Here is a 121,896-nt window from a genome sequence, read left to right on the forward strand (position 1 = left end):
ACTTCTAGAAGCGCTGCTTGTGCTATTTCAAGAAATGAGAAAGAAATTGTTTCTGATGACGACACAAATTCTGACTCATTATCTTCAAAATCTTCTAAAAATGCTTTTGATGATGGCATAAGTTTACCTGAAATTAAAAGATTTGTTGGAAAACCCAATCCCACGTCTTTTACAAAAAATTGGTATTCTAAACCGACTCCTCCTGATGTACAGTTTGAAGAAAGATCTTCTCAACCTCAATTTTCTGTTTCTGCTGATAAACTTTATGAATGGAATATTGATGGTTTGTCTGAACAAGAAATTATTAACAAAATCGCTCACATGTCTATGGTTGGTATTGCATACATAAATAACCATGACAATCTTGATCATCTTGATATTGTTGATTTGCTTGCATCTGGTTTTACTGGTTGTCTTCGCGGATGGTGGGATTCACATCTCACAGAAGAATCCAGAGAATCTATTAAACATGCTATAAAAAGAGATACTGATGGTATACCTATTTTTGATGAAAATATTAATCGAGGTGTTCCTGATGGTGTTAATACTTTGGTTTACACCATTCTTAAACATTTTGTTGGTACTCCTTCCAATATTTCGTCTCGAATTTCTGACTATTTGAATAATTTGAGATGTCCTACTATGTCTGATTACAAATGGTACCAAGATGTATTTACTTCCAGAGTCATGCTCAGAAAAGACTCTACGAAGCCTTATTGGAAAGAGAAGTTTATTGACGGTTTGCCTCCTATCTTTGCTCCTAAGGTAAAAAATGAATTAATTGGTAAAAATGATTCTATTGATTTTGATAATTTAATCTATGGTGATATTTTCAGCACTATTAAGAAAATTGGAATTAATATGTGCAATGATGAAAAATGGTTAAAAAAAAAATTAAAAGATAAAAAGAAAGCTAAATATGAAATGGGTAATTTCTGTGAACAATATAGTTTACCTCCTATTGCCCCTTCCAGGCAAAAAGGAAAAAGTAAACATGATAAGGTTTACAAAAGTTATTCCCATAAAAAGCATAAAAGATACAGAACCTACTTTGTTAAACCCAATGATTTTTATGCTAAAAACAAACTTGCTTTTCGAAAACATGATAGACAGAGATCAGGTAATGGTAAGTGCTTTAACTGAGGCAAATTTGGCCATTTCAGTAAAGACTGTAACCAAAAGCCTAGCAAGTTCAAAAATAAGTTGAACATGTTAAACATTAATAATAATGATCAAAATGAGTTATTTCAGATTCTTGAATCTGCTGCTTCAACTGATTCCTTTGAAGAGGATTTTTCCTCCTCATCTGATTCTGATTATCACTCCCGTAGTGATATTTCTAAATCTCCTAATATTAAACTTGGCTGTAAAGATTCTTGTTGTAATGTGATTAAATCTGTTAAAATGTTAACCAAAAGTAAAGAGAATGATGATTTGTTATTAACAATGATAAGCAAAATTGAAGCCCTAATTTACAGAAAGATTATCTTGACAAGTTTTTCAAAAACTTAACAAAAGAACATAAGGTTAAAAGACCTAATTCTACAATAAGTTTTAAAATCAATATTTTTTCTTTGACTGGGTAAATCAATCAAAGGTTTCTCAGGTTTTGAAACAGCAGGTTTTTCATCAATTTTTTCTTCAATACAGTCAAGCTGTTGACCATTAATATGCAAAGATTCATTAGTAAAATTGTTTTGTTCAATAATGGCAAAAACAGGGGTTTTATCATCAGCAATTTTGAAAGGGGAGGCTTTCACCTCAGTGCTTTCTTTATCATTTTTGCAAGTAATCAAAACAGTTTCAAGGGGTGGATGACTGGATTTAACAACAGTTGTATCATGTTTAACAAAAGCAGATTTTTTTATTACGTTCAAGTAATTGGTATGAACCTCATTTCTTGAAACATAATAATTCTCAAGATAGTCAAAAAACAAAATATGTTGTTTTAACAAATTCATTTTTTCTCTCCATTTCCTTTTGATTCTGTCTTTTTCAGATAGAGCAAAAGTACTTTGGTAATACTTTCTTTTATCACGGTTTGCTTTAGAAAAGAATTTATTACTCAAAGCAACCATATCAATTTGAAAAGCAGGGGTTTCAACATCCATATCCATCAAATTTACCACACGCAGGTGTTTGAAAGGAGAAGGAGTTTCAATAGGTGGAAAATCAGATCCAGAAGGAGCCTCAGATTTTGCATCTTCTTCTTCTTCTTGATCATATTTTGGGAGAAATTCAAGTTTAGTTGAATAATAAGTATTGCTAACCTGGGAATTGTTGCTAGCAACTCCTTTTAGCTTTAAATCAAGTGGTTCAAAATTCTTTTTCAAAAATTCGTCAATATCAGCATTTCTTTTAACAACACTTTCAGATCCAACAAAGGACTTTCTTCCTTCATTGATTCTTAAAGGTTTGTGAGTAGGAAAACATTTGGTATCATCAAAAACTATTTTAACAGTTCCATCAGTATATTGTGCAATTTTAGTAAGATCAAGTTCATCAAAAACAGGTTTAACAGCGCAGAAGGCGGAAGCACAACATATAACAGATATATGGAATAATTCAAAGTAAATTATAATTGAAAGTAAGGCGGTAGAACCAGCCAAGCAGTTGTTATATCAAAATAATTCAAAGTATTGAAAACAGAAGTGTTTATTGAATATACATCAAAATACTTACAGTAGTAGTAGCAACAAGATTACAGTGATCAACAGGTTGGGTAAAAAGTACAAGGCTTGAAAGCTAGGCTTGGTTCCTAGTTACAAGCTTTGTGTATCAGTGAGATATCTTGATCTAAGGAAGTCCTAGAGAGAGTTCTAAGGGAAATCCTAGAAAAGATTCTGAGTTTAACAATAAGGGACAACCCCTTATATAGGTAGATAAAGTAGTGAATAGTGACATTTTACTATTTATATCAGGACCCGTGAGGGGCATTAGGAGCGTAATATCCGGAAGGAATCAAGTTGGCTTTTGAGACTGAAAGTAGTTTGGCATGTTGTGCCCAAAATATCAGCAAGTAGCAGGAAAATAGCTTTTATCTTTGGAAAAATCCTCATCTTGGGAAGTCAACAATAGAGGAAAGCTGCAGCGTAGTGGTGGTGCCAAAATGATTTGTCAATAAGGAATCGGCATAGTAACGAGTGAATATTGTAACATCAGAAGCCATTGTGTCGGCCAGAAGTGAATTAAGTAGAGTATCCTTCATCAGGTTCCCATTCGGTACAAGGATCCCATGGTGGATCATCATTGCATTCATGTTCATGATAAGTTGAATATTGGTTACAGAAACCACAATACATTAATGGTTCGTAAATAGGATCTCTTGTGAGAAATATTCTTGGGTCATCATGTTCTGTCCTTTGTAAGTGTCAGACCGTAGAGGCAAAAGGTTTGTTAACAAAAACAGAAATTCTGTCTGTACAACCAAAGAAATGGTAGTCTTTCCATAATTATTCAGAGACATCAAGAATTCGATTATTAAAGTAACTGCTCCAACATTCAGCAAGAGCATAGGGATGCCTATGTGAAACATAAGCATTTCCTTCATACCATTGGCCTTGGTGAGTATATCCACTAATTAAAACAAGATGCTTGGAAGGTTGAACATTCATCCAATTATTCTTTTCCCATTTGGGCAAAGTACTCCAACATCGGATGGAAACATAAGGGGTTACTGCAACATCTGCAACAGCCTTTTGGATAATATCAGGAAACTGGTTAATTTGATCATGACTCATTAATTTGATGAGTCTGACAAACCCAAATTCAAACATATGAGAAAGACAAAAGGGATCATTATCAGAACCATCTTCATAATTAATCAAAAGGCCAGGGAAATGATGGGTTTTTTCATGTACTCTAAGACTGCTCCCAAAGTATTTTCCCCATTTCTTTTTCAGGTAGCCTTTGTTGGGGCCATCAGGTTCAACAATGGTAGGGGCAATTGAGACAAGGGTTTTGAAATGTTTTAACCAAAGATCAAGATCTTTAGTCATAGCCTTGCTTTCAAAAATACAAGTTTGTGCTTCTGGAGGCAAGTTGGCAACAGCACTTTTAAGCAAAGATTGGTTTTTTTTATTCAATCTAGCAAAATCAGTACCCATTATAGTCTTTCTATCCATTGAATGGATTTCCTCTTTGCCAAAGAGTTGACTAATCAGGTTTGATTCATCATGATGGTTTTGAGTATAAACAAGGCAATTAAAAAGTTGGTCGGCAAAGGCTGCATTTTCAGTAGTAGGGTCAACAATTTGGGTAGTAAGGTTAACAAGGTGAATTTCAAGTGCTCTAATGGTTTTGTTGAATAGTTTGTGGTGGTTTGAAGAATGGGCAGCTTGAAGGTTGTCTAGAATGAATTTAATGGAATCTGGTAATTCACTATAGATTCCATTATGGAATTGCAAGTCTTTGTTCAATACTTCCTGTAAGGTTAATATGATATCATCACTGGAATATGTCACCTCTGCCGGGACAAATTCCTGAAGGGATGTTGCATTACTGGATTTTACTCCAGAAGATGCGCCTTCATGCATTACAAAAGGGTGTCCCGTTGGGAACCTTTCGTCTTGAGGAAAGTCCTGTGCAGGTGCTTTCCCCTTGTCCCTCTTCTCCGCCGAAGAAGTCATAATATTCCACTTAGTAGTGGTAGTATTAAATCTTACTTTGTCCTGCCAAGTAAGGGAGAGAATGTTAAACCAGTTGGCCGTAGTTAATAGTATGATAGAATATTTTTTGGAAAAGTGAGAGTAAATAGTATCAATAAAATTCTTTTGAAAAGTATGTTTCAAAAGCCAAAGGTCAATAGTAATATATATTAATTGTGCCGGACAATGAGTGTTAGGATGACAATGATTATTTTGGAGAATATTGGGGTAAAAGAAGAACATGCTACGGACAAATTTGGACCAAAGCAAAGACTTGGTCAAAAGCCTAATGCAAAGAATGTTTTTTTGAGTTTTAGCATCCGTAGGACATTCTTTGGTGAAGATATGCTTTTCACTAGAGTTTTTGTCATCATGCAAGTAGTCAACAAGAGAGATATTCATATTGTCAGGGTAACTATCATTCATCTGGACACTGTGACAATTGGCAATTATTGTTGGCAACAGATGAGCAGAGAGTTGTCCACCAGTCTTCTTAGAGCTATCCTTTTGTTTAATGAGGCTAAGATGTTTATTAACATTATCAATATGAATTTCACACTTTGAACAAAATTTGAACTTTACTTTTTGTCCAAAATGATCAGTAGTAATTCCATCATCTTCAGTAAGAAAATGATACAAAGAATCAATTAAAGGCAAACCAAGAATTACTTTATCAGTCATGTTTTTAACAAGTATAGAGGGGATCTTAAAGCAAACATTATCATGGCAAATGTGAGCATTGTTTAATTCATACTTGATTTTCATTTTAGTTCCATTAGCAGAAACTAATCTTTCAGCAGATTTTTTAAAATATTGAGAAGGAATCAGTCCTTCTTGAATACAATTAACATCAGCACCAGAATCAATCATAGCAACAACATCAAAAGCATAATCATGAGCAACAACAATTTTGACTTTAGTGTACCATTTGGGCAGCATATGTTTAACAAGAGACAATTGATTATCAATTAAATTAATCAAAGTACGATCAGAAACATTACCAGAAGGAGAAGCTTGTTGATTAGATTCATCTCCGTCTTTTTGCTCATTATCATCAGATTGGTGTTTATCCATGGTTTTATCAATCTTTAGAATTAACAATTCTTGTTTAAGATGATCATTATCATGTTTAATAGTTTTAACATCATTTTTTAATTGAATTATCTCTTGTTTAACAGTTTTTATTTCATGTTGAAGATCATTAACAGTTACATCTTTTGATTTATTTTTGTTAAATCTTTTCAGAGTTTCTTCAAAACTTATCGTAGAATTAGGTCTTTTAACCTTATCTTCTTTTGTTAAGTTTTTCAAAAACTTGTCAAGATAATCTTTCTATAAATTAGGGTCTTCAATTTTACTTATCATTGTTAATAACAAATCATCATTCTCTTTACTTTTGGTTAACATTTTAACAGATTTAATCACATTACAACAAGAATCTCTACAACCAAGTTTAATATTAGGAGATTTAGAAACATCACTACGGGAGTGATAATCAGAATCAGATGAGGAGGAAAAATCCTCTTCAAAGGAATCAGTTGAAGCAGCAGATTCAAGAATCTAAAATAACTCATTTTGATCATTATTATTAATGTCTAACATGTTCAACTTATTTTTGAACTTGCCAGGCTTTTGGTTACAGTCTTTACTGAAATGGCCAAATTTGCCACAGTTAAAGCACTTACCTTTACCTGATCTCTGTCTATCATGTTTTCGAAAAGCAGGTTTGTTTTTAGCATAAAAATTATTGGGTTTAACAAAGTGGGTTCTGTATCTTTTATGCTTTTTATGGGAATAACTTTTGTAAACCTTATCATGTTTACTTTTTCCTTTTTGCCTGGAAGGGGCAATAGGAGGTAAACCATATTGTTCACAGAAATTACCCATTTCATATTTAGCTTTCTTTTTATCTTTTAATTGTTGTTTTAACCATTTTTCATCATTGCACATATTAATTCCAATTTTCTTAATAGTGCTGAAAATATCACCATAGGTTAAATTATCAAAATCAATAGAATCAATTTTACCAATTGATTCATTTTTTACCTTATGAGCAAAGATAGGAGGCAGACCGTCAATAAACTTCTCTTTCCAATGAGGCTTCGTAGAGTCTTTTCTGAGCATGACTCTGGAAGTAAATACATCTTGGTACCATCTGTAATCAGACATAGTAGGACATCTCAAATTATTCAAATAATCAGAAATTCAAGACGAAATATTAGATGGAGTACCAACAAAATGTTTAAGAATTGTGTAAACCAAAGTATCGACACCATCAGGAACACCACGGTTAATATTTTCATCAAAAATTGGCATTCCATCAATATCTCTTTTAACAACATGTTTAATAGATTCTCTGGATTCTTCTGTGAGATGTGAATCCCACCATCCTTGAAGAGAACCAGTAAAACCAGATGCAAGCAAATCAACAATATCAGGATGATCAAGATTGTCATGGTTAGTTATGTATGCAATACCAACCATAGACATGTGAGCCATTTTGTTAATAATTTCTTGTTCAGACAAACCATCAATATTCCATTCATAAAGTTTATCAGCAGAAACAGAAAATTGAGTTTGAGAAGATCTTTCTTCAAACTATACATCAGGAGGAGTAGGCTTAGAATACCAATTTTTTGTAAAAGTTGTGGGATTGGGTTTTCCAACAAATCTTTTAATTTCTGGTCAACTGATGCCATCATCAAAAGCATTTTTAGAAGATTTTGAAGATAATGAGTCAGAATTTGTGTCGTCATCAGAAACAATTTCTTTCTCATTTCTTGAAATAGCACAAGCAGCACTTCTAAAAGTGGAAGTTTGCTCGGTTTTAACTTTTAAATCAGTAAGCATTTTTTCAATCTTTTCAACAGTTGATCCTTGGGAATTAACTAAATCAAAAGTCTTACTCTGAGAAGTTTTAAAATCAATATTTTTTCTTTGACTAGGTAAATCAATCAAAGGTTTCTCAGGTTTTGAAACAGCAGGTTTTTCAACAATTTTTTCTTTAATACGGTTAAGCTGTTGACCAATAATATGCAAAGATTCATTAGTAAAATTGTTTTGTTCAATAATGGCAAACACAGGAGTTTTCTCATTAGCAATTTTGAAAGGGGAGGCTTTCACCTCAGTGCTTTCTTTATCATTTTTGCAAGTAATCAAAACAGTTTCAAGGGGTGGATGACTGGATTTAACAACAGTTTTATCATGTTTAACAAAAGTAGATATTTTTATTACGTTCAAGTAATTGGTATGAACCTCATTTCTTGAAACATAATAATTCTCAAGATAATCAAAAAACAAAATATGTTGCTTTAACAAATTCATTTTTTCTCTCCATTTCCTTTTGATTCTGTCTTTTTTAGACTGAGCAAAAGTACTTTGGTAATACTTTCTTTTATCACGGTTTGCTTTAGAAAAGAATTCATTACTCAAAGCAACCATATCAATTTGAAAAGCAGGGGTTTCAACATCCATATCCTTCAAATTTATCACACGCAGATGTTTAAAAGGAGGAGTAGTTTCAATAGGTGGAAAATCAGATCCAGAAGGAGCCTCAGATTTTGCATCTTCTTCTTTTTGATCATATTTTGGGAGAAATTCAGGTTTAGTTGAATAATAAGTATTGCTAACCTGGGAATTGTTGCTAGCAACTCCTTTTAGTTTAAATCAAGTGGTTCAAAATTCTTTTTCAAAAATTCGTCAACATCAGCATTTCTTTTGACAACACTTTCAGATCCAACAAAGGACTTTCTTCCTTCATTGATTTTTAAAGGTTTGGGAGTAAGAAAACATTTGGTATCATCAAAAAATATTTTAACAGTTCCATCAGTATATTGTGCAATCTTAGTAAGATCAAGTTTATCAAAAACAGGTTTAACAGGTGGTGCAACTTGTTCCAAAGTCCATTCTTTGGGAAGAGTAATATCTTGCCATTGAATTATTTTAGGGACTTGGATCTTAGCATCAGGGGTGGAACATTGAATCAACATAGTTTTTCCAGCAGGATCACGTCCTCTAGACCAAGGAGTTAGCTGGGAATCAAGCAATCTATAAAAAATTCGGTAAATAAGAGTAAATGGTCTACTACCATCATCCATATCATAACCAGATGTCAATATATTCAAAGTTAATGCTTTAATAATATTAGGATCATCTAAAGCAAGAGCAAGATCAGGATAACAATCAAAGTAAACAGGACCATCATACAAAGAAGCAGTAATCATGCCAAGAATGCTATCATTAAATTTCTTAAATCTAGCATCACGTAAACACATAAGCACAGAAGCATCAATTCATTTTCTTGTTAAAGGTTTAATAGCAACTTGAACCAAACCAATGTGTAAATATTTAAGATTTTTCTTGGATAAAAACTCATTAATATTTTTCTTGGAAAATAAATAACATTTTTCATGAGTTTTAGAAATAGAAAATGTTTGTTCAACAGTTCTAGCTCTATATTCAGAGAAAATACTTTTTTCAGTCCAATTTAGATCATAAACAGATTTAGTAGAAACCTTAGGAATATTCCATTTTCTAAAATTTGGGTACTCACTTTCTCCAACAGTGAGGTCTTCTTCATTCACAATATCAAGAGGACAACCAGTCCTAGAGCTAACAGAGGAGTCGGATCTCCACATCCTATCAATATCTAACTTAGTTATAACACTCAATTATCATGTTTTTCTCACAGCCGTTGTATTTCGTAACACATACCGTTCATCAACCCTATTCCTCTCACGTCCTCACGCTCTCCTTGCTTCACGGGCCTTACTGTTTGAATCTGGGACTTTTTACAATGGCGGTGGCGCCAACGACGGCAAGATCAACACAACAACGACGTATCACAAGGTCAGGCAGACATGGACAGAATATGAAAGACACGACAATACTATCGGCCAAGGAAAGAATGGCTCTGATACCATAAAGGGGGAAGGACAACAGCGCAGAAGGCGGAAGCACAACAGATAACAGATGTATGGAATAATTCAAAGTAAATGATAATTGAAAGTAAGGCGGTAGAACCAGCAAAGCAGTTGTACTACCACCTTACTTTCAAGCCTTGTACTATTTACCCAACCTGTTGATCACTGTAATCTTGTTGCTACTACTACTACTGTAAGTATTTTGATGTATATTCAATAAACACTGCTGTTTTCAATACTTTGAATTATTTTGATATACAACTGCTTGGCTGGTTCTACCGCCTTACTTTCAATTATCATTTACTTTGAATTATTCCATATATCTGCTATCTGTTGTGCTTTCGCCTTATGCGCTGTTGTCCTTCCCCCTTTATGGTATCAGAGCCATTCTTTCCTTGGCCGATAGTGTTGTTGTGTCTTTCATATTCTTTCCGTGTCTGCTTGACCTTGTGATACTTCGTTGTTGTGTTGATCTTGCCGTCGTTGGCGCCACTGCCATTGTAAAAAGTCCCAGATCCGAACAGTAAGGCCCGTGAAGCCAGGAGAGCGTGAGGGCATGAGAGGAATAGGGTTGATGAACGGTATGTGTTACGAAATGCAACGGCTGTGAGAAATACATGATAATTGAGTGTTATAACTAAGATAGATATTGATAAGATGTGGAGATCTGACTCCTCTGTTAGCTCTAGGACTGGTTGTCCTCCTGATATTGTGAATGAAGAAGATCTCACTGTTGGAGAAAGTGAGTACCCAGATTCTAGAAAATGGAATATTCCTAAGGTTTCTACTAAATCTGTTTATGATCTAAATTGGACTGAAAAAAGTATTTTCTCTGAATATAGAGCTAGAACTGTTGAACAAACCTTTTCTATTTCTAAAACTCATGAAAAATGTTATTTATTTTCCAAGAAAAATATTAATGAGTTTTTATCCAAGAAAAATCTTAAATATTTACACATTGGTTTGGTTCAAGTTGCTATTAAACCTTTAACAAGAAAAGGAATTGATGCTTCTGTGCTTATGTGTTTACGTGATGCTAGATTTAAGAAATTTAATGATAGCATTCTTGGCATGATTACTGCTTCTTTGTATGATGGTGCTGTTTACTTTGAATGATGGTGCTGTTTACTTTGATTTTTATCCTGATCTTGCTCTTGCTTTAGATGATCCTAATATTATTAAAGCATTAACTTTGAATATATTGACATCTGATTATGATATGGATGATGGTAGTAGACCATTTACTCTTATTTACTGAATTTTTTTATATATTGCTTGATTCCCAGCTAACTCCTCGGTCTAGAGGACGTGATCCTGCTGGAAAAACTATGTTGATTCAATGTTCCACCCCTGATGCTAAGATCCAAGTCCCTAAGATGATTCAATGGCAAGATATTACTCTTCCCAAAGAATGGACTTTGGAACAAGTTGCACCACCTGTTAAACTTGTTTTTGATGAACTTCATCTTATTAAGATTGCACAATATACTGATGGAACTATTAAAATATTTTTTGATGATACCAAATGTTTTCCTACTCCCAAACCTTTAAGAATCAATGAAGGAAGAAAGTCCTTTATTGTATCTGAAAGTGTTGTCAAAAGAAATGCTGATGTTGACGAATTTGTGAAAAAGAATTTTAAACCACTTGATTTAAAGCTATAAGGAGTTGCTAGCAACAATTCCTAGGTTAGCAATACTTATTATTCAACTAAACCTGAATTTCACCAAAATATGATCAAGAAGAAGAAGAAGATGCAAAATCTGAGGCTTCTTCTGGATTTGATTTTCCACCTATTGAAACTCCTCCTCCTTTCAAACACCTGCGTGTGATAAATTTGATGGATATGGATGTTGAAATCCCTGCTTTTCAAATTGATATGGTTGCTTTGAGTAATGAATTCTTTTCTAAAGCAAACCGTGATAAAAGAAAGTATTACCAAAGTACTTTTGCTCAATCTGAAAAAGACAGAAATAAAAGGAAATGGAGAGAAAAAATGAATTTGTTAAAACAACATGTTTTGTTTTTTGACTATCTTGACAATTATTATGTTTCAAGAAATGAGATTCATACCAATTACTTGAACGTAATAAAAAAATCTGCTTTTGTTAAACATGATAAAGCTGTTGTTAAATCCAGTCATCCACCCCTTGAAACTGTTTTGATTACTTGCAAAAATGATAAAGAAAGCACTGAGGTGAAAGCCGCCCCTTTCAAAATTGCTGATGATAAAACTCTTGTTTTTGCCATTATTGAACAAAAAAATTTTACTAATGAATCTTTGCATATTATTGGTCAACAGCTTGACTGTATTGAAGAAAAAATTGTTGAAAAACCTGCTGTTTCAAAACCTAAGAAACCTTTGATTGATTTACCCAGTCAAAGAAAAAATATTGATTTTAAAACTTCTCAGAGTAAGACTTTTGATTTAGTTAATTCCCAAGGATCAACTGTCGAAAAGATTGAAAAAATGCTTGCTGATTTAAAAGTTAAAACCGAGCAAACTTCCACTTCTAGAAGCACTGCTTGTGCTATTTCAAGGAATGAGAAAGAAATTGTTTCTGATGACGACACAAATTCTGACTCATTATCTTCAAAATCTTCTAAAAATGCTTTTGATGATGGCATCATTTTACCAGAAATTAAAAGATTTGTTGGAAAACCCAATCCCACAACTTTTACAAAAAATTGGTATTCTAAGCCTACTCCTCCTGATGTACAGTTTGAAGAAAGATCTTCTCAAACTCAATTTTCTGTTTCTGCTGATAAACTTTATGAATGGAATATTGATGGTTTGTCTGAATAAGAAATTATTAACAAAATGGCTCACATGTCTATGGTTGGTATTGCATACATAAATAACCATGACAATCTTGATCATCCTGATATTGTTGATTTGCTTGCATTTGGTTTTACGGGTTCTCTTCGAGGATGGTGGGATTCACATCTCACAGAAGAATCCAGAGAATCTATTAAACATGTTGTTAAAAGAGATACTGATGGTATGTCCATTTTTGATGAAAATATTAACCGTGGTGTTCCTGATGGTGTCAATACTTTGGTTTACACCATTCTTAAACATTTTGTTGGTACTCCATCTAATATTTCGTCTCGAATTTCTGATTATTTGAATAATTTGAGATGTCCTACTATGTCTGATTACAGATGGTACCAAGATGTTTTTACTTCCAGAGTCATGCTCAGAAAAGACTCTACGAAGCCTTATTGGAAAGAGAAGTTTATTGATGGTCTGCCTCCTATCTTTGCTCATAAGGTAAAAAATGAATTAATTGGTAAAAATGATTCTATTGATTTTGATAATCTAACCTATGGTGATATTTTCAGCACTATTAAGAAAATTGGAATTAATATGTGCAATGATGAAAAATGGTTAAAACAACAGTTAAAAGATAAAAAGAAAGCTAAATATGAAATGGGTAATTTCTGTGAACAATATGGTTTACCTCCTATTGCCCCTTCCAGGCAAAAAGGAAAAAGTAAACATGATAAGGTTTACAAAAGTTATTCCCATAAAAAGCATAAAAGATACAGAACCCACTTTGTTAAACCCAATGATTTTTATGCTAAAAACAAATCTGCTTTTCGAAAACATGATAAACAGAGATCAGGTAAAGGTAAGTGCTTTAACTGTGGCAAATTTGGCCATTTCAGTAAAGACTGTAACCAAAAGCCTGGTAAGTTGAAAAATAAGTTGAACATGTTAAACATTAATAATAATGATCAAAATGAGTTATTTCAGATTCTTGAATCTGTTGCTTCAACTGATTCCTTTGAAGAGGATTTTTCCTCCTCATCTGATTCTGATTATCACTCCCGTAGTGATGTTTCTAAATCTCCTAATATTAAACTTGGCTGTAGAGATTCTTGTTGTAACGTGATTAAATCTGTTAAAATGTTAACCAAAAGTAAAGAGAATGATGATCTACTATTAACAATGATAAGTAAAATTGAAGACCCTAATTTACAGAAAGATTATCTTAACAAGTTTTTGAAAAACTTAACAAAAGAAGATAAGGTTAAAAGATCTAATTCTACGATAAGTTTTGAAGAAACTCTGAAAAGATTTAATAAAAATAAATCAAAAGATGTAACTGTTAATGATCTTCAACATGAAATAAAAACTGTTAAACAAGAAATAATTCAATTAAAAAATGATGTTAAAACTATTAAACATGATAATGATCATCTTGAACAAGAATTGTTAATTCTAAAGATTGATAAAACTATGGATAAACACCAATCTGATGATGATGAGCAAAAAGACGGAGATGAATCTGATCAGCAAGCTTCTCCTTTTTGTAATGTTTCTGATCGTTCCTTGATTAATTTGATTGATAACCAATTGTCTCTTGTTAAACATATGCTGCCCAAATGGTACACTAAAGTCAAAATTGTTGTTGCTCATAATTATGCTTTTGATGTTGTTGCTATGATTGATTCTGGTGCTGATGTTAATTGTATTCAAGAATGACTGATTCCTTCTAAATATTTTGAAAAATCTACTGAAAGATTAGTCTCTGCTAATGGAACTAAAATGAAAATCAAGTATGAATTAAACAATGCTCATGTTTGCTATTATAGTGTTTGCTTTAAGATCCCCTCTGTACTTGTTGAAAACATGACTGATAAAGTGATTCTTGGTTTGCCTTTTATTAATTCTTTGTATCCTTTCCTTACTAAGAATGATGGAATTACTACTGATCCTTTTGGACAGAAAGTAAAATTCAAATTTTGTCCAAAGCATGAAACCCCTGATACTTTTAATCTGATCCATGCTAAAGTCAAACACCTCAACTTCCTTCAACAAGAAGTTAGCTACAAGAAAATTGTTGAACAACTTTCTGATAAACTACTTCAATCCAAAATTGTTAATTTTCAGAAAATATTAATGAGTGACGTTTGTTCTGAAATTCCTAATGCTTTTTGGCACAGAAAGAAACACATTGTTAACTTGCCTTATGCTAAAGATTTTAATGAAAAGAATATTCCTACTAAAGCTCGTCCTATTCAAATGAATGCTGAAACTGTTGAATTTTGTAAAAGTGAGATCAATGATTTGCTCAAGAAAAAACTTATTAGAAACAGCAAGTCTCCTTGGTCTTGTGCTGCTTTCTATGTTCAGAAAAATGTTGAGCTTGAGAGAGGTACCCCTCGTCTTGTGATTAACTACAAACCTTTGAACAAAGTCTTAAAGTGGATCAAGTACCCTATCCCCAATAAAAATGATCTTGTTCATAGGCTGAGTGATGCTGTCATATTTTCCAAATTTGATAAGAAATCTGGATTTTGGCAAGTTCAGATTAGCGAGAAGGATAGGTATAAAACTGCTTTTACCACACCTTTTGGTCACTATGAGTGGAATGTTATGCCCTTTGGACTAAAAAATGCTCCTAGTGAATTCCAAAACATTATGAATGATATTTTCAATTCTTTCAGCCATTTCACTATTGTCTACATTGATGATGTTTTGATCTTCTCCAAGTCCATTAGTGAACACTGGAAACATTTGTACTCGTTTCTGGACACTATCAAAAGAAATGGTCTTGTTGTCTCTGCTAGGAAAATCAAACTGTTTCAAACCAAAGTCAGATTTCTCGGATATGATATTTTTGAAGGACAGATCCGTCCTATTGATCGAGCCATTCAATTTGCTAATAAATTTCCTAATGAAATTCTTGATAAAACTCAACTTCAAAGGTTTCTTGGATCCTTAAATTATGTTGCTGATTTTTACAAGAATCTGAGAAAACAATGTAAACCACTTTTTGATCGGTTACAAAGTAATCCTCCTCCTTGGTTTGATATTCATACTTTTCTTGTTAAACAGATCAAATCTCATGTTAAAACTTTGCCCTGTCTTGGTATCCCAACTGTTAATGCCTTCAAAATTATTGAAACTGACACCTCAAACATTGGTTATGGGGGCATTCTAAAACAAAAAGTTTCACCTGATTCTTCTGAGCAAATTGTTCGCTTCCACTCTGGTGTCTAGAATGCAGCACAATTAAACTATAGCACTATCAAGAAAGAAATTTTATCTATAGTACTATGCATTTCAAAATTTCAAAGTGATTTGTTAAACCAAAAATTCTTATTAAGAATTGATTGTAAAAGTGCTAAATATGTTATTGAAAAAGATGTCGAGAATATTGCCTCCAAACATATTTTTGCAAGATGGCAAGCTATTTTAAGTGTTTTTGATTTTGATATTGAATATATTAAAGGTTCTCAAAATTCTATTCCTGATTTTCTTACCCGTGAATTCCTGCAGTGCCACAATGGCAAGTAGAGGATCCAAGGATAAAGGTCCTACGGCCACACACGACCAAATTGTTAAACGAGAACCTGTCTCCCCAGGAGACATTGCTAACCGTCTTACCACTTTAGGTTCAATCCCTAAACCTAATTATTCCTCTGTTCTGGTTTCTGCCTATGACCTTTATGCTTTAACCCCTGTTAACCAGCCTGTCCGAACTATTTACCCAAGAAAACCCAATGCTTCCCAATATGTTAAAAAACAATACTTCCAAAACCTATTTTTTGTTGAACCAAACCGAGCAGCAATTAAGAACCCTCTTCTGATTGCAAAAGGCTATTTCCCTCCTTTATGTCACTAGGTTCCTGAACATGGTGCTAAAAAGTTAGAATTTTATTCTGACATTTTACGCCAAGAAGATGCTACTGTTATTAAAACTATTTTTGATTTAGATGATAAAATCAAAATTATTTACCACAGTGTTTACCTAAAAAATATTGCTACTAAAGCCAGTTGGGGACATTCCCCTACTTCTACAAAAAATCTCCCTAAGCACTCTGTTCCATATTCATACCATGATTATATTGACGCTTGGTTCAAATTTATGCTTCACCAAAATGAGACAATGACTCATTCATGGTTTATTAACTTTGATAAAGAGTTTGACAACAATGCTGATTTGTCTCTTTGGTTCATCCGTTGGTAGAATCAATTTGGTTATGATATTGAGATCTTCCCCAAACCTCTTGTTGACTGTTTCAATTTTTGGAAGCAAGGTTTTAAGGTAAATGCTCATAATGCCAAATTTCCTGCCTTTCTCCACTTTGTTAAACGTTTTAGAGTCCCCTGGATTCTAAAGTGAAATTTGAGAAAGAAGGTGATATTCTTACTAGACATTAGTATATTAAATGGTGGGAGAAATTTGGATATGTTTCACAAATATTGGATAATGTTTACCGGAGACCACCTTCCAAGCATCTAATCTCTAGTGCCCAGTCTACTTCCAAGGCTCCCTCTACTTCACAGGCCTCAGATATTGATAATTTAAGTAAAGATGATGTATATGCCCTTCTCAAGAAAAAGATTGAAGAAGAGAAGGAGGCTGAGAACAGAAATTCTGAAGAAGAAGGATCTGTTGCTAAAAGCCCTGTTGCCGAAAGCCCTTACTACCCTTATCCTCAACCTTATCCAAAAGATTGGTTTGCACATGATGAAGAATATGATGAAAATACTCCTGACCTAGGAGCCTGATTTGTTCGGCCTGCATAAAGGCTACAGATGTTACAATATTCACTCAAGAGTAAAAGTATTTACTGAAGCTGCCATGATTATATTGTTAACCACTTTTGGCACTACCAGCCAACCTACTTTCGGTCTCAAAAGCTGATTTGATTCCTTCCGGATATTGCGCTCCTAATGCCCCTCACGGGTCCTGATATGAATAGTAAAATATCACTATTCACTTTGTACTATTCACTACTTTATTTACCTATATAAGGGGGGTTGTCCCTTATTGTTAAACTCAGAATCTTTTCTAGGATTTCCCTTAGAACTCTCTCTAGGACTTCCCTAGATCAAGATATCTCACTAATTACACAAAGCTTGTAACTAGGAACCAAGACTAGCTTTCAAGCCTTGTACTGTTTACCCAACCTGTTGATCACTGTAATCTTGTTGCTACTACTACTACTGTAAGTATTTTGATGTATATTCAATAAACACTGCTGTTTTCAATACTTTGAATTATTTTGATATACAACTGCTTGGCTGGTTCTACCGCCTTACTTTCAATTATAATTTACTTTGAATTATTCCATATATCTGCTATCTGTTGTGCTTTCGCCTTCTGCGCTGTTGTCCTTCCCCCTTTATGGTATCAGAGCCATTCTTTCCTTGGCCGATAGTGTTGTTGTGTCTTTCATATTCTGTCCGTGTCTGCCTGACCTTGTGATACTTCGTTGTTGTGATAATCTAACCTATGGTGATATTTTCAGCACTATTAAGAAAATTGGAATTAATATGTGCAATGATGAAAAATGGTTAAAACAACAATTAAAAGATAAAAAGAAAGCTAAATATGAAATGGGTAATTTCTGTGAACAATATGGTTTACCTCCTATTGCCCATTCCAGGCAAAAAGGAAAAAGTAAACATGATAAAGTTTACAAAAGTTATTCCCATAAAAAGCATAAAAGATATAGAACCCACTTTGTTAAACCCAATGATTTTTATGCAAAAAACAAATCTGCTTTTCGAAAACATGATAAACAGAGATCAGGTAAAGATAAGTGCTTTAACTGTGGCAAATTTGGCCATTTCAGTAAAGATTGTAACCAAAATCCTGGTAAGTTAAAAAATAAATTGAACATGTTAAACATTAATAATAATGATTAAAATGAGTTATTTCAAATTCTTGAATCTGCTGCTTCAACTGATTCCTTTGAAGAGGATTTTTCCTCCTCATCTGATTCTGATTATCACTCCCGAAGTGATGTTTCTAAATCCCCTAATATTAAACTTGGCTGTAGAGATTCTTGTTGTAATGTGATTAAATCTGTTAAAATGTTAACCAAAAATAAAGAGAATGATGATTTACTATTAACAATGATAAGTAAAATTGAAGACACTAATTTACAGAAAGATTACCTTGACAAGTTTTTAAAAAACTTAACAAAAGAAGATAAGGTTAAAAGACCTAATTCTACGATAAGTTTTGAAGAAACTCTGAAAAGATTTAATAAAAATAAATCAAAAGAGGTAACTGTTAATGATCTTCAACATAAAATAAAAACTGTTAAACAAGAGATAATTCAATTAAAAAATGATGTTAAAACTATTAAACATGATAATGATCATCTTAAACAAGAATTGTTAATTCTAAAGATTGATAAAACCTTGGATAAACACCAATCTGATGATGATGAGCAAAAAGATGGAGATGAATCTGATCAATAAGCTTCTCCTTCTGGTAATGTTTCTGATTGTACTTTGATTAATTTAATTGATAATCAATTGTCTCTTGTTAAACATATGCTGCCCAAATGGTACACTAAAGTCAAAATTGTTGTTGCTCATGATTATGCTTTTGATGTTGTTGCTATGATTGATTCTGGTGCTGATGTTAATTGTATTCAAGAAGGACTGATTCGTTCTCAATATTTTAAAAAATCTACTGAAAGATTAGTTTCTGCTAATGGAACTAAAATGAAAATCAAGTATGAATTAAACAATGCTCACATTTGCCATGATAATGTTTGCTTTAAGATCCCCTTTGTACTTGTTAAAAACATGACTGATAAAGTAATTCTTGGTTTGCCTTTTATTGATTCTTTGTATTCTTTTCTTAGTGAAGATGATGGAATTACTACTGATCCTTTTGGGCAGAAAGTAAAGTTCAAATTTTGTTCAAAGTGTGAAACTCATATTGATAATGCTAATAAACATCTTAGCCTCATTAAACAAAAGGATAGCTGTAAGACTGGTGGACAACTCTCTGCTCATCTGTTGCCAACAATAATTGCCAATTGTCACAGTGTCCTGATGAATGATAGTTACCCTGACAATATGAATATCTCTCTTGTTGACTACTTGCATGATGACAAAAACTCTAGTGAAAAGCATATCTTCACCAAAGAATGTCCTACGGATGCTAAAACTCAAAAAAGCATTCTTTGCATTAGGCTTTTGACCAAGTCTTTGCTTTGGTCCAAATTTGTCCGTAGCATGTTCTCCTTTTACCCCAATATTCTCCAAAATAATCATTGTCATACTAACACTCATTGTCCGACACAACTAATATATTTTACTATTGACCTTTGGCTTTTGAAACATACTTTTCAAAAGAATTTTATTGATACTATTTACTCTCCCTTTTCCAAAAAATATTCTATCATACTATTAACCATGGCCAACTGGTTTAACATCCTCTCCCTTACTTGGCAGGACAAAGTAAGATTTAATACGAATTCGATTATTAAAGTAACTGCTCCAACATTTAGCAAGAGCATAGGGATGCCTATGTGAAACATAAGCATTTCTTTCATACCATTGGCCTTGGTGAGTATATCCATTTATTAAAACAAGATGCTTGGAAGGTTGAACATTCATCCAATTATTCTTTTTCCATTTGGGCAAAGTACTCCAACATCGGATGGAAACATAAGGGGTTACTGCAACATCTGCAACAGCCTTTTGGATAATATCAGGAAATTGATTAATTTGATCATAACTCGTTAATTTGATGAGTCTTACAAAACCAAATTCAAACATTTGAGAAAGCCAGAAAAGATCATTATCAGAACCATCTTCATAATTAATTAGAAGGCCAGGGAAATGATGGGTTTTTTCATGTACTCTGAGACTGCTCCCAAAGTATTTTCCCCATTTCTTTTCATGTAGCCTTTATTGGGGCCATCAGGTTCAACAATGGTAGGAGCAATTGAAACAAGGGTTTTGAAATGTTTTAACCAAAGATCAAGATCTTTAGTCATAACCTTGCTTTCAAAAATACAAGATTGTACTTCTGGAGGCAAGTTGGCAACAACACTTTTAAGCAAAGATTGGTTTTTTAGACTCAATCTAGCAAAATCCGTACCCATTATAGTCTTTCTATCCATTGAATGGATTTCCTCTTTGCAAAATCAATAGAATCATTTTTACCAATTAATTCATTTTTTTCCTTATGAGCAAAGATAAGAGGCAGACCATCAATAAACCTCTCTTTCCAATAAGGCTTCGTAGAGTCTTTTCTAAGCATGACTCTGGAAGTAAATACATCTTGGTACCATTTGTAATCAGACATAGTAGGACATCTCAAATTATTCAAATAATCAGAAATTCGAGACGAAATATTAGATGGAGTACCAACAAAATGTTTGAGAATGGTGTAAACCAAAGTATTGACACCATCAGGAACACCACGGTTAATATTTTCATCAAAAATGGGCATACCATCAGTATCTCTTTTAACAACATGTTTAATAGATTCTCTTGATTCTTCTATGAGATGTAAATCCCACCATCCTCGAAGAGAACCAGTAAAACCAAATGCAAGCAAATCAACAATATCAGGATGATCAAGATTGTCATGGTTATTTATGTATGCAATACCAACCATAGACATGTGAGCCATTTTGTTAATAATTTCTTGTTCAGACAAACCATCAATATTCCATTCATAAAGTTTATCAGCAGAAACAGAAAATTGAGTTTGAGAAGATCTTTCTTCAAACTGTACATCAGGAGGAGTAGGCTTAGAATACCAATTTTTTGTAAAAGTTGTGAGATTGGGTTTTCCAACAAATCTTTTAATTTCTGGTAAACTGATGCCATCATCAAAAGCATTTTTAGAAGATTTTGAAGATAATGCGTCAGAATTTGTGTCGTCATCAGAAACAATTTCTTTCTCATTTCTTGAAATAGCACAAGCAGCGCTTCTAGAAGTGGAAGTTTGCTCGATTTTAACTTTTAAATCAGCAAGCATTTTTTCAATCTTTTCAACAGTTGATCCTTGGGAATTAACAAAATCAAAAGTCTTACTCTGAGAAGTTTTAATATTTTTTCTTTGACTGGGTAAATCAATCAAAGGTTTATCAGGTTTTGAAACAGCAGGTTTTTCAACAATTTTTTCTTCAATACGGTCAAGCTGTTAACCAATAATATGCAAAGATTCATTAGTAAAATTGTTTTGTTCAATAATGGCAAAAACAGGAGTTTTATCATCAGCAATTTTGAAAGGGGAAGCTTTCACCTCAGTGCTTTCTTTATCATTTTTGCAAGTAATCAAAACAGTTTCAAGGGGTGGATGACTGGATTTAGCAACAGTTTTATCATGTTTAACAAAAGCAGATTTTTTTTATTACGTTCAAGTAATTGGTATGAACCTCATTTCTTGAAACATAATAATTCTCAAGATAATCAAAAAACAAAATATGTTGCTTTAACAAATTCATTTTTTCTCTCCATTTCCTTTTGATTCTGTCTTTTTCAAACTGAGCAAAAGTACTTTGGTAATACTTTCTTTTATCACGGTTTGCTTTGGAAAAGAATTCATTACTTAAAGCAACCATATCAATTTGAAAAGCAGGGGTTTCAACATCCATATCCATCAAATTTATCACACGCAGATGTTTAAAAGGAGGAGGAGTTTCAATAGGTGAAAAATCAAATCCAGAAGGAGCCTCAGATTTTATTGAACAAAGACTTGCAATTCCATAATGGAATCTATAGTGAATTACCAGATTCCATTAAATTCATTCTAGACAACCTTCAAGCTGCCCATTCTTCAAACCACCACAAACTATTCAACAAAATCATGAGAGCACTTGAAATTCACCTTGTTAACCTTACTACCCAAATTGTTGACCCTACTACTGAAAATGCAGCCTTTGCCGACCAACTTTTTAATTGCCTTGTTTATGCTCAAAACCATCATGATGAATCAAACCTGATTAGTCAACTCTTTGGCAAAGAGGAAATCCATTTAATGGATAGAAAGACTATAATGGGTAATGATTTTGCTAGATTGAGTCAAAAAAACCAATCTTTGCTTAAAAGTGCTGTTGCCAACTTGCCTCCAGAAGTACAAACTTGTATTTTTGAAAGCAAGGCTATGACTAAAGATCTTGATCTTTGGTTAAAACATTTCAAAACCCTTGTCTCAATTGCCCCTACCATTGTTGAAGCAGATGGCCCTAACACTACCTGAAAAAGAAATGGGGAAAATACTTTGGGAGGAGTCTCAGAGTACATGAAAAAACCCATCCTTTCCCAAACCTTTTGATTAATTATGAAGATGGTTCTGATAATGATCCCTTCTGGCTTTCTCAAATGTTTGATTTTGGGTTTGTTAGACTCATCAAATTAACGAGTCATGATCAAATTAACCAGTTTCCTGATATTATCCAAAAGGTTGTTGCAGATGTTGCAGTAACCCCTTATGTTTCCATCCGATTTCGGAGTACTTTGCCCAAATGGGAAAAGAATAATTGGATGAATGTTCAACCTTCTAAGCATCTTGTTTTAATTAATGGATATACTCACCAAGGCCAATGGTATGAAGGAAATGCTTATGTTTCACATAGGCATCCCTATGCTCTTGCTGAATGTTGGAGCAGTTACTTTAATAATCGAATTCTTGATGTCTCTGAAGAATTATGGAAAGACTACCATTTCTTTGGTTGTACAGACAAAATTTCTATTTTTGTTAACAAACCTTTTGCCTCTGCGGTCCGACACTTACAATGGACAGAACATGATGACCCAAGAATATTTCTCACAAGAGATCCTGTTTATGAACCATTAATATATTGTGGTTTCTGTAACCAATATTCAACTTATCATGAACATGAATGCAATGATGATCCACCATGGGATCCTTGTCCCGAATGGGAACCTGATGAAGGATACTCTACTTAATTCACTTCTGGCCGACACAATGGCTTCCGATGTTACAATTTTCACTCGTTACTATGTTGATTCCTTATTGACAAATCATTTTGGCACCACCACTACGCTGCAGCTTTCCTTATTGTTGACTTTCCAAGATGAGGATTTTTCCCAAAGATAAAAGCTATTTTCCTGCTACTTGCTGATATTTTGGGCACAACATGCCAAACTGCTTTCGGTCTCAAAAGCCGACTTGATTAGATCAAGATATCTCACTGATACACAAAGCTTGTAATTAGGAACCAGGACTAGCTTTCAAGCCTTGTACTTTTTACCCAACATGTTGATCACTGTAATCTTGTTGCAACTACTACTGTAAGTATTTTGATGTATATTCAATAAACACTTCTGTTTTCAATACTTTGAATTATTTTGATATAACAACTGCTTGGCTGGTTCTACCGCCTTACTTTCAATTATAATTTACTTTGAATTATTCCATATATCTGTTATCTGTTGTGCTTCCGCCTTCTGCGCTGTTAAACCTGTTTTTGATGAACTTGATCTTACTAAAATTGCACAATATACTGATGGAACTGTTAAAATATTTTTTGATGATACCAAATGTTTTCCTACTCACAAACCTTTAAGAATCAATGAAGGAAGAAAGTCCTTTGTTGGATCTGAAAGTGTTGTTAAAAGAAATGCTGATATTGACGAATTTTTGAAAAAGAATTTTGAACCACTTGATTTAAAGCTAAAAGGAGTTGCTAGCAACAATTCCCAGGTTAGCAATACTTATTATTCAACTAAACCTGAATTTCTCCGAAAATATGATCAAGAAGAAGAAGAAGATGCAAAATCTGAGGCTCCTTCTGGATCTGATTTTCCACCTATTGAAACTCCTCCTCCTTTCAAACACCTGCGTGTGGTAAATTTGATGGATATGGATGTTGAAACCCCTGCTTTTCAAATTGATATGGCTGCTTTGAGTAATGAATTCTTTTCTAAAGCAAACCGTGATAAAAGAAAGTATTACCCAAGTACTTTTGCTCAGTCTGAAAAAGACAGAATCAAAAGGAAATGGAGAGAAAAAATGAATTTGTTAAAACAACATATTTTGTTTTTTGACTATCTTGAGAATTATTATGTTTCAAGAAATGAGGTTCATACCAATTACTTGAACGTAATAAAAAAATCTGCTTTTGTTAAACATGATAAAACTGTTGTTAAATCCAGTCATCCACCCCTTGAAACTGTTTTGATTACTTGCAAAAATGATAAAGAAAACACTGAATTTAACAACAGTTTTATCATGTTTAACAATAGTTACAGAAAGATTGAAGACCCTAATTTACAGAAAGATTACCTTGACAAGTTTTTAAAAATTTAACAAAAGAAGATAAGGTTAAAAGACCTAATTCTACAATAAGTTTTGAAGAAACTCTGAAAAGATTTAATAAAAATAAATCAAAAGAGGTAACTGTTAATGATCTTCAACATGAAATAAAAACTGTTAAACAAGAAATAATTCAATTAAAAAATGATGTTAAAACTATTAAACATGATAATGACCATCTTAAACAAGAATTGTTAATTCTAAAGATTGATAAAACTATGGATAAACACCAATCTGATGATGATGAGCAAAATGATGGAGATGAATCCGATCAACAAGCTTCTCCTTCTGGTAATGATCGTTCCTTGATTAATTTGATTGATAACCAATTGTCTCTTGTTAAACATATGCTGCCCAAATGGTACACTAAAGTCAAAATTGTCGTTGCTCATAATTATGCTTTTGATGTTATTGCTATGATTGACTTTGGTGCTGATGTTAATTGTATTCAAAAAGGACTGATTCCTTCTAAATATTTTGAAAAATCTACTGAAATATTAGTTTCTGCTAATGGAACTAAAATGAAAATCAAGTATGAATTAAACAATGCTCATGTTTGCCAGGATAGTGTTTGCTTTAAGATCCCCTCTGTACTTGTTGAAAAAATGACTGATAAAGTGATTCTTGGTTTGCCCTTTATTAATTCTTTGTATCATTTTCTTACTGAAGATGATGGAATTACTACTGATCCTTTTGGACAGAAAGTAAAATTCAAATTTTGTTCAAAGTGTGAAACTCATAATGTTAATAAACATCTTAGCTTCATTAAACAAAAGGATAGATCTAAGAAGACTGGTGGACAACTCTCTGCTCATTTGTTGCCAACAATAATTGCCAATTGTCACAGTGTCCCGATAAATGATAGCTACCCTCACAATATTGATATCTCTCTTGTTGACTACTTGCATGATGACAAAAACTCTAGTGAAAAGCATATCTTCACCAAAGAATGTCCTACGGATGCTAAAACTCAAAAAAACATTCTTTGTATTAGGCTTTTGACCAAGTCTTTGCTTTGGTCCAAATTTGTCCATAGCATGCTCTCCTTTTACTCCAATATTCTCCAAAATAATCATTGTCATCCTAACACTCATTGTTCGGCACAACTAATATATATTACTATTGACCTTTGGCTTTTGAAACATACTTTTCAAAAGAATTTTATTGATACTATTTACTCTCACTTTTCCAAAAATTATTCTATCATACTATTAACTATGGTCAACTGGCTTTACATCCTCTCCCTTACTTGGCAGGACAAAGTAAGATTTAATACTACCACTACTAAGTGAAATATTATGACTTCTTCGGCAGAGAAGAGGGACAAGGGGAAAGCACCTGCACAGGACTTTCCTCAAGACGAAAGGTTCCCAGCGGGACACTCTTTTGTAATGTATGAAGGCGCATCTTCTGGAGTAAAATCCAGTAATGCAACATCCCTTCAGGAATTTGTCTCGGCAGAGGTGACATATTCCAGTGGTGATATCATATTAACCTTACAAAAAGTATTGAACAAAGACTTGCAATTCCATAATGGAGTCTATAGTGAATTACCAGATTCCATTAAATTCATTTTGGACAACCTTCAAGCTGCCCATTCTTCAAACCACCACAAACTATTCAACAAAACCATGAGAGCACTTGAAATTCACCTTGTTAACCTTACTACCCAAATTGTTGACCCTACTACTGAAAGTGTAGCCTTTGCCGACCAACTTTTTAATTACCTTGTTTACGTTCAAAACCACCATGATGAATCAAACCTGATTAGTCAACTCTTTGGCAAAGAGGAAATCCATTCAATGGATAGAAAGACTATAATGGGTACTGATTTTGCTAGATTGAGTCTAAAAACCCAATCTTTGCTTAAAAGTGCTGTTGCCAACTTGCCTCCAGAAGTACAATCTTGTATTTTTGAAAACAAGGCTATGACTAAAGATCTTGATCTTTGGTTAAAACATTTCAAAATTCTTGTTTCAATTGCTCCTACCATTGTTGAACCTGATGGCCGCAATAAAGGCTACATAAAAAAGAAATGGGGAAAATACTTTGGGAGCAGTCTCAGAGTACATGAAAAAACCCATCATTTCCCTGGCCTTTTGATTAATTATAAAGATGGTTCTGATAATGATCCCTTCTGGCTTTCTCAAATGTTTGAATTTGGGTTTGTCAGACTCATCAAATTAACGAGTCATGATCAAATTAACCAGTTTCCTGAAATAATCCAAAAGGCTGTTGCAGATGTTGCAGTAACCCCTTATGTTTCCATCCGATGTTGGAGTACTTTGCCCAAATGGGAAAAGAATAATTGGATGAATGTTAAACCTTCCAAGCATCTTGTTTTAATCAATGGATATACTCACCAAGGCCAATGGTATGAAGGAAATGCTTATGTTTCACATAGGCATCCCTATGCTCTTCCTGAATGTTGGATCAGTTACTTTAATAATCGAATTCTTGATGTCTCTGAAGAATTATGGAAAGACTACAATTTCTTTGGTTGTACAGACAGAATTTCTGTTTTTGTTAACAAACCTTTTGCTTCTGCGGTCCGACACTTACAATGGACAGAACATGATGACCCAAGAATATTTCTCACAAGAGATCCTGTTTACAAACCATTAATGTTTTGTGGTTTCTGTAACCTATATTCAACTTATCATGAACATGAATGCAATGATGATCCACCATGGGATCCTTGTCCTGAATGGGAACCTGATAAAGGATACTCTACTTAATCCACTTCTGGCCGACACAATGGCTTTTTACATTATTCACTCGTCACTATGCTGATTCCTTGTTGACAAATCATTTTGGCACCACCACTATGCTGCAGCTTTCCTCTATTGTTGACTTTCCAAGATGAGGATTTTTCCCAAAGATAAAAGCTATTTTCCTGCTACTTGCTGATATTTTGCTCCTAATGCCCCTCACGGGTCCTGATATAAATAGTAAAATGTCAATATTCACTGTGTACTATTTACTCCTTTATTCACTTATATAAGGGGGGTTGTCCCTTATTGTTAAACTCGGAATCTTTTCTAAAATTTCCCTTAGAACTCTCTCTAGGACTTCCTTAGATCAAGATATCTCACTGATTACACAAAACTTGTAACTAGGAACCAGGACTAGCTTTCAAGCCTTGTACTGTTTACCCAACCTGTTGATCACTGTAATCTTGTTGCTACTACTACTACTGTAAGTATTTTGATGTATATTCAATAAACACTGCTGTTTTCAATACCTTGAATTATTTTGATATACAACTGCTTGGCTGTTTCTACCGCCTTACTTTCAATTATCATTTACTTTGAATTATTCCATATATCTGTTATCTGTTGTGCTTCCGCCTTCTGCGCTGTCGTCTTTCCCCCTTTATGGTATATATATATATATATAATGTTACTAATGTGATTCCAATTACATTATTGTCATTTCAATTTGTATGCTCTTTACGGTGAAATGGACTGTTTTGGTATTTTCCTAAACAATTCTTCTACAATTATATAGTTTATCACAACTTACTATGTCTTAACTTGTTATTAGATTACTTATATGTGAATCCAACTTTGATAGTTTGCGAAAAATAATACAAATTATGCAATCACCACCTGAGATAAGATACCCAATACATATATTCTTCCAATCCCCCCTTAAAAAGGAGCTGCTCAAAAAGGAAAAGGAAAAAAAAAATGACAAAATTTCGCTACAAAATTAGTTGTTTAGTTATAGCCTAAGGTAACAACCTTATTCAATATTTTTTTATTGGAGATGAATTTTGACAAATCCACCATTAGATCACATTTTCTTCTTATATTCTTCATACTTGTAAAATTTCTAGAAAATTAAAGATCAATAACTATGTCATCAATAAATTGTTTAAGTTGCAAGTTTTTGTAGTTTAAAATTATGCATAAAATATGAACTTATAGATCATATAGTAAATAAAATTCAATTGACACAAAATTTGACATGTGTATTAAGAGCGTAAAGAACATGCAATTCAACGGTTAGATTTCCAAAATATGTAGATTTCCAATTTTGTATCTAAATTACAATTCTAATATTGTAATAACCATGAATGGTAAATACCCAGTTGATGTTTATATAGTATACAGTCCCTCACTTGGTTTATTTCTGCCATGGTTCCCATAGTTACCTATAATTAATTAAATTCTGATCTTCTTCACAAAGGTGTCGTGGTGTAGTTGGTTATCACGTCAGTCTAACACACTGAAGGTCTCCGGTTCGAACCCGGGCGACGCCATTTTCCTTTACCGATAATTTTTTCCCCCTAGACTTACTGAGCTGGGCTTTTCTGTGACTGACTGGCCCATCACAAATTTTCAAAAGGCGTTTAAAACCTTCATAAACCAACCCAAATCAACTAGGCTCTCTAAAATTTTTAATCACCAGTGTGATGACCAGCCCAACCAACATCAATTCCAAAAATTTTCTTAATAATTTTAAGAAAATTTTTCCTTCACAATAAAAGAGAGTAAATTTTATTTTACCATAAATTGTGTTACGTCATTATGTAAGGCCTCAGCTTAGGAAGCTAGGATTTTCCTCCAGCCATACACAATCAGTTTCAACAATCCTCTTTCTGCAAAAAAAAAAAAAAAAAGTTTCAACAATCCTAGTTTTCCTTGCTAAAGAAGTTGGCTACTCTGTAAAATTTCTGTTTGTAAATAATTGATTTTCCATGCTCCGTTAAATCCAACCATTGGCTATTCTAGCCTCATCTATAAGAGCATAACTTAGGTACAATTTTCTCCAATTATGCCTAGTAATATTAGTGCATTGACTGATGATTACTTTTGATAGGGTACGATAGAGCGCCTACCCTAAAGTCGTCCATATAGGTCGTCCGTGACTTAGCCAGTATTGCAAGAACCCCATTAAAAACCTTACCTATAACTACCTTGTCCAAGTAGGAAGAAGCTTGGACGGGGTCTGCATGACCAGGGAACGAAACGCCTCGTCCTAAGAGTCGCTAAGCTCGTCCTGAAGGAAACTCGTCCATAGAAGGAACGACCCCTATTTCTAAACTAAGTGGGCTCAACAAGAAGATACTAGGACGAGGCTGTCACACTTAGGAAAATTTCCGAGTGTAATGTTACGACTCCTTATTACACGTATAACTTCTGGTAACCGTTGAGTGTGAAGTACATAACTCCTAAACGGTTATGGAAATTATCTTTAAATCCTTACACCTCCTTGAATCCAGGGGAGGTTACAAGTGTGATAACCGTCTATTAGAACACTATATGAACACTCATTCAGACAAAACAAAGGTACACAATACATTTCCGAAAAAGTTGAAACTCCGAAAATATAGAGAGAAAAAAACTAACTTTGCCATCGGAGGGTTTTTGGCCGACTGCCTCGGTCACCTTTGATCGCTTTTCTTTCTTTTCCAGGCCATCAAAAGAGCAAGTAGTCCTTTCAAGTCCGGAGCATCCAGCCTACTGATTTTCTTCGCATCATCAACTTTAATTGTCATTAGGAGAAGATTACACGGTCTAAGGTTCATTGGTTAATAGTTAATACAACCATGTCGCTAAGTTTAATCAGGGAAATTGTACAACATTGAAGTAATTGTAATTTAAGTTTCCATTGTTGGAATGCCTTAGACGACTTGGATTAAAGCTCGCTAAATGATGACATGTTGTAAGCCAGTGTCTCTCACAAACTAGATATAGCCTGCACAGAAGCCTTGCCATTTGGTCCTAAACATCAAAGGCCAATTTCCTTCTTTGACACATTGCTGTAGTAACCCTCCCTATTTCATTTCAATTTACTATCCAACTGCATATGCAGTTACTGTCCTCATTAAGATTGCATCCCAATTGATTTTATAGTAGTCACTTGGAGAGAAATTCCAACTTGTGCTTTCTATTCCTCGTACCATATGCTGCATTTGCTGTGGATTCTTATGAAGTTGTTGATATACAACTCCGCATATAGCATATATCATTTTTTTTTTTTTAGAATACTAAATATTTTTAACACACACGGGAAGAGGGAAGAAGGTTTTTAAAGACACTTACATAGCATGTATCATTGATTTATACTATAGTTTGCACATGTCACGTTTGCTCTCCACATGAATAGCTTGTGGTTTTTTTTTACACATGTTCTCTCCCATTGGAGTTTCCCCTACTCTTATCTTCTTGTTTCAACTTTGAGGCAAGGAAATAGCCTCACAGAAGAAATCCCTAAACTTGAAATCGGGAAAGATTCCTCTACAAGCACTTTGTAGTTGATGATGCGAAGAAAATTAGTAGGCTGGATGTTTCGGACTTGAAAGGACTACTGGCTGTCTTGATGGCCTGAAAAAGGAAGAAAAGCAATCAAAGGAGACTGGGGTCGCCGGCCAAGAACCCTCCGATGGCAAAATTAGTTTTTCTCTCTCAAATTTTGGAGTTCCAACTTTTTAGGATGTGTAAAAACGTACCTTTGTTTTGTCTAAACAAGCGTTTATATAGTGTCCTAAGAATAGTTATTAGACTTGTAACCTCCCCTGGATTTGAGGAGATGTGAGGGTTCAGGGATAACTTCCTCAACTATTTAAGAGTTACATTTTTCTTACACAACGGTCACTGGAAGTTATGCGTATGATACAGAGTTATTGTACATATTCAGGAATTTTCTCAAGTGTCAAGGGCTCGTCTAGAGGTCCTCGTCTGGAGGTCCTTTGGACGAGCATATCTCGCTTCTAAGGGAGGTCGTTCCTTTATGGACGACCTTCTCATGGACGAGGTTGATGGTTCCCTTGGACGGCACGTTGTGGTTTTGTAAAACTTGACCACGCAAAGCTTCATCCAAGCACCTTCCTGCATGGATAAGCTTTTTATGGACGAGGTTCTTACAACCTTTGCTTTCTTGGTCTTGCCCTGGACGACCTCCATGGAAGATATTGGAGTCAACCCCATCAGTTGCTCCCTTGTCTATGGGTCGTCTAGGAAGTACATAAGATGACATTATCTTTCGGACGTGTGTCATTATGTCAGTTGTTATGGGTGCCACTTGTCATGATCTAATTGGTGGCTGGTCATGTCAACTCGTTTTTCGAGGGACATGCCATTTGTCACATTTTGGCTGGTCGCGTCACTTCAGGTACTAGGGTTTATTGCCTATAAATAGTGGAATTCCTCCACTACCCTCCTTATTTCTGAAATTTTCTTCTTTGACATCCATCGTCTTAGCACCTCGTCTAGAAGTTTCTTGCGTCCATAGTCTCCCTTCGTCTAGATCCAGGTATTTTCTCCATCCTTGTCCTTAGGTTTTAAGCTTTCTTAAAGAATGGCTGAGGTAGCCATTTCTTCGTCTAGCAATAGTGTTGACAAAGCCATAGACAAGTATCATGACCGTAGTAGTTTTAGTGGGTCTAGTGATAGTAGTAGTAGTGATTGCAATAGTAGTAGTGAGGGAAACACTACAGACGAGTATACGTCAGGTGTCCCTAGGTTCCCTTAGAGGTACTTCAGGAAAGCCTTAGGATGAGGGCTGAGTCTGGGTCTAGGGCTGGTACTAGTGCTCCCTCATCTTCCACTCAAGACAAGGAAGAGGTAGTTTATAATTGTGCTGTTGGAGTTGCCTCTAAGACAGATAAGAGAAAATTAGGAATCCTTAAGACTTGGTACCAAATTCCTGAGGACTTGAATCCCAGGGTACCTGTGCCTGACGAGTGGTGTTGTCAACCCCGTTTTGGCGTTGGCATTTATGAGGCTTACCTCTTGGGGGGTTTGAGGTTGCCCCTTAATGCCTTTGCCAGGGAGTTGCTTTTTAGGTTAAGGTTAAATATATGTCAGTTCAACTCCAATGCATGGAGGCTAATTGTCGCTATGCAAGTTTTATGGAGGGAGGTGTTTGCGGGGCATCGTCCTCTTACTGTGGACGAGTTCCTCTTCTCCTATAAGCCCTTCGAGATTAACCAATCCCTTGGCTTTTATCAGTTCACAGCTAGAGGGAGAGATTATAGGCTGATAAAGTCCTTAGTCACCTCAGATAGAAAATGGAAGACGGAGTTCTTCTTCGTCTCTGGCTTTTGGGCTGGACGCCTTATTGAGGTTGACAGGGATCCATTCCCTCCCTACACAGGAGAGTTAGGGAACCTTCGTCTTGAAGGTACGTCTATGGCTGTCCCTTTACTTTTTGTTGCCTTTGATTGTAGTTGTCTAATCACCCTCCTCTCTTTTTTTTATAGGTGCTAGACGGCTTTATTTGAGCAGGTTTTATCTTGAACGAGTTCAGAAAGCACGTCTATACACTAACAGGACATTCCATTCCTTGGTGAGCCTTCAACGTCTTACCACTTGGGGGTTAGGTCCAGAGCCGTCCACTGAAGCTATTGCCCACGAACACACCATCCGTAGACGTAAGTTTTTTTTTTTTTTTGGTGGCTAACGTCTTTCTTTTTAGGAATGGCGACAATGAAGGAGAACAAGGACAAGGAAGTGGTGGACAAGGCAGCTGGGCAGTGGGTGGAAACCCAACCTCATCCATCCACTGGTGATAAAAGGAAGAGCTTGTCTCTTGGTGTTGACTTGGAGAATCTTCCAAGTAGACGCAAGGATAAAAGGGCTAAGCGTAAGTCGTCCAAGGCTAAGGATGCCTAAACCCAGGACGATCAACCAAATCCTTTCCTCGTCCCCCAAGGTCATTCCATCCAAATTCTGGATGTTGATTCTGAACCTAAGGATCCCTCGTCCTTGCAAATCTCATCCAAAGTTGCCCCTCCTGCCTCGTCTCAGCCTTTTCAACAAGTGCCTCAAAACCTTCTTTCCAATGAGGACTTGGCTTGGGAAAGGTTTGAGAAGGTTGTGACAGAAGAGGACGTAACGGCATGCTATGACATGTCTTTAAAGGATTTTGAACGTTCTGGCGTTCATGACCTTTTTAAGGTATGCCTTTTTCATATTATGTATGCCTCATCTTGTTAGCTACGTATATATGCATATTATAATGAAATTTTAATTTGTGCAGGCAATGTCTAAGTTTATCGCGCATCCAAGTAGGCAACTGAATTAGACAGGACGAGGATTCTGCTAGAGAGGACGGTCCAAAAGAGGAAGGATGAGTCTAAGAGGTGGGCTGAAGTGGCTGCCAAGGCTAAGGAGGATGCAAAGAAGCTGAAAAGCAACGTCGAGGAGTTGAAGACAGACGCCAAAGAGAAGGACGCTCGTCTTAAGCTCCTCCAGAAGAAGAACGACGAGTTAAGCGCCCTTCTTGCAAAGGCTAAGGAAAACGCAATTGTAGAGTTTAAGGCGTCCAAACAATTCACTAATCTACTGGACACCAACTATGTAGCTGGGTTTGAAGATTTCAGGATGGACGCAGTGGAGAAGTTCCCTGAAATTGACTTCAGCTTTATTAAACTTAACCTTGGTGGAGCTGCTTCAAGTTCCCTCCTCCAGACAAGCTCAAAGGATGTTAATGTTGAGGACGATGCCACTACGAAGCCAGCTCAGGACGACCCCAATACTGATGCCCCTCCTGCCTGAAGACGAAATTTTGATATTTGATTATTCAAGTGTTTATTTTGTTTGTTTTTGTTTTGCTCCATTGTTTTTAGGACCCTTATTTAAGATGTATTTGAATATAGTTCTCTCATCCAGAGTGCTTCAGACGAGTGTATTAACAATTGCCTTTTAAGGTTTATTTTGTAAGGGTTTTTAGATGGTGGTCATCTACTCTCTTTAAACTTTGATGAATATTTACTTTTATCCATTTGTTTATTGTATGGACGAGTTTATCCTCTACTTTCATCATTAATGTTATTGGCTTTTAAATAGTGTGAGCATTCTAAGTGTTGAATGGTCGTCCATGCGTTTTTCTTATGGACAACCCACTTATGCACGGACGTCTTTGTTAGCCATTTAAATTTTTCTAAGTGTGACTCGTCTCAGAAACGTCAATGATGATTTTGCCAGTCCTTTACCTCGTCCTTTGGGCAATTGGCACTTGTCTTTTTTCAAGACGTTTCTAGTGTCTGACTCGTCCTAGAACATTGGGGCATCTTGGCTAGATGCTCGTCCTTGGACCTTTGTGCTTTAATACATGTCTTTTTCTCGTCCGTCTACTTTTTAGACGAGTATGCCTTAACTTGTTTTTCTTTGCTTTATTCTCATTTCGAGGAAAGCTTAGATGAGTATGCCTTAGCGTATTTTTCTTTGCTTTATCCTCATTTCGAGGAAAGCTTTATGAACGTTACATCCCTGCGTCTAGAGATTTTCATTTCGTCTTAGGCTTTTGCCCCCTTGTGGGTATTATTATAGAAATTAGATTTATGCACGAAATACACTGGAAATCTAATCCATATTATTATATAAACATTGTTCACAAATATGGCACCTGCTTAGAAGCTAGTGCCTTACGAAAATACTTAGGAAAATGCTTATACATAACCTCGTCTTTAACAAAAGTGTCTGTAGACGGTGCAAAAGTTTAAGAACTAGTGCACTTTTTATTCTTAAAATACACCATAGTAGTAATAAGAACACAACAGTAAATATGAGTAAACACAGACCATAGCTGTAACTGTCCATAGCATCAACCTCGTCCTTGGAAAATTTCTTCCAAGTTTCACTGATAATACCTCTTCAGGTGCTCCACGTTCCAGGGATGCTCTAATTTTCGTCCGTCCAGAGATTCCAAGTAGTACGACCCCTGTCTCTTGCAGTTGATTACCCTATAGGGTCCTTCCCAATTGGGTCCCAATTTTCCATGAGCTGGATTCCTGGTTGCCAACGAGACTCTTTTGAGAACGAGGTCTCCAATGTTGAAGCGCCTGGGTTTTACCATGGCATCGTGCTGCCTAGCCATAAGATTCTTATATCTCGCTATCCTTTGCTCTGCGTCCATCCTTACCTCGTCAATGAGATCGAGGTTAAGACGGAGTTGCTTTTCATTATCTTTCTCCTGGTATTTCACTACTCGATGATTAGCCATGTGAACTTCTGCAGGTATAACCGCTTCGCTTCCATAGGCTAGCTTGAAGGGGGTTTCTCTTGTCGGTTTCCGCACAGTCGTCCTGTAGGCCCAAAGAACACCTGGTAACTCATCTGGCCATATCCCCTTTACCCCCTCGAGCCAAGTCTTGATGATTTTCAACAGGGATCGGTTTGCCACTTCTGCTTGTCCATTCGCCTGTGGTTGGAAGGGCGAGGAATAGTGATTCTTGATTCCGAACTGTTCACAAAAGTCCCTGAAAGGTGCGTTGTCAAATTGTCGTCCGTTGTCAGATACTAGTACCCTAGGTACTCCAAACCTACACAGAATATTCTTCCAAACAAAATTTTTAACGTTTTGCTGAGTAATTTTTGCAAGAGGTTTGGCCTCCACCCACTTGGTAAAGTAGTCAATCCCTACTACCAAAAATTTCATTTGTCTCGTTTCTAGGGGGAAAGGACCTAGGATATCCAGTCCCCATTGTGCAAAGGGCCATGGGGCCATCATTGGGGTCTGGTACTCCGGCGGCTGTCTAGGGACGTTGCTATAGGCTGACACTGGTCACATACCTTGATATAGGCCTTAGCATCTGCTTGAATTGTAGGCCAGTAGTAGCCTGCACGGATGACCTTATGGACTAGCAATCTTGCTCCTGAGTGATTCCCACATGCTTTTTCATGAACTTTCCTCGAAACATAGTTTGACTCGTCTGGAGCCAGGCACCTTAGGTAAGGTTGAGAAAAGCCTCGCTTGTATAGCACTTCGTTTATGAGGACGCACTTGGCTGCCCTGACCCCCAGGTTCCTAGCCTCGCTCTTGTCTTCTGGAAGCCTTCCATCCTTAAGATTGATTATTATTGGTCTCATCCAATTTTCTCCCCCTCCTATTTGTTGTATATCTGGGAGGTCTATGCTCGGCATGTATTGGATTCTGTCGTACTCGTCCATAACTCCTCCTTCCGAAGCTGCTTTTGCCAAGGCATCTGCTTCCATATTTTCCTCCCTTGGGAGTTGGACAAAACTCACTTCTGTAAATTTTTGGACAAGTCGCCTTACTTTGCTAAGATATTTCTTTATCCGATCTTCCTTAGCATCACACATTCCATTCACTTGATTGATGACTAGTTGAGAATCTCCTTTGACTATTATTGATTCCGCCCCTAAGGACTTAGCCAATTCCAGCCCTTTGAGTAGAGCTTCATACTCAGCTTCGTTGTTGGTGGTTTGATATTGTAAACAGGCTGCGTACTCCAGCTTGTCACCTTCTGGGGACTTGAGTATGACTCTGATCTCCCCTGCGTATAGTGTGGACGAGCTGTCTACATTGATAACCCACCTTTCAACTCCTTCGTCTTTGTTCACCTCGTCCTGGCTGAGGGTGAACTTCGCAATGAAATCCTCTAATGTCTGTGCCTTGATTGCGCTCCTTTGTTGGTATCTGACATCAAACTCACTAAGTTCCACCGCCCACTGGATTAGTCGTCCTGCAGCTTCTAACTTGTTCATTGCCTTCTTTAGGGGATGATCCGTTAGGACGTTGATAACATGAGCTTGAAAATAATGTCTTAGCTTTCTAGAAGCCATGATCAAAGTAAAGGCTAGCTTCTCCATCATTAAATATCGTCCTTCCGCTCCCCTTAGTACTCAGCTTGTCTAGTAAACCGGTTTCTGAACCCGTCCTTCTTCTCTAACTAACGCCGAACTCACAGCGTGCGGGGACACTGCCAAATACAAATATAAATCTTCACCAGGTACAGATGGGCTCAACAAAGGTGCTGTCGTGAGGTAAGTCTTCAGGTCTTGGAAGGCCCTCTGACACTCATCCGTCCACTCAAATGCCTTCCTGAGGACTTTAAAGAATGGCAAACACTTGTCAGTATCTTTCGAAACAAACCTGTTAAGGGCGGCAACTCGTCTGGTAAGAGATTGGACTTCTTTGATGTTCTTCGGTTGTTCCATATTTAGTATCGCCTGGGTTTTTTCCGGATTCGCTTCAATTCCTCTATGCGAAACCATGAACCCCAAAAACTTTCCTGATGAAACTCCAAAAACACACTTGCTTGGATTTAATTTCATGTTATATCGCCGAAGTGTATCAAAGGTCTCTTGAAGGTCGTCTAGATGCTTTCCCTCGTCCAAGCTCTTTACCAGCATATCATCCACATAAACCTCCATATTTCGTCCAATTTGAGGATGAAACATGTGGTTAACCAGTCTTTCGTAAGTTGCCCCTGCGTTCTTCAAACCAAAGGGTATTACCTTGTAGCAAAATAACCCTTAACTAGTAATGAAGGAGGTTTTTTCTTGATTTGCTCGTCCATCTTTATTTGGTTGTAGCCTGAGAAGGCGTCCATGAAGCTCAGCAACCTATGACCTATCGTCGAGTCCATCAGCTGGTCAATGCGTGGCAATGGATAACTGTCCTTGGGTCAAGCCTTGTTTAAGTCAGTAAAGTCCACGCACATTCACCACTTGTCGTTGGCCTTCTTTACCATGACTACGTTCGCCAACCAGTCCGGATAATAAATTTCTCGGATGAACTCCACGGTGATCAACTTCTAGACTTCTTCTTTGATGGCATTGTCTCGCTCAGGAGTAAAAATCCTCTTCTCCTGACGCACGGGTTTGGAGTAGGGACATACATTCAGACGGTGAGTAATGACACTTGGATCAATACCCAGCATGTCCTCATGACTCCATGCAAAGACATCAAGGCTTTTCTTCAAAAACTGGACCAGAGTATGCTTTTCCTCTTCTTCCATGCTCGCCCTAATTCTAGTGAACTTCTCGGGTCTGCTCTCGTCCAAAGCGACATCTTCTAACACCTCAGTGGGTTCCGCTGCGATCCTTCTCTCGTCTATGCTCATTGTCTGTATGTGCTTATCCATCGCCAACATGGCTAGGTAGCACTCTCTTGGCCCACTTCGTGCTCGATCGGGAATTTGACGGACAAATGGTAGGTAGAGGTTACCGCCTTCCAACTATTCAAAGTTGGCCTTCCAATAATAGCATTATATGATGATGCATAATCAACAATAAGGAAGTTTACCTCTTTGGCTATCTGCTGCGGATACAATCCAACCACCACTAGTAATGTGATGGTGCCCATAGGCTGCACTTTCATTCCCCCAAATCCCACCAACGACGAATTCACTAGTCGAAGTTGATCTCGTCCTATCCTCATTTGTTGGAAGGCGTGGTAATACAGAATGTCCTGTCTACCAACACCCTCCTGGTCTTATAATCTGCAATGAGTAGGGTAATGACTATCGCGTCATCATGTGGGTGGTGAACTCGTCCAGCATCTTCGTCCATGAACGAGATGGCTTGCTCGTCTGCTTCCCTAGTCTTGGGAGATCGTCCAAACAGCTGGACGTTTTGCACCACCTTTAGGTATGTTTTCTTCGACTTGGACGACTGAGCTGCCGAGGTTCCTCCTATAATAACTCTTATTTCTCCAAGTGGGGGTCGTGATGACTCTTCCACCTTGGCCTTCAGCTTCTCATCTCTCTGGTCTCGTCCAAGGAAATTCCTCAACTTCCCTTGCCTGATAAGATTCTCTATCTGCTGCTTTAAATCAAAACACTCGTCCGTGTCATGCCCATGGTCTTTGTAATGCGGCAATACTTGTTCCTACTGCGCTTATTAGGATCTCCTTTCATGTTCTCTGGCCACTTCAAGGACAGATCATCCTTGATTTGCATAAGCACTTGCTCTAGTGGTGTATTCAAGGGTGTGTATTGTTGATTTCTCACTGAGGAACTCGCCTTCTTACCATCTTTTTCTTTTTCTCTTCTGTCCAAGCCTTCTTTGGACGAGGACCTTGATCCGGATAACGCTGGTGACCTGCTTCCGAGCGTTCTAATCTCTTTCTTTTCTTGGCTATAATAGCGTCCTCAGCATTCATGAAATTTTGGGCCGAATAGACGAGTTCGGGCATAGTCTGTGGTTCCTGCTCGTAGAGCTTATGAATGAACAAGTCAGAGTTAACCCCATTGTGAAAGGTGGCCAATAACAACTTGTCTTCCATTTCATCCACCGTCAAGGCTTCTCTATTGAATCGAGTAATGAAAGACCGCAAACTTTCGTTTTTCCCCTGCTTTATAGTTAGCAAACTAGAAGAGGAATGCTTGTGGCGTTGCCCTCCAATAAAATTATTGACTAACAACTTACTCAACTCCTCGAATGAGCCTACAGAATTTGGGGGTATTTTATTGAACCACACCCGCGCTGGTCCCTTAAGTGTGGTAGGGAAAGCTCTGCACATAATCTCTTCCGGAAACTCTTGAAGGTGCATAGTCATCTTGAAGGTAGCAATGTGATCACACGAATCACGATTTCCATCATACAAATCCAATGAAGGCGTTTTGAATTTCGGGGGTAAGGGGTGACTGTTGATGGAAGTCATGAAAGGGGAGTCCGTTCAGTGAACTAAATGATCCACGGGGTTCGCCTGCCTCATATTCTCCTTCATTTCATCCATGGCTTTTCTCATCTGGTCCATCTCCCTCTCTAAGTGTGGCACTCTTCTTAAAGAAGTACCCCTTGACTGATTTTCGGACTCAACATTTTCTCCTCTACCTTCCTGACTCTAGGCTCGTCCTTCCGTGTGCCCATCATGGTACTGCCTCCTTAGATTGATCTCCCTGTTCAACTCTTGATTCTGACGGGTCAATTCCGCCATAGCGGCAGCCATGGACTGTATATGTTGAATAGAAGGCGGTTGCATGACAGGCGCTGACTGACGATTGCAGAAGGGATTACTAGAAGCATCCCTGCTCTACTGGCGGCCTAGGCTGGTAGCCCTTGATCTTGTTCGAATCATTTAGCCTTTTGTCTAGGAAAGGCTAATTGTTGAAAACAATCAATCGAATAAAAAGAAAACACTTTCCCACAGACGGCGCCAACTGATGATACGAAGAAAATTAGTAGGCAGGATGCTTTGGACTTGAAAGGACTACTGGCTGTCTTGATAGCTTGAAAAAGGAAGAAAAGCAATCAAAGGTGACCGGGGTCGCCAGCCAAGAACCCTCCGATGGCAAAGTTAGTTTTTCTCTCTCAAATTTTAGAGTTCCAACTTTTTAGGATGTGTAAAAATGTACTTTTGATTTGTCTGAATAAGTGTTTATATAGTGTTCTAAGAATAGTTATTAGACTTGTAACCTCTCCTGGATTTGAGGAGATGTGAGGGTTCAGGGTTAACTTCCTCAACTGTTTAGGAGTTACATTTTTCTCACACAATGGTCACTGGAAGTTATGCGTGTGATACGGAGTTGTTGTACATATTCAGGAATTTTCCCAAGTGTTAAGGTCTCGTCAAGAGGTCCTCGTCCGGAGGTCCTCTAGATGAGCATATCTTGCTTCTAAAGGAGGTCATTCCTTTATGGACGAGGTTGATGGTTCCCTTGGACGGCACGGTGTGGTTTTGTAAAACTTGACCACGCAAAGCTTCGTCCAAGCGCCAACCTGCATGGACGAGCTTTTTATGGACGAGGTTCTTACAACCTCTGCTTTCTTGGTCTTGCCCTGGCGACCTCCATGGATGATATTGGAGTCTACCCCATCAATAGTCATTTACAATTGGACATTTAATTAGTCACTAGTGGAAAGTCTCTAAAATATTTCTCTCTCAACTCTTTCTCTCCATTTATTCTCAAACTCTAACCGAACCCAAATACTAAACTCTAGCTGAAAAAATTCCAAACCATCGATAAAGATGACATACCTGTTTGGAGAGTAGGAGACAAAGGTGTGCCTTTTTTTTTTTTAAAGACTTCTACAAGTAATTTTCATCTTTATATCTCTACAAATCTATCATTCTATTGATTTTGGTATGTTTGATTAAAAATTTTCTTGAGGTGATTCATATTTTTCCTAATTTCTGTTATAGTGTAATATATTTGTCTAATATAAAACTAAATTTTATAAGTTTCAAATTTATTATTCAAACTTCTCATCTCTTAAAGGATAAAGAGATTATCATGATAATTAAAACTCATCATGTCATTACAATGTTATCTTAACTAAAATTAAAATGAAACCAAAGCAATAAAATATAGACTTTATAATAATGTATTCCTCAAAAAATTGGTAGGCACATTTAAATTCATAGCCTTGTAAATTGTGTTTGATACAAAATCAAATTCCTATTTCCAAATAAACTAGTAAATAATAACCCAAACCAAAATCCAACCAAAGCTATAAGAGGGAGAGAGAAGAATTTGTGATGGGGAATTAAAAAAGCATAACACCAAAAAACTTTTTTTTTTTTAAAGCGAAAATCATTAGCCTAAATTAGAGTTATGAGAGAGAGAGAGAGAGAGAGAGAGAGAGAGAGAAAGAGAGAGCACTAGTATTTTTTGTATGAGAAGAATAGATTGAATGGGATAAATGATACCAAATTTATACAAAATAATAATAGGAAAAGAAGAGTAAAATAATATAAGAAAGATAAAATGATGAAGGAAGTGTAATAACAAAGTAGAGAATATTGAGAAGATAAAGAAGTAAAGAGGGTAGAGAAAGGCTTGAGGAAGTGTAATAGTGTGAACTAATAGAGAGAAAAAGATTTTTTTTTTTTTTTTAAGAATAGGGAGTAGAAAAGTTTAAAAAGAAAAATAAGATGTTGAAAATAAGTGGATGATGTAGCACAATGATAAAGCAGCATCCAGTTTATATATACGCACACACACACTAGTATTACTAGTATGTAACCCATGCAAATGCATGGATGCATTTAAAATTAAACACAATTTTTATTTTGAAAATATAAATAATTTGTCAAATTATTAAAAAAAAGCATGTAAGTATGCAACGCATGTATACGTATAGATACATTTAAAGTTAAACACAATTTTTATCATAAATATATAAATAATTAGTAAAAAATTTTTAAAAAAGTAAATGTAATTAGTCACATATTAAAATTCTTACCTAAATTTAATACTACTTATGATTATTTTTTTTTCTAATTTTTTAATAAGATAGAACATGTGGTGATCTTTGTTGTGTGATAATTTTTATTGAGTATATGTGATTATTTTATTTTATTTTGTATTTTATTAATATTAGATTCTTAGTATTTTGCACTCATTAACTCACTTGGCACAAAGATTAAAAAATTTAAGTGGACATATGACACAAACTTAAGTAGATAATTATGGTGTGGTCCCCACATAAATTTAGACCCTTGGCACAAAATTAGATTCTAATTTTAAATTCTAATGGAACTTTGTATAAGCTTTACCTATAAATATATATATATATATATATATATATATATATATATATATATATATATATATATATATATGCATGTGCGATGCATGACTTAATCAAGAATTATGTGTAAATTAATGAAAATAAAAAATTATTTAATTCAAATTAAATTGATAATAAAAAAAGTAATCTTTTACTCTATTTTTTAAAGTAATCCCTTACTTTAAGTTATATAATGAATGCATATTGTGTAAGATTAAGTTTTATATATATATAAAAAAAATCATATATAATTACAAAATTAATTGAATGGAATGTGGTAGATAACTATGCAACTAATATAAAAGGAGATGCCTAAAAAAATATAAAGGGAGTTTGCATAATTCAAGCTCAAGTGCATAATTAATTGAAAAACCTTAAATTCAATAATTAAAAAAAAATTGAAAGCATATTTAAGTGGTAACATCAATGTTATAGTTAAGAATTATGAACAACCCAAATTACTAAACATAAAAAAATAAAAGTAGATAAATTTACATAAGAATTGAATTTTTGTTTTCGAAAGTGAGGTAGGAGAAACTGAATTTCACCATATCAAAACAAAATGTGTAAATATAAACTTTAAGAAAGTTTTTTGAGAAAAACTCAATACCAAGAGTATTGTTACTCCCTGAAAAAAAAAAAAAAAAAGAATAATTAAAAAAAATTGGGAATTTATTTTTTGAAGCGAAGAGAGATTGAATTTGAGAGAAAAACAAATAACCCTAAAAATGATAGATACTTGGATGTTCAAAATATTAATAAAAAAAAATCATGAATGTGGCTTTATTATTTATAGTGACCTGAAAATCTAAAGATGGGAATCATCGTAAAATAAAACTATCATCCATAATCATTCCTATATTTATCCAACAAACAAAATTTCAACTGTGAGGACCCGAAGACCCGAAGATTAACTGTGAAGCGTGGGGAGTAAAGGAGGGTAAAAGTTAAGAGCCCGAGGATGAAGTGGGTTGACCTCGAAAGGTACAAAAAGTAAATCGGTGATGTATTGGAGATATTGAAACTATCTGAGTCGAGGATAAGTAACTGTGAACGCTGCATTGAATGTTCTACACCAAGCTTTCTGGCCGCATTGAATAAAGAGTACCAGCTTTATCCGTTACATTAATGTGGAGGTGACCCGAACAGTACAAGGCACAGACCAAGACCTTTTCTCCATTACCGACTACAAGTGAATAGACAAGTGTCAATAAATGAGGTTGATTAGGTGAGAGATGAAGGGTTGAGATAACAAGGGCAAGGAGTATAAATAGGGGAGGTGGAAACAGAGACAAAGGGGGTGGGAAAATAGATGAGGAGTTGTCATGTAAAGCTTGATGGTTTGAACCTATAATCAGAACGCCATTAACTTTGTTGTTTGATCATTCTCTACAAATTCATTGTTTTGGGCCTTGAATCATTGAACTTCCTTTACACTGTTGGGCTTGTGCTTGATTTTCTGTCCTTACAATTGGCGCCGTCTGTGGGAACAATAGAATGAGACGTTCTGGTTTGAAGATAAATGGCAGAGGCAAATCAGGAAAAGGAAGAATCAGTGGGTTCGCAAAGGGAAAACCAAACTATAAACATACAACGCAGAGATGGTAAGCAACACACCCTAAGTGTGGTGGTAGAATCTTATCATAGTGATCGAATAGGTGGACGACGATCACATACTAAGGATCAAATTCCTCGTGATGATGTGTTGCAAAACATGCAATCAGAGATTGATTTTCTGTGCAAACGCCTGGAGCAGAGGAAACGTGGTAGGAGGAGCCCATCTTACTCATCCAGTGATAGTTCCGAGGAAAGACGAGGAGGGGATAATCGTCAGGCATCTAAGTCCCTTCCTAGTGAGTCCTGTTTTGTTACTTCTTCTACTAGCCAGGCAAAGAGAGGAGGGGAGACGCGTGGTGGGGAATGGTCATATCAAGATACGAGGAATGATGCAATAAGTAAAGCCCTGAGGCAAATCTCTAAATCCCCTTTCATGGCTCGGATAAATAAGGCAAAGCTCCCCCATAGGTTTTCTCAACCTATATTTACCATTTATAATGGCAGGACTGATCCTGTAGAACATGTTAGCCATTTTAATCAGAAGATGACAGTTTATTCAAATAATGAAGCGTTGATGTGTAAAGTCTTTCCTTTCAGTCTGGAGCCAGTGGCCATGCGGTGGTTTAATGCTTTGGAGGAAGGTTCCTTAAAGTCCTTTGAAGAGTTGATAAGGGCATTCGGTGCTCGGTTCATTACATGTAGTAGGGTCCCTAAGCCTTTGGATGCACTACTATCTATGGCAATGAGGGAAGGAGAAATGCTCAAAACTTATTCAGATCGGTATTAGGAGACATATAATGAAATTGATGGAGATGTTGAAGATATGGCTGTGAGGACTTTTAAGGTTGGGCTCCCTACTGAGCACGGGCTGAGGAAGTCCTTGATAATGAAAGTAGCTATAGATATGTGCCAGCTTATGGACCGTATAGACAAGTATAAACGAGTCGAGGAGGATCAGATTCAAAGCAAAGGAAAGACAAAACTATTTCTGGAGAAGAAAGATCTTCGGGGGATGGGGTATCAAGGCAATCATCCTAGGCGAGATTTCCCAAGTCATCCATTGCCTGCTGAGACCCCTCTGGTTAATTCACCGTTCAAGGAACCCATACACCAAATATTGGAGAAAATACGAAATGAACCATATTTTAGATTGCCTAATAAAATGAGTGGAGATGCATCCTTAAGAAACCAAAGTCTTCATTGTCATTATCATCAAGATAAGGGACATACCACGGAAGAATGTAGGGTGTTGCGTGATCATTTGAACCAATTGGCTAGGGCGGGAAAGCTCAATCATTTCTTGTCTCGGCCGGATGGGAAATTTGGGCATCAGGGGATGAGAATGTATCGTGGAAATACTCCCCGACCAGCTTTAGGCACCACTAATGTCATTTTGGCACAACCGAGAAGGGGAGCCGAGGAACCTTCTTGGGTCATGTCCGTGCATAATGGTTTTGGGAATGAGGTCGTGGAGGGGAGCAACCAATTGGCAAAAAGGATGAGGTTCTCAACAACTCCAATGTTGGGTTTTTCTGAAAAAGATAAGGAAGGAATATGCCAACCACATGATGATGCTTTGGTAGTAACTATACGAATCGGGTGATATGATGTGAAACGAGTCTTGGTGGATGATGGAAATGGAGCGAAAATTATGTATCCTGACTTGTTTAATGGTTTAAATTTGAAAGACGAGGACTTGGAGAAATATGATTCACCATTAGTAGGCTTTGATGGGAAACCAGTGATTCCGTAGGGGATGATAAGGTTACCCGTACAAGTTGAGGATGCAGAGGTCCAGGTTAACTTCATAGTAGTCAAGGCGTATTCACCTTACACGGCTATATTGGCTAGGCCATGGCTCCATGCCATGGGGGCAGTTTCATCAACTTTGCACGTAAAGGTGAAGTATCCCATCCGGGGAAGGGTGGGAGTGTTACACGGCAGTCAGTCAGTAGCCAGGCAGTGTGTAATGTCTGCAATTGTTAGAACAGGTGAAAATTCTGAAATGGGGGCAACTCAGAAAACTTTATAGCAATTAAAGAAATCTGCTCGGGGGCTGGGTATTGATTTGGATGGAGATTCTGCTGAAGAGCTGGACAGGGTATTTATAGGGGAGGATAAGGAGAGATATTTCCAAGTAGGATCCTAGTTGCCTGCGTTGGAAAAGGTGGAATTAGTTAAGTTCTTGAAGGATACCATTGATGTTTTTGCCTGGACGACATATGATGTCCCGGGAATTGATCCAGAGTTCATCTGTCATTATCTGAACGTTAGTCCCAAGGCAGTGCCCCGCAAGCAGCCTCCTCGACGTGCATCTCAAGAGCATGCCGAGGCTGTAAAAGAAGAGGTCAATAAGTTAAAACAAGCAGGGGCAATTAAGGAGATTTTTTATCCTGAATGGCTTGCTAACACTGTAGTGGTTAAGAAGAAGAACGGGAAGTGGAGAGTTTGAGTTTCACTTATCTGAACAAGGTATGTCCAAAGGATCCTTTCCCTATTCTGAGAATTGATCAACTGGTGGATGCAACTGTTGGGCATCCTTGGATGAGTTTCCTAGATGCTTTTCAAGGTTATCATCAGATACTTTTGTCATTGGGTGATCAGGAGAAAACAGCTTTTCGTGCTCTTAATGGAAATTATTATTATCGAGTAATGCCTTTTGGTCTCAAGAATGCTGGATCCACCTATCAAAGAATGGTGACTAGAATGTTTGAATTGCAGTTGAGGCGTAATATGGAGGCGTATATTGATGATATGGTAATTAAAAGCAAGAGGGTAGGAGACCATTTGATGGACTTGGAAGAAATCTTCTATGTCCTTAGGAAGTATAAATTGCGTTTGAATGCTTCCAAGTGTTCTTTTGGAGTAAGTTCAGGAAAGTTTCTTGGGTATATGATAACACATAATCCTAAGGAGGTACAGAGGTTGACTGGTATGGTAGCGGCATTGAATCGGTTTATTTCACAATTAGTAGACAAGTGTCCACCTTTTTATCACCTTTTGCATAAATGGAGAGATTTTCAATGGACTAATGAGTGTGACTTGGCTTTTGAGGATTTAAAGCAATATTTGGCGAATCCGCCAATATTATCAAGACCAGAGAAGGAAGAGGTGTTATATGCCTATTTGGCAGTTACAGATTATGCTGTAAGTCTTGACCTAGTACGGAATGACGATAGAATTCAAAAGTTGGTGTATTACATTAGTAAATCTTTGCAAGAGGCAGAAAAACGGTATCTACCCCTGGAAAGGGCTATGCTAGCCATCGTGCATGCAACAAGAAAGCTTCTCCATTATTTTCAAGCCCACACGGTAGTCGTACTTACCCAATTGCCTTTACAAGCTCTCATGAGGAAGTCAAATTACACTGGTCGCGTGGCTAAGTGGGGAACGAGGCTTGGAGCCTATGATGTTAAGTATATGCCCCGGATAGCTATCAAAGGACAGATTCTTGCCAATTTCGTGGCAAAATTTACGGAGGGCGACGTTAAGCAAGAAGATGTCATGCCAGCCGTGATGTTTATTGGGCTCGGGTGTGTTCTCCTTTAGGAAGTTTATACGGATGGGGCATCTAACCGAAAGGGGGCAAGGATTGGGATTGTGTTGATCACCCCTGAGAGGTTAGTCATGGAAAAGTCATTACGGCTGGGATTTGTAGCTGCTAACAATGAGGCCGAGTATAAAGCTCTTTTGGCAGGTGCTCAAATGGTTAGGCACTTGGGAGGAGAAATGGTCGAGTTCTATTGTGATTCTAGGTTAATTGTTGGACAAATTAATGGAGAAATTGAGGCAAGAGATGAGAGGATGAAGAAATATCTCCACAGAGTTAAAGGGGTGTTAGGCATGTTTAAAAATTTTAAAGTGAGAAAAATTCCAAGAGGGCAAAATGCTTATGTTGATTCATTGGCCATGCTAGCCACATCCTTGGGATCGAAGCTACCACGGATGGTAATGGTGGAGGATTTGATGAGTTCCAGTCTTGCTGACGCCCCGGCAGTTGGGATTCACAGCATTCATGTGGGGCTGAGTTGGATGGATCTGATTGTGGCCTTTTTAAAACATGGTTTGTTACCCGAGGATAGAGTGGAAGCAGAAAAGGTACGGAGAAGTGCTCCCCATTATTGGCTTTTCGAGGAGCAGAAATAGTATAAACGTTCTTACTCGGGGCCATATCTGCTTTGCATACATCCTGAAGCTGTTGAGCCCATATTAGAGGAGTTGCATGAGGGAATATGTGGAAGTCACACTGGGGGAAGATCGTTAGCCCACAGGGCCATGTCACAAGGGTATTGGTGGCCAAATATGCAGAAAGCTTCCCAGGAGTATGCAAAGAAGTGTGATCAGTGTCAATGGTTTGCACCAAACATTCATCAACCAGGAGGAGTCTTAAATCCATTATCTAGTCCATGGCCGTTCGCTAAATGGGGCTTGGATATCGTCGGACCTTTTCCTAGGGCAGTTGGTAATAGAAGATGGCTCATTGTCGGCACAGACTACTTTACTAAGTGGGTGGAAGCTGAACCACTAGCTAACATAAGGGACGCAAATGCTAAGAGGTTTATCTGGAAGAATATTGTTACTCGTTTTGGAGTCCCGCATACTTTGATCTCCGGCAATGGACTTCAGTTTGACAGCAAGGCTTTTCGTAGGTATTGTGGGGATCTGGGAATAAGGAATGGGTACTCAACACCGGCTTACCCTCAGGGAAATGGTCAAGCTGAGGCTACAAATAAGGTTATTTTGGCTGGGTTGAAGAAGAGATTAGATGATGCTAAAGGAAGGTGGGTAGAGGAGTTGCCTCATGTACTGTGGTCTTATCGCACTACTCCCCGAAGATCAACTGACGAGACACCCTTTTCAATGACATATGGAATGAAGGCGGTAATCCCTTTGGAGTCAGGCTTCCCCATCTTGAGATTTGACCAATATAATATTGAGGGCAATCAGGGAATGCTATGCAATAGTTTAGATACTATTGAGGAAAGAAGAGAAGTAGCTAGTGTGAAGATGGGCAGTTACCAACAGAAACTCAAGCAAACATATGATAAAGGAGTGAAGCCGAGGCCCTTAGTGCCAGGAGATTTGGTTTTGAGAAAAGTGGTGGGAATAGCAAAGAATCCTGCCTAGAGCAAGCTAGGGCCCAACTGGGAAGGACCATATAGAATCATGTCTGTAGTAGGTGTGGGGGCTTATCGTTTGGAGGATTTAGATGGAAAAACAGTCCATCGCCCCTGGAATGTACACAATTTACGACGTTATTATTATTATATAAAGGGCCTTCTGTTATATAAGTTGTAGGCTTGTTTTATTTTATTAGTCTATGCTTCTTTATTGGCGTAATTTACTTTTAAGTGTTAAGCTGACCTTAGCCTTGTTCGGCTCCTCGGGCCACAAGTCTAAGAGAAATTAACCTGATGACAAAGCGTTTTAAGTGTTAAGCTGACCTTAGCCTTGTTCGGCTCCTCGGGCCACAAGTCCTTAGCCTTGTTCGGCTCCTCGGGCCACAAGTCCTTAGCCTTGTTCGGCTCCTCGGGCCACAAGTCTAAGAGAAATTAACCTGATGACAAAGCGTTTTAAGTGTTAAGCTGACCTTAGCCTTGTTCGGCTCCTCGGGCCACAAGTCTAAAGAAAATTAAAACAGCAGAAAAAGTGACAAGGCATTTTAAGTGTTAAGCTGACTTTAGCCTTGTTCGGCTCCTCGGGCCACAAGTCTAAGAGAAATCAGTTTAACAAGAGAACGGCCAAGTGTTACGTTGAACTTAGTCTTTGTTTGGCTCCTCGGCTCACCGGTTTAAGGAAAATCAGCGTGAAGGTAAAATCTTCTAAGTGTAAAAGTCAATTTAGTTCATGATCAGTTTTTATATGTGAAATAGCTACAATCTTTAGGACTTATGATGTAATGTTTTGATTAGTCCTTGGAATGTAAACAACAATAAATAAGCTAATATAAATAAAGTAGGAAGAGCGAAGCAACACTAGTTTGTAAAATTTATAAATATTAAAGTTCACTACAATGTAAAGGGAAACCAATATTGGTTCATTAAGCTCAGTTGTAAAAAATAAAAATTAAAAAATAATAAAAAAGGGGGAAAAGGAAAGAGATCAACAACAACAATTCTTTAGTAGTCGCGAGGTGGGCGCTTCAAGTATTGGTTTGTTGTTTTTTCTCTGGCTCTTTATTTTTCTTTTTCTTATTTGACTGCCCAACTTCAACCACATCGTCTTCATCCTCTACCTCTAGTACGTCGGCGCGGGTTGGAGGCTCTTCGTTTGATCCTTTGCCCTTGGAGGTAGAGGAAGGGTTTGGGTCCGAGGTGGTTGTAGAAGAGGGAGGAATGGAACTTGAGTCACTAGGAGGTTTGGGAGGAGTGGAGGCCAGTTATAATGCGGTAGGGTAACAAACTTTTTTTAGAGCTCGGAGCTCAGATTCAGTAGATACGCTCGCGGCACCCAAAGCATGGCCCCAGACTTCCAGGCAAAATGTGCGAGCAACACTCTTAAGTCGAACTGTAAGGCTGTCAGCTGCTTTCTTCATACCGGCATCTTTGCTCGGCTTCAGCTTTCTCTTGCTCCTTAATCTCCAGTTGTTTCTGTACTTGTTTTAGCTCTACTACATTAAGGGCTAGTCGGTTTTGGGCTTGTCTTTGAGCCTCTAGGGCATTAGTTGCCTGTGTCTCGTAGCTTTGAAGGGCAGATTCCGCATTTTTGTAAGCCTTTTCTATCTCGGCCATTTGGGTGACAGTTTCCTTCAGTTTCTGCTCCACTTTAGATTGGGCTTTTACAGCGGCCTCCAGGTTGTTCTCAGCTTTTCTAGCTAAGTCCAAAGAATGATCTACCCATTCCTCGGCCATAAAGGAAGCTTGGATAGCCTAGCATGGGTATCGATTATTAAAAAAAAAATGAAAATGAATGAAAATGAGTGACATAGTTAAGAAAATGAAGTTGCATTAGGATAATGTCATAATACAGTACCTTCGCTAGGTCTTGTTTTAAAGATAGGAAGACCTCTCTCTTACGGAAAGATCTGAGCTCAGCCATATCCTCAGGGAGGCATAGTGCTTTCTCTAAGCACTCTGCCACTAAGCTTGAGCTACCCTTCTTCGGGTCCCTTAAATTGGCATCGTCGAGCACTGGACTACCTGAGCTTAAAGTGAAGTTGGGCCTCCAAACTGAGGCTTTTCGGGATTGATCTCCGCTAGTTTCTTTAGAAGTCCCAGTGTGTGTGGACTTCTTGTCATGTCCTTTTCCCGTACGGGTATCTTTGGTGGTCGGGTCAGGGTTTCTCCTTCCTCGGTCTCCAAGGTAGTCTTACTTCCTTGTCCTCTCTTCCTTTTCTTGTCCCCAGTTTCAGGGGGAGGGGTACGTGTCATCATAGGGGTTATCGGGCGAGGGGGTACAGCTACTGCTGGGGATGAAACTCCAGCATGGGCTTGCAGCAGGGCAAGGAGGTCTGGCTCTTTCTCCTGGAAACCAATGGTATTTGAGTAAGGAGGCGCTGAAGTACTAGGGGCATCCTCACAATAAAAGACTTCGAAGTCTTTTTCGGTTACTTCGAAGTGAAGGGGCTCAGGGCTTGCTTCTTTTTCTTCGTCCTCGGGAGCAGTAAGGGGTTCTTGAGAATAAAGAAGTCGGGTTGCTAACAGTGGTGGAAGTTGCGCGTCCTGGGTCCCTGCTAGGGGAGGTGTAGGTAATAGAAAGTCGGGTACAGCTACGTCAATATGAGCTAAACGTAAGTCTCTCACTCAGATTACGTTCTTTGGACTCTGAAAACGCTTGGTGGAGGGTTTGTAGCCGAGGATGACGTGGGTTGCTCTGAGCTGTCCGTCCCTATGAAGAAATATTTCTGACCTAAGGATTCTATTCAGATCGAAAAAGTTCACCAAAGGCTTATTTGGTGCGGTGTGGTAGTCGTCTGCCGTATTAAAAAAAAAAAAAACAACAACAACACAAAAGCTATTAATGGACGTTAAGAGGCAGAATGTTATAAGTTTAACGAGGATCGTTTATAATCCCGAATTTTACTTCGGTCATCGGAAACCCTACCTAATACCCCTTCTTGGGTAGGGCAGTGTAATTCGTCGTACCAATTCCTCGAGATAATGAGGTAATCCTCGTCCATGCCTTTGCTTGAGTCAGGCAAGCAGGAGATTAGCCTAACGGCTGGCACCCTACACTTCATATAATATTTGGTTTTTTCTCCTTTTTGGCAGTTATACACCCAATTTACGTCATGCCAAGATAGGTTAGTTCCCATTTTAAGGTTAATGGCATCTACACACCCTAAAATCCTAAGGACGTTGGGAGAACATTGGGTAGGGGCTAATCTATAATTTAAAAGAAAGTCTCGGGTGACTTTACCCATGGGAATTTCCATCCCACCTTCAATAAAGGCGATCATGGGAATTATGACTAACTCGGGAGGCCGGGGTAGGACTAACCACTCTCTTTCTTCACAATGTTGAATATCAACATCGTCAGGAATTCTATATTGGGCTTTAAACTCTGCCATGGCCTCATCAGTTTTTACTAACTTAGCGTATCTACCCATTAAATCTTATAAAAAATAGAAAAAGTTGAAACAAACAATGAAGAAAAATCAAGAAGAAGGCTGACACACCTCTGAATGACCGCTTAAAATTGCTCATCGGGAGGTTCTTTTCCTTCAAAACGCCAAAAATGAGCCTCAGTAAGCCTTGAGTTTTGTTTATATAGGGGTAAAAAAACGCGGTAACTTTCTTGCTCATAAATGAAAAAGAAATCAGAACCGTACAATGTTGATCGAGCCGTAGAATGTGCGAAGATAAAGAGCCGCCTAACACCATAAATGACTGATCGTGGACTCCGAGGCGTCAGGAGCGTGTCACAGGCAGCGAAAAGACGTTTGTACATATGAAAGCAAAAAGCACATGAGAAGTTCATCTGAGGAATTAAAACTTGGCTATTAATTTGGAGTCAATAGCCTAAGTTTAAAGGGGCTATTGTGAGGACCCGAAGACCCGAAGATTAACTGTGAAGCATAGGGAGTAAAGGAGGGTAAAAGTCAAGAGCCCGAGGATGAAGTGGGATGACCCAGAAAGGTACAAAAAGTAAATCGGTGATGTATTGGAGATATTGAAAATATCTAAGTTGAGGATAGGTAACTATGAACGCTGCATTGAATGTTCTGCACCAAGCTTTCTGGCCGCATTGAATAGAGAGTATCAGTTTTATCTGTTATATTAATGTGGAGGTGACCTGAACAGTACAAGGCATAGACCAAGAGCTTTTCTCCATTACCGACTACAAGTGAATGGACAAGTGTTAGTAAATGAGGTTGATTAAATGAGAGATGAAGGGTTGAGATAACAAGGGCAAGGAGTATAAATAGGGGAGGTGGAAATAGAGACAAAGGGGGTGGGAAAATAGATGAGGAGTTGTCATGTAAAGCTTGATGGTTTGAACCTATAATCAGAACGCCATTAACTTTGTTGTTTGATCCTTCTCTACAAATTCATTGTTTTGGGCCTTGAATCATTGACCTTCCTTTACACTGTTGGGCTTGTGCTTGATTTCTGGTCCTTACATCAACCATGATAAACTTCAACCAAAAAATAAAAGTTCATAAGAAGTTGTTTCTATTTAAAACAATAATTTTAAGTTATGAAGAAGTTGATATAAGAAAAAAAAATGGAATTTATTTAAAATCAAATACCATAAAAATCAAGTTGTTAGCGTTAATTAAATTTTTTTTTTGTTATACTATAAAAATCAAGTTGTTAACATTATTAGCTTTTTTTTTTGTTATCTAAAAATTGGATATTTATCCCCAAAAAAAAAAATTAAACCAAAATATATTTGAAAAAGAGTAGATATCAAATTTATTATTAATTCCTCCTCGTGTGTATATCCTCCCAATGAAAGTTAGGGGGGGGGGTAAAAATGTTTTCTTTTTACGTGTAATGTAGTAATTAGAAAATAAGAAAGTTGTTGCTTTTTTTATAATACACTACACATAAAAAAATAAGGATTAGATGAATTAGATGAAAATTTTAGATTATAATACAATACAATTAAAAAATAAGAATTAGATGGACTATGTGGGGGGTAAGATTTATAAAATAAACAAATGGGTCGTGGGCTTGATCAATTGGTACCAGTTTGTTTTTGTCATTGGGCCCCTAAGCCCACGAGTCAGCCTATACTACGGACATCCGAGGAACCGTCCGAGGATGAATGTCTCCTCGGATGGGCCCGGTGCACACCTTGGGATTTGCCAAGAAGATTAAAGGAAGAGTTCTGGAAAAACTATTGGGTAAGAGGGGGATCCAAGTACCCTCTAGAGGCAACGGCTTGATAGAAATATCTGATGAAAAGGCTGCTACCTCCACATTAAAACCCTGCACTTACCTCCCTGGCCGTATTAATGGGGAAATGACCCCTGAACAGTAGAATTGAACTTTCCTGCTATTATTTAAAGACTTCAAGAAGGTGGTGGAAAGAAAAAGCACCGAAGGATAAGATTTGTGAGACACGTGGAGGTAGGAGGAAAGAAGAAGAATATTTAAGGAGAAGAGGAAAAAAAGAAAAGGGAGATCGGGGAGTTAGCAAAAAGAAAAAGGAACTAAGAATTGTAATTTTTTGCATAAAAGAGAAGCAATATACAAATCTTCCTCGGATTACGTCTGAGGAGGTTCCCTTATCATACTTGTTTATCATTTGCAAAGATTGTGGCATTCTAGCCTGCTTATCAAGTTTCCAGTACCCCTAAACTAGATTTCAAATCTACACTCTACAAATCTTATTGTTTAAGGCTCATTGGGCCTGAGCCCACGTCTATCTTTGGGTCCAGGTGCAATTGTGCACTTACAGACTAGATGAAGAATTTGAATTGTAATCAAATTAAGATTTTTATCAACTTAAAAATTATAGGAGAAGAAAAATATTTATATTTTTAAAAATTTTAAAAAAATTTCTGCAATTTAGTGAAGCCACTTGGCGTAACCACTGCTTCGAAGCAAAACTTTTATTATATAGTATATGATATGATATGATATATAAATTGAATATTTTAATTTTTTATATATTTAGTATTTTTTTTAAAGAAGAAGAAAATATAAAAATTATGACTAATGTGTTTTTAATGAAAATTATAATAGTAATTATTATGATTGGTAAGTTTCAATTAGCTTTTTCTCAAAAAATAAAGTTTCAATTAGCTTAGGGAATTTGTAAAGTCATATCTATACTATTATTTAAGGGGCTGGCCCTGTTTGGACTGGATTTTTTTTTTGTTCCAAAATACCCTTACACCCCTAGGTTTAAGTAGAGACAAAACTAAAAGATAGTCCGATAAAAATACATGTTTAACTTGCACTAAAACATTGCTTACAAAATAGGAACACTTTCCCACTAACCTACTTCTTCAAAGTAACTATATGTTTAATTTTTTTTAAATAGAAAAATAAGTTAACTCCCTAATACATGTTCTCATCTACACACTCCACACCCTCCATTCATTTTTTTTAATTTTCTTTTCCATCTCTTATTTTGTTCCTTCCCCTGCACGCTCATTTCTCTCTCAATTGCAAAACTGCACACTTCAAACTTCTCCCTCCAAAAGTTAACTGATGGTTGTAGTGTGGAACCTGTTATGAGATTCAAGTTTGCAAAGTCCAAACCTTAGTATCATGGATTATCCCATCTAAAAGGTATGATGTTTTTACTGAGATTTTTTTTTGTGGTAAACTATTGATATTTTATGAATGCTGATTTAGTGTTGTGCCATTTGTTTGTTTGTTTTTATTTTTTATTGAGTTTATAATATAGGGTTTTGCTTTGATGAAAATTTTTCTTGGATTTTCACATTGACTTTCGTTCAGCAATCAGCATGTAAATCTTGAATTTTTTTTTTCTTTCAAGTTTTACTTATTTTCTTACAAATTTGAGATTTACAGAGAGAACGAGAGCTTTTTAGGCCTAAGCTTGAGATTCAAAAAAAAATTTTATTTATAAAAAATAAAAATTAGAAGAGCCTCTAAACACGCGCGTGAGCGTATCTGTTCAAAGGCTAGTTTATATATTAGTATTGAAAGAAAAGAATAATTTTTTTATTTAAAAAATGACATGAGAGTACAACAATATTAAATGTTATACTTTAATTTTTAAATATTATATAAATATAAATTAATAGTAACTTTTAAATATTATTATATAAATATAAATTATAAAAAGAATGGTTCTTATTAGGTTCACGAACTAAAACAAGATCCCATCCCAAGTTCGCCCCCACCATATCCGACCTTAATTTCTAACTAAAGTCAGTCAATCAATTGATTCAATTTCATTAAAAAAAAAAAAACTCAGTCAATCAAATTAACTTGAGTCTGACTTTGAACAGTTATTGGTTGCCGTAATTGACGGATATCTTTTTTTTTTTTTTTAGGAAGACTTCAAAGTTCAAACTTCATTAAGAAAAAATAACATCAGTTACATTCTAGATAGTAGATAAGGAAATAAGGATTCTCTTAATATATTGCTAATAAATGAGTAGGTTTATTATCTTGCTTGTGAACATGAGAAAATTCAACCATCTAAATTCATAAGATGAAACTAAGATGCTATAGATAATGAAGCTTTTACAATTTGACTATAAACACAATAACAATACTTGGGAAACAACTATCTTTATAATTTTCTATAAAAAAAAAAAACTGTTTTTATAATTTTTTTAAAATAAAGATCATTTTTATATTAACCATTATTAATATTACTTTTAGTGCACGTTGATTATAATAAGATATATAGACAAATAATATAAATCAATAATTATGAAAAAAAATTGTATTTCCAAATTCAATAATATGACACAACAAAATTTTAAAAAAAAATCTCAATATTAAAATGATAAGTTGTAATTAGTGCAACATCACTTTTATATGATGCCATTGCTTTTATTTTATTTTCTATTTATTTTTTTATGGAAATACATGACACAATTGTTGACATCTTTTTTATTTTTTATTACTGTATATCGCAATCCCTCTCCTTAACCATTATAAAACCATAAATGAATAAATAAATGTGAAATTTGTTATGTATCTAAACTTATTACACTACCACGTTAGTGCATTGGTCACTCCACAAGTATAAGTACATGTAGGGTGTGGAGGGCAAGTGATGGGCTAGACTCTAGAGTATAGAAGGAAGTTTTATACACATATACACTTAGATTAGACTAGAGTATAATTTCTATCTTGTATAAAATAACTTATTACCCTACTTCATATACTATATTATAAAATTTGGGCCTAGAAGTTTTTGCTATGCCAAATAATTATCTTAATTCTCCTTAATTATTTTCTCAAAAAAAAAAAGATCTCATTAAATAGGATAATTCACTTTAGATAAAAACAATTTTCAAAGTTTCAAGAAATTAAAAACTCTACTCCAACCATAGTCCAAGTTTAGGTAAAACTCTATCAGCTAAGTTTAAAATAAAAATCTAGAATTTATTTTTATTATTATTATAGAGATCACAATAATTTTGTATTTTAATATAATAATAATAAAATTTACACATCACATACCATTATTATGTTAATGAACTCAATATATGTTTACATTTTTATAATTTAATATTAGATTAAATCTATTAAATTTTCAAATAGTTCACTAAAGTTCTGATAATATTTTTAAAATTCAATTTCTTTTATATAGAATCTCCAATTAATCTGAGTATAAAAAAGAACATACTGTTCCTTTATTATAAATACAATCACAAAAAATAAATTTATAAACACAAAAAAATTTCATAACTACCATAGACATACAAAAGTAATGTATGTATTCTGCAATAGACTTGAATGAAAATCAACTGTTACAAAATATATATATATATATATATATATATATTTTTATACATGATAGAATTCTACTCTAACCTAATCTAAGTGTAAATGTGTGTGAAACTCTCTCCTATAGACTTGAACCCCGATCCTTGCCCCCACACCCCACAAACACTTATACTTATAGAGTGACCATTGCACCAAAGATGTGTGATGGTTACAAAATATATTATTGAAGTAGGTTCCAATTAATCCAAGTGATAAAGTCTTTTATTGTCGAGTAAAAAATTTGTAGTTCAATATTTGCCTATGTAAAAAATCACTTATTTTCTACATCTAATAATAAAAAGCCTTGAAAAAATATATTGAAAATAGTCATCCCTACGACATTTCTAATCACAAGTCACAAATTCAACCATTTGAACATGGGGCCACGAAACCGACCTCTCAAATTCAGCCAAAAAAAAGAAAAAGAAAAAAAGAAATCGACATCTCAAAAAAGGGTCAATTTATTGAGAAGTATTATGTTCATAATATTTTCACAATAAATTATAAGTAATTAGTTATTATTGATTTAAATTTGAACATAATACTAAAATTACTTTTTTACTCTAAATATAATAACCAGTAATAATATGACCAGTAATAATCTGACACTTAAAATTTGTTGTGAAAATATTATGCTGTAAACATTTTTCCCATTTAAGCACCTCCACCTCTCCTTCGTATGTAACAACTGTTGACACACGTGTGTTCTCTCCAAACTTGACGCGTCCTAATGTCAACTTCTCCAAATCAAACCTTAGCAGCTAAGCTTAGCCTCTAGTGTGAACGAAACCTCTCCTTCTACACCTTCTAGAAATGTACAAAAATCAAAGTCCAAATCAAACTCCCCCACTCACAAACATACACTCACTCTCTCTCTCTCCTCCTCTTAACCCGCCACGTTGGCATTTCCACACTTATAATACGCGGTTTTGCCGTCATCACTCTACTATTCGCCCAACTAAATCAATCATAAACCTTTATTTTTGTTGTCAATTTTTTTTTAATTATCAAAAAAAAAAATGTTTTCTATGTAAAACTTTCAACTTTGACAAATCCACACGCTATCCCATTTTGGCCTCTTTCCTTGTAATTTCCAATACCATTATAACTTGATCTAATTCACTCCCATATATTTAGCTGCCTCTTCCTCACCCACTATCTCTCATACACTCAAAACAAGTTTCAAACTTTTTCACTTCCTCCTCTGTTTTCTCTTCTTTCTCTCTGTTTTTTCTTTACTCTGTTTTCACTATATACTTAATAGTTATATAAAGTTGAGATCTTTGATATACCCAGATCGAGTTTTGAAGAAATTTGAGGTGGGGATGGAGAATAATCAGCAATCTTTTTTTCAATTTAGTGATCAGCTTCGAGTTCAGGCTTCGAATCTGGCTAATCTGTCAGTCAACGACTCGATTTGGAGCTCTAATATTCCGACAAAGAGAACTGAGGAAAGGAGGAATTTTGATATAAGGGTTGGTGGAGAGGTTAATTCTCTAAGCAACTCCAATCCAAAAGGGTCAGATCTCAATGGTTTCAATGATGGGTGGAACAGTCTGAAGCCTAAAGGGTCTGATTTCAATGGATTCAATGATGGTTGGAACAATCTTAATCTGAAGCCTAAAGGGTCAGATTTCAATGGATTCAATGATGGCTGGAACAATCTTAATCTGAAGCCAAAGGGGTCTGATTTCAATGGCTTTAATGATGGGTGGAACAATCTTAATTTGAAGCCGAAGGAGTCTGATTTCAATGGCCTCAATGATGGTTGGAACAGTTTCAAAACAAAGGGAACTGATTTCAATGCTTTCAATGATGGTTGGAAGATGGGGTCTAGCAGTGTTGCAAATAGTCTAATTCTTGGTGGATCTCAGAAGAATGGTGGTATTAATGGTGGGTTCAACAAGGGTATTTATTCTAAGACTGGGAATTACAATATTAACAACAATGTTAATGTGAAGGGGTACAAGAATAATGGTAAGGGTGAGGATGATCATGTAGGGAAAGTTGGGAAGAAGAATAGTAATGGTAAGAAGAATAGTGGTGACAATAATAACAATGATAGTAAGAGTGGTGTGGACAAGAGGTTCAAGACACTTCCACCATCTGAGTCTCTGCCTAGGAATGAAACCGTCGGTGGATATATCTTTGTCTGCAACAATGATACTATGCAAGAGAACCTCAAAAGACAGCTTTTTGGTAAGTCCCTCTTCCTCTATCTCAACCTGTTTTTGCTATACAGACTTGGTTTTTATTATTATTATTTATATTCTATTTGAATTCAATTTTTGTTTATCCTTGTTTATACAATATTGGAATTGTACTTGTTCTATATGGATTTGCTCTCCAATTTGCAATTGAAGGGTTCTGTTTGTGCGTCTGTTGTGTTGGGTGTTCAATTTGTGTATTTCAAAATGATGATTCTCTTTGGATGAAGGAATATCCATTTTTAAGGAAAAAATTATTTTAGAATTTGGTTAAAATTGATCAAGGAGTATTGATCCAATTTTCTCAATCCTTGGGTCTAAAAATCTTATTATTTTTTTTATAAATGAAGGAAATTATCCATTTTGCTTTTATAATTAAGTATTTGTTTTTATTCTTTGCTTCTAAACATGTGCTTTGAAATATTTCTAGGTCTGCCTCCACGTTACCGTGATTCAGTTCGGGCTATAACTCCAGGCTTGCCACTTTTCCTTTACAACTACTCCACTCACCAACTCCACGGAGTATTTGAGGTTTGTATATTCCTTTTCATATTTAGTATCTTTTTATGAAATTTTATGGTGCATGTTTAATGTTTTCACAGTTTGGCTAATATCAATTATCAAATATGGTTTGTTCAGGCTGCAGGCTTTGGAGGAACAAACATTGATCCAACGGCTTGGGAGGACAAAAAATGCGCTGGTGAATCACGCTTTCCTGCTCAGGTATTCATAGTGAATAATATTCTTATGTCCAATTATGATATTGTTTCATTAAGCATATGAAAATAACTATCCCGTGCTTGTATCTTTTTTTTATTCATTACTCTATTTGTGACAGGTACAAGTTATAACAAGGAAAGTTTGCGAGCCACTTGAAGAGGATTCCTTCAGGCCAATTCTTCACCATTATGATGGCCCTAAATTCCGCCTTGAACTAAACATACCAGAGGTATTGTTTGATAAAATTATTACCGATTTTACTACAAAATACTCACAAATTGACATGATTTGGTTTTCGTTGTCAGTTTGCTCAGTCTAAACAATCTAATGGTTTTAATTTTTTGCAGGCACTTTCTCTCCTGGATATATTTGAAGGACAGAATTGAGGGCTTGACCAACACACACTACACAGGCATACTGGTACAAGTAAAGATAGTGAAAAGAAAAAAGAGCTGATGGAAAAGAATAGCAGGATAGAGAGTTTCTTGACTTAAATATTATGGAGTTTACACATATATTTTTATGACTCGCTTGAGTATGCAGCCTATGTCATGTATTAAGCTCTGTTTTTGCATAGAGGCTGTTGTGTATGTTTGTCCTTTTTATTGTATTTAGAGTATAAATAAATATATATAAAAATAACATATAAGATATAAGAATGAACTACTCTATTTGTTTGATGTTATAATAAATCGAGGATTTGTGGCAGCCTGAATGCTAAAAAAGTACCGGACCCTCTGAACCATTTGCCTATGAAAGCTTTGGGGAGAAAAATTTAAGACGCCTTTGTTGTCTTCATTTGGAAGTTGGTTGTGGATTGTTAAGATATCCTAATGCACAAATAAGAATTTTCTTCCTGTGAAACATCTTTGTAACACATCCCTTAGAGCTGCTTGGTCTGAGTTTTCATTCTTAGTAAAAGTGAATATACAGTTTTTGAAAACTTTACAGATATCAGATATGGTTTACTCTAAATTCCATCTTTCTTTCCTCCCTAGGTTTATGGTAAATGGTCTATCTATTTGCAATCAAATTTACCTTTTTTTTCCAAAAAGAAAACCATTTTCAGAACACAACTGTACTTTTATCTTAAAATTTTTTTGCAAGTATAATAAATCAACAAAAAGCAAAGCTGCGCTTCAATCTACTTAATTTTTAACTAAAAAAATAAAATAAAATAAAAACAAGCTGTACCATTGAAAGGGTTATTATCCAGTTTGTACAAAATTAGTAGTCTTGAAATCTCTGAGAGAGAGAGAGAGAGAGAGAGAGAGAGAGTCTTGCAATGAATAATTGGATATGTCCCATCCTTAAATATTTCTACATAAAGTGGTTGCTACTTGCAATATGAAACATAAAATTAGCTTTCATTTTCGTGTGTTTAAAACGGTATCCAAGTTTCTATTATTTCCTCGAATTGGCATATTCCTGTTTCCACAGGCAACAACCAAAAATCTAAGCTTATCCTCACTTTACCTTTATAAAGTGAGCTGTTTTTCATAATTGACATGTCGTTGGATACCATTGCTGGAATCAAAGCAACTAATGAAAGTCACGTTTTTTTTTTCTTTGGGACACGAACGGTTCTAAATTGAGCTGCAACATGGACTCATAATGACCTCTGGATATTACCTTTTCTTTTGGTAAAAGCATGTATTAAAGGGAAAAACAAAAGTTAAAAAGAGATTGGAAGGAAGAAATTATTAGGTTTCCGGAAAAATTAATGAAGTTATTTTTTGGTTATTTTAATTAATAAAATATTATTATTTATACAGACGTGACATTATCTAATAATTTTTATTTTTATTTTAATTCATGTGCTAATTAGGAATCTAGCTCCTATATTTGCATAAATGATTTTATTTTATTGGCAGGAATGACCACTTTAGCAAAAAGTAGTTAAGAACAATTACAAAATAATTAAGATTAGGAAAATTTTCCAATTCACTCCATAATTTGATTTCTAATCATCATAAGTTCATAATTTATTTTGGAATTGACCCTTCAAATTTTGGATCAAAATGAAAATTTCAAAATTTGTATTTTATAAAAAAAATTATCAATTACAATTTATCTTTGTGTGGGTCAACCCTATCATAGTTTATTCCTACAAAACATTTTAGTGATACATCTTAACCCCTAAAATTTGGCTTAAAAATTCTCAAAAAAAAAAAAAAAAATTGGCTTAAAATAAGATAATTAAGAGGTCTATCAATGAAATCTTACGGATTTTTTTTAATCCAAACTTAGGGTGTCCAATATAACTATTGAAAGTTTCTAAATTAAATTGTGATAAAGTCAAACAAAAAAACAGTAAGGATAAAGAAAAAAAAAAATTAATGTGTATCTTATTCTTGTCGTCGGTAGATGGGATATTTGAAAACCCTTTACATGTTTCTGGTTCACAATTTCTTACCAAATACTTTATTCAATTTTTCAAGCCAAACGAAAGGAGACCTAGTGATCACTAGTTTTTTCTGGTGAAATTGGACTGTATAGGTTAGAAACCGTCCATACAATGCAAAGGGTGGGCCACCGGTTTTGATTATCTAGCAAGTGTTAAAAAACCAATATATATAAACCCAAAACCAAAAGCTGTCACCCATTATTACAGCTTAACCCCTACGGCAGAAATTGGGTGTTAACCTCTCTTTTTCAACAGTATCTTCACCTACTAGAACTACCTTATATTTTAGCATTCTCTGACTGCTTCAAAAGATGGTGATGAAGTGTCTCAACAAATCAGATGATTGACTATATTATATGTTGCAACAACGAGCTACGAGACTTTTTCCCCGTCAAAAAAAAAAAAACAAAGAGCCAAGAGACTTTTTATCCTGTCTCATTTGGCCGGCTGGACTTCATCAAATAGACAATATTATTTACTTTGATCTATTTACTATTTGATCTATAAACTCATCTTTTGTGTATTATTTTAAATTACAAAAATTTAAATTTTAATAATTGATTGATGACATGGCTACTAATCTTTGATCACCTTAAAATTTTACAGGTATAAAGAATATACGAAGATAATGTAATCTAACGGTGGATTTGTCAATATTCACATCCAATTAAAAAATGTTGAGTGGTATAACATTGCTTAGAGTTACACTAAGTGTAACTTAAACCCAACCCTATATATATAAGTGCACAATTTGTACCTAGATCCAACCAAGTGATGAGTTCAGGCCCAAAAAGTCTTATACAATGAAATTTGTAGAGCGTGGGCTTGAAACCTAGGTTTTGTGGATATTAGACAACAAATGATGGGTTAGATTGCCAATATCTGCACAATTGATGGATAAAAACAACCGAAAATCCTCCTCGGACTTAAGCCAAGGATGTCTTATATTACTTTTCCTTCTTCAACAATAGATTAAAATTAAAGATGATGCCTACAATGCCTTTTTTCTTTTTCTATTTCTTGCGCTCCTCCACCTACAATGCCTTTTTCTTCCTCTTTTACTTCCTCTCTTCTTTCCTCTTTCTTCCACGTATGGATCAAATCAATGATCCAGATCTCTTCCTCTCCACCGCCCTCTGAAAGTCCTCAAATAATAGCTGTAAGGTTGATTTGTATTGTTCAGATGTCACTTCCCTATTAATGCGATCAGAGAGATAGATGCAGGGTCTTTAATGCGGTGCTAGCAGCATTTTCCCTTGATATTTCCCCTACGTTCTTCTTCTCTATAACTATGTGGAACATATCTTTACCCACTAAACCTTCCAAAATTTTCTCCCTAAACATCATGACGTGTCATTTGATCTTCACTTGACTTAGCTGAAGAAGTTACCTCTCCTCGGACAACCTCATCAACCTTTCTAGCAAGAACCGGCTTGTGGGCCTCAAAGGCTTTGCTTGGACAGGCTTACACCACCAAATCAAGACCAAAGCCCAAATATGTGTTTTGACCATTTTACTCCCACAATATATATATGAGATGGGTTCAAGTTACACATGTTCTAAACTATTGGATTTAAGTAAATCCAACGGTCAAAAAAATGTACTCATTAATACTGATATTCTGATAAGGATTTAATTTATTATCCTTATTTATAACATTCCATACCTATCTCTAATCCCAAAAATAGGTATATTTTTCTCTCTGCTCTCTCTTTCTCATCCACTACATGTTTCTCTCTCCTCCATTGCTCTTCCACCTCCATTTTCATAAGGTTTTACCTCCACAGCCACATAAAATCTGATACAAAAAATCTGAGACAACAAAGTCTAGTGACAACTAATGATTCATTAGAACCGAAGCATGTAGCAATTATTTTGATACATTATCATGTGGAATGGTACGGAGGATATAGAAGCATCACTCCAGGCCTAGTTCACAACAAGAATCAAAGTTATTGATCAATGAAAGACGCAGATGCTTGCAAGACATTGTTCCCGGATGATATAAGGTAAGAAAATTTTCATTTAAAAGACTTTTTTTTTTTGTTATTAAAAAAAATGAATAATTAAAATTTCGCTTTGGGTTAAAAATAAAATTGGACTATCTATATTCTAAAATGGATTATGAAATTACAGAGCATGGGAATGGCAGTAATGCTGGACGAGATAATTAATTATGTTCAGTCCTTACAAAACCAAGTCGAGGTGAGCCAAATTTATAATACACCACCTTTTTTTTTTTGAGTAACAAAATTATTTTTTTAAACACTAACATTTACATTTCTTTGGATTTGAGTGCAGTTCCTTTCTATGAAGCTTACAGCAGCGAGCTTATTTTACGACTTCAACTCAGAGACAGATGCTTTAGAAACAATGCAGGTGCTTCCTCTAAAATTGAATAGCTCATTTTCTGCTTTCAATTTCTAAATGGCAAATTGACTGCTTCATCTAGCCTTTGTTTACTTTGTATGGTTAAAATAAACTATCTGGTGAAGAATATTAAGTGACATACGCATAAAATCTAGCTATATTTGACATGCCCAAATGCTTAACTGCATGTAGTTTGTGTAATATTTTAAAATTTTAATTGTAGTTTGTATGTTAGAATTGGGTATGTGATTTATGAGTGATATGAATGATTTTTTTTTGTTACAGAGGACCAAGGCAAATGAAGCAAAAGAGTTGGAGAGATTAATGAGAGAAGGTTATGGAGGACTTGATTCATTTCACTCAAATTGGTCGCCGCTTTGACTTCAGAATTGGATGTTACCCCTTGTCATGCAACATTAAGATGCTTCATTTCCCAATAGTTTCCTCTATATGAAAATATATTTGTTCCCACTTCATGCTATACAAGCAGAAGTTTATTTTCATACTTGTACAAGTCCTCACACATTGGGAAATTCAACTAAGATTAATATAAGGCTTATAATTTTTATTTTTATCCTAAATTATTGTTGAATTCCTTCAGTTTGAAAGTATGTTGAGCATCATTGCCAATCCAAAACTAATTATGTCTGTAGTGCCATATGATCCAAAGCACCATTAGACATTAATCAACTTGATATCCTCCGTAACATTCCACATGATAATGTATCAAAATAATTGCTAAATGCTTTAGGAGAAAAGCATGATTAATTTAATCTATTTGAATTTTACTATGTAAAATTTGATACATGTATTAGCCAAAATGTTCCTCTCCTTTCAAAGCAATAGAAAGAATATTCATCACAAAAGCACCCCAACAGAAAAGAAAAAACAAAATAAACAGGGATTAAATATACTAAACAAGGAGATCAGAGTCTTGTAGCTTCTTCAGCAGCAAATTGGGCATACAATCAACCCATTCTCATTGCACTCTGGACACACATTCGACTCTCCCTCTGTGGAAACAATCCTGTGGCTGCCATTGCACTTGGAACAAAGCACAAAACGAACTCCAGCACACCCTTCACATGCACCATTAGATTGATCAATCGGAACTCCATGGAAGAGTGGCCGAAACTTCCCTTGCTCGTGTAACACCAAAATTTCTTCTGCTCCACCTATATATCCCCCCTTAATAAAAAAACCTTGGAGGAGCTGCTTTACTGTCCAAAATCCTCCACAACTCTTCCAGCAAAACAATAACTTTGATTATTGTTGTGAACTAGGCCTGGAGTGATGCTTCTATGTCCTCCGTACCATTCCACATGATAATGTATCAAAATAATTGCTACATGCTTGGGTTCTAATGAATTAGTAGTTGTCACTAGAACTAGACTTTGTTGTCTCATATTTTTTTGTATCAGATTCTATGTGGCTATGGAAGTGGAACCTATGAAAATGGAGGTGGATGAGCAATGGAGGAGAGGGAAACGTGTAGTGGATGAGAAAGAGAAAGCAGAGAGAAAAATATACCTATTTTTGGGATTAGAGATAGGTATGAAATGTTATAAATAAGGATAATAAATGTGATCCTTATTAGAATATCCGCATTAATGAATGCATTTTTTTGACCGTTGAATCTACTTAAATCCAATGATTTAGAAAAGGTGTAACTCACACCAGATGTAACTTGAATCCATCTCTCTCTCTCTCTCTCTCTCTCTCTCTCTCTCTCTCTCTCTCTCTCTCTATATATATATATATATATATATATAAATTGAAACGTAGTATTTATTGTTGACATCAGCGACTACATCATCAACTTTTTTTCTAAATCTTTTTTTCTTTTCCTCTTTTTTAACTTTTATTCTTTCTATTCTCAAAAGAAAAAAATAAAATAAAATTCTTCTCCCCATTAGTCATTGTTACATTTCCTCTTAACCTTTTCCCTTCCTTTTTGCATCTTTATCTTCCCACTACTCTCTACTTCATCATTATTGGGTTAAGATAGTTGGACCCCGGTTAATTAATTCAATTACCTAAATTAATTAATTAGATTAAATTATATATAAATCATGAAGGCACCAACAAATCACCAATTAAACTAGATACAATGGAAATTAAATTGATACGGTGATTTTAAGGTCATCACTCTCAAGAATCCACTAATTAACAATCAAGTGGTTATAAGTATAAAGAATCTTACCACTACCCTGACTTATCTCGGAATATAAACCTACTGTTGAACTTTTGTTCCAATACCCAATTGGACTTGATCTTGTAGTAGAGTTTTTTCCTTTATTGCACAAATCTCCAATATGTAACTAACTCTTTTGCAAGGATCCTAGTATATGATTAACTCCAGCAACTTGAATGGTTGTTGTTGGCTACAAAGTTTTTCACTTCATCAACAATGAAGATTAGAAAGCACTTTGTTACAAAACCCTATGGCGTACAAACACAGTAGCTTCTCACAGAGAAAATAAAGTTTTGATTTCTGTATTAGTATGTGATGGCTTTTAAAATAAGCCTTATATATGTTTAAAGTTGTGAGAAAAGAAACCCTAAACAAATACATCAACATGGGCTGAAATTCAGCTTTGGAAATTTTGAATTCATAAAGCTCGATAGATCGAGCTTGTGTCGAGTTGCCTATTAAACCTTGATAGTAGCTTTTTGTCAAGCTATTTGTTGAGCTTCAGTAAAACAACTTTTCTTCACTTATTTCTTGTATCAATCTTCATGTCTTTAATACAGCCACTTAATATGTATTAAACCCAATTAAGATCTACCAAATATACAAGTAAAGTGCGTTTTGTCAAAGAATTAACAATTACATAGAAAATATGACCCTGACAACCGTTACACTTTCCTTCATCCCTTTTTTATTTCTTATATTTTGACTCTTCTTCTTTCTATTTTATTTTGTATAAATTCGATTTCATTTCTCCCATTTAATCCATATTTTTTACACAAAATAACTGTGAGTTCTCTCTTCTCTCTCTTTCTCTCTCTCTCTCTATATATATCTTTACTTTCTTTTGGTGGGATTTTGTTCTTTCTTATAATTATGATTAAGGTTGATGATTTTTTTTTTTTTGAAAATTTGTTTTGGTATTGTGCTTTTTAAATTTCCCTTTAATAATTTTGGTTTGGGTTGATACATAGTCTTTTTGGAAATAAGAATTTGATTTTTTTATCAAAACACAATCTATAGGACTATGAATTCAAATATGCCTACCAATTGTTTGAGTAATAAGAATTTATAAAGTCTAACTTTTATTTCCTTTAGTTTCATTTTAATTTTGGTCAAGATAGCATTGTAATTTTGTGATAAGTTTTTATTATTATGATAATCTTTTTATTCCTTAAGAGATGAGAAATTTGAATAGTAAATTTGAAACTTATAAAGTTTAGTTGTATATTAGGCAAATATAACAAACTACAACAGAAGTTCAAAGAATATGATTCACCTTAGAAAAATATTAATCAAACACAATAAATAATAGAATGATATATCTGTAGATATAATAAGATAAAAAATACAAATAGATTTTTTTTTTAAAATATAATACTTAAAGTAATTGTTACTCTTTATATATTATACCCCATTACATAATATTTATATATTTCCACGCATCACGTGGGTCTGCGGCTAGTGATTATAATAGCTATTTACCTGTTGAGAAAGCAATATCTAAGAGGCCTAGATGATCGAGCTATAGCCTCACCTTAACTACACATATAACCAAGCATAGGGTGTAAAGATTTCAAGCTCAATAGGCCAAACTAATGCTATGTTGTCACTCCCAAAAATTTAGGCTCAAAGAATTTTTATTTTTTACAAATGATGGTATCTAAACTTTTTCGAGTGTCTGATTATTCTCTTGAGTATATATAATTCTTCATTTCACAAATGCTAAGTGATTACAAGAATAAATCTTTTAGGGATGGCCTCAAGATGCTGATAAGAGATTTCAAATCCAAAATATCATGAATATCATGAGGACTTGGAATCTCAAGGACTCAAGACTTGCTCTATACCAAGACCCTAACAATCAATCACCACAACTTCACTATTTACTATTTAGTCGTATGGTTTGAATGACCTCCCAATCAACAATTCATTTAATCCTCATGCATGAGACTTCTTGGGAGTGTTGTAATGTACTTTAACAAGTTTATTTTGTGCTCATTATATGACCCGATGGATTGCTTCCTGTAAAGTTGTTGGGCCTGTCTCTTTCTCAAGATCACCACAAGAAGATGGGTTGGCTCTAGTACCGTAGGAAATACGTTCTTCTGAATGTTTTTGTTAATTGTTTTGGGCAGTATTGTTATAAACTGACAAGCTTGAACTAATTAATTGAATTATTTGGCTTTAATGCATAAATTTTTTTTTCTTTTTATACAAGATAGAATTTTATTATAGCATAATCTAAGTATAAATGTGTGTGAAACTTCTTCCTGGAAACTTGAATCTCGGCCTTTTCCGGCTTGCTCCCTACACCCCACAAGTTTTTATACTTATGGAGTGATTACCGCACCAAGGGTGCGCGGTGGTTAATGCATAATGTTGGTTTCCTTATGGTTGAACATTTTTTTTTTTGTAGAACTTGAACTGTAGTAAGTTTTAAATTAGCCGATATTGATGGTAGTAGAATAAATTCAATCCCTAAGGCAAGGATTCTTAACGTCAAAGAGTGACAACTCTTGGTTTGCTGCTCACTTCGGCAGCCACTGTCAAAAGTCAAAAGTAGCATACATAATTTTTTTTTAAAAGCTTGTAATCACCACCTGAGCTAACGTAGTTACAAGATTGGCATTTCTTTTATACACCATGAATGAAAAAATGTGATGACACATAAAGCAAGACCTAATCATGAACAATGTAAGCAACGATGACAGTTATATCATCAACTTTGCCACCGGATCTATGCCTTTTAGACTTGGAAGAAGCTAGCATAAATGGTGTAGTCGCATTCTTGTCCAAGGAAATTTGATAAGCACTCTCAGCTACTGCCCGAGCCACCTGCTCTGGATCAATACCTCCTTCTGTCAATTTTTCTGCAACATCTTTGATTTGATTCTCAAACATGTTATCAAACAGCCCGTCTGTGCCGACTATAAGAATGTCTCCTGCTTCTACATCAACCTTATATTGCTGTGTGTAAACAAACAATAAGTCATTAATGAACATCAAAGAAAAAAATACAATTAAGCTTTTTTTTTTTATCAGACAATTACAATTAAGCATGTTGATGCCACAATGGAAGGCAAAGTGCTGGCCACATCTACATTATACGAACTAGTCACAAACAATCTCTCCCACTTAAATCTCTAATGCCTCGTTACGACCCATTTTGTGAGACAGTGTCTCCAAGCCCACATGGTTTATTGAGCTAGCTCTGATATTATATGTAAAGACCCAAAGATAAACGTTAATCATGTCTGTGTTATACTTTATAAGAAACAATCACAATTGAAGTTATTTCTATGAGTTAATAAAGATCAATTCAACATAGTATATGCCTGATGTGAGGTTCATCATACACATTCACAGAACACACACAATCAATCAAATTGAGGTATCACAAGTTAATATCTAGGGTAAAGACTCTTGCAAAATCTTTATGGTAATTGTTTATGTGGGGGTTCTAAGTACACTTTAGTATGAGATATTGTATGTTACGTTGATACTCGTGAGAAATGGATGACCTGGTGCTTTACACAAATAAAAATTGTTGCTCATATGAACATAAATTAATAATTATAATGAATTTCATCATTTATCTTTAAATAATAATATTTCACAAAAGTTATATTTCACCTCAAGACAAAAAAATTTTGAGATATTACCTTGTTGGTGCTTTGACATGTCTTATAATATGAAATAATAATTGTTTATGTAATTTCCATGAGATTGAGGATGACTAAGTTGAGGTGTAGGCAATGTTGCTCTCTTTAGATGATATATGTTGTTTATGAGATATTTCATCAACTTTTCTACCAAAAAAAAACAGAGATATTTCATCAACTGATGTAGCAAATATATATCTTAGACATGCCATTTATTGAATACGACAACTCCACCAGCCTTGTCATTATCTTACAAGCATGATAAAACCCTAAAATAGTACTCTTCCTCGTACCTAGACAACATAGTTACAGAAAAAGAATACTAAACATTTAGCAAATATTGAGAATGAAAAATAATAAAGGGGGTAAGTATTGAGTACTTTTAGAGTACCATAACTGCGTACTACCCCCCTTACATAATTGTGAATCTTACTAATTAAATTTATGGTGGGACTCACAATTTATGTGAGAAGGGGAAGTATTCATTTATAATACTCCTGGAGTATTTAAAAATTTCCATAATAAAGAATAAGAGAGATTTAGACTAATCATGTGTATTTCTATCTAACAAGTTGAGGAAAATAACCTATTTATGGGTTATTTCTCGGAGTACTATAAATCTGTACCTCTCCTCTCATATAATTGTGGATCTCACTAATTAAAATTATGGTGAGACCTACAATTCATGTAAGAGGAGGGGGTACACATTTATGATACTTCTAGAACATTCAATAATTTTCTCCTGTTTATAGATTTTGTGAGTTACAACAGGAAGATTAAACAGGTCACTAAATATGAAATATCGCATATAAGTATGTCAAATTAATATAGATTAATGGGCATAAAAAAGTGAGTTTGATATAATTATAAATCTCAAATAAAATTCCAGTAATAAGTTAAAATTTATGATTGAAATTTGATTTTTCAATTAATGGGAAAATAAATTGTACATATCATCTCTTATTAAAATATCCCAACAATCCCCTACTTATACCCACGCACACACACACATCTGGTAAATGTGGAATATTATGCATTAAGGGTGTCATTGGCTTCATATTGTGTGCAAATATTGTTATTAAGGACTAGTAGTGGCTCCAGGAATTTTTTTGAGAATGGTCATTAAGAAACTTAAATTATACAAAATTTAATAAAAAGAGAACTTCAAACATTGAAAAAAAAAAAATACAAACACACATGCGCGTGCGCGCGCAATACATAAAATCTTACAATTTCCTTCTACAATTTTTTTTATTAATGTTGCAAGCTATATCTTTTCAAAAGTTTAGCTAAATAAAATATTTCTTGGAATTTTTTTTTCTTTTTAATTTGTAAGGACCTAATATATTGTTAAGGGGATCAAAGTTTAAGAACAAAATTTGGTTACAAACTTAGTTGTAGTCACTCTCACTAAATGAATTAATATTGTTACATATTTTGAAAATCTAATTGATGAATTGTATGTTTTCTATGTTCTTAAAACACATCGAAATTTCATGCTAATTAGATATTATTTACCATTCGATCCATAAAATTATTTTTTATGTATAATTTTACACTACAAAAACTTGAAATTTAAATATTTGATTGATAACATAACTATTGATCTTTTATGTCTTCTTAAAATTTTGCAAGTATGGAGGATTTAAGAAGAAAATGTAATTAAATGGTGAATTTGTTAAAATTCACACTCAATAAAAAAAAAAAAAAAATTGAATAGAGTTGAAACCTTAGTCTACAATTAAGCTTGTTGTCAAATTTTGTCCAAAATTTAATTATGTTGGCCCTAAAAAAGTTTAGGATGGTTACAAAGTTTTTTTTAAGGATAAAAGAATATATAAAATTTAAAATTTATACATAATAATTGTTTTTTTTCCAAGTCAGGGTGGTCTTGTGACCACCCCTATTAAGGACAACATACATGCCTAGAGAAAGAAAATGAATCACAAATAATGTTTATTTTTTTTCCTAAAGAATCTATATATATATATATATATATATATATATAGAGAGAGAGAGAGAGAGAGAGAGAGAGAGAGAGAGAGGTAATGCTGATAGAAAATCCAATTAGATTTTAAATTGGAGTTCAATTAGAGTCTAATTTTGCGCCATGTGTCCCGTCTAGTTTAAGACATTAAGTTTTTAAATTTTTATGTCAAATTAGTTAATTCAGTATAAAAATTGAAATTCAATTAGAGTTAATTTTGCGCCATGTGTCTCATCTAATGTATTTTTTAAAAATTTTTGTACTAAGTGAGTAAATTCAATGTAGAAAATGAGAAGTTCAATATATATATATATATATATATATATATATATATATATATATAACCAATGCTTAGAGAAAATTAATTAGATTCAAAACTGAATTTTAATTTTGTTAGTTTTCCATACAAATTAAATTGTTTAGATTTTTTCTTTGAACTAATGAACATATTTTATATATTGTTTCAATTTAGATATTTTGTATGTCAGGATTTTGAATGTAACAAATTGTAATTGAGTTGAACGATCTCATGCACCTATCTCCATTCAATTTAGGAGATACTATTAGACCAATTTATTCTTTTATTTTTGTTGAATATGGTTAAATTTCACGAACAGTGATTGTGAATTAATATTGTATATGTAGTATCCAATAGTGATTTTTAAAATTATATACATGATAATAATGTAATAAGAAACTTGGCATAACCAATATTATGAAAATTGTAAGAAAAAATTATTTTTATACCTCCAAATATCAAATCGAACTAATATCCTATATGTTTTATAATCCAAGTTAACATCAATCAATAGTACTACTAAAATTCATCATGCTCATGTGTAAGGACAGATTACATGCTAATAGCAAATAGTTTAAGCTAAATAAGAGAAGAAATTTAAAATAATTTAAGCTAAATTGTCCGTTTAATTTCTAAACCATTCTAACAAAAAGCCAATGATAATATTTTTCAAACTGCAAGAACTCAAAATAAATTGGCTAATACAAAATATTCATTTTTTAGAGGATGAGTAGTGCAAACTTAATAAACAATACACAACACATAGAACTAAATTAAAACAAGAAAAACTGAAGGCATGTACCTGTACCGAATCGAGAACATCGGCATTTAATTTACCCAACTGAAATGGATGATTAAAAGAACGTTGTTGAATCTCTGATTTGTATATACCCCCTCGTTTTCTAATCAACATAAAACCACTATCTCCCACATTTGCAACATGTAAGCACTGTTTACAAAAACAAAACATAAGATAACGGTATGTTTGCAAATTTTATAAACAAACTATATAAGCTGAAATATATATATATATATATATATATATATATATATATATATATATAAAATTGAAAAATTGTACAAATTTAGACGGAAAAATATTCTTACACACTTGTTGATAATTATTTAAAACATGATATACGTGATGAATATGGATAATATACAGTATACAGTAACAAGTGTACAGTAATCAGTACCCTTTTAAAAAGAATTTACATGAGAGTTTCTACTTTGAGAAGGAAAGAAAAAGACATACATGGTCTTTCAGATTTATCATGCAAGCAGTTGATGATCCTTTAGCATTGGTGTCTAAGAAAGCTTGATTCAAAACTCTTTTTAGATTGATTTTTCCCTCTGGTTCCATTAGAATTGCTTTAAAAGAGTTAATCATTAGTTGCCGAGCATATTCTCCAGGGTCAACACCTAACTTGGCCCAACCACCCACACCATCTGCCACACCAATTGTTTGTTTTTCTCCACATATGAAGTAGGCATCATCACCTTGAGCTCTTGAATTTACTTTGGTCTTTGCTATGTAGAATGCTCCAGCAATCATTTTCAACCTTCTTTCCTTTGGATCATCTATAAAGCCACAATGTGGTACTAAAAGAAAGAGTCATTCACAAACTTCAGCAGAATGTGGTACTATAGAAAGAGTCATTCACAATCTTCAATGTCCACTCACAGTGTGCTTTTGAATGAGCTTATTTTCATTAATTTATTTTGTTACTGTACAGAATTTCATCATTGCATTCTTTTCTGAATGAAAATAAGCTCATCCAAATAAACTTGGGTAAACCTTAACATTCATCTATACTACAACAAAAACCATTAAAAAAAAAAATACAAGGAAAAAGAAAAGAAAGGAAAATATTTACACATTAATCTTGTATAGTTGCAATGTGCCAATTCCTATTTATCATCCGATTTTTTTTTTTAAAGGTGCCAAATTTTGATTCTAGTTACAGAGATTCTTTCAATACAAATTGAGACTTGGACTGTAACTTGGGGAATGGGAAGGAGGGGCTGGCTTGTCTTTTGGCTTTGTACAGGTGCAAATAGCCTTAATACTTAGCATTAGGTGATATTTAGTGAACAAAATTCTCAATTTTACAAGATCTTAAAGAGATAATTAATAGGTAACTTTATCCCTAATTTTGAAGAGACTAATTCATGTACTAATACATACCATTACATAAAATTTAAAAAGGATGAGTTTTATTATTCCCCACACCTTCCATTAGGGGATTCAACAAGATCCTGGCCTCAAGTAAATAAACAACTAAGAGAAAGATTCATAAATAACAAACAAATATTAGCTTCTATTTTACAGGACTGTTAAAACGTTCTATGTTCGAGTCTTCATTAAAGTAGACATAGTCATTAGTTGCCGTGTTATTTGTTTCAGAAAACAAATATGTTGATTAAGAATTTAAGATGTTGATGAAGATGTGGTACATGAACACAGAAAAATTCTTTTAATCTTTCACCCATGAACAAATAAGCACAAAACACTGGTTCCAATATAGGGCTCTTTTATTCATCACTAAATATGATTATTTTTCTAACAAAAATACAATTATCAATATATATATATAAAGTTGGGTTCAAGTTAAATTATGTGTAACTCTTTGTGATGTTACATTGCTTCACAATAAAGTATTTTGATAATTCAATTATTGAATTACATTGCAGAAAAGGGACCCAAAAAAAAAAAAAAAAAAAAAACCTGATCAAAGAGAAACCCAAAAAGATTGTCATTCCAATTAACCAAGGCACTCATCGATATTGAAAAAAAAAAAAAAAAAATTAACTCATTGGGAAATATACCTATCAGGGATAGCTCCTTTGGTTGCCTCTGTGGAATCAGCCATTGAGGAAATAGTTTGGTGCAACTGCAACAGTTCATCCCCCTTAGGAAGAAACTTGAAAAAACTTACACAAGAAAAAAGTGACAGTCAATATGGAAGAGAGAGAGAGATACAATGGGAAGTAGGAACTTGTGCGAATTTATGTAGTATTATTATTTATATTGAATACAAAGGATGTAGCAGTGGTTTTATGAGTCCTTTTTTTTCCGCTGAATTATGAGTCCAATTTGAAGTAAGCAACCTAGTCCGAAAAAGATTCACTAGAGTCCAGATTTATTTTTTTTTTTATTTAAATTTTGTATAACTTTTATTTATTTATTTTGATAATCAAAATCCTTCACATTGGTTTTGTCCAACTATAAAGGAGGACACAGTGTGTGTCACTCAATCTTATAAAAAAGTTATTATAAAAAAAATCTCATTAAAAAACAAAAAAAAAACTTCAGTTCGTTGTAATTTTGAGAAGGATATAGATTAATATTCCTAAATGATTCAAAAAAAAAAAAAACAGATTATCATTCCAAAAATTGTTAGTATATACATTGTACATACTTCAAACAATATATAGCATAATCTCTAAAATCAAGGACTATCGTTGTGTACTTAATTTTTTTTTTTTTAATTTATAGAAGTTGTGTACTTCATTTTAGTCTCAATCAATGATTTATTTGTTTTCTTTCGTCAATTATATCGATGTATTTTTAGGGAGTAATTATTAGATACTTCAGAGATTGGTAAAATTGCGCTTCCTCCTTTCATATTTATGATGAGTCTTACTAATTAAATTCATTGTAGGATCCATATATGTGAGAGAAAGGAGCACTACGACCACCGCATCCCCTTGGTGCGATGGTCACTCTATAAGTATAAGTGCTTATGGGATGTGGGGGGCAAGAGCTGGGATTCAAGTCTCCAAGAGGGAGCTTCACACACATATACACTTAGATTAGGCTAGAGTAGAATTCTATCTTGTATAAAAAAAGAAAGAAAGGAGCACTACGTCACCATACTCCTAAAGTAGCTAATAATTTTCCATCTTTTGTTTTAAGTTTAAAGCATTCTAAGAGAGAAGGTAATCAGGTTGCTCATTGCATTGCGCAATATGTTTCAAATATTTCTGATTTTGTTGTGTAGATGGAGAATGTTCCACCATTAGTTTTCGTTGTAGTTTAGGCCAATGTGACCAATTTATTTTAATAAAAGCTAAGCGAGTTTGTTTCTCAAAAAAAAGAAAGAAAAAAAGAAAGAGAGAGTTTAGAGCATTTTAAAAAGAGATACAACAAATACATACTCTTTCGCTTCACATAGTCAAACACGTTCTTCGTGTGAGATAAAGGAGTGCCAAATACATATTTATTGTACTATGAGAATATTCTATAATTTTCAGTATCTTTCTATAGAAAATACATTTTTCCTAGATTAGTGAACATAAATACATTGAATATATACACGTTTTACAAATACAAATCCTTTGTCCCATTTTTTGTATTTCACTCTATACTTTACCAATTACAATTTGACATATATTCTTTTAACTTTTCTTATAAAATAACCAGAGTTTTAAATCAAAAGAAAATTAAACACATGACATACCACAATTGATAGAGCATATATCTCTCTCTCTCTTTATCTCTATGTGTTTTTGTTCAACCAAATGATGATAATAATAATAATACTAGCACAAAAGCATCTATCTATAATATTAATGGGAAGAAATTTTTTTTATATTCGCTTATTTTTGTCTAAAGGGGCTTGTTTCATTTGTTTGTAAACAGGTTGGTCCAACCCATATTAGATTTATTATCAGGCCCATAAGGTTTGGTTTCACAGCCCTCAAGATGATTACCCAAGAAAAAAAGAAAAGAAATTGGCCCATTAAGGAAGAGATTTATTCGAGTCATTATTACTATTGCATTGGTACAGAGCAAATTATTAACGTGTTTTGTTTTTTCTAAGCCTGGCTCAATGGGTAGAGAGGATGAAATTGAAAAAAAAAAAAAAAAAAGTTATAAACGTAATTAATATATTTGTAAGGAAATATAATAAAAAATTATAAAATTCTAATGGTTTTATATAATAGTCACACATGAGTAAATTTATTTGAATTACATTTTTAATCATCTCATTTTCCTTCTTAAACAAATAAATGAGTTTTATATCTCTCAATTTTTTCATCGTTCTAACTAAACACATTATAATGAAAACTAAATTTTTTTCTTCCCCACTTTCCTACTCCGTCCTTATTTTATATTATTTCACTTTTTCCTCCTCTACACAAACAGACCCAGTCTCTGGTGTCTCTCTTTTACGCTCTCTCTCAATCTCTATCTATTCTTTTCCAGGTTCTGCAAAACTTAAAACCAAAAGGAAAGAAAGAAGAAGTTGCAGAGGTTCAAGTTGAGCTCGAAAATATTTTATTTTTTAACAACTTTTATGTTTATAATGACCGTATTGTTGATTTCCATGGTGTTATTGTAGCCATAGAGTTTGTTTGGTCGTGTTTGAATCCGGGTGTAGAAAGTGAGGTTTTTTTTTTTTTATTCCTGGGTTCATTGCAATGACTATTACCCTGTTGTATGTATGTGTGTTTTATCATTGTTGTGGTCATGGTGACCTTCATTGTTGATTCCCACGGTGTTAATGTAGTTATTTGTTTGGTTGACTTTCGATTGGGATGTAGAAAATGTGTTTTTTTTTTTTTTTTTAAATAAATGCTAATGAATGCTCTTAGAGCATTGGTTAATAAACCATTTAAAGAAAGTTTTTATGAAAAAGGAAAATAAAACAATTAATATTTTGATAATTTTTTTTATTTCTCATAAAAATGATGTCAAAAATTTTTTAAACTGAATTGTTAATTAATGCTCTAATAGCATTTATTAAAAAAAAAAGCATACATTAAGGGACTTGCTCTTAGATCAATGAAATGAACTCATCCGTTATCAGTGCAAAATATATAGACTTAATGTTGATCCTTGTCATTTATGCAATAAATTCACCCATAGGAGTTTTTTTTTTTTTTGGAAAGCAACCCGCAGGAACTTTCCTTTATTTAAAGGTTAGGTGCGGGCGTTAGAATTCATTATGCAAAATTTAAGCGAAAAGAGAGGACTTCAGAAACTTCTTAGAAGATTACAGAGAAAAGAAACTCAAATATAGAAAGATCTTTCATTTATAAAAAAAATAAACAAATAAGGAAAAGTTCTTAGATTACAATATTATATTCTGAACATTGACACTAAATTTTACATAGCAAGAGTACTAGATAAAATCTACTTTGAAAAGAATATACCCATCTAGAAGAGATTCATAAACTCATTATTCATTCCTAATAATATTATTTGGGGTAGTCGCTTATTGACGATTAACGCGTCTCAAACATTCTGAATAAGTTGAATAAATAAAAAAACATTCTGAATAAAACAAAACATATATAAATATTTTATAGACTCTTAAAAGAGATGGTGGTGCTTCTTTCCATGGGCCTTCTCTTCTTTCTTTGCTTCTTTCTTCTTATGATGCTCATGGAACGCATACCCACCGGCTCCTACAGCAACTGCTGCTGCAATCTCCTCCTTTATCTTGTGCTTGTGGGCATGCTCTGGATCTTTCTTTGCCTTATGCTTTTCATGCTGAAACAATAATTGAAACAAATTAAAGTTCTAGTACGAATTTGAAAAGGGCTAAAACAACTATACACAAATAAATTTTAAGGTCAATTGGATTCAACATAGATAGATTTTTATTTCCATCAAGAAATCCCGAATATGCATGCATGCGCACAGAAACTCCTGATAGAGCTAACACAACACAAGACTAAATAACTAATGAAGTGCTATGTATATACTAGCTAGCTTTGCTGCTTTTAATTTGTAAAAAGTTTGTTTGTTTGTCTTCGCCGCAAGTTTTGTTTGTTTTCTCCAGTGTATGTGTATTATGCGTAGGATCATATATACTATTGTATATAGTGCTTTGTTTTCAATGAAATCTCTCATTGATCCCCAAAAAAACATTCTTTTCTATAGCATTTTCGATTAATTAAAGATATTGGTTCATGCTACTCGAGATCAAAAACAGTATCTGTACGTAACAATAATAGAAAAACTTCAATACAATGAAAATAGCAATTTTTAAAACGTAGACAGGCAATTATATAAAAAAAAAACTGAAGGAATTAAACGAAAAAATTGCTACTAGACGAGGAAGATTACCAAGGCATAAGCTCCAGCAGCAACAGCACCAAGCTCACCTAGGTGCTCGCGATGCTTGTGGTGCTTCTCTTCCTTCTTATAATCAACAGGTTTTTCCTCATCTTTATTGTGGTGGTGATGGCGGTCATGGTGGTGGTGGTAAGCCATCGTGGTGGTAAAGTATTATATGTGACTTGAGAAAGCACAAGAACTACAATGCCAGAAATCAATGAGAAAGGTTATTAATTGCTCTGCGATGTGAATTAAGGGTTTGGGTTAGGGTGATTATATATAGTGGTGATCATGGTCAAATAACTAAGCCCTCCCCCAGGCCATGAATTTTGTCATCAAAGGTCAAGACTTAAGGATTAAGTTATATCTATAATCTATAAGCGTGTGTAATGTGTGTGTGTATATATAAAACTTAATCTCTAAGTCATGACCTATATGATGACAAAAATTCAGGCCAATATATTATAGATTATAGATATAATTTACTCCTTAAGTCTTGACCTTTGATGACAAAATTCATGGCCTGGGGAGGGTTAGTCATTTGACCACTATATATAATCACCCCAACCCAAACCCTTAATCCACATCACAGAGCAATTAATAACCTTTCTCATTGATTTCTTGCATTGTAGTTCTTGTTTACATTTTTTGTCCCTACTTTAAAGAACTTACAAGCAAATCATACGTTTGAGTTAGTTAAAAAAAAATTCATTTTATTTATTTATTTATATAAAAATTTCAATTTGCCTAAGAATATTTAGTTAAAGAATTACCAAACTTATAGTTGTAAGCAGCTGCAGAGTCAGAATTTAAGTTTAGGAGGAAGATTAAAAACATAAGATTAGAAGCAAAATTTATCAAAGATGTCTGAAGTTCAAATACCACTCCTCTTTGTAAACTATGAATTATACCAAACAATAGTTTATAAACAGGACCCACTGAGCTTTTTTTTTTGTTCATAAAAATATTATTAAGACTTTATGTAATGAAAATAAAAAATAAAAAATAAAAACATTGCTAGTTTAATAAAACTTGTATATAACGCTCATAACATCTTCAACCGACTAAGCTCTCAACTGATGGAATCTTGGCCATAGATGACTTTGGCTAAAACCAAGGGAATTACCTTTGAATATGAAGCTAATACATAAGATTTAGAGGGATAGAGCATATCTTGCAAGCTAACAAGGGTATCCTCTAACTTCACTTTACATTCAATCCTTTGAATAACTAGGGATGCCAACTTGAAAGCACCCCTGTTACACGGCTTTGAAACAGATTGTTTGTCAACTTCTAAAACTATGTAGCAATAGTAGAGTCTTAGGAACCAATGGATTAGTCAACAAGAGTCCCTCATATAATTGAATTCTAATTATTAATTATGGTTAAAGATCAAAGTTCCGTGAGTCATAATATTTTATCAAAAAAGAAAACACTCTTGTGAGTCCGTTAATACTAGCACAAAAGCATCTATCTATAATATTAATGGGAAGAGAAATTTTTTATATTCGCTTATTTTACTCTTAAAAATAGCGTTCATTTGAAGTCTCCCAAAGTATTATCAATTTATCTTTTTCTTTTTTTGGTGGGTAATTCAGCTTTTATTTATAGAAACAAAACACAAATTAAAAAGGAAGAACCAAAATAAACTAGCAAACGGAAACCTCCCTGCTACAGCAACCAAAACAAAACTAACCATAAAACCAAAGCAAGCCAAAACAAACGGCATAGCAAAGCACACTAACTACTGCCCTAACAACTAAACAAAAACATCTATAAGGCATCCCAATTCGTACCTTTAGCACAGTAGAAGTGATACATAAATTGATAAATGCTGAATGTCTAAAGTGGCTTGTTTCATTTGTTTTAAAACAGGTTGGGCCAACCCATATTAGACTTATTATCAGGCCCATAAGGTTTAGTTTCACAGCCCTTAAGATGATTACCCAAGAAAAAAAAAAGAAAAAAAAATTGGCCCATTAAGGAAGAGATTTATTCGAGTAACATGTAATACTACAACGTTGTCGTATTTGTCATTCTCACCGTCTTTTATCACTCTCAGGCTCGTTTGGTTAGGATGAAAATAGAAAGGATGGAAAAGGAAGAAAGGAAAATAAGGAAGAAAATATTGTTTTCCTTTATTTGGTTTAGGAGAAAAAACAAAAAGGAAAGAAAACAACATAGTTTTGAAGTCTGTAGGCAAGCTGGCAATGGAGTGTGGCAAAAGCATCTTGCACTTGCAAAGCTCCTGTAATTTGAACTTGGACTTTAAGAGCATCACAAAGGTGAGGATCTTTAAGAGACATGTTAAAATTGGGGAAAGAGTGTGACAAAGACAGTTCCCGCATTAAGAGTGGTTTGGACAGTTCTTATAACTGCATTGTGATATTCCAAGAATCTAGAATCAAGGAGTGAAATTCTAGAGGCGACATGGAGTCCCTTTCTTCCATGGAAGGTTAGTGCCAATCTTACTGCACCAAAATGGAGGTGAGTGTACCCCTTTTTTTGCCATGGGATTACAAATTCTCGGGGAAGGGCAAGGGTGATGAAATTTTCATTCTCGCTTGCTGGAATATTGAACTGGTCAAATTTAGAAGCTTGAACATATTCTTTTACAGTAGAAGGATGAGAAGGACCTAAAAACTTTTTTATGGATTTCTTGAAAGTATTTTGAGGTTTATCGAACACAGTGTAAGGATTTACAATAGGGAAATTAGTAATAGAAATCTTACTATCTTCAGGTACATGGGAGATTTCATACAAGTAGTCTAACCTATTTGCAGTGAATTTACGAAGAGAAAGATCACAAGTAAGTGTAGTGGACATGAAAATAGGGAATGGAGCACTAAACAAGGTACAACAAACTAAGGGATATTATTAGATTCAACAGCTTTTTTACATCAAACATAAAAGAAACTGAAAGACATATTACTAGGGCTTTCTTCACTCTCTGCCCATTACAAAGACACAAGATGCCTATTTATAGGCAATAAGTTACAAAAATATTTTACAATCAGAAGATAAGGAGATTCTATAATAGATGATAGGGGCTGGCTCATTCTTGACGTATGTCCAGGGGAGTAGGGGTCCTGAAAATGGATTGACAAATGTCATCTTGAATCAAGGAGCCAAGTTCAGTAGTGATCTTCCTCCGGATATGCTGCTGACAAAGAGATAAATATCGTCTGGGAGGAGAAGATAAGAACGTCAAGGACTCCTTACATGGTTGACAACTGCGACAATAGAGCACTAGGGGCATGGACTGAACAAACATCTGGCAAAGAAAGTCTCCAATAGTCTGCTAGTGGACATAAAGTTTTATGACAGATAAGATGCACATGCTCAGAGGCGTTTTTGGAACTTTTTTTTTTTTTTAAAGTGTTGGAAATGTCTAGTCGTCCCATCCATCTTTTCCTTGGAACCATTCTTCATCAACGTTAGCATCTAAATCATGGTTATGATAGTAGGGGTCATCATGTCCAATAAGAGGATTGGACATTTTCCAATGGTCTTCATGTGGCCATTGCTGTCTACAAACATCTGGATCAGCTGGTACTATCTCAGGTAAGATTCCCTGATTAAGGGATTCTGCCATTGTGAGAAAATAGTGAGAAGATATCCAAGACATAGCCACGTGTATGTGAAGAGTACCGTCTGCATTAGTTACCCAATGCATTTCTGCAAGGTGGAGGATTCCTTCTGCACGAACATCATTTTTGGAATTGAGCTTGGCTACTAAACATGCAGAAGTAATTTTGTGACCAAAGCTTGGGTGCTCTAATTTGGAATACTTGAACCATTCACCATTATGAGCATCATTTTTCAAGATTTCAAACCAGAATTTGTGAAAATATTTATTTTCACGAGGAAAAATATATGAGTAAAATTTTGGCTCAAAATGGAGACACAAGTGATACTCATTGAGTAAGTACCACATGTAGAGGTAATGTACAATTGTCCAATTGGTTATCCAAAAGGCAAAAGAAGTTTTCCATGGTTGTTCTATATCTGGGAAAATAGTAAGAAAATGGCGTTGATGCTCTTTAAGATAATTATGGAGGACTCTAATGATTTGTTTGGATCTGGCTTCAAGGGTCAAGGTTTTTATTTGGTCTTTTATTTCTGGGGGAAGGGTTTCTACCATGCAAAGGATATCATAAGGGGTTGCAGAGAAGAACTTGAGGATGAGGATGGATTTGTGATTGGATATACACACAAAGGTGGAGGGACAATTGTGGTATTAAGGACTAGAGGTTTTCTAGAAAGATAGTCAGTGAGAAGGTTATCTATTCCTTTGATATGTTTGACTTGAAAAGACCATTGTGAAAACCAATTTGACCATCTGAGTAACTAAGGATGTGGAAGCATTTTTCTTTTGAACTGGAGCATTTTGGGAAAGGAAGACATGTCCATTTCTACTAGAAAATTGTGCCCAAAAAGGTGAAACTAGAATTTTTCAATTCCATGTTTAACTACCAAGATTTCCTTGAAAGTAGAATGGTAATGAAGCTCTGAAGGTTTGAATGCACCGCTTTTATAACCACAAATACTTCTCTTGCCATCAACATCTTCAAAGAGAGCTACTGCTCAATACCCATCACTTGCATCTGTATGCAAAATTCGTCTGCCTGGTCTTGGAATTTGTAAAGGGGGAAGTTTTTTTGCTAATTTTTTCAATTGTTGGACTGCTTCTATATGAACTGAATTCCACTCTGGAGGAGATTTTTCAACAATTGAGCCAAACAATCCTTGTATCTAGAGATTTTTGGGATGAAGTCTGACATGTAATTAACAATTCCAAGAAACTGTTGTATCTGTTTGGTACTTGTAAGCTTATCTGGAAATTCACCAAGAGAAACTGCTATGTGGGGCTGCAAAGTATACTTTCCATCTGAAATGTTTACTCCCAAGAAATCCATAGAAGACGCTCCTATGACCATTTTCTTTTCTGAAAGCATTATCCCTTGAACTTTTACTAAATTAGAATTCAGTAAGAAATTTTTCATAGGATTCTGCATCCTTTGAAAATATGAGGATATCATCTACATAGATTAATGCATTTGTCAAAAGTGGTTGGAACAACGTTACTATTGCTTTTTGGAATTGAGATGGAGCATTTTTAAGACCAAAAGGCATAATAGTCTATTGGTAATGGTGTTCTGGGATGCAAAATGTTGTCTTGTACCTTTCTTCTAGATGGATTCCTAATAGCCAAAATCCTGCTTTGAGATCAAACTTTGAAAATACCTTAGCATGTGAAAGATGCTGGAAAAGAGCACTTTTGTTTGGCAAAGGAAACTTGTCGTCTGCAAGGAAATAATTAAGATCTTGGTAATTGATTACCAATCTAAGCTTTCCTCAAACTTGCTCAGCATGTTTGTTGACATAGAAAGCTTCACACACTCATGGAGAAGTTGTGGGTTCAATGAGGCATTCTGAAAGAAGAGTAGATAACTCTTGCTTAGCCAAGGACAAATGTTCTGGTTTCATCCCTCTGTGACTAGTTTTTGTGGGGTTAACATCTTCATTCTTTTTGAAGGATAGATTTATGAAAAAAGATGTATTTTTCCACAAAGGATTTGGATTTTTAAGGAGGAATTTTAGAGTGGGTGGTTGCACAACATTCATTGATAATCTGAAGTCTCAAAGAGTCAAAGGGGTCTACTGTGAATAGATGAGGTACTTTGGTTCAGGTGAGAAGGTGTTGTCTATGCAGAAGTCCTTTTGATGACCATATGAGGCTAGGTATTTGATGAAGGAGATCACATCCTATATGAAGGTCTTTGCCTGTGAGAGGGGATCCAATGACTTGGTGTTTAATGGTAAGGGTTGGAAAGATTTTAATGAGAATTGGTTTACTTTTCTGGGTGATCAGAAATGTTTCTCCATTTGCCGCTCTAAACATCTGATGATGGTGTAGCCAAAATTTTTCAGGTAATATCTTGGGATGGAGAATTGTTGCTGCTGCTCCTGTGTCAAATAGGGCTATTACTGGAATGGGTCTGGAATAAGTATCAAGGAGGATATGCACTTGGGCTATGGGTGTAGGGCTAGTTAGGGGGCTATAATAGGCTGGGATATGTAAGTGGTTTGGATTTTTGGGTCTGAATCATCATTATTATCTGGATCTGAATCATCTTCTGAGGTAGAATAAGCCATAACTACCAAAGTTTGAGGAGAGTAATCATCATCTAGTGAGAAGAGTGATTCTACATCTGAGAAGGGGGTATCATCTGCATGAATCTGGGCTTGTTCCAAAAGCTTTGTTGCTTTTTCCTTTTTTGGATAATTTTTTGCAAAGTGACCTAGTCTTCTACATACAAAACAAACTTTTGAAGTTTTTCCTTTGAACTGCTCTCTTCTGAGAAACTTCCATTTCTTTTTTCTGAAGGACTTCTTCTTTTGACTTGCATAGTGTCTCTTCTTCCAAGAATACTTTTTGAAATGATCTCTCCTTTTTGTCGGATAAGCACAATTTTTGTCATAACACTTGATCTGCAAATCTTTTCTTTTACAATTGTTTTTAAGCTTGCTATGGACCTTGTCAATATATGAAAGAAACTTTCTCTGATTGCAGAGTTTTTCAAGAGCAATAAGCACATGATGGTAGATTTCTCCCAAAGAAGCTTACTGCAGAGTTATTTTTTGAAGGTTCATCATACAGAGAGTTTCGTCTCCTAATGGCTCTGGGAAAGAGTTAAGAAATGTGTGCTTAGAATTGTCATCATCCATGCCATTAAAGGAGTAATATCGGCTTGACATTCTGTCAAAATATTTTTCCAAATCTTTCCTTTCAAGGAACAACATTTCATAAGTAAGAATTCTTCTCTTGTCACTTCTGTATAATGGGCCACTGAACCAAGGAATTCACTATGAATTATTGTGAAAAAATCTTCTAGAGTGTTACACTGAGCTACCTATCTTTGCCTGTATCCTTCAAGATTGATCTACCATTGTCTCAATCTTCCTGTAAGTCTTGCAACGAATTTGGCAATAATTTGTGCAACAGTGTTATTTGGGGCTTGGAGTTCAGCTATGTACCATGAATACATGTTAAAAATTTCATCATGCCATTTTGAAGGGGGGTATTATCAATGGTGAACAAGTGCTTTGAATCTATGGTTGATGAGTAGGTTAATCTTGTTTGGTAATAGGGATTAAAGGCGGTAGAGGAAAAATTGGTGGTGGGGGAGGTTGTTCAGGGTGAAGGACATCATCATCTTCTTCTACCTTTGGGTCTGTCATAAATACTCCTTCTAGTTCAAGATCAGACAAGTCTATGTCATCAATGATTGGGAGCACAAAAGGCTTTTTTGATTCTTGAAGGGTAAGGGTTTTAAGAAATGATGAAATTGGGTTTGGAGGATCAGGGTCTATAGCCAACATGTTCATATTTCGAGGTCTTGAGGAAGCACCAATAGTTGGATCTAGAGGTTGGTATAATGGTTCTTTATCCTTTTTTATAGGAGAAGGTTCATTTTGTGGTCTGGTTTGAGGTTCTAGTTGGAGTGGTGCTGAACATGTTATACTAGGAAAAATTCCACTTGGTTTAAAAGGATTGTGATCAGGATGTGTCATGGCTAGTGGTTGGAGGTTCTGGTAAGGAGAAACTGGGGAGAATGGTGAGGTTAAAGCCATGGATAGATCTTTATACAATGATTGGCGATGTTGATAAGGCATGTAGACTTGCATTGGAAGAGCTTGAGTAGCCACTTTTTGTGAACTCTCCATAGACTGAAGTTGCATCAACAACTGTTTCCTCTCTTTTTCTTTTTGCCCAATGCAAGGAAATGAGACAGACAAGTCTTTTACTGTGGAAGCAATGGTTGCCAATTCTTGTTCAACTGTTTGTATTTTCTTCTTCAAGTCTTCAATGAGAGAATTTGAGGACAAGAAGGTATGAGTAACTGCATTAGCCATTAAACACCAACTACTATTGGATTTGGGTGCAGAACAAATTTTTAACGTGTTTTGTTTTTTCTAACCCTGGCTCAATGGGTAGAGAGGATGAAAGTGAAACTCAGTGAATGCGTGCTTTGTTTTGTTTATTTATTTTATTTTATTTTATGGAACTACTAGTTTTTTATTTATTTATATTTTATGAATCCCAGTTTACATATTTTATTTTTTAATTTGCGTTTGGATTTTTATGAAAAATAATTTGTGTAATTTAAAAAAAAAGTAGTGTTAATACTTATAAGTTATAAATCTATTTAATATATTTGTAGGAAATATAATAAAAAATTATAATGTTTTAATGGTTTTATATAGTAGAGGCATGAGAGTAAATTTATTAGAATTACATTTTCCATCATCTCATTTTTCTATTTACGCTCTGTTTGTTTTGCTGGAAAACTTTCTGTAAAGATAGTTTTCCACATTTTCCAGTGTTTGGTAGTACAAAGAAAAACTGGTCAACGAAAAACTATCTTTAGTCAATGGAAAATCCTAATAAAAATAAAGCTTGTTTTGTATAGGTTGTTTTCCAAAAAAAATTTTTGGAAAACAATCTCTCTCTCATAGTACACTCTCTCACTCTTTCTCTCTTCCCTTTTCTTTCTCTTTCCTCACACCCTCATAGTCACTAATTCTGGTTTCTCCTCTTCCATAGATCTCTCTCCCTCACTCTCTCTATATTTCTCTTCCCCTTTATAACAAAGTTCTCTAAGTAGATTTTTTTTTTTCCTCATTACTCAATAATTATTTCATTCCTCTTTACCAACTTGCAAAAGAGAACATATTTGCAAGGGTAACTATTTCATTCCTCTCTACAAACTAGTTTTCCATCTTCTTCTCAAAAAAAAAAAAAAAAAAAAGTTTTCTATCTTTTAATTTTTTTCATCCTCTAACTAAACACATACCTCTGCATTTAGATTTGGATGAAAATTATAAATTATTTTACTATTTAGTTAATTTTTGCTATTATTTATAGGTTTTATTGTACTTTTTGATACTAATTATGAGTTCATTTTACTAATTCAACTAATTTTTACTTTTATTTATAATAACTTTGTCAATAAATTTTTAATTTCGGCAAAGTAAGGGAGCAACTTATTAAATTTTTTTATCCCCCCGTTTCTGTTCTGTTCATTTTCTATCCTTTCCCTTCTTCACCCCCTTCAGCCAAACAGACGCAGTCTCTGGTGTCTCTCTTACGCTCTCTCTCGATCTCTATCTGTTCTTTTCCAGGCTCTGCAAAGCTTAAAACCAAAAGGAAAGAAAGAAGAAGAAGTTGCAGGAGGTTCAAGTTGAGCTCGAAAATATTTTATTTATTAACAACTTTTATGTTTATGATGACCGTATTGTTGATTTCCATGGTGTTCTTATAGCCATAGAGTTTGTTTGGTCGTGTTTGAGTCCGGGTGTAGAAAGTGAGGTTTTTTTTTCTGGGATCATTGCAATGACTATTACCCTGTTGTATGTATGTGTGACTTTCATTGTTGATTCCCATGGTGTTAATGTAGCTATTTGTTTGGTTGACTTTCAATTGGGATGTAGAAAATGAGTGTTTTTTTGGGGGGGGCTAATTGGGCAGTGGCTTGTATAATTGTTGTGGTCATGGTGACCATCATTATTGATTTCAAAGGTGTAAATTTGGATATTTGTTTATTGGGTTTGTTTATATAGATTTATTGAGAGGAATTTTTGTTGTTGTTGTTGTTGTTGTTGATTGCAATGGCTACATAGTGGTGTGTTTTAGCTTCTTGTTTGATGGAGATAACTTTTTATAATAGTTAGTGCTCTTTCTTCTGCTATATTATTAGTAAATTATGACTCTGTAGCATTATTCTGTTGTATGTACATGAATCTTTAGCTTGTTTCATGCAATTTCAAACATTTTCCTTTCATGTTAGAAATACAATGGTGGATACCCTTTTCTGTGATTAACTAGAATAATCGGATCAAGATACCTGTAAGTGGAGTCTTGACTGTTTGTTTAATCATATAGTACAGTTGGAAGGTAGTTAATGCCAAGGGTAAATTACGTTTTCAATGTTCAGATATTATAAATCATTTCAAACGATTACATCTAAAATCAGCAATAATGCTTTCCTATGCTTGCAATCTATGAAATTGTTGCCTTTCATTCTAGCCTTTTGCATTGTATCAATAGCTTTGTATGAGGATGTTACTATTAGGAATTAAACATTACAATTGAAAGTTCAGTTTCATCAGACTGTTCACTTTGAAGTACAGTGAATAGTTTTCCATTCTTATAGACAGTTCTTAAAATGTTGCCATTTTGGTATTGCAATTTCAAAATATGATAAGGTGATGTTAGAGATCTTCTAACTCACTGGGTGGGCCAAACAGATTAAATTAGACAGCAGTTCTTAATCTTGGGTAGGGAAGACCAGATTGGAGTATAATATAGCCTGGCTAGAATGATGGAGACACATCGGCCATTCAACAATTACAAATCAGGAAGGAGGGCAATGTAAGAAGAAGATATCAATGTTTTGTACTTACCAAAAAAAGATATCGATGTTTTGTGAAATTTAGTAGTTTAAAGAGAGTTTGAATGATTAATTTGAGAACAGATTTTTTTTTACATGTATATTTTGCATAGATCATATGGCTCTAATGAATGGTCATTATCATTTAATGGAACCTTTATAAGTACTTATCAAAAGAAAAAATGGAACCTATTATAAGTACTGCAGCATTGGGATTTTAGCTATATTATAGTTAATAGTTGCAGGTCCTCTTTCTCAATATAGGGGACGCTCTAAAGTCCAAGGATTTTTTTTTTTGGGGGGGGGGGGGGGGGGGTTGGTTATTGGAGAATTATAAAAAATTCAATGGCATTATGCATTGATAAATTTACAAGTAATGCTACATGGGCCTTTTGTCATTGAATATAATCTTTCACCCTATGGTTTTGTTGGTACAACAATTCAGTTTGAAATTTTCTGTTTGACTGTTTGTCTTATAGAATTCAATTGAGGATGATATGGAGAAGATTAAAGGATTTCCAAAAGATTGCACTGTTCCTTTTAGAGAAAAGTTAATCGTGGCTGCGGTATTTAACCCTGAGGATCTTTGCTTGAGTTCTGCTGAAAGGAAGCTTGCTCAGGCTTAAAATGAAAAGCCTGTCCTTTCACTGCCTCAGCACAATTTTTATAGGGTAATGTATAAATACCTAACTATCTCCATTCTTTGTGCCAAATATGTTTTTCCCTTTCTTTGTGGCAAATAGCTTTTTATCGTCAGTAGTAAAGTTATGGTCTCATACTTTTTCGTTCGCTTTTGCTTCAATGTTCACTCATTTCATTGCCCATATGCATATGCACTCCCCCACTCATGACCTCTGCCAAAGAGGGGCATACTTGTAGACACCCTATTTGGTTCCTCAAATGTGATATATGTTGATAAATGATTTCGATAGATGCAATCTGTTATGAACAAGCTACATCTTAGGTTCAAGTTATATTTTATAGTTAAAACTTTTAAATTATGTTTTTACGTGAGAGCCTACGTGATTGAGCACAAATTTTTTTTTGATTTGAACCACATTTTCAATTGGGAAGGAATTTCTTGATCAAGAAAGAAAGCACCAATTTTGGACAAAACTCTCATTTTGATCATTTTAAGGTATTTTGGTATGTGCTTTGCACTTATGAAATGAAGCAACACAAATTATGCGCAAACTCACAGAATGCCTCGATACGTACTGTGCTTGGTTAGATCAATGTGTTAGTTTGGACAAGTCTGGGATTTTTGCTTCAAGAGGAGTCCACAACCAGTTTCTTAAGGAAATCTAGAATGTGTTTGGACTAGAGAAACTGTATCAGACACAAAATATGTGGGAGTCCCACTGTTCCTCTCCAACAACAAAAAGAACGATTTTGCTTGTTTTAGAGAGGGTAGAAGGCAAAACAAGTGGTTGGAAAAACCAGAATCTATCCCTGGGCTGGACGGGTCATCCTTAACAATGCTGTGGCATAGGCCACTCCATCCTATACCATGACTGCATCAGCATTTATCCTTCCCAAGGGACTTTGAGAAGTTGGATGCAATTTCAAAGAAATTTTGGTGGAACCTGGAAAGATTCCAACTAGTTTCGAACACCTATGGCTTGGTCAAATTTATGTCAATCATCAAATCAGGAGGCCGGAATTTAGAAGATTTGGAGATTTCAAATGTAGCCAAAATGGCTTGGATGGTCTTAACCTCGAAGAATGGCCTATGCATCAAACTTCTGGTTTCAAAATATAAGGGTGAAGCAAACTGGCTAAATTGCAAGGACTCTCACAAAGCTTCATGGACATGGTGCAGTATTGAAGAAGCCGAAAAGGTAATACCAAAGGAGCCTGCATTCAAATTGGCAATGAAAATAGCACTAGAATCTGGGAGAACCCTTGGGTCCCATACTTTCAGGATTCATTCCCAAACCCAGAAGTGATGAAGCTGAACCAACTTATCTGTTGGTATATGCAGCAAGACCATATATGGCTTGGACATCCAAAAAATCCTGTCAACTTTTGATCCCCTAATCAGCCAATGCCATATTGAAAGCTCCAATGAGCTTGATAGAGCTACAAGACAGATGTGGGTTTTGCATTGTCCCTCATCTTCAACAAAATCCCTATAATATTGAGCCAATACCCTAAATTGTATCACATAAAGAAAATTTGTTATGAGCTTGATATGAAAGTGTCAAACAATAATTGAAGATCAATTTTTTTTTTAACTTGTAAAAGAGATATTGATAAAACCTAAGTTCAAAAACTATATTAGCAATTTTGAGCTGACCTTAAATTTTCCACATATCACTCACCCAAACTAGTGTATAAGCCGATTTAAAAATAAATAAATAAATAAAACTAGTGTAGAAGCCCCAACAAAAATTTGAGGATGATGCATAAACCCACGTTTTTGTCATTAACAAAATTCATTTACATTATAATTAGTGGCTATCCCCGAACGATTTACATGTTTAATTATTAATAGCTTTAATAAATAAAAAGTAAATTTATAGAATTTGAAGAAAATAATTGATCTAATTTAATTAAAATTTGTTTAAAGAAGATCAAACTTAATTTAATTAAATTTGTTTTATGTTGGGTTGCTTTATTATGGTAAATTCTAAATAGTTTAAATTAACATAATTTAACATTATTTGTAACCTCAAACCAAAATAATAAATGTATTAGAATATTAACTTGAAATTATAATCTTTCAAAAGTTTATATAACAACATTAGAAAAAATCAACAAAATCAAAGACTTTATATATAACATGTACAAGACAAGATTGGTTTGCTCTTGGGACAGTAGAACAAACTCATGAGATAATTAGAGGTACTCTAAGGAGCAAAGAAAATAAAGTTAAGCATAGGCATGAAACTTGGCTTTTATTTGCCATTATCAAGTGGCAACTTGAAAAGGTTCAGGAGGATTGGCTTCCAACTCATTCCCCAAGCACTCTTTGTTCTCTTTGGTGTTAGGGTAGCAGAGCTTGCAACCATTCTCATTTTCTCAATCAATGCCTCAGTATTCACTTGCTCTGACAAGATTTCCTCTAATTGTTTTGTGTCAATCACCAACTTCACTCTCCAAACTCCATCTCCAACCGTTGGCAGGACTTCAAGAGCTGAACCATTTGCTAAGTTATCAACAAAATCTGATGCAGCATATGATGACATCTTAGCTGGCTCAACCACACTCATCCACTCAGCCCCCAATTGCTCAATGATCCCTATGTTTTGCACTTGCTCAGTGACCCCATTTTTGCAAAGCTTATGCTCCTTGCTTAGTGGAAGTAGATAATACAATCTGCCACTAATTAAGCACTCAAGGTCTTGCAATGGTGATGAAGCTTGACCCTGCCGGAAAATGCCATATCCTGGGTGATCATCGAGGATGTCCCGAGCTTTGATCGGTCCTTTGAAATCTAGTATAGCCCCGGAATCCGTCAGAACCCGGATAGAGTTGTGACAAACCCCAGTGACCCCTTTGAGAGAACAATTCCCCATTGCAAAATTTTCTACACCTTCTTCCGCAAACTCAAGCACATATTTAAGTTGTGGAACCTATAAGCAAACACTAGTGGAGAGACAATGGGGGTGTGTGTCAGAAGAGACATTTTAAGGCCTGTGATTTTTTCAAAAACTTGAAACGGTGCCATGTGAATTGGACCGTTGGGACAATTATTTAAGCGAAAATTGAAATGATCCAAGGTAAAGGAATAGAATAAGAGTTAAATAGGTAAAGTAAAAACAGTAGGAAACGACAATTGAGAAGCAGACCAAGCTCAAATTTCTTTGCTAGGGATGTGTACTTTTTTAGTTTTATTCCATTTTAATCCAATAGGTATCTAACAGATTTCAATTTTATTTGAAACCATAGGTTCAATGTATCAACATCAAGAAGAAAACTTGGCTAATCATTAACTTTCATCAGTTAATATAATGACAAAGATGTCATCATCAGGTAAAATAATTGAACGGAAATCATGGTGCACAGCTCCACAGTTAAAATAATTAAAAAGTTACTATCATTTGCACTCACAGTGATTTCTCTTCCGTGAATTAGTATTACCTTGTACTCACGGGGCTTGAAGCAATATTCTCAATGAATATAATATAGATATGACTGTGAACAAGTGGAAGTGAGCTGAACATGGGATGGGATCCTTTTCTGAACATGTTAAAAAAAAAAAAATCAATATCAGTTTAAATTTGTATTTTATTTTATCATTTTTATACAATCTAGCTTTTTTTTGGGTATTAATTTCATTTTATGCACAATTTTTTTTTTTTTTTCATTTTCAAATTTTGGTATTAGGTTGGTTTTTTACTTTTTATAATATAGAAATTATACTCTAAGAAAGGAAGGATGACCTATATGTGATTTATTTAAAATAAAATGTGGAATAAACTTTTTATATTGTTAATTTCGGTGTCATAAATGGTTTTTTTTTTATAGATTTTTTTTTCTTATTTCTAGAGAGTAGGGAGTTCGTTTTTAATCAAAATAGAGTTATTGTATGTAGTGCCAGCAGAATGGTGGAAGTAATAGATGCGGTCACCTAATTAGGCCCCAAGTAAAAAAAAAAAGACCCTCCAATTTTAACCAATAGGATTATTTATAATCAATAAATAAAATAATATTTTTTTACCAAATGAAAAACAAACAAAATAGAGAGAAAAGTGCTACATCCACAATATTTTAACAACAAATGCTAAGTAGCAGTTTGTTACAGCCTGTTATTGACGGCAAAAAAATAATTATAGTGGTATTTTCTAATAGAAAATAAGAAGCAACTTAAAATCTAAGATTTGTTGTGAAAAATATTGTGAATTTTGCACTTCTGAAAAAAATAATAATAATAAGAGTTGAGTTAGCAAACTTTTACTAGTTCTCATCTAGCTCTACTACTAACACACTCTTTTATTTGCCACTATCAATTTGCCACATTAACAAGTGCCAAAAGTTTGTCTAATTTTCTGTATCTATAAAATTTCTATAAAAAAAATGTACGTAGTTCATGTTAATTAGTATTGATGCGTAGAAAATCAGTAGACTGGATGTTTCGGGCTTCAAAGAGCTAGCTACTGTCTTAAAGGCCTGAAAAAGAAAGAAATGATCAAAGGTGACCGGAGTAGACCGGCCAATAACCCTCCGATGTCAAAGTTAGTTTCTTTCTCAAGTTCTGAAGTTCCAACCTTTTAGGAAAATGTTTCAAAACGTACCTTTATCTGGTCTGAATGAGAGTTTATATAGTGCACCTTGGAAACGATTATTAGGTTTGTCTCCTATATTTGAGGAGGTCAGAGGGTTTAGGGATAACTTCTATAACCGCTATAGAAGTTATATATTTTCTTCATATAACTGTCATTGGAAGTTAAGTATTTAATTAGTTGTAGCGATGAACTTGGATCTCACTTATGCCTTGGAATAATAGTATGTGTTCCATCGCCAGCTCTTGTAGGCTAATCCATACTTGAGAATTCCGTAAGTGTTAGAGGGTTGTCTAGGAGTCTTCCTGACGAATGCACCCCGTTCCCATGGACGATCGTCCCTCCATGGATGACCTTCTCACGGACGGTCGTCCTTCCATGGACGATCTTCTTATGTAGAATGTCCCTTCTGTTCTGGACGCCTCCTATGGACAAGTTGGAGTTGGTTAGATTTTTAGTTCACCATCAAGTAGTAATTTTTGCATCTAAAATAAAATAATCAATTTTCACCCTTGATTGTATGATAGCAATATATACTAACCTTTCTAAGGACAGTTTTTGCTTGAAACCTTTATTAATTTTAGCAAAAATGTGCATCTAAATTAGAATGAGATGTAGCCATTTCACGCATATTAATCAATGCAACAACAATAATAACAAAAATTTAGTCCCAAAATTTTGGGATGTGCTATGAGTCCTTAAGATTACTTAGTTAGAGTTAGCCATATGTATTTTTCCCTCTATTCTATTATATCTAAAGTCATATTATTTATTACTTCCTTAATTGACGTGTCTTTTTTTTATTACTTCTACCAAAGTGATTTTTGGTTTCCTCTACCTTTTTTGTTCCCTTGACTTTGATCATTTCACTCCTCTTCTACTAGATGTGCTTCTCCACTTCATCCAACTTGATCATATCTACAATTCATCTCTTGACCATTAAGAATTACTTCCCTTTAATTTTTGTTTCTACTTTTACTAAACTCACATTCTATATATTTTATTTTAGTCATACTTAATCGAAAGTTTTTAGATTCTACAACATTTTGCCAAATTTCTAATTTGGCATTAATTCCACTTCTAATTCCATCCACCAAAACTATATCATCTATAAAAAACATACATTAAGGGACTTACTCCTAGATCAATGAAATGAGCTCATCCGCTATTAGTGCAAAGATATATAGACTTAATGGTGATCCTAGTTATGTATGCAATGAATTCACCCATAGGAGTTTTTTTTATTTTGGAAAGCAACCCGCAGGAACTTTCCTTTACTTAAAGGCTAGGTGCGGGCGTTAGAATTCATTATGCAAAATTTAAGCGAAAAGGGAGGACTTCAGAAACTTCATAGAAGATTACAGAGAAAAGAAACTCAAATATAGAAAGATCTTTCATTTATAAAAAAATAAATAAATAAGGAAAAGTTCTCAGATTACAATATTATATTCTGAACATTGACTAAAATTTCACATAGCAAGACTACTAGATAAAATCTACTTTGAAAAGAATATACCCCATCTAGAAGAGATTCATAAACTCATTCTTCATTCCTAATAATATTATTTGGGGTAGTCGCTTATTGACGATTAACACGTCTCAAACATTCTGAATAAGTTGAATAAATAAAAAAACATTCTGAATAAAACAAAACATATATAAATATTTTATAGACTCTTAAAAGAGTTGGTGGTGCTTCTTTCCATGGGCCTTCTCTTCTTTCTTTGCTTCTTTCTTCGCTTCTTTCTTCTTATGATGCTCATGGAACGCATACCCACCGGCTCCTACTGCAACTGCTGCTGCAATCTCCTCCTTTATCTTGTGCTTGTGGGCATGCTCTGGATCTTTCTTTGCCTTATGCTTTTCATGCTGAAACAATAATTGAAACAAATTAAAGTTCTAGTACGAATTTGGAAAGGGCTAAAACAACTATACACAAGTAAATTTTAAGGTCAATTGAATTCAACATAGATAGATTTTATTTCCATCAAGAAATCCCGAATTTGCATGTATGCGCACAGAAACTCCTGATAGAGCTAACACAACACAAGACTAAATTACTAATATTGAAGTGCTATGTATATACTAGCTAGCTTTGCTGCTTTTAATTTGTAAAAAGTTTGTTTGTTTGTCTTCGCTGCAAGTTTTATTTGCTTTCTCCAGTGTATATGTATTATGCGTAGGATCATATATACTATTGTATAGTGCTTTGTTTTCAATGAAATCTCTCATTGATCCCCAAAAAAACATTCTTTTCTATAGCGTTTTTGATTAATTAAAGATATTGGTTCATGCTACTCGAGGTCAAAAACATTATCTGTACGTAACAATAATAGAAAAACTTCAATACAATGAAAACAGCAATTTTTAAAATGTAAACAGGCAATTATATTAAAAAAAAAAAACTGAAGGAATTAAAAGAAAAAATGGCTACTAGACGAGGAAAATTACCAAGGCATAAGCTCCAGCAGCAACAGCACCAAGCTCACCTAGGTGCTCGCGATGCTTGTGGTGCTTCTCTTCCTTCTTATAATCAACAGGTTTTTCCTCATCTTTGTTGTGGTGGTGATGGCGGTCATGGTGGTGGTGGTAAGCCATCGTGGTGGTAAAGTATTATGTGTGACTTGAGAAAGCACAAGAACTACAATGCCAGAAATCAATGAGAAAAGGTTATTAATTGCTCTGTGATGTGGATTAATGGTTTGGGTTAGGGTGATTATATATAGTGGTGATCATGGTTAAATAACTAAGCCCTCCCCCAGGCCATGAATTTTGTCATCAAAGGTAAAGACTTAAGGAGTAAGTTATATCTATAATCTATAAGCGTGTATAATTAATGTGTGCGTGTATAATGTGTGTGTGTATATATAAAACTTAATCTCTAAGTCATGAACTATGTTGACAAAAATTCAGGCCAATATATTATAGATTATAGATATAACTTATTCCTTATGTCTTGAACTTTCCTTCTCAAAAAAAAATAAAATAAAATAAAATCTTGAACTTTGATGACAAAATTCATGGCCTGGGGCTGGGGAGGGCTTAGTCATTTGACCAGTACATATAATCACCCTAACCCAAACCCTTAATCCACATCACAGTGCAATTAATAACCTTTCTCATTGATTTCTGGCATTGTAGTTCTTGTTTACATTTTTTGTCCCGACAACTTTAAAGATCTTACAAGTAAATCATACGTTTGAGTTAGTTAAAAAAAATTCATATTTTTTATTTATTTATATAAAAATTTCAATTTGGCTAAGAATATTTAGTTAAAAAATTACCAAACTTATGGTTGTAAGGTAGTTTAGCTTAAGCCACATGACTTTGCACTTAGAATTAAATAGCATAATTAATCTAGGCTTTTGTAAAAGGTATTCAATTGAAATTCAACTTGTATATTTACCTTCAATTTGTTTTGAAGTAAAATATTTTTAAATGTAAAATATTTTAAATGTAATTTTTTTTTATGTATAAAACATTGTCAATAAAATATTTTCATGTGTTAAGTATGACAAGTAAAATTTTTAAAGTAAGGCTGTGTTTGGTTCTATGTAAATTGTTTTCCAGGTGTAAAATATTTTCAGGTGAAAATATTTTTTGGAAAAGAAAATATTTTCAGGTGTTTTGTGGCATTTTAAAAAATAATTTGAAAAATTTTAAGTAAGGCTGTGTTTGGTTCTATGTAAAATGCTTTCCATGTGTAAAATATTTTCAGGTGAAAATATTTTTTGGAAAAGAAAATATTTTCAGGTGTTTGGTGGCATTTTAAAAAATACTTTGAAAAATTTTTTTTAGTGTTTGGTTGTGTCCTTGAAAATACTATAGAAAACACATTTTCTACTTGATGCTCACATTTTCTTAGCTTCCAAAAAAATATATATAATATAATTTCTCAATTGATAAACACAAAAGAAACAAAACCAAACAAAAAAATTCATCAAATCCGGTCAAATTGAGAGAGAAGAAGGAAGAGAGAGAGGCGACTGGGTTCAATCTAGAGGTAGCGGGCGTGGTGGAGGTGATAGGGTCACGGTGGGTTGCTTGTCTTGTGGTGGTTTGCTCGACATGAGTAGAGAGAAGAAGGGAAGATCAGTGACATGGGTGGCAGAGGGAGGAAAAGGGAGGAAAAGAGAAACAGGGCAGATCGGCGGTGGAGTCGAGTTTCGCTTGATCGGCGGTGAGAGGTAAGGCCCAGACGGTGGTGGAGTCGATCTTAAGTTCAGGTGACCAGTCTCTCTCTGTGACGGTGGGCGACTCTCTCTCTCTCTCGGTTCGGTTCCTTTTTTTTTTGGAAATGGTTTGAAGGTAAAATAGAAGTTTAATCTATTTTACACTTCAGGCCTTCATATTTTACTGTCAACGGAAATGATTTTCCATTTTACTTAGTTTTCCGACCAAACCAAACACTCCTAGTGGTGGAAAATATTTTCTGAATTCTTTTTACACCTGAAACAAACACAGCCTAAATCACCAAAGCGATGGCTCAACACCAAAGCTGTTGGTACCAAAGGTTTGGTGACTAGACCACTAGAACTAGCAATCAAAGCAATAGATTCGGTAACCGAACTACTGATAATTACTGTCGGAGCAGTATCTCAAGTGATTGGACCGCCAACATTGATTGACAAAATGACATCTTCAATTATCGGACCTCTGACACCAGTTGCGGGGTCGCGTTTTTGGTCACTGGTCGCCGGTGAGGTGTCTCCGACCATCGAACTACTAGCATCGATCATCGGTAAGGCATCTCCTGCCACCAGACTATTGACACCGATCGCCAGAGTTGAGTCATTAGCCACTACACTACCATCACCATTGAACTTGAGTTTGTTTCTTAGTTTCCTAGCCAAGCAACTTAACATCTTTCCCATTTCCCTCATTAATTGTACAAGGCAAGATTGGTTTGCTCTTGGGACAGTAGAACAAACTCATGAGAGAATTAGAGGTACTCTAAGAGCGAAGAAAATAAAGTTAAGCATAAGCATGAAACTTGGCTTTTATTTGCCATTATCAAGTGGCAACTTGAAAAGGTTCAGGAGGGTTGGCTTCCAACTCATTCCCCAAGCACTCTTTGTTCTCTTTGGTGTTAGGCTAGCCAAGAATGAAACCATTCTCATTTTCTCAATCAATGCCTCAGTATTCACTTGTTCTGACAAGATTTCCTCCAATTGTTTTGTGTCAATCACCAACTTCACTCTCCAAACTCCATCTCCAACCGTTGGCAGGACTTCAAGAGCTGAACCATTTGCTAAGTTAGCAACAAAATCTGATGCAGCATATGATGACATCTTGGCTGGCTCAACCACACTCATCCACTCAGCATATGATGATATCCCTATGTTTTGCACTTGTTCAGTGACCCCATTTTTGCAAAGCTTATGCTCCTTGCTTAGTGGAAGTAGATAATACAATCTGCCACTAATTAAGCACTCAAGGTCTTGCAATGGTGATGAAGCTTGACCCTGTTGGAAAATGCCATACCCTGGGTGATCATCGAGGATGTCCTGAGCTTTAATCGGGCCTTTGAAATCTAGTACAGCTCCGGAATCCGTCAGAACCAGGATAGAGTTGTGACAAACCGCAGTCACCCCTTAGAGAGAACAATTCCCCATTGCAAAATTTTCTACACCTTTCACAAACTCAAGCACATATTTAAGCTGTAGAACCTATAAGCAAACACTAATGGAGAGACAATGAGGGTGTGCGTCAGAAGAGACATTTTAAGGCTTGTGATTTTTTCAAAAACTTGAAACGGTGCCATGTAAATTGGACCGTTGGGACAATTATTTAAGCAAAAATTGAAATGATCCAAGGTAATGGAATAGAATAAGAGTTAAATAGGTAAAGTAAAATCTAGACATGGCAAAACGGATTGCGGGTCAAATGGGTTGCAGGTCAAAACGTACGGGTTATTTTAAGTGGGTTAAAAACAGGTTCGGGTCGTGGGTCGAGTTGTCCCGTATTTTTCTCATGAATTTTTTAAAAAAAATATAAAAAAAAAACATGTATTTGCCATTTGGAAAGTAATACAACAAATTACTTGATGTAAAATGCATTACTTTAAATTCACCACTTGTATCAATAATGAACTGAGTTAAACTTATTAATACTTATTCAATAATTTTAAAATTATACAAATCCTAACATTGCTGTCTAAAACAAAACAACACAAAGATAAGTAAAATAAATACACAAGTTTTATTTATACACAATATCAACATTCCAAAATATAAAACAAAATTACAAATGACTTATTGGATAACTCATTTGATAAAGAATAAAAATATATAAGAAATTTATAATCTTGAAAATTAATTTTATAATCTATTATCAATTGTGGTTGGCACTCTATTTCAATTTGAGATATACATTAAAGTTTGATTGTTTACTTATTTATATATGGTCTCTTTTATGAATATCATATTATTGTTAAGCAACACAGCCTCTAGGAAATATCATAATTTATTTTGAAAAACTATTTATTTTAGACATAAATTGTTAAAAAATAGGTCTAAGCATTCACAATTTATGCTAATTTGATACTTTGACTTCACTATTTTGACACTTATGAATGTTTTTCACACATGTCTACAATTTCAAATCTATGTTTTTAACTCTATTGTAGCCAGATTATTTTGGCATGTACTTTGCTATTTGATATCTAAAAATATTTACTCATTACAGAATGCTCAACCATTCATCTTTCAATTAATTTGTATGCAGTTATGTAAATGAATCAATTGTTTCCTTAAAACTCATTACAAACAATTAAACCAATATTGTCTTAATTTTACTATTTTTTTACCAAAAAAAATGTTTTTAAAAAATGGTTCGTGTTCAAGTTGGGTCATGGGTTGGGTCGAGTTAAATCGCAAAAAAATGGGTTGGGTCACGGGTCAACCCGTTTTTGCTTCGGATCAAAAAAATAGGATTCGAGTTGGGTATTTTTCAGGTTGGGTTGGGTCGGGTCAGAAAATTTTGACCTATCTTGCCATGTCTACTAAAAACAGTAGAAAACGACAGTTGAGAAGTAGACCAAGCTCAAATTTCTTTGCTAGGGGATATGTACTTTTTTTATGTTAAAATGGTTCCATTTTAATCCAATAGGTATCTAACAGAATTCAATTTTATTGGAAACCATAGGTTCAATGTATCAACATCAAGAAGAAAACTTGGCTAATCATTAACTTACATCAGTTAATATAATGACAAAGATGTCATCATCAGGTAAAAAAATGAACGGCACTCACAGTGATTTTTGTTCCGAGAATTACCTTCCACTCACGGGGCTTGAAGCAATATTCTCAATGAATATAATATAGATATGACTGTGAACAAGTGGAAGTGAGCTGAGCATGGGATGGGATCCTTTTCTGAACATGTAAAAAAAATTCAATATCAGTTTAAATATGTGTTTTATTTTATCATTTTTATACAATCTAAAGTTTTTTTTTGGGTATTAATTTCATTTTATGCACAATTTGTTATTCATTTTCAAATTTTGGTATTAGGTTAGTTTTTTTTTACAATATAGAAATTCTACTCTAACCTAATCAAATGAAAATATTCTTTCAAGAATTTCAGAGATTTACACCAATAGCCTTTTTTTTTTTTTTTTAAGTTTTCAAATGATGTTTAGTCCATGGCTTAAATTAATTAAGCCCATGTCTCCCCCAAAACTAACCCTTTGTTTGATGTAGGGCTGTCTAAGGACCCGCTAGAACCGACCCACCAGCTGCCGCCGACCGAACCGATTGCTTCGGCGGTCGGTGATAGATTTCATTCTCCAAAATTCGAGATCAACGGGTCGAAGATCGGGTCTCCTCCTCTCAAATCCGAGAAACCCGATCCGACCGACCCATCATTTTCCCGGTGAGTTTTGAGATATTTTTGGGTAGATCCGATGAGTTTTGAGAATTTTTTTGGAAAATTAAAACTAGATCCGGCGAGATTTCGCTAGATCTAGCCAAGATCTTGCCGAAATTGGCCAAGATCTTGCCGAAATTGGCCATGATCTTGCTGGATTTGGTGAGATCTGGCCGGATTTCTACCGTTTTTCAAAATTTCCTCGCCAGATTCTGCCGTTTTTCATATTTTCTTGACCGGACTCTCGTTGTTTTCCAAATAATCAACCCCGACCGAGACTCGACCACTTTCCGGCAAGAACCGTCCGATCCGATTCGATTTCCTGACTGGTCGGTGGCGAGTCTGAAGATTTGGAACCCGACTTGGTCGGGTCGGTTGCGGGTTGGGCACAAACCCGACCCGGACCGACCCGTGGACACCCCTAGTTTGATGTTCATTTTGCCGCCTTCAAAAATGCCAACATAACATTATGCATGCACCATGTTGCTATATTTTTCAAATCAATAAGTTCTATACGAATCCAAAAGAATATTACAACTCAGATGGAATTCGTAAGATTAGTTTTGGTAAACTATTTTAAGAAAGGAAGGATCATAATTTTGATCTATATGTGATTTATTTAGGATAAAATGTGGAATAAATTTTTTTATATTGTTAATTTCAGTGTCATAATTGGATTTTTTTTTATTTTAGAATTTTATATTAGGGAGTTCGTTTTTAATCAAAATATAGTCATTAGGTCTGTTTGGATACCGCTTATTGCTGAAAACTAAAAACACTATAGCAAAATAATTTTTGAATGTATGAATAGTGCCGTGGGACCTAGTTTTAACTTAAAATTTGTTGAATTTTGTACTTGTGGGTCTCGTGAACAGTGCACGGGACCCACAAAAAAGCCAAACGCACTAACTTTCAGTTTTCAGCAACATCCAAGCTCACACATTGGATGACAGAAATATTTACTAACCTTTCTAAGGATAGTTTTTGCTTGAAACCTTTATTAATTTTAGTAAAAATGTGCATCTAAATTAGAATGAGATGTAGCCATTTAAGGCATGTTGATCAATGCAACAACAATAATAATAAAATTTTAGTTTCAAAATTTTGGGATGTGCTATGAATCCTTAAGATTAATTAGTTAGGTTTTGCCACATGTATTCTTTTCCTCCATTCTATTATATCTAAAGTAAAATTATCAAATACATTCCAAAAAGTTGTCCTTCCCATTTTCTTTACAAAGTTTTGAATCCACCTTATTTAACCTCCAAACAAACACAACCTTAAATCAATGTAATGAACTCATCCGTTATCACTGCAAAGATATATGGACTTAACGTTAATCTTATTATGTATGCAATAGATTCACTTATAGGAGTTTGTTTGTTTGTTTTTTTTTTTTTTTTTTTTTGAAAGCAACATGCAGGAACCTCATTATGTCCTTTACTCAAAGGTTAGGTGCGGGCGTTAGAATTCTTCATTCAAAATTTATGCGAAGAGGGAAGACTTCAGAAACTTCACAGAAGATTACAGGGAAAAGGAACTCAAATATAGAAAGATCTTTCATTTATAAAAATATAAATAAATAAGGAAAAGTTCTCAGATTACAATATTATATTCTGAACATTGACACTGTAAAATTTCACATAGCAAGAGTACTAGATAAAACCTACTTTGAAAAGAATATACCCCATCTAGAAGAGATTCATAAACCCTTATATTATTCATTCCTAATAAAATATTATTTGGGGTAGTCGCTTATTAACTATTAACATGTCTCAAATATTCTGAATAAAAGAAAACATATATAAATATTTTGTAGACTCTTAAAAGAGATGGTGGTGCTTCTTTCCATGAGCCTTCTCTTCTTTTTTCTTGGCTTCTTTCTTCTTATGATGCTCATGGAACGCATACCCACCAGCTCCTACTGCAACTGCTGCTGCAATTTCCTCCTTTATCTTGTGCTTGTGGGCATGCTCTGGATCTTTCTTTGCCTTATGCTTTTCATGCTGAAACAATAATTGAAACAAATTAACGTTCGTACGAATTTGAAAAGGGCTAAAACAACTATACACAAATAAATTTTAAGGTCAATTGAATTCAACATAGATAGATTTTATTTCTGTCAAGAAATCCCGAATATGCATGCATGCGCACAGAAACTCCTAATAGAGCTAACACAACACAAGACTAAATAACTAATGAAGTGCTATGTATATACTAGCTTTGCTGCTTTTAATTTGTAAAAAGTTTGTTTGTTTGTCTTCGCAGCAAGTTTTGTTTGTTTTCTCCAGTGTCTATGTATTATGTGTAGGATCATATATACTATTGTATAGTGCTTTGTTTTCAATGAAATCTCTCATTGATCCCCAAAAAAACATTCTTTTCTATAGCGTTTTCGATTAATTAAAGATATTGGTTCATGCTACTCGAGATCAAAAACAGTATCTGTACGTACGTAACAATAATAGAAAAACTTCAATACAATGAAAATAGCAATTTTTAAAACGTAAACAGGCAATTATATAAAAAAAACTGAAGTAATTAAAAGGAAAAGTGGCTACTAGACGAGGAAGATTACCAAGGCATAAGCTCCAGCAGCAACAGCACCAAGCTCACCTAGGTGCTCGCGATGCTTGTGGTGCTTCTCTTCCTTCTTATAATCAACAGGTTTTTCCTCATCTTTATTGTGGTGGTGATGGCGGTCATGGTGGTGGTGGTAAGCCATCGTGGTGGTGAAGTATTATATGTGACTTGAGAAAGCACAAGAACTACAATGCCAGAAATCAATGAGAAAGGTTATTAATTGCTCTGTGATGTGGATTAAGGGTTTGGGTTAGGGTGATTATATAGTGGTGATCATGGTCAAATGACTAAGCCCTCCCCCAGGCCATGAATTTTGTCATCAAAGGTCAAAACTTAAGGAGTAAGTTATATCTATAATCTATAAGCGTGTGTAATGTGTGTGTATGTATATATATAAAACTTAATCTCTAAGTCATGACCTATGATGACAAAAATTCAGGCCAATATATTATAGATTATTGATATAACTTACTCCTTAAGTCTTGACCTTCGATGACAAAATTCATGGCCTGGGGAGGGCTTAGTCATTATGCCAGTATGCAAATGCAAATACTTCTCTTCCACCGGCCGGTGTTAAACTCTATCATGTAGCCTCGGAATTTGATTCCCACGAACTTACCCATGACCACTTTATATCAAGCACGTCCTCTAAGCCCTGGAATTTTCCAAGTGATTAATAACCAAGTAAAACTTTTTTTTTTTTTGGATAAATTGCTTCAGGGGACGAAAATGTGAAGTTTTTCAAACTAAAGATTCTTTAGTTTTTCAAATTAAAGATTTTTCTACTGTCATATTATCATATATTATATAATAAAAGTTAAATTTAAAAATCGCGGTTGTGTCAAGTGATTACTCTCACTAATTAGTAAATTAATTTTATATTATTTGTTAAGATATATTTCCTCAAATTAAGGGATAATATTTAAACTTTATTCAAACTAAAAGTCAATTATCAAAATTTTCAAAACTAAATTCTACACAACTCACATTTTTGTTTTTATTTTTTCCTCAAGTTGCATCTTCTTAAATTAATATTTTATTAAAATATTGTGCTACAAGGCTCTTGACTAAAGATACGATTTAACAATGATTTAGTTTAGATAAAAAATTATCATCTAAATTTTAGAAATTTAAATTTTACTTCAACTAAAAGTCTATTATTAAAATTTAATTCTACTTCAACCAAGAAAAAATTTGGTATTGAGAAACTATTTTGTTTATTATTATTTGTGTTGACTAGGATATAGATTAAATAAAACCCAAATAGGATAAAAAAAAATTGGTATTGAGAAATTATTTTGTTTATTATTTTTTGTGCTAGTTAGGACATAGAAATAAGAATGATCAAACGCATACCACATCTCATGTTAAGAAATTAACACAAAGTAAAAAAAAAAAAACACTAATAAAGTCTAAACTAGAAAATTAAAAATTTTCAGTAAAATTATTTACTTATTTAATAATTTAGTTTAATCATTTAAAAAAATTGGCTCACATATGAAAGTCAAAATTAATTTTTGAAATCATCGATGTGATGAAATTTGTATAAATTATTTCCTGTATTACTCTATTTTTTATTTTTTATTTTTAAGTTCACTTGGGTTAAAAATTTAATAAAATGAAAAGAAATAATAAATTGCTTAGATAAATTCAAGAAGATTAATTGATATGATAGGAAAATATTATTCTTAACATTACACATACAAAGAAACTGGATGACAAACAATGAACAAGGACATGTACCAATCAAGTAAGCATTCACAAACTCACTCTCTCGCCCACAAGGTATTATTTAGGGTAGTTGCTTACTGGTATAAACACAACACAGCTCAAAGTAAATACTGAAAAAAGAAAAAAAGAAAAAGACACATTGAAAGAGAGATCTAGAATCTAGATGGTGTGTCTTGGATGGATCGATCGTGTTGTTTTCAACCAAAAAGGTGGTGGTGCTTCTTTCCATGAGACTCTTCGTCTTGTTCCTTTGCCTCTTTCTTCTCATGATGCTCATGGAAGGCATATCCACCAGCTCCAACTGCAACTGCTGCTGCAACCTCCTCTTCTATCTTGTGCTTGTGGGCATGCTCCGGATCTTTCTTTGCCTTATGCTTTTCGTGCTGAAATATATCATTATCCGGTAAAAGAAGAAAAAAACGTCAGCCTTTTTATTAAAGATCACCATATATATAAACTATATATATACAACAAAGTTAGGTTATTACCAAGGCATAAGCACCAGCTGCGACAGCACCCATCTCGCCAAGGTGCTCGAGATTCTTGTGGTGCTTCTCTTCCTTCTTGTAGTCAACCTCAGACTCGGTGGAGATGGTGGTGGCACCATATCCTACTGTGGTCGAATCACCGTACCCGCCGGGGCCACCACTGGAATAACCAGTCTCAGCATAACCAGTACTAGTCTCAGTGTAGACAGTTTCAACAGGCTTATCTTCATCCTTGTTGTGATGGAAAAGGTGGTGGTGGTGGTGCTTCTCTTCAGCCATGTTGGAGGTTGAGGTTGAGTTAACAAAGCTAGCGTTAAATTAAGCAAAGAAAAAAGACAGATAGTTAATGGGTGTTATAATGAAGGAGCTTGGTATTTATAGGGGGATAGTGGCCAAGTGCCACATGCTCATTTGCTGTACATAAATTTTTTTTTTTTTTTTTTTAATTCTCAGAAACAGATTCACTGCCAAAAACATTGAGAAGTACACTTAAAATTCATGATAAAGTAATAACTTTTAATGAAAGTAAGGTAAGTGACATATTTTCTTCAAAAATGTTAAACAATTATCTTTTTTTTTATAGAAATAAACACACATAAAATTGATTCTTTACCTAATTTTTTCTCCTTTGGTGTATTCTACTGTACTGTATTGATTACGTGGTTGATTCGTTTTACCAACAAAAATCATATATTTTATCAAAAATAAATAAACTCATATTATATATATTATATAATGAATAATAAAATAAAAGGTTTGACTTAGAAGTAATTAAATTTTAGATAAAAAGTAAATACAACAACTAATTTGTTCATATCATCCTCTCCAAAAAAAAAATTGTTCATATCAATTTTTTTTTTTACTGCCTTATATTTATTTTTTAGATAAATACAAAATCAATAATTTTTTCATATCAATTTTTTCTCTACTTTATCTCTTTTTTTAATTAATTTTTAGATAGAAACAAAAAATTAATTGTTGTTATATACTACTTTTTTTAAAGATAGAAACAATAATTGTTGCTATCTACTACTTTTATCTCTAATATCTTTTCAATTATTTAGATGAACACAAAAACTTAATAATTCCTATCAACTTTTTTTTCTCATTTTTTTATCCTCTATCTTATTTGAATTTTGAACTTGCACAATTTTTATTTTACTTTTTCTAATTCACGGTTTCTTCTTCCAATTTTATTATATTTAAAAAAAAAAACGTTTTTTTAATGATATCAACGCCTCTCTTTTTTGCCTTCACTTCGCCAGCTGAACTGCTTTGAAATACACTTAAAAAAGAACTATTTATTCTAATCTATTAACTTAATTACTGCATAAGAACTCCAGATAATCTTAAAAAAAAAATTTCACCCGATAATCTTAACAATAAAGACAAATTGAAAGAGCGATCTACATGGTGTCTTAGATTGTGGATTCTTTCCATGTGAAACTAAAATAAGAGAAAATGTTTGAGAGTGCATGTGCAATTGTTTCCCATTCCTCACGTGCATTTGGGATAATACCCCACGCCTCATGGTCGATCTTCCTACTCATTACTGGATCAAACTGGGGAGCTCGATTTATAAGGGAAGAGAGAACCTTTCCAAGATTGACGCTGAGACTGAGTAACAAGACACTTGGCACTAATCAATGTGATTTAACCCAATTATTGTCTTTGGCACTAAGAATGGTTGTTCTAGACTTCTAGTTAGTTTATACCTTACCAGATATCACCTTTGTGAGATTCTTCCTAAAGTGAACCTTCTTTTATTTGATTTTATTTATTGGTATTACATGTGATGTGATTATTGCTTTGTTTTTGTTATAAAGTTGGCATCCATCGATGCAGCTGAAACATGTACACATGTATTGCCTAGTAGCTAATTAGCAAGTTCCCATCATTTAAATATTTTAAGTTTAAGATCCATTTGGGTTTCTGTAAAGATTAAGTGATCACATTTCTTTGCTTATAGGAAAAAAAGAGTTTTGTCTTTTAAGAGGTTTCGTGCTTAAGTCAAAAGGAAGTGTATATACAATAAAAGTGACCTTGTCAACTTTGATGAAGTGCCGTCCTATTATAGTTTATCTCTCTAGTCTCTATATGTGTCATGTGTGCAACTATGTATCTATACGTGAAGTGATTTTATTTGCCCATACTTTTTTCTTCTAAATTCCATTGTATATGGGATTATTTTATCTGCCGAATAATACCATCCAAATCTTCAACTTCACTCTACCAGAAAAACTACCTTTATATAAATTTTGAATTGTTCAATGTCCTTAGAAATATTAAACAAAAAAAAAAGTAAGAGATGAGTGGACTGGACTTATCACCTCAAAAGTATTAATTTAACCTTGAACATAGTTTAGGCACTTATAAACAGATCTAGTCATTTCTCAAAAAATTTAGACGTCCCTTATAAATTGTGAAGAGAACAAGGGAATGGGGTGGGAGCTAGACAAGGAGAGGCAGAAAATGGGCACAGATTTTTCAGCATAAAACATTTTTGGGAAATTTAGGAGTGTTTTCATTCGTCCATTAAAAATATTATTGGTTTGACCAAAAATTTTAGCTGGATCAAATATCTAAAAAAAAAAAAAAAGGTTTTACACCAATCTAACACTAATTGAGATCTTCTAGAGTTCCTAGAGTTTTCTATAAAGTAGAGTTCTTTAAGTTTCCATATTTCCTTCAAAAATAAATGGTTAGGATATTCCCGCACCATCAATCCATTAATACAACCCTCAATTGGTTAAACTTATATTTTAATAACCCTTTTATTTTCTTGAGAAATCAACACAAAAACACACAAGCAATTCTTCCAAATAATCTGAATGACATTCTGAAAAAAAAAAAAAAATCATCCAATATTACTGCTCTACTTAAAATTTTCAATATTTTAAACCACAAATAACAACATTCAAGAAAAGTCGTGATTTACAATTCCAAACTCTGGTAGAATTTTCCATTTTATTACTTTTCTTGTAGAAAAAGAAGCCATCAAAGCAAAGGGAAAAAATATATACAAGAATAATTCAAAGAAACTTTTTTTTTTTTGGGATATTGAAACATCACTTGTTAGTTTCTTTCTTTGAGGGGAAAAAATTTTAATTCTTTCATTAAGGGGAAAAAACTGATATGAAAAATGGTCACTTGAGCTCTTTCGTCTAAATGTCCTTGGAAGTCAGCCCCATAGGCCACAACCTAACCCTTGATCCAAAAACTCTATCTTGAGCTGCGTAATGAGGGTGTTGATGATTTTTAAATGAATTTGCAGGATTGATTATTTTAGTGTAAAATTGGTAGGGGTGTTTTTGATGTTAGTACTTAGTACTTAGTAGTCTAACTTTAATAGAAATATTTCTTTTCTTTTTTTTTTGAAAGATAGATTTAAGCATGTATTAATGGATTTATGGTGTAGAAAATAACAATATTTTTGACTATTTATTTTAAAAGAAGAATTAGGAATTAAGGAATTCAACCCGATAGAGTATTCTAAGACTTTTAGAGGATTTGAATCTATCAAACATAGCATAAGTGATTTAAATTATAGAAGACTACACATCTCCCTCTTGGACCTATGGTCCAATGGTGTTTTTTTTTTTTTTTTTTTTGAGAAACTTTCAACTTATGACGTCTACTTGTAATAATAGTTTTTTATCATCAAGCTAAAATACCAATTGGTTTTTTGTGTAAACGGAAATTGAAACTCAAATCTCTTATTCAACCATTAGAGACTTTACCAATTAAGTTAATTGAAACCCACAGCCCAATTGTTTAACAATTAAGCTCAATCACAAAACAAATAAACTTTCATTGAAATATAGGAAGGAAAAGTCTCAAACCACCCACCACCTTTATTTCTACCAAGCTTGTTTCTATAAAAATTCGGATGGTTACATTACCCGATTCTGATTCAAATAACACTTCCAACACCCTATAAGAGAGAACCATAAAGGATGACTAATTCTAATCTAATACTTCATATGATACCATGGCCCATCCACAAATGTCCTTAACAAATACTTCATATGATACCATGGCCCATCCACAAATGTCCTTAACAAATTAATTGAACACAAATTTAAACACTCAAGCCAAACCAACGTCCAAATCCCGTTTGCACAAAATCAACAACACTTTGGTAGCTTTCAATCAAAGTAAGTAGTAACACGAAAACTATTGCTATTAGGATCATCCTAAACTTTAAAACTTAAAACCAGCCACAAAACTTTCAAATACACAAACGTGTCCAAAATTGAACTTATTCCCACGTGGCAACTATCCAAAGGTACAAAACCCAACCATCTCGTACACCACACATCATCCCAAGGCTGACAACAAAAGACCCAAATTTCCAAACTAGATAAAATCCTTCATCACATTCACATCCACACAACACAAATTTCCCTCCTTAAAAACAAAGTACAAACCTTAAGACGGTTGCATAACTAAAAAATTTCATTTGCATCTTACTTCTCACTCCCAAAAAAAGCAAAACTCATCCAACGGCCCGACAGACATGGGTTGCACCACTTCCAAGTCCCATACCGTCGATGTGTACCGACCAGCTCCCACGAGCTTCGCAGTCTTCGACATCAACGCCATCCAAGAGCCCTGGCTCATGATCGACCATAAGCCTCAGGAACACCAAGAAAAAGAAGATAAGCCCTCGCACGTGCCAGTCCCTATTCTCCAAAAGCTTCACACGCTCGAAAAATCCGACTCCCCTCTCTCCTGGGACGAAGTCAGCAAATCCGTATTGTCGGACCTCAAGCCCAAACCCGACCCCGAGCCCAACACTAAACCCGTTTCCGCGTCAGCAAAAGCTGAACCGGCTCCACCCAATAAGAACGCGCCACGTAAGAGCGTGTCTTTTCACACGGTGGAAGAGCTCGACGCCAAGGCGAAGAAGAAGCTAGTAACTCCTAATAATAATAATAATAATAAGCCGGCCGAGTTGAGAAAGACCGAGTCGATGCGGGCTGAGTCGACCCGGACTGAGTGGACTCAGACCGAGTCGGTGAGTTTGAGGTCGGTGAAGGAGAATATATTCGTTGTGAGGGATAGGATGGAGAGAGAAAGAGAAGGGAAAGTGGCGAGTTTCAATAAGTGGGACCCACTGAGCGAGTTCCCAGAGAAGTGTCCCAAGAACGGTGGGGCCGACTCGGTGGTTCTCTACACGACGTCGTTGCGAGGAGTTCGTCGCACGTACGAGGAGTGTAACCGTGCGAGGACCATTTTCGAAACTCACCGAGTCGTGTTCGACGAGCGAGACGTGTCGTTACACTCCGAGTTTCGGACCGAGTTGAAGGAGTTGCTGGGCGAGTCTGACTCGGTGAGTGTGCCGAGGGTGTTTGTGAAGGGAAGGTATATTGGGGGAGTGGAGGAACTGGTTGAGCTGAACGAGTCGGGTCGACTCGGGAAGATACTGAGTTACGCACGTGTGGAGAGAGGGGTGGGGAGGCAAGCGTGTGAGGGGTGTGGGGGTATGAGGTTTGTGCCGTGTTTGGAGTGTAGTGGGAGTTGTAAGGTTTTGAAGAATGGGGATAAGGAGAGGTGTGAGAAATGTAATGAGAATGGGTTAGTGCAATGCCCAGCTTGTAATTAGGAGAGAGTCGGTGGGTTGATTGTAACGTGATCATAAGGATGTCTTAAATTTCATCTACCACATTATTTATATACGGGAGTTTTCGGAATATTTGATATTTCATGAGTAAAGAGTGAAATGATCTGGCTAAAGGTTGGAACACCACTTCCTTATGTAAAAAATATTTGTATGCGGTTTGATTTAAGTTTTTGAATAAAAATTATGAAAAATCAAAAGTTTAAGAAATATGAAAAATTGGGGTTTTAGTGTGTATTGTAGGTTGTAACTATTGTTATTAATGTACAAGGAATGGGTTGTGGCTAGAAAAATGTTGATGCTTGCAATGTAATTTAACAATGACTAGCAAAAATTTAAGAATGGGCTTGGCAAAGAAGTTAGGGTACTTTAGGAAGTTACAAGCTGAAATTTCTTCCCCGTTGGCTATGTATTTTCATGCATTTCTTTTTGGTTTTTTTTTTTAATTTTTTTTATGGGGTATTTAACTTATATATATATGTGTGCGTGTCTTGATTTATTGGCATTAGAACTTCTAATAAAGTGTATACTTGTTGATGTCTTTATTTTCTTTTTAAGTTACTCAACTAATATCTTATTTTATCTTCTTCGTTAGAAATATCAAGAGGTCTTTGTTGAATTAGAAAGTTCTTAGCTATCGGAGGAATTATAATACCTTAAAACTCATCATTTAGAGAAAAAGAAGATGACAGCAATTCAAGAAACATATTTACATTATGTGGTGAATCATGTTTGTACAATGCATAGCTTAATTAAAAATTATAGGTAAAAAAATTGAAATTATATTAGTAATTAGTGAGAAAGTTGAAACTTTAATAAAGTTTTACCTAAAATAAATTAAAAATTTTAATGAGTCAATGACCAAAAAAAAGAAGAAGAAAAGGATGTACTATATGCATGTATCAAATCACTTGGCACACGAAACATTATGTGGTGTGTAAATTTTACCATTTTAAAACATAAAATTATGAAATATAACTGAATTAACTAAAATCAATATTAATTTTTATTTAAAACTTTTCGTAATAAAATTCTAACTAAGGTTATAGAGTTTTATGTAGACTAAATTCCTGGTACTTTTGATAACAAAATTTTAGTTCAATAGAATTTTAAATTTTTTTGAAAGTTTTAGGTAATAGAGCTTTTAAAAAAAATAATAATTAGGGCTTCAAAAAAATTAATAATAATTAGGCAATGGTGCTTTTGATAGAATAAACTACTGGTAATAGAGTTTAATTGTAGAAAAACTATCTTAGTAATTAATGTGAGAATAGAAACTTGTCATATAAAGAAGATAGTCACTTGATGCAACTACAACTTTTAGAACCCAACTTTTATTTTCACTAAAAAAAATTATTATATAGTATATGATATGATTATATATATATATTCCCTCAATGCATCTGTTCTTTATTGTTGGTCCATACACTAGAGTTTTACCTAATAATTAATTAAAAATTAAGTATCAGTAATGTGAGTTTTTTATCTGAATCATTCTCACACCGAGAAAGAGAAAAGAGAAAACATTAAAATAGTGACATTTTTTTAAGGGTAGTTTAAGAATTAAAAAAGAAATTTAGCTTAAACTATTTATTTTGTTAGTAAATAGAAGTCTACCTAAGAGGCAATGACCCTCAACATGATTAAGGTTAAATTATACCATTTAAGTTTGACCTATTTTCAATTTAATTTATGAAATTTTTATTTTTATCCATTCCGTCCTTCAACTTTTATTTGTTTCTAATGTAGTTTTTTCATCCAATTCACACCATTAAGTCCACCAAAATGAAGTCGTTTTAGAAAATAGAAAATATTAAAACTAATAATGAGATTGAATGGAACTAGAAAAAATAATAAATTGAAAATATATTAAAATTAAAGGACTAAGAAAATAAAAATTTAAGACTAAATTGTATATAGGTTAAACGTTTTTTTTTTTTTTTGGAGACAATTAAATTTGTAATTTAACCAATAGTTAATGTAAAATTTCGTTATGTCTTTATCATTTAGGACAATACAAGTAATAATTTATGATGGTGTCAGCATGCTTAATTAATTCTCTTAATGGTTTTGATTAATTGCTTATCATTTCTTTACATGCAGATTGTTTAAGTTTGATGTAAAACCCGGGCACATGTTTATACTGCTATACAGGCTATTTGATAATATGTTTGAGGAGCATATTAGGGATGTTGCAAAAATGTGTGCTGCTGAGCGATATAGAGATCCACAGCAAGTGGCTTGGGCAGTAGCTGAGCATGCTTATTATACATCCTTGTACAGGAAGGCATGCACACCATTTATGCAAACTTCTTTGAATTCTGAAAGAAAATTTTCCAGTAGTAAGGTTGATGATAAACATTGCTTACATTATTGATGCTTAGGTCCTGCTTCATATGCCTTCACAGTTTTCAATCATGGTGGATAAAAGCAATGAAAATCTTGTAACTACATTAGATCAAACAGTGATTTAAAGGTTTTTTTAAAATATATATATATATAATATAAAAGAAGAAAAAGTTATGGATGCTACTCTTGACACTGCCTGCCAATGTCAGCAATAGACAAGGGAATTTCACATTTTACACTTACGGTCCGTTTGGATTGAGGAAGATGGAGGAGGAAGTAGCGTAGATTTGACCCAAAATTAGCCTATTTTCAACCAACTCTACTCTACTCTACTTCCCTCCACTCTCCCTCCTTCCCCTCTCTATCCAAACAGGCCCTTAAGAAACCTTGCCTCATATTGAATTTGCTCTACTACAATCAACACAGCATATGCTTCAATCTTGAACTCAGCATAAGTTTAGGTAAAGAGAAGGAACAAGAGACGACAAGAAAGATAGTTGATTCATTTAGAACTTTAATATGTGCTGTGCAATTTAGTTGGGCTACATTGATCTCAAAAGAGCTATGGCACTCCAGCTCCAATTTAAAACATTACAGCATCTCAAGTTCTAAACAAAATGTTCTACCAAAAGGAAACCAATATTGTCCCCCATAATCAAAACCAAATCATTTGATTAGTTTGAAGATCACATTTCAAAATGGCTGCAAACTATCTGTCTCCAGAAAACATTCTCACATCTGTGACTCCATCTTTTTAATGGCTTTCTCTATGGCAGGAACATTCTTCTTGAAGGTTGACCACTGCTCCTCTGTCAAGCTTATTCCTGAGGATACAAAAGAAGGGAAAATTTTGTACAACCTTAAACTATCAAAATCTTGAAAATTCAACCACAAATGGAAGAGCAAAAACAATCTAGCTCTGTGATTTCACATTAACATTCTGCATCACCAAGAGGAAAATAATAAAAAACGATAGGTGAAGAAACACAAACTGTCATGAAAAACATACCAATGAAGAATAATAAAAGATGATATGGGAAAAACCGCAAACTGTCAATTTTTACACCAATAAAGGAAAAAAAAAGAATTAAAATTATAAAATGTAGCATATTTTTTAATTATAAGCAAAAAGGACTGTATTCTAGTTAAATTCGGTACATTAGAATGGACACAAGCACGACTTTTTTTTTGGATGATGTGAAACCTCATGAGGTCCCTTTGAACCCACCCATGGGGAGTAGACCACAGATGCACAATAGAATACTAGATTCTAAAATGAACCAAACTTATATGCGTTTCCGTGGGACTTTCAATTATACCATAGGGATGTCACTATCCATCAAACAATATCAAAGAGACACTATCCAAGGGAAGTTTTGGTACTGTCACTGGAGAAAGGAAAGTGCTAATTTGATGCCTAGAAATAGAAGAATGGACGTTTATAATTCTACACACATAACATGAGTCCAGTGAACATCTAAAACCAGTTTGCCATTCTAGGTTCGTAGTAAACTCCAGTCACTGTATTTGTCACTTTTGAATTTAATAACTTAACTGAGCTTGGTTCACTAATGCTCCTCATCAATAAGAATTTGTTCACTTCAAGAGAACAACATAGGTCAATATAGCTGGTGCTTTTCTTCATTCACCTTTCTTAATCTATGATCAATATATAGCAGGAGCCTTAACATAAATATACACTCACATATCAGAAGCTTGCAGTTGAACCAAAAGAAAATACTTAAAAAGCACTAATACAGATTAATATGAAAAAAAAAAAATTCTCCATCTTTTCATTGTGACCACCAACACCTATCAGCTCTTAAATATGGTTCACTGTTCTTTGATAAGTATCTGTTTCAATTTTTCTTTCACCATTAGACAATAAGAAAAGCAATACCATTCAAAGGGCATCTTCTGTCATCGCTACCTTCATAATAATGGTGACAAAAAATGGTTCTTGAAAATAAATAATAGAAGGCAACTGAAACCAATACACCTTGGTAGGGAGGTGCCATAATTAATCCATGCTCCATACATACGGTGTATGAATAAGGCATTACACAAACATAGGATATTACCCAATGAACTAAAAAGTGAAGCATTCTACAAGTTTATGCAAATTAAGTTAAGAAAAATCCTATTTGTCCTAACATCCTCATTGTCCACAATGACCAGCTACTTTTTTAATTCAGTATATCTCAATTGCATGTGCCAAAACAAACCACAACCTTTTTATTCCTTGAATTAAAACATTTGTTAAAATTACTCATTTTGCTTGTGCATATCATTAACAACAACAACAACCAAGCCTTACTCCAAATACTTTGGGGTCAACTATGGATCCCCAACAAACTAATTAGGCAAGGTTACATATATTCTTTTTCATCTTTCAATACTATGATACTATCCAAAAGCACTCTGACATATAAATATCAGAAAAGACGGAACAAAAATACCAAGTCATATATGTAGAAACCACCAAATCACTTATGAGGAAAATCATAAGACATTACCAATGAACTAAAAAGTGAAACATCTCAACAAGTTTATGTAAATTTAAGCAAGTTAAAAAAATTTGCTTTGTCCTAACATCCTAATTGTCCACGATGACCACCTACTTCTTTGTTGATTCAACATATCTCAATTCCAAGGACTGAAACAAACTCACAACCTTTTTGTTTCTTGAATTAAAACATTAGTTAAATTACCCATTTTGCTTATGGATATCATCATCATCATCAAGGATAACAATAACAACCAAGCTTTACTCCAAAAATTTTGGAGTCAGCTATTGATCCTCAACAAACTAATTAGGCTCAGTTACCTGTATTCTTTTTCATCATCGTACACTATCCAAATCACTCTCTTAATTGACATATATATATGAAAAAAGACGGAGAAAATACCAAATCATATAAGTAGAAACTACCTTTAGAAGAAGGAAGCTCTTTCCCTTCTTTGCTATAGTATTCCCTTATTGACACCAAAGTTTTCCCTCTGAAATCTTGAATCGTCACCCTTCGCTTACTCGAAAGCTGAACCAAAACCAACCAAATATATTAACTAAATAAAAAAAATTAAAAAAACCCAAAAAAGAACAGCAACCAATTTTTTTTTTCTTCTTAAATTTCTCACACTAATTTCAGACTAAATATAACAACTAAAAAATAATTTCATCCACTACAAATATATACTCAATTATTTGAATTAAATTTCAACTATCTCTCTCTAAACTATGGTAGCATTTTCAATATACAAGTTGTAATTCAAACCTTTTGTCATCAAAACCCTAATTCAAGATTAACTCATAAAACTAAAAATGTATATGATAGTTTGGACATATATAATCAATTTTCTCAGCAACCAAACAGAAGTTACAGAACATAAAAAAGAGGAATGGTATTATAATCTGACCCTGCAAATGATGAGATCGCCGTCATCATCGTACTCCTTACGACGACCACCTTGTTCTTCTTCTTCTTGTTCCTCTTCCTCTTCTTGTTCCTCTTCTTGTTTTTGTTGTTCGAGGAAGGACTGGACGACCTGTCGTACAAAAGCCTTGTACGGCGGGTCGGAGAGGTCGAGGTCGAGTTCGTCGGAGGCTTGTTTTCGGATCTTGTGCTCAGTCATCTTTTCCATGTCCGATTCTTCTAGAATCTTCCGCACCGTCTTTTCGATTCTCTCCTGGATTTCCGGTTCCATTGGGTTTTCTTTTTTGGGTTTGGAACTGGAAGTGCCTGAATTGTAACGGTGTGTGTGTATGGGAAAAGATAATTTTCTTTCTTTCCTGATTGGAGAAAGTTAACAAACTACAGTTATAGTAGCAGTAGATATGAGAGGAGTCAAAGGAAAAAGAATTATTATTGTGTGTCCTCAAAGGGTATGATGGGAAAGGACGAGGTGTGCTCGTTTTACCAACGCCTATTCACATGTCGGTTCGGGTCAGGTTTGTGTACAACCCAGAACCGACCCGACCCGACCAAATTGAGTAGTCAAAATTTCAATACATTGTTGACCAGGGTGATTGATCAGATCGAGCAAGTCGAAGCTTCCACAGATGTCAGGCGGATCAGTCGGGTTGATTATTTAGAAAACGGCGAGAAATCCAGCGAGAAAATTTTGAAAAACGGTAGAAATCCAGCCAAATCTTGCCAAATCCAACGAGATCTTGACCAATTTTGGCAAGATCTTAGCTAGATCTAGTGAAATCTCGCGGAATCTAGCCTAAATCTTCCCCCAAAAATCACAAAACACACCAAATCTACACTTTTTTGCCGAAAAAATGATGGATCAGTCAGATCGGGTTTTCTGGATTTGAGAGAAGGAGATCCGATCTCCGACCCGTTGATCTTAGATTTTGGAGAATGAAATCCGT

At 34.5% G+C, this 121,896-nt stretch overlaps 12 protein-coding genes, 1 long non-coding RNA gene and 1 other non-coding gene across 14 annotated transcripts; 6 read left to right on the forward strand and 8 right to left on the reverse strand.

Annotated features, from left to right (window-relative positions):
• Window positions 1-28,823: 28,823 nt before the first annotated feature.
• Window positions 28,824-28,897, forward strand: TRNAV-AAC (transfer RNA valine (anticodon AAC)). The gene has a single exon. It is a non-coding gene; the product is annotated as a tRNA-Val (tRNA).
• A 16,328-nt stretch (window positions 28,898-45,225) lies between these two features.
• LOC142624323 (uncharacterized) lies at window positions 45,226-46,005 on the forward strand. The gene has a single exon (XM_075797860.1). The coding sequence runs from the start codon at window positions 45,226-45,228 to the stop codon at window positions 46,003-46,005; it is 780 nt and encodes a 259-aa protein (XP_075653975.1).
• A 13,216-nt stretch (window positions 46,006-59,221) lies between these two features.
• LOC142622045 (DCD domain-containing protein NRP-B) lies at window positions 59,222-61,649 on the forward strand. Its single transcript, XM_075795455.1, has 5 exons — window positions 59,222-60,472; window positions 60,911-61,011; window positions 61,120-61,203; window positions 61,319-61,429; window positions 61,548-61,649. Exons 1-5 carry the CDS (start codon window positions 59,599-59,601, stop codon window positions 61,584-61,586), a joined length of 1,209 nt encoding a protein of 402 aa, XP_075651570.1. The 5' UTR covers window positions 59,222-59,598; the 3' UTR covers window positions 61,587-61,649.
• A 3,699-nt stretch (window positions 61,650-65,348) lies between these two features.
• On the forward strand, window positions 65,349-66,516 carry LOC142643897 (transcription factor BEE 1-like). Its single transcript, XM_075818617.1, has 4 exons — window positions 65,349-65,616; window positions 65,744-65,812; window positions 65,909-65,986; window positions 66,263-66,516. The coding sequence occupies exons 2-4, from the start codon at window positions 65,747-65,749 to the stop codon at window positions 66,356-66,358; spliced, it is 240 nt and encodes a 79-aa protein (XP_075674732.1). The 5' UTR covers window positions 65,349-65,616; window positions 65,744-65,746; the 3' UTR covers window positions 66,359-66,516.
• A 4,334-nt stretch (window positions 66,517-70,850) lies between these two features.
• LOC142624349 (putative protein phosphatase 2C 55) lies at window positions 70,851-75,673 on the reverse strand. Its single transcript, XM_075797881.1, has 3 exons — window positions 75,374-75,673; window positions 74,921-75,067; window positions 70,851-71,138 (listed from the first exon to the last, which is right to left on the reverse strand). The coding sequence occupies exons 1-3, from the start codon at window positions 75,671-75,673 to the stop codon at window positions 70,851-70,853; spliced, it is 735 nt and encodes a 244-aa protein (XP_075653996.1).
• Window positions 75,674-80,142: 4,469 nt separating this feature from the next.
• Window positions 80,143-81,456, reverse strand: LOC142621574 (abscisic stress-ripening protein 3-like). The gene is made up of 2 exons (XM_075794866.1): window positions 81,200-81,456; window positions 80,143-80,620 (listed from the first exon to the last, which is right to left on the reverse strand). Exons 1-2 carry the CDS (start codon window positions 81,344-81,346, stop codon window positions 80,441-80,443), a joined length of 327 nt encoding a protein of 108 aa, XP_075650981.1. The 5' UTR covers window positions 81,347-81,456; the 3' UTR covers window positions 80,143-80,440.
• An 8,835-nt stretch (window positions 81,457-90,291) lies between these two features.
• Window positions 90,292-92,423, forward strand: LOC142609765 (uncharacterized). Its single transcript, XR_012839675.1, has 2 exons — window positions 90,292-91,628; window positions 92,127-92,423. It is a non-coding gene; the product is annotated as an uncharacterized LOC142609765 (long non-coding RNA).
• A 1,986-nt stretch (window positions 92,424-94,409) lies between these two features.
• On the reverse strand, window positions 94,410-95,514 carry LOC142622046 (uncharacterized). Its single transcript, XM_075795458.1, has one exon. It carries the CDS (start codon window positions 95,166-95,168, stop codon window positions 94,548-94,550), a length of 621 nt encoding a protein of 206 aa, XP_075651573.1. The 5' UTR covers window positions 95,169-95,514; the 3' UTR covers window positions 94,410-94,547.
• Window positions 95,515-98,255: 2,741 nt separating this feature from the next.
• LOC142621696 (uncharacterized) lies at window positions 98,256-99,579 on the reverse strand. The gene is made up of 2 exons (XM_075795035.1): window positions 99,327-99,579; window positions 98,256-98,744 (listed from the first exon to the last, which is right to left on the reverse strand). Exons 1-2 carry the CDS (start codon window positions 99,471-99,473, stop codon window positions 98,553-98,555), a joined length of 339 nt encoding a protein of 112 aa, XP_075651150.1. The 5' UTR covers window positions 99,474-99,579; the 3' UTR covers window positions 98,256-98,552.
• Window positions 99,580-101,875: 2,296 nt separating this feature from the next.
• LOC142624355 (uncharacterized) lies at window positions 101,876-102,934 on the reverse strand. Its single transcript, XM_075797894.1, has 2 exons — window positions 102,919-102,934; window positions 101,876-102,468 (listed from the first exon to the last, which is right to left on the reverse strand). The coding sequence occupies exons 1-2, from the start codon at window positions 102,932-102,934 to the stop codon at window positions 101,876-101,878; spliced, it is 609 nt and encodes a 202-aa protein (XP_075654009.1).
• A 3,347-nt stretch (window positions 102,935-106,281) lies between these two features.
• Window positions 106,282-107,574, reverse strand: LOC142638890 (abscisic stress-ripening protein 3-like). Its single transcript, XM_075812963.1, has 2 exons — window positions 107,323-107,574; window positions 106,282-106,750 (listed from the first exon to the last, which is right to left on the reverse strand). Exons 1-2 carry the CDS (start codon window positions 107,467-107,469, stop codon window positions 106,568-106,570), a joined length of 330 nt encoding a protein of 109 aa, XP_075669078.1. The 5' UTR covers window positions 107,470-107,574; the 3' UTR covers window positions 106,282-106,567.
• Window positions 107,575-108,967: 1,393 nt separating this feature from the next.
• On the reverse strand, window positions 108,968-109,898 carry LOC142638880 (abscisic stress-ripening protein 5-like). The gene is made up of 2 exons (XM_075812952.1): window positions 109,547-109,898; window positions 108,968-109,441 (listed from the first exon to the last, which is right to left on the reverse strand). Exons 1-2 carry the CDS (start codon window positions 109,823-109,825, stop codon window positions 109,256-109,258), a joined length of 465 nt encoding a protein of 154 aa, XP_075669067.1. The 5' UTR covers window positions 109,826-109,898; the 3' UTR covers window positions 108,968-109,255.
• A 3,742-nt stretch (window positions 109,899-113,640) lies between these two features.
• LOC142642693 (uncharacterized) lies at window positions 113,641-115,388 on the forward strand. Its single transcript, XM_075817107.1, has one exon. The coding sequence runs from the start codon at window positions 114,066-114,068 to the stop codon at window positions 115,152-115,154; it is 1,089 nt and encodes a 362-aa protein (XP_075673222.1). The 5' UTR covers window positions 113,641-114,065; the 3' UTR covers window positions 115,155-115,388.
• Window positions 115,389-117,998: 2,610 nt separating this feature from the next.
• LOC142621671 (RNA polymerase II transcriptional coactivator KELP) lies at window positions 117,999-121,396 on the reverse strand. The gene is made up of 3 exons (XM_075795000.1): window positions 120,936-121,396; window positions 120,451-120,556; window positions 117,999-118,342 (listed from the first exon to the last, which is right to left on the reverse strand). Exons 1-3 carry the CDS (start codon window positions 121,221-121,223, stop codon window positions 118,251-118,253), a joined length of 486 nt encoding a protein of 161 aa, XP_075651115.1. The 5' UTR covers window positions 121,224-121,396; the 3' UTR covers window positions 117,999-118,250.
• Window positions 121,397-121,896: the final 500 nt, after the last annotated feature.

Source organism: Castanea sativa, chromosome 1, assembly GCF_040712315.1.
Source record: "Castanea sativa cultivar Marrone di Chiusa Pesio chromosome 1, ASM4071231v1".
NCBI classification, from domain to species: Eukaryota; Viridiplantae; Streptophyta; class Magnoliopsida; order Fagales; family Fagaceae; genus Castanea; species Castanea sativa.

Bases quoted from the DNA above. Each gene is read 5' to 3' on its own strand.
- LOC142622046 (XM_075795458.1), bottom strand. From the start codon at position 95,168: ATGGGGAATTGTTCTCTCAAAGGGGTCACTGGGGTTTGTCACAACTCT.
- LOC142621696 (XM_075795035.1), bottom strand. From the start codon at position 99,473: ATGGCTTACCACCACCACCATGACCGCCATCACCACCACAACAAAGAT. The intron at 98,745-99,326 runs GTAATTTTCCTC...TTATTGTTTCAG, and splicing joins CTGCTGGAGCTTATGCCTTG to CATGAAAAGCATAAGGCAAA.
- LOC142638890 (XM_075812963.1), bottom strand. From the start codon at position 107,469: ATGGCTTACCACCACCACCATGACCGCCATCACCACCACAATAAAGAT. The intron at 106,751-107,322 runs GTAATCTTCCTC...TTATTGTTTCAG, and splicing joins CTGCTGGAGCTTATGCCTTG to CATGAAAAGCATAAGGCAAA.
- LOC142642693 (XM_075817107.1), top strand. From the start codon at position 114,066: ATGGGTTGCACCACTTCCAAGTCCCATACCGTCGATGTGTACCGACCA.
- LOC142638880 (XM_075812952.1), bottom strand. From the start codon at position 109,825: ATGGCTGAAGAGAAGCACCACCACCACCACCTTTTCCATCACAACAAG. The intron at 109,442-109,546 runs GTAATAACCTAA...GATATATTTCAG, and splicing joins CAGCTGGTGCTTATGCCTTG to CACGAAAAGCATAAGGCAAA.
- LOC142643897 (XM_075818617.1), top strand. From the start codon at position 65,747: ATGGGAATGGCAGTAATGCTGGACGAGATAATTAATTATGTTCAGTCC. The intron at 65,813-65,908 runs GTGAGCCAAATT...ATTTGAGTGCAG, and splicing joins CCTTACAAAACCAAGTCGAG to TTCCTTTCTATGAAGCTTAC. The intron at 65,987-66,262 runs GTGCTTCCTCTA...TTTTTGTTACAG, and splicing joins ATGCTTTAGAAACAATGCAG to AGGACCAAGGCAAATGAAGC.
- LOC142621574 (XM_075794866.1), bottom strand. From the start codon at position 81,346: ATGGCTTACCACCACCACCATGACCGCCATCACCACCACAATAAAGAT. The intron at 80,621-81,199 runs GTAATCTTCCTC...TTATTGTTTCAG, and splicing joins CTGCTGGAGCTTATGCCTTG to CATGAAAAGCATAAGGCAAA.
- LOC142624323 (XM_075797860.1), top strand. From the start codon at position 45,226: ATGGCTGTGAGGACTTTTAAGGTTGGGCTCCCTACTGAGCACGGGCTG.
- LOC142624349 (XM_075797881.1), bottom strand. From the start codon at position 75,673: ATGATTGCTGGAGCATTCTACATAGCAAAGACCAAAGTAAATTCAAGA. The intron at 75,068-75,373 runs GTATGTCTTTTT...TTTTGTAAACAG, and splicing joins TGATAAATCTGAAAGACCAT to TGCTTACATGTTGCAAATGT. The intron at 71,139-74,920 runs GTACATGCCTTC...GTTTACACACAG, and splicing joins ATGTTCTCGATTCGGTACAG to CAATATAAGGTTGATGTAGA.
- LOC142622045 (XM_075795455.1), top strand. From the start codon at position 59,599: ATGGAGAATAATCAGCAATCTTTTTTTCAATTTAGTGATCAGCTTCGA. The intron at 60,473-60,910 runs GTAAGTCCCTCT...AAATATTTCTAG, and splicing joins CCTCAAAAGACAGCTTTTTG to GTCTGCCTCCACGTTACCGT. The intron at 61,430-61,547 runs GTATTGTTTGAT...AATTTTTTGCAG, and splicing joins TTGAACTAAACATACCAGAG to GCACTTTCTCTCCTGGATAT.
- LOC142621671 (XM_075795000.1), bottom strand. From the start codon at position 121,223: ATGGAACCGGAAATCCAGGAGAGAATCGAAAAGACGGTGCGGAAGATT. The intron at 120,557-120,935 runs GTCAGATTATAA...GTTTTGGTTCAG, and splicing joins GCGATCTCATCATTTGCAGG to CTTTCGAGTAAGCGAAGGGT. The intron at 118,343-120,450 runs GTAGTTTCTACT...TTGTATCCTCAG, and splicing joins AGAGCTTCCTTCTTCTAAAG to GAATAAGCTTGACAGAGGAG.